Genomic DNA, 144,179 nt, shown 5'->3' with positions numbered 1-144,179 from the left:
AAAATTTGCCTTATTTAGCTACAATATATATATAGCCTTATATAGCTACAAAAATGTGGAATTTCTTATTTTTTGCCAGAAGACAGATCACGGGTGCGTGTTTATTTTTTTTTTTCAGGGGTCATCCTATTGACCAAGTGGTCCTAGAATGTCGCAAGAGGGCTCATTCTAACGGAGATGAAAAGTTTCTAGTGCCCTTTTTAAGTGACCATAAAATTGGAGGGCACCTAGGCCCCCTCCGATGCTAATTTTTTCCCAAAGTCAACGGATCAAAATTTCCCTTCTCAACGCCCCGCTCTTTACGCTAAAGTTTTTTATCGTTTAATAAAGTAGAATTGAGAGAAAGAGTCAAACTTTAGCGTAAAGAGCGGGGCGTTGAGAAGGGAATAGCCCATTTCATACACTGAGTAATTTCTGTCCGTTTTAAGTTTTAATGTCGCTCCTTACTTTCAGTTAAAAAAAAACTAGTTTTTTTATTTAATAAAGATATAAAGAAGATATAAAGTAATGTGAATTTTGTAGCAGTAGCTACTAGTCAAGAGCGAGCGTCAGTCCAAAGTAACCGAAAAATAAAACCGCATTTTCTATGAAACTATTTGATATGAAAAAATTGAAAACTGATTCGAAGGTGGGACTATTATTTAAGTTCAACTTGAATAATTAATCCCATACAAGAGGGTTCATAAATATACTTGGAATTCTCCCAGTGGCAGGACCAAAAGCCATAATGGACCACATGCTTATTAGTAAACGGAGGAGATGATGCCTGCAAGAAGTCAGATTGTGCCGTGATGCAGGCTACTCTTCGGACCATCAACAGAGAGAGCACATATCGAGAAATTAGCTACAGAAGCCAAATGAGCTGCAGGCCGTCCAGCTAAATATTAATCAAAAACATAGCAGTTGCCCGAACAGACGTCTGTCCATATGTCAAAAACGTAAATGGTCAGCTTCTAACTAGTCGAGAAGAAATGACAGAACGGTGGAGGCAATACTTCGCTTGTGTTCTCAACCAACCTATCCCCCAAGATCCCTTTGACACTCAAGATACGCTACTCTTTAATCTTAATATTCATTCAGCCCCAATTCTTCGTGATGAAGCTGAAATTGCATTGACATCCAAAAAGAATGGGAAAGCAGTTTGCCACATGGAATCCCACCTGAAACACTTAAATATGGCAGAAAGGACATCGTATAATCAATTTTAAACTATTGACGAAGATATGGAGCACAGAAGCTTTTCCAGCTGAATGGGAAAAGGGCGCGATTGTCAGTTTCCAGGAAAGGAAAGAAATCAGTGAGAAAAAAAATTGTTGATTGTTGATTTCTTTCCAGTTCTATCAAAAGGTTATAAAGACGATCAAGATTCAAAGACGATTAAAGGTTAAAGACGATTAAATCACAGACTTCGTTTTGGCTTCAAAACGAACAAAAATGAGACTCAAAACGAACAGAAATTACCACAAAGAGGAGTAGGGCTAACATCCCCTAAGCCTTCTAAAGACCAGTGTATCATATGGACTAGAAAGCCTGAAAGTATAAAAATAAATCGCAGCAGCCCCCTCTGCGTAGCTCCATGCTTACAAAAGGGGATCTTGTTTGTATAGTTCTTTGTTTTAGAGGGCTTTTGTTGGAATATGGGTCTCTGAGCAGATCGTATAGCTTTGTAGGGTACAAAAAGGTTATAAAACCGTCGGAAGACAAACGTTAATAGATAAACGTGATACATGATAGGAAAGGGTTCTGGGACTGGCCTTCCTGCACCCTCACATGTATCGCAGGCCACACCTAAAGAATCAAAACTACCAAATGAGAGACAGCTAGGGATAGGACACGACTGGTTGTCAAAATTACCCAAACAACCCGAAAAAAAGTAAAGCACTGGCATAGCAAAGACACAAAGCCCACTTCGGCACAACGCGCAAGTGAATTTATTATATAAAAAACAGTACGGCCCTTTAAAAGGATTAGTCCTTTGTTGGCGGTCTTCTAGCTATACAACTAATGGAAAGGGCTATAATTTTCTGACACCTGATTATATTTTGAAGATAAGTTTGTAGGCCTGAAATTGAGAAGTAGCAATTATTGATAGTCAAGTTTTCGTCAACATTCGAAATATTTCTATTCCTCTCTTGATTAGCTGATGCTATTACATAAGTTCTTATTAATACGTTTTAAATAAAAGATAATTATTCTTGGAATTCGGAGTCATAACGAAACCAAGAAATTAAGGTGGAATCAGGTTTAGAATCGGAATCGCAAAAATCCTGGCATCATCCCACTACTAGCGATTGCATAATAAAAACAAACGAAACCTTGCGACGCATCTCATCTTGGTGTAAAGCCCATATAGTAAAAATGAATTGAACCGATGGAAGAAGAGTAGCTAATGCAGTGCCACTCAATGCTAATGAGACAGCGGTATTTTTAAATGATTCGCAGTATGAGGTTAGCAGAGGGAGCTGTGCTGAGGTTAGCACCCAATAATGTATATCTCCGTCATATTTATTAATGTGAAACTTCAATAAAACTACCATCTTAATTTTAAAAATAAATGCAACTGTGGACGAAGACGTAATTTACTTCTAGTTGGCAATTAAGAGTCTAAAGTAATAGAGGAGAACGAGCATACTTGCTGCAGGTCGGAGGTACAGAACTTCATTCTCAAAAAAGTGACAGAATAGTAAATATGTTTCCATCACAATTATTCTTGTTCAACTTCAACGAGCTATCAACTTAAATTTAGTATTTAATTTTAAAAAAAACAATTTTGTCAACTGAAAGTAAGGAGCATTATTAAAACTTAAGACGAAAATAAATTACTCCGTATATGAGGGGGTTACCCCCTCCTCAATACCTTGCTCTTCATCCCGAAGTTTTCAGTACTTTTAAAAATATTTTTTATTCTAATTAAACGGACCTTGTGTTTCAGGAATGGTTCTTAAAAATTATGGACAACCAACCAAAGTTTAGCGTAAAGAGTGAGGTGTTGAGGAGAGGGGCATCCCTTTCATAAACTGAATAATTCATTTTCCTTTTAAATTTTAATGTAGCAATTGATAGAACTGTTTTTATTTAATTTATGATCATTTTTGAAAGAATGTCGGGAAATCGGGCTCCCTTTCATTTAAAATTACCTCCCCTCACGGGAAAAACTCCTTCGTGGAAAGTTCCTCCCACGTCAAATAAATCTCGGAACACTCCCTCCTTACAATTCCATCCACACTGAAAATTCCCCCCGTAAAACTTGTTGGGGACGATTCTGCCTGAAAAATTATCCTTAGCACTTTCATTCGAAAAAGACTTGAATTTCTAATCGTTTTTCAAATCAGGTCGGAAATCCCCTTCCCCGGGAATCTTTCCCTGTAATCCCCCTTCCATTCGAATTTTCCCCAGAAATCTCCCCCCCCCATTGGGAAGGCGTCCCGCCGAAAATTGTCCCACGGAGAATTTCTCCCATGAATCCTCTCCACGGAAAAAGTATCCGGACAATGCCAACCCCGCTGAAAATTTCCCCGGACAATTCCCATAGAACATCTCCACATACAAAACTGAGTCGACAAACAGAAAAGTACCATAAATATAAAGAATTTCGTATAGGTATTCTGTCATATTCCCCCAGTTTAAAATTTATCATGGAAAGTTCAGTCCTGGAAACTTCTCCTCGCACCCCTCCCCCTCTCAGCCAAAAAATCCCCCAAAAATGTCTAAATGCTTCCAAGTTACAAATAATATATGAAAATAATGGATAAATTTCATAACTTACAGCCCTTTCCCCTGGAGCTGGGGGGGGGGGTATTTTATCTCCAAAGGCATATTTATAGGACCTTGGAATTATGCTGAACGAAAATAGCTATATCAAAATGTTCATCGGAAAAGGGGACGTGGGAGAGGAACTAGTTACCCTCGAATCTTTTTGGTCACTCAAAAAGGACACTAGAAATTTTAATTTCCGTTCGAATAAGCCCTCTCCCCATATTCTAAAACCATTGGTTTTATACGATCACCCTTGAAAAAAAAACTAATAAATAAATAAAGAAGCATCGCAATAAAAAATTCCACAATTAAAGTCCACATTTTTGCAGACAGGAACTTGAAACCTCTACATTAGGGTTCTGTGATACGATGAATCCGAAAGTGTGATTTTCGTTAAGATTCCTTGACTTTCAGAAGGTGTTCAAAAATCGGACAAATTTTTTCAGACTCATGCCTTTGAACGGGTAACACTAAACTTAATCAATCTTATATATTTGTTAACACAATTAGCCGATTCTTCTGATGTATCTACTGATATCAAAATTCCGTTTTTAGAGCTCCGGTTACTGTTGGGTCGAGTCACTCCTTACTTACAGTTCGTTAGCATGAACTGTTTGAAAACGAGTGAACTGTTAAATAAAGACGTAATTTGTTCCTAGTGCGCAGTTCAGATAGAAAAGAATGGGAAGGGAAGAGCTATACTTTATAGCACTTTATAGAAGTATCACATGGTGAATAAATGCTAATTTGAAGAAAGTCATCAGAATAATTTGAAGTTGTAAGTAAAGTAAGTAAGTAAGACGGCACTAGACCCTTAAGGTCCAAACTAGCGGTGCTGATCTCCGTTTTATGGCCCTTCAGCCAGGATCCTGGCTGTAGGAGGCCAACTATCCTGTGCTTTCACACACCTTTCCTGCTTACCTTCCCCAGATCTCTTCAGGTACCCATTTAGAGCTGGGTCGACTCTGGCTGAGCTTACAGAGTCAAGCCACTGACCCCCGTCCCAAACTAAATAACTGGCCACAACTGGGATTGAACCCGTGCCCCTTGGACACAGTATTCCCACGCCAACGCGCCAACCACTCAGCCAGGACGGCTGATTTCCGAATTGAATTTGAAGTTCCAAGTGCTTGGGAATCTCCAAGTTCAAAAACCTTGAAGAACAAAGCCTGTGCCTGATTTGTTCATATCCGGATCGAAGGAAATTTTTATTTTCAACCTTCGATAGCTCCGTTGGTAGAGCGGTGGACTATAAAGGTTTGTGCCTGATTTGTTTCTCGACAGCAAAAAGTACCAATACCCAACGCCAAAGACAAAAAAAAGTCGCAACTCAGATTCTATCAAAATTTGGGTCTGACAACGTGATGCCATAGGACAAAATTTTAATTTTTAGCCGAATTCAGAAAGGAAAATTGTTCCAGACTGGATTGTTCCAGTCCATACAATCTGGAAAATTGTTCCAGAAAGTATGCACTTCAGAAAGGAAGTGGATACTTTCTGCACAGCGGAAATACTTAACTTGATTCTCAAAATGTAATTTTCACATAATATTCAATATATCCCTTACCATAGTTATTCTTGTACAACTTCAACAAACCACCCGCTGAAGCTTAAAAAAAAGAGCATAAATATGAAGCAAAGTTAAGATACACAGTTAAGAAAGACAGGAATAAGAGACGGTGAACAAAATGGTAGCTTTGACAAAGCTCTCTCGGAACCCATTAGCTCAGTTGGCATTCAAAACAAGTCTTATTTTGGAGTATTCAATTACTTTACCTGAAGTTGTGAAAAGTTTGTAATAATTCAAGATTTCCTAAGGGACCAGGAGGCATTCTTAAATGGATGTAAATATCAAATTACGAAACAGGTCTTTTAGATTCATGCGGCGAATTAGGAAAAAAGGAAACTTGCAAGAAAAACAATACAATCTGCAATTCCAAACTTAAAGCAATATCACAGACTAGACGGGGGCGATACCATACTTAATTATATAAGCCATAAATAAAAAGATCCCTACAGCAAAGTTTCAAGGAGATTTAGAATTTTTCAAAGGGAAGGTCTGATATGGCTTTAACAGGAAGCCTTCCTATTGACTTCAGAGCCAAAGAGATAGCTCTCAACAGATATCTAAAGAGGGGAAGGCCTTATTATTGGCCACCCCTGAATAATTTAAATAGCCTTAAATTAAATGAACATATATATTATACTGACTCGCAAGCAAATTACGCATTCAGTAATTCCATTTCTTCCTCTAATACTATAAATGAAATTTGAAAAACTTTAAGCATAAACCTATGTATGAAAGGGTATGAAATATTCTGCCAAGCGGTCAAGCCCTGGACCCTCCAGTTTTTTACTGATCATAATGACCTTCTTGAAGTTGCAAAACTTCTCCCAATTATAAACTGGCACAAATTGTTACTGGTCACTGTAAATTAAATTCATTTTTATGTGGAATTAGTAAAAGTAATTGTTCCACTTGTGAATGTGGTGATGAAGAGACTTTATATCATTATCTTTTTGAGTGTAATTTGTTTGAAAATGAAAGAGCTGAAATGCAATTTAGATTACAAGAGTGTTCTTACTCTGATACTTAAAATATTCATGTTATTTGACTTATCAAAGAGCCTCAATATGCAGTTCTAACATACTTGAATCAAACAAAAGAGAAATTGTGCAATTTTTTTTCCCTTTGTGCTATTGAGAAGATTGTATTTTGTAGTTATATTTGTGATATATTTTATGTGTTGTATTTTGTAGATTAGATAGAGAAATACTCTGTACGATAATAGTACGATAGTCATTAAATAAAATCATTCATCATATGGCAAGAAAAAATAAGTTTCAGTCAAAATATTAGAAATTTCACAGATTATACGACCTACATCTAGTTTGACACGGAAGATTCCTCAAATGCTTCTTGGGATCAGCACAGGGCGCTCACTATTCCCCTCATGGTAGAGGTTGGGAAAAAATGATGGTTACGTAGATAAAGACCGTAGATAACAAAATACAGGAGGGGATCTTTCCTCAAAAACCTCTGAGGAGTCCCCTTCCCCCACGTACCAACTTTTACCTGGCGGGGTTTCATAGACCAAGAAAAACATTTCCTCGTTAAAACAAAAAAAAATTCTCGATGGATATATTTTCTGATCAGTCAACTCTTTGACGATTGGCTGTCCTACGGCTTAACGGTAATAAACAGCTACTAAGTTTCTTGCTATGATTCGTTTACCTCCTGAACAAAAATCTAGTTCTACCCTAGATAATGTGCTTAAGTTTGTAAAAAGACAAATAAAGAAAAACGGCTCAAAGAGTATAAACATGCTCGCCCATGGAAGTTGACCCCTTCCCAACATTCATCCGATATACTTCCTCCCGTGATGTTTACAAGTTAGCTAAAAGTACACATATATTACTTACCTCACTCCTGGCATCTGAGTGAATACTTCCATTAGTTGTTGAAAAATCCGCGGGGCTATTATTAGCCGAGTCTCTTTCACAGGTTCTTTTAGACACATCCACTGAATTCATGTCCTTCTCTTTCAGTTTCAAATTTTCTACTAATTTATTCAACTCCTCCGAGTTATTATTCAAATGTTCTGTTTTCATAGGCTCGATTTTAGCCATTGTGCTGTCCGCTTTTACAGCTAACAGTTCAACAATTGCTTTCAACTCGTTTGATTTTGCTTCAATTTCGTCTAAATCTTGTGATGGTCCACTCTTCAAAATTACTGATTTTGCTTCTTCAATAAGGGTCTCAACCTTGTTAGTAACCAATTCAGCCTCTTCTGTAGGCCTAACAAATTCACCGTCACAACTGATAAAATCGGATTTAGCAGTGATGCTCCCGTCAATTGATAAAACTGCACTATCTCGCCTAACTAAATCACTCTCAATGAGACTACTCTCATCAATATTCTCGTCAATTATCTCACTAGGTCCAAAGGTTACTGTTTTGACTAAATCTGTTTTCTTTGTGTTCCTTTCTTCACTGTTAGAATTATTCTTTCGCTTTCTAAAGTAATTCACTGTCAATGCCAATGCAAATGAGCTTAATCCCAGGAGAATAAATTTATTCGTATTTTCCATTAGGGATAGAACCACGTAGATCACACCCCAGCACTATTAAGTACCTAGAAAAATAGGGAAATATGAGTCTGTGAAAGAAACCTTTTCCTGATTAAAGTTGGGAAAACAACTAAGTTTCAATAATTTTCAGGAAATGCTTTCAACGGTCATCAAGACATATCGTCCCTATTACATCTAAAGATCGTATTTTGTATTATCAAAATTCCAAAATAAGCCACGGAAAGGTCTACTGAACCGCTCTCAATGGGACCATCAGCAGAGCAGTGTATGTTCAATCACATTTTGGCCCTCTTGATCTATATTACCCTACTAATTATCCAATTGAAGATAGCTAAACAATTGTTTTTGGCAATTACCTCAGAAGTGTGAAATTGTCAAATATGACTTCTAGGCGCAATATATTGGATATATTGGAGGAAGAAACTAAAAAAATCAATTGCCAGTTGGCTGCCGATAGGTCGTCAGTTCACAGCGACTACCTGAAAACAAAATGTTTCCAAGATATTAGCAGTCCCTCCATCCCTCTCTTGCGCAGGTACTTTACCAACTAAAATGAAATCGACAACTTGATCGCAATTTTGAGTTTTATCACAATATTTTAATTTTGAGGTTTTTGAAATAATAAAATTCTTTCAACTGGGGAGCGAACCACAGTTTAGAGATAAGAGGTAATTTTTGTTGTTAACCATTTATTTGTTACTATCACATTATCTGACTTACTTATATTGCCTTAAAGGTGCATTTCATTATTATTATTGTTGGCTATTTATTTGTAAGTAATTTATTATTTGTCATAATTTATTTGTTGTAATAAACTTATCTTATTCAAAATCATTCAGTATTTACGTCAAATAATAAACGTGTCTAGCCTCTACCCTGTGTTACTTCCATTTAAACCCAGTAGAAGAGTTCAAACAAGGCAATAAAGTTTTTTTTTTACTGAAATTGACCAAGAAAACCCGGTTAGAACATTCAAGCATGGAGGGAGGGAGAAGCATCTCCCTTTTAGAAGCATACTGTCTCCCCCGAAATAACTAGACGATATCCCTTGAAAGTTTTGGGTCGTTGCTAACACCGTTAGTCAACTTGTATGCTCTGTTCTGACTTGAAAAACAATACCAGACAAATTGATAAAAATTGTCCGGAAATCCAAACTCTACAGATTCTAAATAAATTGAAAATGTCTGGGAAACCAAATGACAGAGGGATTATGGGCTATTCTCCAAGGACAGGAGCTTCTAGACAAGCAAAACAAAACATAGTAACAAGATTTAAACTGATTTACTAGGAAAGAAAGACCTTATTTTCTTTCGATGTATTTCGACACATGGAAAAAAACCTCCAGTGGAGGTATCGAGAACATGCATACTGAGGAAAATTGTATTTTAAGGAGGAGTTTGTCAAAATCAGCACACAACTTATGAATTAAGTCATAGGCCTAATCGTATTTTTGACTATATAGCTGAAGCCAAACAGAAGGTACAAAGTTCTCAAATGGAAAGTGATAAAAAAAGCTAAATGCAATTTGAGCTTCAAGTATAGACGTAAGCAGAGGGGGCCTCAAGGCCCTGTCCCCAAATATAGTTTTTGGTCCTTTCCTGTGCATTTGCTATTCATATAGTCGTATAAAATTATCACCTGCCCCCCTCCCCCAAGAATAAATCCTATGTAGCTTGGAATTAATATATATACATATATATATATATATATATATATATATATATATATATATATATATATATATATATATATATATATATATATATATATATATATATATATATATATATATATATATATATATATATATATATATATATATATATATTAATTAATAATTATAATATACGATTCTTATAGTTAGAAATTAAATAAAAAAAACGAGTTTTTTTAACTGAAAGTAAGGAGCGACATTAAAACTTAAAACGCACAGAAATTACTTCGTATATGAAAGAGGCTGCTTCCTCATCAACGCCCCGCTCTTTACGCTAAAGTTTTTTACTGTTTTAGAAAGAAGAATTGAGAGAAAGAGTCAAACTTTAGCGTAAAGAGCGGGGCGTTGATGAGGAAGCAGCCTCTTTCATATACGAAGTAATTTCTGTGCGTTTTAAGTTTTAATGTCGCTCCTTACTTTCAGTTAAAAAAACTCGTTTTTTTTATTTAATTTCTGAACGTTTTTGAATCAATGCATGTTTTGATTTTGGCTCTCCGCAGAGGAATAATCAAAACGAAATTTGCATATTTTTTTGGGGGGGGGGGGGGCTAAATGGCTTTCTCATAATTTTGATCGAATGATTTTGAGAAAAAAAGAGGGGGGGGCGAAGCCTAGTTGCCCTCCGATTTTTTGGTTAATGAAAAAGGCAACTAGAACTTTTAATTTTTTACGAATCTTTTTATTGGTAAAAGATTTACGTAACTTATAAATTAGCTTACGTAAAGAACTTTTGTATTCTCATGTTTTTATTACATATATGAGGGGATTCGCCCCATCGTCAGTACCTCGCTCTTTACACTAAAGCTTAAATTTTATCCCAATTCATTAAGAATGGCCCCCTGAATCACAAAAGCCGTAGAATAAGTAGTTGAAATTACCGAAAATACTTTAGCGTAAAGAGCGAGGTATTAGAAGGAGGTGAGCCCCTCATATGGGTAATAATTTCTGTTTGTTTTAAGTTTTATTGCTGTTCCTTACTTCCAGCTGAAAAAGCTTTTTCACTTTTATTTTTTAATTGTTTTTTTTTTGAATAATGCTAGTAAATCCTGCTCTCCCTTCATGGAAATTTTCTTCTCCCATTACAAATTCTCGAAGGAAAGTTCCCCCAGCATATCCCCCTCTTCTCAACCCCTCCCCCAAACCAAAAAAATCCTCCTGAAAACGCCTGTATACTTTCCAATAACCATTACTATATGTAAGCACAGGTCAAAGTTTGTAACTTGTTGCCCCTCCCACGGGGACTGTGGGGGAGTAAGTCGTCCCCAAAGACATAGTTATAAGGTTTTTCGACTACGCTGAATAAAATGGCTATCTCAGAATTTTAATCCGTTGACTTTGGGAAAATAATTAGCGTGGGAGGGGGCCTAGGTGCCCTCCAATTTTTTTGGTCACTTAAGGGCACTAGAACTTTTCATTTCCGTTGGAATAAGCCCTTTCGCAACATTCTAGGACCACTTGGTCGATTCGATCACCCCTGGGAAAAAAAGAACAAAAAAAATGAAAACAAAAAAACAAATAAACACGCATCCGTGATCTGCCTTCTGGCAAAAAATGCAAAATTCCACATTTTTGTAGATAGGAGCTCGAAACTTCTACAATAGGGTTCTCTGATACGCTGAATCTGATGGCGTGATTTTCGTTAAGATTCTATGACTTTTAGGGGGCGTTTCCCCCTATTTTCTAAAATAACGCAAATTTTCTCAGGCTCGTAACTTTTGATGGGTAAGACTAAACTTGATGAAAGTTATATATTTAAAACCAGCATTGAAATGCGATTCTTTTGATATAGCTATTGGTATCAAAATTCCATTTTTTAGAGTTTTGGTTACTATTGAGCCGGGTCGCTCCTTACTACAGTTCGTTACCACGAACTGTTTGATAAGTTATTATAATAAATTCATAATTATATGACAAAGGGCTCTATGGTCACTTAAAATGAGAGGATGAACATTAGGTGGATTCATAATTTAACTAATTACTGACATATTAATTTCGGTCAAAACAAAAACTAAACTAAGTTGGACATCTACTCATTTCGGACACTGTGAGTTTCGGAGACATTTGAATATTTTTTATAATTTAGACAAATTCGGCAGTATAAGAATCCTGCCAAATGCGCATAAAACCGATTTAAGAATCCATACCAAAGATAAGAAACGATTAAAATACAAATTCGGAGATACAAGAGCCAATTTAAAACTGATTAAAATGTGCGCTGATTCTATATTTATTTTTTATTACGCAATATCATATTACGCATCTTAACGGCATAGATGTAAACAGTCAGAACTTCCCCATAGAAAAACTTCTTTATCCTGATCATGATTTCTAGATGCCAAATATTCTGCTTGTTCTGTGTTCTTCCTTCGTTTTATAATTGTGCTATTTCCTTGAATAGTTTTTGGGTAGAGTCCCAGGTTTCAACAAAGTGCACAAGCATTGAGTGACATTCCTTTTGAGTCTCAGAAAACGATCCTGCACCCCTTTTTTAATGTAATCGACAAGCTTTTTGTTAAAATCATATTATATAATTAAGTATATATATATATATATATATATATATATATATATATATATATATATATATATATATATATATATATATATATATATATATCTATATACAGAAACTGAAAAGTGGCTAAAAAGAAGAAAAAATGAACTAATGGCACCAAACAGCTACAGAAGGTGTAGCTTTGCTTTGAAGATGTAATTGCCTTTTTAAACCAACATATTGTTGATCTATTAATTTGTACGTGTTGTCAAATTTAACTGATTCGTTTCCTTATTTATTTTCATGACTCAAAGTGGCATCACTGACAAAAATATGATACTTCCCTCAAAGCTTTGCGTTTGAAACATCCAAAGAAAAATCTTAAGAAAATCACGGTTTTCAGGTATGGAAAGACCTAAGATAAGTCCAACGAGACACTATTTACTAATATCCTTGGTCCTGTCAGAATTACTGGGTATGTTTACTTAAATTACCTTTTATTTTTATTTTCCCCCTTAACCCAACACAACATGTGTACTTGCCTGCATACATATATACAATGCTTGTAATAATATAAAAAGAAAAGAAACAAAAACACTATCTAAGCAAGAACGAACCTTACAGAGTTAACATGAAAACTTAACTGTGTTCTAGAACCAGTCTCAAGATTGATCAAAATCATTCCAATGTCAAAAGGTTTAGAAGATCCCCACCCCCTCATTCGATTTATGCTTACAGCCAGAAATTACTATAAAAGCAAGAATGGACTTAAAAGCAAGAGTTTCAAAAGCTTGTTCTACAACTGGCCTCATATCAAAGGGTACATACACATAGGTCAGACAATACGGTTCCTAGACAGTAAGTTTTTAACATTTTGACACAAACTTTTAGAAACAAAATTATGGAAACAAAACATAATCCTTTACTTTTTAGCAACAAAATTATGGAAACCTAACATAATTCAATCTAACGTAACTTAACCTAACCCACACGCCTAGTGTGCAAATATATGGCCCAAATTAGACAAGTCCAATGTATTGCACCATCCGTCACTTGTTTTTGTAGCCATGAAACCAGTTTTCTGAGATGTAACCTAAGCATTATTCTTGAATGTCTTTCCAATAACCGACGAATACTGTTTTTTCAATGAAATTATAAAAAAGTGGGTACTTGTGTGTTATTCAGAACACACTCAATACGTGAAGTTAGGTTCTTTCGCGAAACAAACTACGATGCGAAAATCCGGTTTCATACCCACAAAGATAGAACTCAATTTAGTTTGCTACGCATAGTGATAGAAGATAAGTGTCTGAATATGGATTTTGAAATGAAGATTTGGGATTTGCCAAAGACTGAAAAAGAGGCAATTATATTTATCCTAATATATTTAACCTAGCCTAACCACCTCATTATATTAAAAATATTTAGTTAAAAATGTACCTGCATCGTAGTTTGTTTCACGAAAGAACCTAACTTCACTAATTGAGTGTGTTCTGAATAATACACAAGTACCAAAAATGTATTTCCAAAAATGTAGATTTGGTAAAATTCTCCTCCCCCGACTCCCTCCCCAAATGAAGCCACTGTATTCACCTATGTTCTTCTAAAATATGATCCCAATAGAAGATATTTCATCGGACCCTGCCTAACGCTGAAAATAATCTTATCCCCTATCTCAAGAACAAAGAGGTTCTAGATCAAAATCAGGTAACACTAGCACATTTTCTTAATTTCGATCGTCAATCGACAAGTCTATTCATTAAACCACAGTTAGTAAATTAAGATTCGTTGATACCTTGACAAGAAAGGATAATTGGACAGGATATTGTCCTTTATACAGGTATTGAGTGCCATTGTCGGTAAATTTTCAATATTGACATTCTATTCGCATTTATGATGGAAAGGGCGTCGTTTTTGTCCTGTCTATTTGTCGACATTTTCAGAAGTGGAGCTAAACTTGAAGAAAGGGAAAGACATTTAGCCTAAATACATTTTTCTGTCCCTTTCTTCTTCAGTACTTATTTTGTACCCCTAGAAAAGGGCATTTTTTCAGGGGAGAGCACAATCATTTTTTTTTTATAAATTGCATAAAATGTTTCCAGAAATCCTAGGGATCGGGTCCCAAGGCCCCTGTCCTCGGTCATTTTATATAATTCGAATACTGTCTGTTTTAGACAGTATTCAGTATATTCAGTATTTCACTATTCTGTTCTAGACAGTATTCAGTGTTTTTTATTCAGTATTTCACTATTCTGTTTTAGACAGTATTCATTAAAGTCATTAGGCTTTAATCTTTGGATGATTGTTACAAATAAATCTTTGGTACTTTTGTCTTATAGCCACCCCACTCAAGATCTTGTATCGCGAAAATAAGACAGTAACTGGTTTTCATGGTCTTTATACCAGACAATATTAGCTTCGGCTCGGTGGGAAACTACATTGTTGCTATATCTTAATTGAATATTTAGTTAGTAGTTTGGTTAGGTTAGTTTAGTTTACGCATTTAATATGATTCGGTCTGGGCGGTCCCCCTTCCATAATTCTTTGTAGTAGTTTTCATAATTTTGTTGATAAAGTATTATATTTTCCTCATATTTTGTTTTATTTCAGTAGCATTAACCAAACTTCACTTTTCAAAGATTCCGTCGTTCCTTATACTAGCCTTCGGACAGTCGTCCAGTTTGGACTAAGACTGAATGCAATGACTAACTTTTTGTTCTGCTGCATTCTTTGCCATTAAATTGATTTGTAGAAGTCACGTGTAGAGAATTATATAACATGAGTTATATATTTGACCATTAGGGGTGGGTGTAAACTGAGCGCTTTTAGGAATGATATATATTTTTTTTCAAAAAAGTAATTTTAGCGTTTTTTTCTGAGGAGTCCAATCTCTAAAATATAATCTTAATCCATATTTTTCTTTTTTTCAAAAAATCATTTCAAGTCAAAATCCAGTAAGCACAAGTAGGCCAAGGCAAGCTTGCAAAACATGGCAGGTGAGGCAGTTGACTTTCTACTTTTAGGTCAATGCTTTCGTTACCCTTTCTACATTATATTAATGTTTATTAAGTCTAAAACTGGGGCTGTTGAAGAGGCAGTTTTAGGGGAAGGGGCAGAGGGGACACTTGCCCTGGGCACAGAAATATTAGGGGCACAAAATTTCAAATAGATAATTGGTACTTGTGTCTTAAATCCACCACACTCAAGTTCTCTCAAGATTTCGCATAGCGAACATGAGACCACCTGTTCTCATGGCCTTTATACCAGACAGTATTAGTTTCGGCTCGGTGGGAAACTACATTGTAGCTATGTATTAATTAAATCTTTAGTTTGTGTTTTGGTTAGGTTAGTTTAAATCGTATTTAGTATAATGCAGTCTGGGCGGCCCCTTGCATAATTTTGTTTCATCATATTTCAGTATATCTCATTATCATTAACCAAACTTCACTTCTTGAGTGTGTTCTGGATAATACGTAAGTAACTAAATTATTTTATTAGACAGTGAAAACAGTTACAAAATCCGGTTTATCTGCTGAAGGTCACTGAAAATGTGACGAAAAAATCGAAAAATCACTGTCTAGTAAAAGGATTTACCCCTCGCTATTGAACTTTCATTTGTTCGTCATAGAAAGGCAATGTGGTCTTCGATAATACCTTCACCTTATTATATTTGGAAATTTGGCTACACTATATAAAATATATTGGAAATGCTTTGTAGTTTGGGTAAAATTCTAGTTAATTGACTTCTTGCTATCTCGGAAAGGGTTAAGGTTAGGAAAATGAAACTTTCAGGGATGGGTCAACAGGCTAAAGAATGTCCCGGGAAGGTATTTTGAAGCAACTACCTCCACTCTTCCTCCCTCTAGAGGGCCCTGACCTTTGAAGACCTTTAAAATGTATTATAAAAGTGGAACCTTGCAAAATAGAGCTTCTGCTTAATTGAAGTACAAAAAATTGTTTTCAACTTCATAACTTTGCTCAAGTCCATTTTATAAGGTTTTAAAAACATACAAATACGTTCCCTAAATTTTGAAAGAAAAAAAACATAGATATGGCTCAAAATACTACTCAAATATCAGGAATTGCATTTTCAGAGCTAAAGGCAGAGAAAAAGCAACTAGTAACTGAAAATTAAGGTAAAATGTTGTTTTGTAAAAATTTCAATAGATATAAACCTGTCATGTAGGCAAATTTCAGGGCCCTCTAGAGGGAGATGGAGTGGAGGTGGGTACTTAAGAATACCTTCCCGGGACATACTTTAGCCTGTAGACCCATCAGTTTCATTTTCCTAACCTAAACCCTTTCCGAGATAGCAAGAAGTCAATTAACTAGAATTTTACACATCATATTATGTGTAGTACTTAGAGCAAGCTTCGTGCAATCAAATCGCACCAAAGCAACAACAACATTCTTACGAATTATTGTATAAATCCATAGTGAAACTGAATAGATCCTTTCTAGTTATCAGCACAAATCCCACTACGCAACTAACACCAACAACGTGGTTTGAAAGTTTCCACGAGGTGACAAGGACGCCGCCAATAGATTCCTTGATTCTGATTGGTTTATAAGATAGGTAGCGTAAAATAAACCTAAAAAGAGGAAAATTCGAGCAAGTATTTAATAGCCTATCCAAACAATATAAGTGTACAAGGCCTAAAGGCACATAGAAACAATTTGTTTGGCATTGGACAGGTGACAAAAATTAGGGAGTTGAAAAAGCTGAAAAAAGGGGTAGCGAATCATATTCGCAAACCAAGGCCCGCATCCAGGGGGACGGGGGTTACCGGGTTTTGAACCCCCCCCCCCAAAGAAAAAAATCGACCGACTCGTACACAAGTAATAAAAATGGAAATAAAAAATTTCTGATGCATTTTTTGAAGCTTTTTGTGTAAAACGCTCGACCTCCCCAGAACAAAACTAGATGCGCAATTGTCACAAACTTAAAAAAACAACACCAAAATGAATGGACAAGAGCAGTTACCGATATTAATAAAAATGGACAAGTAATAAAAATGGAAATAAAAAATTTCTGATGCATTTTTTGAAGCTTTTTGTGTAAAACGCTCGACCTCCCCAGAACAAAACTAGATGCGCAATTGTCACAAACTTAAAAAAACAACACCAAAATGAATGGATAAGAGCAGTTACCGATATTAATCTACCGTTAGGCATAATCGTACAGGCGAGGATACATTCATCTGAATTGATAACCAAGCATATCTCAAGGCTCTAGAAAATACTTAGAGCATGGAAAAAAAGTGAATTGGAATACTGTGAAGCATTAAATACAGTAGTCGAAGATGATAACAGAACGAACTGGGATCAAAGGTATTCAATTAGCAGAATACTAATTGCTCATTTTATGACTAAAAGTTCAGGGTATTAGTTACAGTAGTATATGCCCCCTGATGAACCAACTGACGGAGATACTAGTGACTCAGGTGAATTTTACTTAGTTACAGCAGGAAATAGACAGGGTGCAAGGTAGAAATATGGTGTTTTTGCTAGGAGATTTTAACGCCCAGGTTGGTAGAAATAGGGATAGATGGTATCCTAGCCTAGGTAAATTTGGTGTAGAAAAAAAAACAGTAATGGCTACAGACTTTTGCAATTTTGTAGGTATAACAACCTAGTTATAACTAATACGGTGTTTGGTCATAAAATGGCCCATAAGTTGACATGGTATTCACCTGATGGTAAAACAGCAAACCTTATTGATTATGTTATTGTAAACCGAAGACTAGCAGGATCAATACAAGATACTAGGGTGTATAGGAGTGATGTTATTGATGTTAAAAGTAAAGATCACCATCTAGTAGTGTCTAAAGTTAATTTAAAGCTGAAATTTCGGAAGGGTAACTACCTCCTGGAAAGTTATGATGTTGGTAGACTCCAGGATGAAAATTTAAGAGAAACCTTCCAGGAACAGTTGAATATTATACTTGAGAGTTTAAAATTTGACAATCGGGAAGATTAATCTGGTCTCCGTAGACAGCAAATTACATAGTAATCTGACACTTTTTAGACTGAGAAGATGCTGTACATAAAGTTTTAAGAGAAGAACAGTACGGTTTTAGAAAAGGTAGAGGATGCGTCGACCAACTTTTCACTCTTAGGTTAATATTTAAGAAGTGCCTTCGTGGTCAAACACCTTTGGTCGTCAGTTTTACAGTTTATGAGCAAGCGTTCGATCCTGTTGCTAGAAGAGCCTTAGCTAAGTTCTTATCTTTACATGGTATACCATACAAATACATTAAAGTGATATGTGCTATGTACGAGAATAATACTGCTGCAGTTAAGGTAGGAACTGAAATTAGCAGCTGATTTTGTATTAAATCAGGGGTTAGGCAGAATTTGTGTTCTCTCCCTCTTTATATGGATCATTTTGATGGACTTTGTCTAAAGGAGCAGAGGAAAGGCAATTGGAGACCACGGAATCAAATGGGGAGGAAAAAATCCTGGACTTAGATTATGCTGATGATTTAAGCATATTGGATGAAAGTTTGAGCAAATTGAATGAATTTTTAGAGGTTTTACGAGTTCAGGGTGCTAAAACAGGTTTGAAAATTAATTTTAAGAAGACTAGGTCACTAAGGCTAGGAATAAGTGAAGATGAAAAGGTGGCGTTGGGTACGAAAAGATTAAACAGGTGGGCAGCTTCACTTACCTTGGTAGTATTATTGGTAAAGACGGTGGGAGCAGTGAAGATGTTAAAAGTAGAATAGCCAAGGCTCAGGGTGTTTTTTCACAGTTAAAAAAGAAAAGTTTGAAAGAATAGGGAGATGAGTCTGTAAACCAAGATTAGAATATTGGAAGCTACAATGATGACAGTGGTCAAATATGGCTCTGAAACATGGGCGCTCCGAAGAGCAGCCGAAAATTTACAAGATGTTTTCCAGAGAAATTGCCTACGGATTGTTCTGGGTACCCGGCTGACTGACCGTATTTCAAACATTAGGTTATACAAAAAAAATGTGGATCAATCCCGCTTTCTAGGGTTACAATAAAAGAAAGGTTGAGATGGCTAGGCCACGTTCTGCGGATGAAGGATGACAGATTGCCAAAGATTGTCCTTTTTGGCCAACTATCTGTGGCTAAACGGGAACAGGTCGTCCTCGTCTGGGGTGGGAGGGTGTCATAAATAAAGATTTAAAGGAAATATGAACTTCCAGGGAGGGTGTAAAGAGTGAGGCCTTGAATAGATTGGGTTGGAGGAAGAGTGTGTGTAGTTGTATTGGCCTCAGGTGGCTTGGTACTGTGGTGAGTTATTATTAGTAGTAGTAAAACAAAAGGAAATTCCCGTATATCCATATATGTAGGAGGGGTTGTCTCTCTCCTCAATACCTCACTCATCTCGCTAACAAAGTTCTTCATTACTTTTGAAAAAGCTTCTTAAACTAATTAAACGACCCTCGCGTTTCAGAAGTCGTCTTTAAGAATTGGGGCGACGAGTCAAACTTAGCGCAAATAGCGAGGTAAATTTATACGGAAAAATTTCTGTTCGTTTTAAGTTTTAATGTTGTTCCTTACTACTAGCTGGAAAAACATGTTTTTTATTCAATTTCTGACGATTTTTTAAACAATACCGAAAAAACTGGCTCCATCCACGAAAAATTCCCTCCGCTTACGGGAAACTCCTCCGTGGGAGGTTCCTCCAACTAAAATATCCCCTCCTCGAAACATAACCTCTGGAAAAATCCATCCTCGCTAAAAATTCCCCCAGTGAGATTTCTTGTGGACGATTCTGCCTGAAAAATTATCCTTAGCATACTTTGATTTGAAGAATATTCTAATTTCTAATCGTTTTCTAAATCATACCAGAAATTCCCCTCTAAGTGGGAAGTTGCTCCCGCAGAACATTCCCCCATGAAGAATTTTTTCTGTGGAAAATTCTCTCCTCCTACGCAAAAATCTTTCAGAAAAACCTCACTTCTCTGAAAATTTGCCCCGGAATATTTCCACTTGCAAAACTGAGTCGGCAAAGAGAAAGTAACACAAACAGAAATAAGTTTCCCTCAGTATAAAATTTTCCCTGGAGTATTCACCCCCAGAAACTTCCCTTCCCATGGAAACCCATCCAAAGCGGCAAATACCCCCCCCCCCCCCAAAAAAAGTCTGTGTACTTCCCAATAGCAAATACTATACGTATACGTAAACAACGGGCTAATTACACAAATTACAACCCTTTTCACAGAGGTTGTGGGGCGGGGTCACGTCACCCCAAAAACAAAGTTATTGAAACTTTGAAATATGCTAAACAAAACGGATATCTCAAAATTTTGATCAGACGACTTTGGGTGGGGGGGGCTGTTAGGGGGGCTATATGCCCTCCAATCTTTTTTGGTCACTTAAAAAGGGCAGTATAACTTTTACTTTCCATTCTAATGCCTCCTCTCCAGATCTTCTAAGACCATTGGTTCAATACAATCACCCCTAGAACAAAAAGTAAAATAAAAATAAACACACATCCGTGATCTTTCTTCTGGAAAAAATACAAAATTACGTATTTTTCCTGATGGGAGCTTGAAACCTTTACAATAGTGGTGTCTGATACGTTGAATCTGATGGTGCAATTTTCGTTGGCATTCCTTGCATATTTCTGGGTGGTTCCTCCTTTTCCAAAAATCAGACAATTCTTTTCAGACTCGCAGCTTTTGACAACACTAAATATAATGAGTCTTATATATTTGGAATCAGCATAAAAAGTCAATTCTTTCGACGAACCTATTGATATCAAAATCCTGCTTTTTTAGATTTTCGGTTACTACTGAACCAAGTAGCTCTTTAATAACAGTTAGTTAGTTACCACGAACTGTTTGATTAGTGATTTCATTACTAGAATGATTTTGTTGATTGTTTGAAACATATCCTATCTAATCTGTGACGGTTTACCGATTCTTGATACTTACGAGTCCCCCCCCCCTATCAACCTGTAATTTGTTTTTACTAGACACAATCATTGGGATTGAAGCACCCTACCAAGGGACTGCATGTAATGTGTTTAAAATGTACATCGCTTTGTCTCCCAAGCCCATCTCTGATTTTACCTCCTAATTTTTAGCCCTATATCTGTGCCTCGATGCTCCCAAAAGTGGATGATCTTTCGACCCGAATTCTAATAGTATTTTCCGAAATCAAACCAAAAACTCCTTTTCCAAAAAATCAGGCAATTTTTCTCAGACTCGTAGCTTCTGACAACACTAAATATCATGAGTCTTATATATTTCGAATCAGCATAAAAAGTCAATTTTTTCGACGTACCTATTGATACCAAAATCCTGCTTTTTTAGATTTTCGGATACTACTGAACCAAGTAGCTCTTTTCATTTCTTGAATGATTTTGTTGGTTGTTTGAAATATATCCTATATAATCTGTGACGGTTTACAGGTTCTTGATACTTACAAGTTCCCCCTATCAACCCTGTAATTTGTTTTTACTACACACAATCATTAGGATTGAAGAACCCTATCAAGGGACTGCATGTAATCTGTTTAAAATGTTCATAGCTTTGTCTCCCAGGTCCATCTCTGATTTTACCTCCTAATTTGTAGCCCTATATCTGTGTCTCGATACTCCCAGAAGTGGATGATCTTTCGACCCGGATTCTAAAATATTCAAAATGATGTAACAATGGTTTTAAGGGCAGTGATTCTGAGGTTGGGAAATCTAGTTTAAATGATTTCCTCTAAGTCTGCCAATCCTGGTATAATTTGGCAGCAGTTTTAAAATGTCTTTTTTTCTCAATTAGTTTGCATAAAACAGTCCTCCACTATATATTTAACGTTTTTGATTTGCAACCAAATAATTGTCTTGATTTCATTTTTTAAATCACGGCCCTTAAGCTGGGATTTCTCAACGCATTATAATCCGACTGTTATTTAAACGGCAGGAAGTAGACCGTGGGGATGGAGGTTTAAACGTATACATTGAAAATCTGCAAAAATTTTCGTTTTTTAATGGACTGAAATTGAGGGTGTATCAATTTTTTTTTGTGTGTGTGTGTGTGGGGGGGGAGTACCAGGTGTTTTTTAAACGCATCAAAAGTTATTTTAAATACATTTCTGCACCTTCTTTATGGTTAAGACAAAAATTTCAGAGAGAGGGGTACGAAACCAGTAACCCCCCTCCCTCAATACGGCCTTGACTGAAATCATTCTGATCTTTATGCCATAGACACCCTCGAACATACACGGATAATAACTGACCATTTAACAGAAAAAAACTTTTTTATGGTTATTATGTTGTAACTCTTGGCTTACTTAAATAAATGCATCTCAAGGTTGTTAATAAGAGTTATGTTTTGTTGACTTGAAAAAAACAAAACTTTCACGACATGAATCAATACAGCCAGATTTATTTCTTAAATGCATTGTCAGAGCCAAATCCAGGATTTTTTTTTCGGGGGGGGGGGGTATGGACTTTTTACTTGTGTTTTTACGAGTCAGAAATTTCGGATGTCAGGTAGGGGGTCCAAACCTCCTAACCTCACAGATGTGCCTTTTAAATTGCGTTTATTAGGGTTTCCTTGGTTCTGTCTACATGCCCTGAAATTTTCAAGCGAATCCAAGAAGAACAAGAGCTAAGAGCTCATATGGCACTTGTGACGAGGCGAGAAGAGCTAAGAGCCAAGAGATCATATGGTATGAGCTCTAACAAAATTCTATGAATCAATAGATTGATTTTAAAAAGAAAATAAGAGTCTTAATGCCGGTCATGATTTAAAATAAGAGCTCTGAGTCACGATGTCCTTCTAAATATCAAAATCCATTAAGATCCGATCACCCACTCGCAAGTTATTAATACCAAATTTTTCTAATTTTTCCACTCCCTTTAGCCCCCCAGATGGTCGAATCTGGGAAAACGACTTTATCAAGTCAAATTGTGCAGCTCCCTGACACGCCTACCAATTTTCATCGTCCTAGCACGTCCAGAAGCACCAAACTCGCCAAATCCCTGAACCCCTCCCCCCAACTCCTCCAAAGAGTGCGAATCCGGTACGATTCTGTCAATCACGTATCAAGGACATTTGTTTATTCTATCCACCAAGCTTCATCCCGATTCCTCCACTCTAAGTGTTTTCCAAGATTTCCCCCTCCAACTCCCCCTAATGTCAAAAGATCTGGTCGGCATTTGAAATAAGAGCTCTGAGACATGAATTCCTTCTAAAAATCAAATTTCATTAAGATCCGATTATCAATTCGTAAGATAATAATACCCCAATTTTCACGTATTCCAAGAATTCCGGTTTCCCCCTCCAACTCCCCCCAATGTCACAGGATCTGGTCGGAATTTAAAATTAGAGCTTTAAAGCACAAGATCCTTCTTAATATCAAATTTCATTAAGATCTGGTCACCCTTTCGTAAGTTGCAAATACCTCAATTTTCAAAATTACCCCCCCCCCCCAATTCCACCAAAGAGAGCAGATCCGATCCGGTTATGTCATTCACGTATCTTAGACAGGTTTCTATTCTTCCCATCCAGTTTCATCCTGATCTCACCGCTTTAAGTATTTTCTAAGATTTACAGTCCCCCAAACTGCCCCCCCCCCCCCAATTACGCTTGATCCGGTTGAGATTTAAAATAAGAGATCTGAGTTACGAGGTCCTTCTAAATATGAAGTTTCATGAAGATCCGATCACTCCTTCGTAAGCTAAAAATACGTAATTTTTTCTTATTTTTCAGAATTAACCCCCCCCCAATAGAGCGGATCCGTTCCAATTATGTAAATCACGTATGTAAGACTTCTGCTTATTTTTCCCACCAAGTTTCATCCCGATCCCTCCAATCTAAGCGTTTTCCATGATTGTAGGCTCCCCCACCCCAAACTTCCCCCAATGTCACCAGATCCGGTCAGGATTTACAATAAGAGCTTTGAGACACGATATCCTTCTAAATATCAAATTTCATTGAGATCCGATCACCCGTTCGTAAGTTAAAAATACCTCATTTTTTCTAATTTTTCAGAATTAACCCCTCCCCCAACTACCCCAAAGAGAGCAGATCCGTTCCGGTTATGTCAATCATGTATCTAGGACTTGTGCTTATTTTTCCCACCAAGTGTCATCCCGATCCCGAATTGAATTGAAAATTAGAAAGTTCCCTTCTCAAGAAACTTCTTTCTGCGACAGCCATGTCACAACCAAATTTTAGCATAGGACAAACATTAGTCTTCGCTTATTTGCCATTGGGGTGATTTACTCAACTTTATCGGACGCCAAGGCTTTTCTACTTTTAAAATTAACTTCACGGAAAACTTCCTACCATTGAAGAATTTTCCCGTGATTCATAATACATATTTAAACAGGAATATCCCTTGAGGAGGGTAGAGATAGGACCACATCCTGGTTTCCATTAACACTCTTTCTATTTATTTAAATTGTAAGAATAAAAGTAGTAATAGTAGTAGTTCTAAAAGTTTCAACTTAACACCCAAGTCACTCTTGATATATTGCTGAGGTGTCTTATTGGCAACCATAAACACAATACTTCTTGATTGACTTTAAACCAATATTTAGTTTTAAAGCATAATGGTCTAAGTGAATACTTGTGGGGAGTGGGCGTGCCCAATATCCCTAAAGACATAGTTGCTGGACCGTTCTACTATGCTGAAAAGAATGGCTGTCTCAAAATTTTGACTGGATACGTTTGGAAAATAAATGGGCTTGAGAAAAGGGCTGCTTGCCTCAAATCTCTTTTCACTCTTAAAAGGGCACATGAACGTTTTGAACAGAATTAGCTCCTATATCAACGTTATTTCTAGCTATTATAGAGTGGTGCTGCCTATGTTATTGCTTATACGCACTTTTGAAAACCTGTATGCATACAGTTTTTATCGTTTAATTGAAACAGTTCCTAAACATCCCCTGAAATTTTCACCTTAATATCCATACCGTTGTTAGTTATAGTAACTGTAGTGATAGTATTAAAAGTATACACATAGTGCCATCTGGCAAGTTCAAAATCTCCCACAACCCTTAAAGGTCTAACTTAATAATATAAATTGTTTTTCAGATATTGCTTTGACACCCTTCTGAAAACCCACATTCTCTTAGTTTGTTTTGATTTAATCAGAATCCTCCTAAATATATCTTAATAGCTTCGCCTTAAGACCCTTATTTTGTGCAGTAGCAATAGTTGCAGCATTATTAGTAACAGTATGCGGATAGCACCTTTGGTTTCTTCAACATCCCCTTCAACACACACTGAAAGTTTCATCAATCATTCCTGAAGCACTTCTGATGCATCCGCTTTACGAACTTGTGTGGATATAGTATGTTTCGAATAAGTTCCATACAGTTTCTATATATCCCAAAATTTTCGCCTTAAAACCATTAGTTTTAATAGCAGCAGCAGAAGCAGTAACAGTAGAATTAATAGTAGTAGCCTAAGCTCTAGTGGCATTAGTAGCAATAGAAATAGTAATAGTAACAGTAGTATGAGTAGATGCAATAGCATTAGGATGCAAATATTTTCTTTTGGTTAGTTCAACACCCCTCAAAACAAGCCCTGTTAGTTCCAACTTCACACTAAACTGTTCCTAAAATATTGCTGCTACATCCTTTTGACAATCTACATAAAGACGGCGAGTTGTGATTCAGTTCACCTTCCCCCATGAAAATTCTTTGATAATGTCACCTTCACACCCTTAGGTATAGTTGTTATAGTAGTCACAGTAGTAGTGTTGACATTACTAGTAATAGTATTGAATAGCCGTAGTACTACTAGCAGTAGCAGTATTAACATATTGCCTTTTGGTCAGCAGAAAATCCCTCTCCTCAAGTCCTGGAAGTTTCAACTTAATGCAATTAGCCATTGTTATGACAATACTGATATTTCTTTTTGATAACCTGTAAGTTCATATACTTCTTGAAATTTTCATCTCAATGGTCTTAGCCTACAAGTAGTTGTAAGAGAAGTATTAGCAGTAGTAGTAACATTAGAATTAGCAGTAATGTGCACATATTGCCTTTTTGAGACATGATCTTCCCGTTTATGCATTCTCTGATAGTCCCAACTTAATACCCAAATCAATTCTTGAGATAAGCTATCTTGACAATGTGCATGCAGATAGCCTCTTTTGATTTTGTTCAAATTTCCCCTCAATACTGTAAATGGAGTAGTATGGTAGTAATAAAATAGTAGTATTGGTACAATGCAAATATTGCCTTTTTAATCATCCCTTTTATCATTCCTGAATTTTCTAAATTACTATACTCAGTTATCCCTGTGTTTACGCCCTTTTGACAATCCGAATACATATAACATGTTTTGATTTAATTTAACACTCAACTCAACATTTTCTGAAATGCTCACCTGAATGCCCTTCGTCCTTTTGAAAAGTATTCAAACATACATTCCTTTCTCAATACCATATACTATGTGTAAATAATGAACGAATTGTCTAACTTACAGCCCATGTCTTGAGGACTCTGGGGAGGTTGACATCCCCAAAGACATAATTACTGGACCTTTTAACAATGCTGAACAAGATAGCTCTTAATATTTTAACTGGATGTGTTTTGGGGAATGATAGGCTTATGGAGGCTGATTGCCCTCCATTCACTTTTGACTCTTAAAAGGGGTACTATAACTTCTGACTTCCCATCAAACGAGCTCAATCCGATCCAAAGTTTATACGACCACGCCACCATGGCAAAATGCGGCTGGTCCGTGGCATCCGTTTGATACACGTTATCATTCCTAAGGCATTTTTCAGATATTTTTCTTAAAAAAAAAAAAACGCTGCGCATTTTTTGCATTACAGTTCAACTTCAGGGTTTTGTTCGAACTTGAAATAAAGACCAAGAAAAACTCAAATTCAAACTTTCCGTTGTTTTTTTACCGTAGTAACAACCATATTCTACTGATGTCACAAAGATATCCATATCAGGTATGCTTTGCTTTCCTTTTGGGAGGCGCAGAATTTCAACAGGAAATTTTTATAAATGTATATCAGACAAGGAATCACGCAGAAGCAACTAGGATGTAATTTAAATTTGTCTATTATAACTGTTACTCAAAATAGGAAATGAATTGACCTATGACATACAAATTACAATTAGGATCACAACATTCCCTTTGCACTAATAGCAAGAAAGGAAGCCACCGTCTGAGCCGATTGAACGTCCGATCAAAATTTCACTCATATTTCTTTTTTCAAAAGGCACAAAATTATTAAAGGTCATTAGAAAAGCTAAAAGGAGTTTTTAAAAAAACCTATGACATGACTGAGTCAAATTACGAACTGTTATCTTGTGGCAAAAATAACATAATTTTTTATCGCTCTTGTGGAACAACCTTTCCACAAGAGCGTTTCCAGGATTTCTGTTTAGGGGGGGGGTACAGAAAAACACCAACTTTTTACATTCAGGTTATGTTTCTACAAATTGTGCAAAATTTAGGGGAGGGGGTCAAACCAAGACTCCCCGTGGATGCTGCCTTAATTTTAAAATTAAATCATGGTTTAACTATATCATACCAACAAAATCAAAGAATACCACACTTTAAAAACTTTCCGTTGTTTTTTTACCGTAGTAACAACCATATTCTACTGATGTCACAAAGATATCCATATCAGGTATGCTTTGCTTTCCTTTTGGGAGGCGCAGAATTTCAACAGAAAATTTTTATAAATGTATATCAGACAAGGAATCACGCAGAAGCAACTAGGATGTAATTTAAATTTGTCTATTATAACTGTTACTCAAAATAGGAAATGAATTGACCTATGACATACAAATTACAATTAGGGTCACAACATTCCCTTTGCACTAATAGCAAGAAAGGAAGCCACCGTCTGAGCCGATTGAACGTCCGATCAAAATTTCACTCATATTTTTTTTTTCAAAAGGCACAAAATTATTAAAGGTCATTAGAAAAGCTAAAAGGAGTTTTAAAAAAAACCTATGACATGACTGAGTCAAATTACGAACTGATATCTTGTGGCAAAAATAACATAATTTTTTATAGCTCTTGTGGAACAACCTTTCCAAAAGAGCGTTTCCAGGATTTCTGTTTAGGGGGGGGGGGGGTACAGAAAAACACCAACTTTTTACATTCAGGTTATGTTTCTACAAATTGTAAAAAATTTAGGGGAGGGGGTCAAACCAAGACTCCCCGTGGATGCTGCCTTAATTTTAAAATTAAATTATGGTTTAACTATATCATACCAACAAAATCAAAGAATACCACACTTTAAAACTATATTGTGGAATCAAGGTGAGTACAAACGAATTAATATTGCATTTAAAAACCGCTAAGCTAGCTGTAAATACCAGGGGAATGGATCAAAAATATTTTAGTCAATGTCAAAGCAACCCTTAATTATTTAAACATAAACAGGTCACTGGATTTATTGTAATAAAACGATATGAAGTAATATAAATGCTGAGGGTTGGTTTGGGATCCCTCAAATTTCCCTTTTAAATTGACAATAGGCTATTTGATGCATAAACGAGAGTGTACCATCTTTATCTGCAGATTCATTTACAAGTTTTAATTATGTTTAAGTCCATGGTATGTGGAGTAATGATAAATAAGCCAAACTATTTGGACTACCATGTATATTTTTAGAAGAAGCAATTTCCGATCCCCCCCCTTAAAATTTCCCAGTGGCAGATCACACAAACTTTTATCTTTTTTTCCACTTGAAATATTTTGCTAATTCTGCCGCAGGATAGTTTGACATAGTTTGACTTCATCATGACACAGATTTTTGCCAAGTCCTATCAGCTTTTCTAATGTCCTTTAATAATAGTTTCCCTTTTGAAAAAAAAAAAAATGTGAGTGATATTTTGAACGGAACGTATATATACTTTATATATACTCAGACGTATATATACTTTTATATATACAATATGTTATATAGTATTAAGATATTTCATTCCTACCCAACTTTTCCTCGTTCCAAACAAATACTAACTGAGTATTTAAGAGGCCTACTTTCTATAGCACACTAATATAAAAGTTAAGGCTGCAGATGTCAAAGGGGTTGGAGGCCAGAGGGCCACATTTGGGCCTGCTTCTGTTACTATGACCCTTATACTTAATCTAGGTTGGAATGGTAAGCATGGCACAAATGTTACCACTGCAAAACGCAGGGCAAGAAGTGTGACGACAGAGCACAGAGCACATGCATGCACTTAAACAAACCAACCAGGGAATTATCCACAATAACTTTTATAAACATTTGGATTAAACAGACAAATTAAGAGGTCAGATATATATATATATATATATATATATATATATATATATATATATATATATATATATATATATATATATATATATATATATATGTATAGTATTAAGATCTTTCATTCATACCCAACTTTTCCCCGTTCCACTCAAATCCTAACTGAGCCTTTAAGGGGCCTACTTTCCATAGCACACAAATATAAAAGTTAAGGCAGCAGATGTCAAAGAGGTTGGAGGTCAGAGGGCCACATTGGGGCCTGCTTCTGTTACTATGACCCTTATACTTAATCTTGGTCGGAATGGTAAGCATGGCACAAATGTTACCACTGCAAAACGCAGGGCAAGAAGTGTGACGACAGAGCACAGAGCACATGCATGCACTTAAACAAACCAACCAGGGAATTATCCACAATAACTTTTATAAACATTTGGATTAAACAGACATTAAGAGGTCAGATATATATATATATATATATATATATATATATATATATATATATATATATATATATATATATATATATATATATATATATATATATATATAGTATTAAGATCATTCATTCATACCCAACTTTTCCCCGTTCCACTCAAATCCTAACTGAGTCTTTAAGGGGCCTACTTTCCATAGCACACAAATATAAAAGTTAAGGCAGCAGATGTCAAAGAGGTTGGAGGTCAGAGGGCCACATTTGGGCCTGCTTCTGTTACTATGACCCTTATACTTAATCTTGGTCGGAATGGTAAGCATGGCACAAATGTTACCACTGCAAAACGCAGGGCAAGAAGTGTGACAACAGCGCACAGAGCACATGCATGCACTTAAACAAAACCAACCAGGGAATTATCCACGATAACTTTTAAAAATATTTGGACTAAACAGACATATTAAGAGGTCAGATTGTTATTATATATAATATATATATATATATATATATATATATATATATATATATATATATATATATACGTTTAAAAAATCAGGAATTTATTTCTATATGCGGTATTCAGTAGTAGCACGCGCGAAATTAGAAAAAAGTATTAAGCTAAAAACATATGGCACTAAACAGCTTAAAGGGTTTAGTTTGCCTTTGAAGGTGTTGTCTTTGCGGATCAATAGGATGTTTATGTTTGAATTTTTACAGACAAAAAGTACTGTCAAATTTAACTACTGGCTAATTTGTCTTCGAAGTTAAACGTGGCAACATTGACCTAATGTGATACTGCCCTCAAAAATTAGCAAGTATGAAACAACCAAAGAAAAATCTTATTGTGGTTTTCACGTATGAATAGACCAAGGTGGATCCTGGGGGACAAAAGTTGTTTTTACTTTAATGTATTTGGCATTTTAAAAAATTATCCTATTCCGCTATATTCTGATAATTTATTTATTTTCTGTCCAAACCAATACCTACAATCCAAACTGCTCAACCAAGTTATGGATTATAGCCAATATCTCTGTAATATTTTGTAGAACGTCCTTAATATATTTCTTTTAGTGAATTTATTTTGAATAACAACTATTATCCGTAAAAATGATCCAGTTCCTTTATATTCCGGTAGTTTATTTATTTTCTGTCTTCGTTTTGCATGTTTTTTTGTACAAAATTCGTAGGCTAATGTGTTGTCGTAAAACTTTTGTATATGGATCAAAAACTTTTTCTATTCAAGTACTATTCTTCAGAATATCACGGTACTTAAGCAGTACTTGATAATAATTTGACATAGCTTGTGTAAACACAACAGCGCTTACGTTTTCTCACCACTAATACCAATAGTCATTCAAGCAAATTGACATAAATGATCGTCAATCAAAGCAGGATTTCATACTACAATTAAACAAAATTCGATGGAAAGCCAAGTTATTACCTACCGAATTAAAGCCAAGTTATTACCTACCGAATTAAGAACCACCCGACTATACTTGAGGATTATTCTTTTACTTGGAGAGAAGCTATTTCACTTTGTCTATTGTGAAGATCTATTGAAAACCAGGGGCAAATCTCCAGCCCTTTTATTGGGTGGAGGGGGGTAGAGGGATCAATGTCCGGATAGTCAAGGGGCATGGGATATATAATATTTTTTCTCCGCATTATTGGGGGGGGGGGGGAATTCTGTGAATTTAATAACAATCTAATGTTTTTTAGGGGAGATCGAGCCTCAAACTCGCAAAATAAATGTATAACCCAGGGGCTTACCTCCCCATCATACATACCTGGATTGATACATCAAAAAAAAGTATCTTAAGGCCAAGTATCTAATTTTTTAGAATTAGAGCTTAACTCTAAGTTTAAAAACTAGTACTGAAAATCTATTTTCCCAAATATCCAGTACTTATCCCTGATTCATAATTAAATTTGTTGCTGAACTGTCCTGTGTACAAGGCTGTATCAAGAGAAGGTTAGGGGGTTTGACCCCCCCCCAAAAAAAAAAAATATTTGTCTGACTTGTAAAAACGTAACAAAATGAACATAAACAAATTTTGAATGCGTACCTTAAAGTTTTCATATTATAGCCCCCCACCCTGAAAAAAAAAACTTTTTTAAAACACCTCGAAAAAAAATCCTGGCTGCGACCCTGCCTATATATTATTATGTCAAGCTCCAAGAGTATCCCCGCCCTAGTATTTTGACTTATTCGTACTTATTGAGGTGATGATAAAACTCTGAGAGGACTGCATTTAAATAGTATGACCAAATTCTGAATCGCAAGTGACACGTGACGTGATGTTTGTTGTGACATGTCCTGAAGTTTGAAGACTGGGCTCTCTTTTTCGTTACTGTTAATATACAAGGCAAAACAGAAAATGTTAAGCTTGAAGTTATTCTTGTGGTATTCAAATATATGCGATTTATTATTTGGTCCTAGCTTAGTCACGATAAGTCCTAGCTTAGTCAATATATGCGATTTATTATTTGGCCCTAGCTTAGTCACGATAAGTCCTAACTTAGTTAATATATGCGATTTATTATTTGGTCCTAGCTTGATCACGGTTGAACATCACTGATTTAAAGGCAGAATGATATTTTATCTGACTTAAACTATAGATTAATGAATGGATAATATACCAGTAAGTAGTTTAAGGGAACAAGGTAAAGGACCGGCAGTGTATAGTAGACTTACGTAGTTATGTTTGGTAGCTAGTCTATTTCTTATAGAATCACACTGACGCTAGTGTTTAATGAAAAAATACACCATCTAGTTCAAATATATTGCCTAATTCCATTGAAAATTATTTAAAATATTCCTTAAGAATAAGCCCCCGTGCTTGCTGTCTTAATTGGAGCCCTTTGATATACTTCCCAGGATGTTGGTGGACTTCTCGAGAATTTATTAATACAAGTGAAAGCGAGGAGGGTAAAACAGATTGGGTTTTACATAATTTGATCTTTTTAACTAGTTTTCCCCAACCTCATTGACTTGTTTCATTTATAAATTTATAACTTATCAATCTAATATCCGTTAAACAGCTCGCAGTGGCGAACTGTAAGTAAGGAGTGACTAGACTCAATAGCAACAAAACTCTAAAAAACAAGATTTTTTAACAATGAAATTGTTAGATCATAATAATTAATTTTTTATGCCGATTCCAACACGTTAAATTCACGAAGTTTAATAATACCTATAAAAAGCTACAAGCCTGATCAAATTTACCTGATTTTTGAAAAAGGAGGAGAAGGACAGCCCCAGAAATTAAAGAAATCTTGACGAAAATTCTACCACTAGATTCAACATAGAACCCCACTGTAGATATTTTAAGTTCCTATTTAAACTGAGGAACTTTATATATCAAACAGTTCGTGGTAACGAACTGTAGTAAGGAGCGATCCGGCTCAATAGTAACCAAAACCCTAAAAAATTGAATTTTGATATCAATAGCTACATCAAAAGAATCGCATTTTAATGCTGATTTTAAATATATAAGTTTCATCAAGTTTAGTCTTGGCCATCAAAAGTTACGAGCCTGAGAAAATTTGCCTTATTCAGGAAAATAGGGGGAAACACCCCCTAAAAGTCGTAGGATCTTAACGAAAATGACACCATCAGATTCAACGTATCAGAAAACCCTATTGTAGAAGTTTCAAGCTCCTATCTACAAAAATGTGGAATTTTGCATTTTTTGCCAGAAGACAAATCACGGGTGCGTGTTTATTTGTTTTTTGTTTTTTTTTTTTTCCCAGGGGTCATCGTATCGACCAAGTGGTCCTAGAATGTCGCAAGAGGGCTCATTCTAACGGAAATGAAAAGTTCTAGTGCCCTTTTTAAGTGACCAAAAAAATTGGAGGGCATCTAGGCCCCCTCCCACGCTCATTTTTTTCCCAAAGTCAACGGATCAAAATTTTGAGATAGCCATTTTGTTCAGCATAGTCGAAAATCATAATAACTATGTATTTGGAGATGACTTACTCCCCCACAGTCCCTGGGGGAGGGGCTGCAAGTTACAAACTTCAACCAGTGTTTACATATAATAATGGTTATTGGGAAGTGCACAGACGTTTTCAGGGGGATTTTTTTGGTTTTGGGGGTAGGGTTGAGGGAGGGGGCTATGTGGGAGGATCTTTCCTTGGAGAAATATGCCATGGGGGAAACAAATTCAATGAAAAGGGCGCAGGACGAATCTAGTCACGTTAGAAAAAAACGTCAAATTCAGAGCTTAATATACAATGCTGGGTGTTCGGAGCCTCTCTATTATGGAGTATAATTTGAAAATAACACAACTATACGAGCGATAAAACATATATACCACAACCATAACTCAACTAACGAAAGAACTGCTAAGAGATAACACAACTATAAAGCGAAAACAGGTGAAAACTAACGGGAAAATAAACGAACTAAGAGGTGGAAGGGGCCCAGAGAAAAAATATAATCCTTTTTCAATTTTGAGCCTAACTTCCGCAAAGGAGTAATAATGTCAGAAGCCCCGAAATACCGAATTATTTTCTTTTCAAACAGTTCGTGGTAAAGAACTGTAGTAAGGGGCGACCCGGCTCAATAGTAAACGGAACTCTAAAAAACGGAATTTTGATGCTAAAAGATACATCAAAAGAATCGAATTTTCACGCTGATTCTAAATATATAAGTTTCAATTAATTTAGTCTTTGTCATCAAAAGTTGAGAGCCTGAGAAAATTTGCCCTATTTTGGAAAAAAGGGGGGAACATCCCCTAAAAGTCATAGAATCTTAACGAAAATCACACTATCGCATTCGGCATATCAGAGAACTCTATAGCAAAAATTTCAAGCTCCTATCTAAAAATGTGGAATTTCATATTTTTTGCCAGAAGACAAATCACGGGTGCGTGTTTATTTGTTTGTTTGTTGTTTTTTTTCCCCCCAGGGGTCATAGTATCGACCAGGTGGTCTTAGAGTGTCGTAAGAGGGCTCATTCTTACGGAAATGAAAAGTTCTAGTGCCCTTTTTAAGTGATAAAAAAATTGGAGGGCAAATAGGCCCCCTCCCACGCTAATTTTTTTCCAAAAGTCAAAAAAATTAAAATTTTAAGATACCATTTTGTTCCACATAGTCGAAAACCATAATAACTATGTCTTTGGGAATGACTTACTCCCCCACAATCCCTGGGGGAGGGGCTGCAAGTTACAACTTTGACCAGTGTTTACCTAAGTGTACAGACGTTTTCATGGGGATTTTTTGGTTTGGGGGTGGGGTTGATGGGAGAGGGCTTTGTAGGAGGATCTTTCCTTTGAGGAATATGTCATGGGGGAAGAAAAATTCAATGAAAAGGGCGCAGGATTTTCTAGCATTACTATAAAAAAAAAACAATGAAAAAATAAACATGAAAACGTTTTTTTTCAAATGAAAGTAAGGAATAGCATTGAAATTTAAAACAAACAGAGATTATTACACATATGAGGGGTTCTAACAATACTTTAGCATAAAGAGCGAGGTATTTAGGAGGAGATAAATACCTCGCTCTTTATGCTAAAATATTTTTAGTAATTTCAACTATTTATTCTACGGCCTTTTTGATTCAGGGGTCATTCTTAAAGAATTGGGACAAAACTTACGATTTAGTGTAAAGAGCGAGGTATTAACGAGGGTAAAAACCCCCTCGTGCACATAATAAAAATATAAGAATATAAAATTTTGTTACGTAAGTTAATTCTTAAGTTACGGATATTTTTTACTAATAAAAACGTTCGTTGAAAATTAAAAGTTCTAGTAGCCTTTTTAAGTAACCGAAAAATTGGAGGGCAGCTAGGTCTCCTTCCCCACCCCTTATTTCTCAAAATCGTCTGGTTAAAACTAAGAGAAAGCCATTTAGCCCAAAAAAATTAATATACTAATTTCATTTCAATAATTTATATGCGGAGAGCCAAAATCAAACATGCATTAATTCAAAAACGTTCAGAAATTAAATAAAAAAAACTAGTTTTTTTAACTGAAAGTAAGGAGCGACATTAAAACTTAAAACGAACAGAAATTACTCCGTATATGAAATGGGTTGTCCCCTCCGCAGTCCCTCGCTCTTTACGCTTAAGTTTGACTCTTTGCCACAATTCTACTTTTTAAAACAATTAAAAGCTTTAGCGTAAAAAGCGAGGGACTGCGGAGGGGACAATCCATTTCATATACGGAGTAATTTCTGTTCGTTTTAAGTTTTAATGTCGCTCCTTACTTTCAGTTAAAAAAACTAGGTTTTTTTATTTAATTTCGCCCAGAAGTCATGGATCCGTGGTTATTTGTTTGCTTCGTTCTTTTCCAAAGGTTGATTGTTCCGCACCAATGGTCCTAGAATATCGGAGAAGGGCTCATTCAAATGGAAATCCAAAGCTCCAGTACCCTTTATAAGTAAGCAAAAGGATTGGATGATAACTAACCCCCTCCCACACCCCTTTTCCCCAAAAACATCTTATCAGAAGTTCGAGATAGCCATTTGGTTCAGCATAGTTGAGAGGTCGAGTATAGCTGATTGTTTTTTTTTCTGGGGGGGGGGGGGGTTAGAGGAGAAAATTTTATGTAGAGAAAAGTTTCCGGGGGAAGTTTTCCAGTGGAAATTTTACAGGTGAGGGAGGGAAGGGGATTTCCTGGCATGATTTTAAGGGTTTAGTGTAAAAAGCGAAGGTTTGGAAAGCGGCAGCCTCCTCATAAAAAGAACAATTTCTGTTCGTTTTAAATTTCAATGCTGCTCCTTACCTTCAGTTAAAAAAGCTTGTTATTCTTATTCAATGTTATGCAAATCCCAATCCGTTTTGCTCCCCTCATTCTCACTCACATTCATAGATTTCGAGAAAAAACTTTTTTTATTATTTTCAGTCCATTTAAAGAAAATCATATTTATTATTTCATATTCATTTAAATTCTTGTTGCATAGCACAACAGCTTTTGCAACTATTGGGGCATATTTATAACTTGGTATCCATTTTCAAAGCGTTAATTAGCAGTTCAGATATCATTTATGTTTTAAAGACAGCAAAAAAAGTATTTTAAAGAGGCTCACTTATTTTTAAGTTTGCATGTTGCCAAGTTCTACAACATGCCTAGCATTGGAACTGTACCAGAGTAACGGAGTCGGATTCTAAAATAATTTTATTTTACATTGAGTCTCAATTTTTGCAACATCGTGGTATCATCAAAAGGTCGTAAACAAGGTCGTAACCAGGATTTTTGTTCGGAAGAGGAGGGGTACAAAAAACTTTTACAAAACCAATCAGAAATTTGAATATATACATTTTTGCTACTTTTTGAAGGGTCAGACAAAATTTCGGGAGGGGTGGGGTTCAAACTGAGCAGCTCTCCCCCCTCCCTCTGGATAAGGCCCTGGTAGTTAACTGTCAATAACAATTAAAATCAGGCAGAAATAGGGCATATTATTTGCTTCATTTTATATATTCTGCGTAATTCTCCTATTTTCCACGAATATAATGTTCCAATTGATGCAACTTCAAGATATTATCCAAAGGTTGTAATTGACATAATTACAATTTGCGAAAGACAGAAACATGATTCCATTTTCGAAAATCTCAAGATATGTTCTTTGTTTAATTTCATGTATTTTGGATAATTCTCCTGTTTCTCTCGCCTTTTATTTTATTTATCTTAAATAATGTCTCAACTAATGCTATATTGCGGTGTCAACAGCCACAATTACAGTTACAAAAGACACAAAAAAGCAGGGTATCCATTCCTGAAATCTCAATATTTTTCTTTGCTTTATTTAATATGTTCTGCACGATTCTCGTATTTTCCCTCAACTAAATTTATCACAACTAACATCTCAATTGATACAACATTGTGGTTTTACCCAAAGGTCAATGCTATTGGAAATACTTTTAAAATGTAGTTAATTATAAATACAGATTACTCATACAATAAAGTAATTAATTAGTAATTGAAAATACATTGCCATGGAAGTAATTTGTATTTGATTGCAAAATAAGTATTTAAATTACAAGTTACTCTAGCAACAAAACACCTTTTTATCAAAGCATACCGCTTATGATGAAAATTCTTATAAAACTCATTATCAAATTTAGGAGTTTTCAAAGTTGGGTGCTTTTGAAACCAGAAGTTTCTCAAACTATTATCTAAGCTGATTCCGCTTTACGGTGGAAATCAAACTCCAGCAAAAAAAAAAACGATTTACTATGGTATTTAACAGACTATGGTATGGTAGTACTGAAATTAAAAAAAAAAAACTTTTGAAACGTCTGGATATCAAACAGTTCGTGGTAACGAACTGTAGTAAGGAGCGACCCGGCTCAATAGTAACCAAAACTCTAAAAAATTGAATTTTGATATCAATAGCTACATCAAAAGAATCGCATTTTAATGCTGATTTTAAATATATAAGTTTAATCAAGTTTAATCTTACCCATCAAAAGTTACGAGCCTGAGAAAATTTGCCTTATTTAAGAAAATAGGGAGAAACACCCCCTAAAAGTCGTAGGATCTTAACGAAAATGACACCATCAGATTCAGCGTATCAGAGAACCCTACTATAGAAGTTTCAAGCTCCTATCTACAAAAATGTGGAATTTTGTATTTTTTGCCAGAAGACAAATCACGGGTGCGTGTTTATTTGTTTGTTTTTTTTTTTTTTTCTTTTCCCCAGGGGTCATCGTATCGACCAAGTGGTCCTAGAATGTCGCAAGAGGGCTCATTCTAACGGAAATGAAAAGTTCTAGTGCCCTTTTTAAGTGACCAAAAAAATTGGAGGGCATCTAGGCCCCCTCCCACGCTCATTTTTTTCCCAAAGTCAACGGATCAAAATTTTGAGATAGCCATTTTGTTCAGCATAGTCGAAAACCATAATAACTGTGTCTTTGGGGATGACTTACTCCCCCACAATCCCTGGGGGAGGGGCTGCAAGTTACAAACTTTGACCAGTGTTTACATATAGTAATGGTTATTGGGAAGTGTACAGACGTTTTCAGGGGGATTTTATTTTGTTTGGGGGTGGGGCTGAGGAGAGGGGGCTATGTTGGAGGATCTTTCCTTGGAGGAATCTGTCATGAGGGAAGAAAAATTCAATGAAAAGGGCGCAGGGTTCTCTAGCACTACTATAAGAAAACAATGAAAAATAAACATGAAAACGTTTTTTCAAATGAAAGGAAGAAGTAGCATTGAAACCTAAAACGAACAGAGATAATTACGCATATGAGGGGTTCTAAAAATACTTTAGTATAAAGAGCGAGGTATTTAGGAGGAGATAAATACCTTGCTCTTTATGCTAAAGTATTTTTAGTAATTTCAACTATTTATTCTACGGCCTTTCTGATTCAGGGGTCATTCTTAAAGAATTGGGACAAAACTTACGATTTAGTGTAAAGAGCGAGGTATTAACGAGGGTAAAAACCCCCTCGTATACATAATAAAAATATAAGGTTATGAAAGTTTGTTATGTAAGTTCATTCTTAAGCTACGTGTATTTCTTACTAATAAAAACGTTCATTAAAAATTAAAAGTTCTAGTTGCCATTTTAAGTGACCGAAAAATTGGAGGGCAACTAGGCCTCCTTCTCCACCCCTTGTTTCTCAAAATCGTCTGATCAAAACTAAGAGAAAGCCATTTAGCCAAAAAAAGAATTAATATACAAGTTTCATTTTAATAATTTATGTGCGGAGAGCCAAAACCAAACATGCATTAATTCAAAAACGTTCAGAAATTAAATAAAAAAAACTAATTTTTTTAGCTGAAAGTAAGGAGCGACATTAAAACTTAAAACGAACAGAAATTACTCCGTATATGAAATGGGTTGTCCCCTCCGCAATCCCTCGCTCTTTACGCTGGAGTTTGACTCTTTGCCACAATTCTACTTTTTAAAACAATTAAAAGCTTTAGCGTAAAGAGCGAGGGATTGCGGAGGGGACAACCCATTTCATATACGGAGTAATTTCTGTTCGTTTTAAGTTTTAATGTCGCTCCTTACTTTCAGCTAAAAAAATTAGTTTTTTTTATTTAATTCTTTCAAGGACTCGATCTAAACGCTTTTTATCGCCTATGAACCTCAATAACTAAATGTTCATGTTACAGCAAAAAGAAGAATCCATGTTCGTCTAAAGTCAGTCAACGGATCATCAGCTTTGGTTACCAGAATATGTTTCATGTCGTCACAAATGACATCAATGATTCGGTCCGGATATCTCCCTGTATCTATCTTCCCTTGAAACCAGGGCGGCTTCCACAAGCTAGTGCTAGCTTCTTATAACTAGGTTCACTTAGCTGTATTGTAAAAGCGTGTGCAAACTGGTTTTCTAAACTATCCAGGATCGTTTCCATGAGAGCTTGTACGTGCTTGACAGAGCGATTTTGTTCCATGTCAATCATTTTCTTTTTAAGTGCAATCGACGTGGGCAACAGCGTTCTCACAAAACAGTTCTAGTTCCCCTGTATGTCAAGTACCTTGCCGACAGGCTCAGTTACCTTGGCATACTCCTCGAGAAACTCCAGCTCAATCTGGCTCAACTTAGGGAAGGTTTAATTCGGCCCGAACCTGCCATATCTTGTCCAGCACTTCGACAATCCTTTTCAGAGCATCATGTCAAGAATTCTATCGAGTTGCATTGGGAACATTAATCTGCTTTGACATTATATCTTGAACTTCATCAGAGGCATTCGAGCCCTGCCTCAGTGCCTCGTCGCATTCCATAGTGCTTAACAATTCCCTATTAAAATATGTTACAATTTTTCATACAATACATTTGATATGGCTGTTTCACTATCTTTACAAGCTACATGAAAACCCTGTATCTGGAAAAACAGTGAACACTCTCGAAAGCTGAATTTGATAGACAAAAGTATTGAAAATATTGGAATAAGTTAATTTGTATTAAAATACAGAAAAACACATATTTAAATACTTACAATTAAATACTTCCACAACACTGCCAAAGGTCATATGTGACATAATTGCAGTTTAAAATAGATCGAACCTGGTTTGACCCACCTCACCCCCAGAAGTTTTTGTACATTCCTGAAATCAAGGAAGTTTTATTTATTTTATTTAAGTATTTGATATAATTAGCTTATTCTCAAATGTTTTCTTTTTTTATTTTCACCCTCCTCTTTCACTTCTAGACCCCTCAGAATTCTAAGTTACATAACTGGCTTACCCCCCCCCCCCGTAAATCTATTGATACTTTAAAGGTTAATTGGTTTCTGTGAAATATCCCTTGAATATTTGCCCACAACTACGCATTGCACTCTTAGTCGAGGGTATCAAATCAAAGATCGCTACTTGCGCAACGGAGACCATTGGTGTGGCATATGAAAGCTTTTTTTCGTAGAGGCATAAGTCTGTGCTTGGAATCTCCACATTTGAGAAAAATACTAAATAAATAAAGAAGGGGGTGAACAGCAATATTGGACGAACATAAGTACCTTTCAGATTAATTAATGGAAAGATATAAAAGTATGCAATTTGAACAAGACAAGCAAACATCAAACAGTTTGCTTTATCAGTCAATGATCTTCAAGCCATTTAAAATATTCTTCATATATACCAACAAACTATTGATATTTATCTTATAGGGACAAATAGGACTACTACATACTTATATAGTAGTTTTATTTGGAAAACTTTTTGTAATATTAATTTTTGAACTATTTTTTGAAATAAAATGGACTAATAAATGGAACTGGGGGCAGAGCCGGAAAATCCGCCAACGCTACCATGCGTTCGACGTTTCTGGGCATTTTTTCAAACTTTATAGTTGTGTTTTTTATTCAAAATTGAGATCAAACAATTATTATTACATTAATTTTGTTAACAATACCAATTCTGCCGATTTTGACTTACTATTACGCTAAAATGTGCCAGATTAAAACGCTAAGAAGCGCCAAGCGCTAGATGGCGCCGGTGATTTTTTATACAGTAGCCACTGTGGTTGTCCGCTCTTATAGCTTACCTATACAATTTGTATGGCAATTTGCTCTGGCCTGGTTTTCAGAAGGTACAGAATACTAATCAATATTCATCATTGTATTTTGTGTGTATGATAAAACTTACACTGTTTCTTTTGGACTCTGGGATTTAGCTTCTGATTTATGTAAAGGACGTACCGTATCCCCGTCATGTTTTTTGTGGTTCAATTCACATGTACATCTTTTATTGCCTTAAAAATAAAACACTATCTACTGCAGCCACCAGTAACCATAGGTTCCGTTACGACTGACGTATTGGAGGGGCAACAACCTTGTAAAAACAAATATGGCTTCTAAACGCGGAGACCCTATTGAAGCTTGATTTGAGTGAGGTAAACAATAAAACCTCAATTTATAAAAAAAAATGTTTTGCATTAATAATGTTTACACAAAGCTTTTTGGTAAATGCAAAGCATATTTTGTTATCTTTTGATAGAGAGTAGACCAAATTTACTTTCAAAATCTGTCTCACTTCGCAAATATTAGTATATTTATTTGAAATCAAAGAGAATCTCAAAGACTGACCTTCGATCTTCTGCTTCGATTAATTATGTATTTTAGGACAGATAATAAGACAGCTTTTGCTTTCTTATGCTACAATACGCAAGCCCGCCTAAGTAGGGAGATACTCTCTGAACCCCCTTTAAATGCAGGTTTTGAATTGTGCCATCATTTTCCAAACAGCAAAGTAACTTGAAACAGAGCCTTTAAGAGATTAAATAAAAATGTGTTGAAAACATCCTTCTTAGCCCATATATGAGCTATATATCCCGTTACTGAGGATATTTTCACTTTCAATAACATTTTTCCAAGCTCACAAAACTCCAAACCTGAAGAGGAAGAATGGAGGCTGCATATACTTGAGTGCACATCTCCCTACTCCAAAAAGAAAGTTTCAGTCATCTTACTCGGTAACTTCTAGAAATAGCATATAGTCACTGATCTTGCATTTTACCCAAATTAGAAACTGGAAAGTTGTTCTGAAGCCCTAACCCTCAAAACCTGAAACAATCACCCAATAATCACTACAGCACTGACTTCAGTAACTTAGAAAATTCATATGTTTTGAGATACCATATAAAACTTTTGGAAAAGGGCCTACATACCTGACGAAGTAAGAGTTTACGAAGTTTTTTTTTTTTTACATTAACCTCTATGATAAAAAAAAATAAAAAAATACCCTCCATAACTGTCTTAAGTATTTAATCAATTACAAGTCAGAATACTTTGCTATTGAATTCAGAGGGAAAAACTGTATGTGTGTCTGGACTAACACAAATCCATCAATCTGAGAAAAAAGAATTATTTGTAAATGAAATCCCAACACAATCAGTGTCTTCTGAATGATTGAGAAAGAAAACCTTGCATCACAACCAATTATAAAAGAAACTGACAGTCTTTCATAAGTCAAATGATTAAAGCAATAAATTTCAAATCACAACCGTTTTAATCAAAATTTTTTGCCAGAATTATGTTGCAATTTCTCCAATATACAAAGAGCAACCCATACTATGTATTCATATATTATTTTTTTCATGAAAATGACTACATCAATAAAAAACGAACAAAAATTATGTTAAGAAACGTTTTCAACAAAACAAGTTTTTCAAATAAAAGTAAAGAGCCCCGTGAACATGTATGTTAGAGTTTCTGACTCTAAGGCTTACTGAATCACACAAAAGTTCACTGGCTTTCAAGAGGAAAATTTTTGAAAAATCTTGTTCGTCTTGCAGTAGTAGTAATTTATGTCATTGAAAGGTCCAGTGAAGCTGTTGTGCAAGAGGGCTAACAAAAGAAAAGATTTTTTTCTCCAGCTTTAGCATCATATGCCTGTTGAATGGTCATCATATGCACCCAATTTGGTAATAAGCCAGTTGAAAGGTCTAAGCCAAAAATTTGTGAGCTCACCAATCATTGACTTCAAAGCCAATCTCAATTAAGATTGGGTGACCAAACCAAGGTTCATACAATGGGATGCAGTAGACAACCCACAAACCCATTATTACTAACTTACATGCACCGATTTTTCTATATGGCTAGAAATTCAAATTTGAAGTGTTTCAAATTAAAATGTGTCTTGTTGTTTACAGTTCAATATCTTGCAAGAAATTGAACTATCAAAATTTTGTTCACAATCTTGTTTATTAACCTTGATTCATTTGTTATTAATTATTAAACAATCAAAAATTCAAACAATCAAAAAAATCCTTTTAAATTAACTAAAATTAGCACTTACTTTCTATTTACTTTACTTACTTACTATTAGAACTAATGAAAAGCGTTGTTTCCCATTACTTAACCTTAAGTAGCTTAATCTCATATGAATGGTTAATAAATACATTTATTCTCAGTGAAACACATTTTGTGAGTTGTCTAAATTCTCAGGCTTTCTTAATGAGTCCTATCTAGTGAAAAGGAAATCATGATTATACCTTTCCTGCATCGAAGAAAAACAAGAGCCAAGAGCTCATATGACACTTGTGATGAGGTCGGAAAAGTTAAGAGCCAAGAGCTTCTTCCCACCAAGTTTCATTACGATCTCTCCACTCTAAGTGTTTTCCAAGATTTCCGATTTTCCTCTCAGAGCTCTGAGACCCAAAATCCTTCTAAATATCAAATTTCATTAAGATCGGATAACCCAATCATAAGTTAAAAATACCTCATTTTTCAATTTTTTTCAAATTAACTGTTCTTCCACCCCCCCCCCAAGATGGTCAAATCATGGAAATGACTATTTCTAATTTAGTCTGGTCAAGTCCCTGATACACCTACCAACTTTCACCGATTGCTATATTGATCACGTATCTAGTTTTGGATCTTCTTCATGTAAAAATTTAGGAGGTCCAAGATTCGAATCCCTGATCCCTGATACACCTGCCAACTTTCATTGTCGTAGCTTATATGGAAGTGCCCAAACTAGCAAGTCTCCCCAATGCCCCCAAAAAGAGCGGATCTGGTCCAGTTATGTCAACAATGTATCTAGGACATGTGTTTATTCTTCCCACCAAGTTTCATCCCAATCTCTACACTCTGAGGATTTTCCAGATTTCCTGTTTACCCCTCCAACTCCCCCAAATGTCACCAGATCCAGTCAGGATTTAAAGTAAGATCTCTGAGACACAATATGCTTCTAAATATTAAATTTCATTAAGATCCTATTACCCATTTATAAGTTAAAAATAGATCATTTTTTCTCATTTTTGCAAATTGACTGTCCCCCCATTCATCCCTAGATAGTCGAATTGGAGAAACAACTATTTCTAAATTAATCTGGTCTGGTCCTTGCTGCGTCTACCAAATTTCATCGTCCTAACTTATCTGGAAGTGCTGAAACTAGCAAAACTGGTACAGACAGACCAACAGAAATTGTGGTTGCTGTATGTCACTTGGTAAATACAAAGTGCCATAAAAATAGGAACCAAGTGGAATATGTATAGTTACCATTGACATAAAAGAATTAAAAGAAATTTTGTTCTCAATAATTTAGAAAAGCATATTGAGCCCTGAAAAGGTTATTCAATTTCTGCAAGCAATCAAAAAGACTGAATATATAAGTATTTTTTTTCATTCTTGACAAATTTGGCAATGACAAACATATATCTAATGAATATGGGATTGGCAATAGATCAAATCACTCTAATCGTAGTGATAGACAATACTAGGGTTCATGAAATTTATGTATGTAAATCCAAGGATAAACAGAGCAATACAGACTTCACTGTTTGAGCTATTTTGAGCTGTATGACCAACGACTTCACAGTTTGAGCTATTAAAAAGGTGGGTGATCATTTAATGCATGTGGTGAACTCAGTGTCAGATGTTAAACAAAGACATGAGGACCCTAGATTTACTTGTATATTGAATGATACATTTATAGCTACCAACTGAAAAATGATTTAGGCTTGCTTCTTTAGCTCTTATGGGCTTCATGTGTGTTTTAGGGTCCTGTTTTAGAGGCTTAAGGTATGTGATTATTTCCCCACCCTTATTATGCTGCTGGTTGATATTTTGTTAATAAATAATATAAAAATGACTCTACAGTTGTTTTAAAGTTACTTTCTACTAGGATAGCCTTGAAAATGTTGTGTTTTTTTGTTTTGTTTTTTAAGGAATTTATTTAACTGGTTTGTGCAGTGACTCTATATTCCTTCAAATCCATTGCCCCAGCTCAAAACGCTTATCCTGACAAGATTTCCATGCTTAATATGTCCTGGCTGTCTGTCACATGGGTGTTCTTTAATAATCTAATTATAGTCACTTTATGCTCTCCAGGGTACTTAAATGCAGTCCTTTGAGGAATTTTTCAATCCTTGATAACAAAACAAGGTTGGACATACACAGATCAGGACCTCAACATGACTGGGAGAGTACTTAGATACCGGCCTTGCTCAAGGAGTATGTTGTAATGAAGATGGCATTACTGAAAGTATTTTCATTGCACAATACTTCCAAGAATTTTATCTTGCACCTCATACAATGGAGTTTGCCCTGGGGAAATGTTCTCAAGCTACTATCCCTAATATTCTTTATTTTGAGGGCTATGAAAAATCTAGATCATGGGGCACTATCTTAGAAAGCAGTTGAGTTAGGAGATAAAGCTTTCAAGAATGAATTCAAAGCATTAGTCACATATCTGTGAAGGTATTTTCAGGCTCTTATCTATACTTATCTCCTATTTCTAAGGCTTAGGATATTCTAGATTCTAAGCCTTAAAACACCTTTAAGATTTTAAGACATATTATTTGTTTTTGTTTAATTCAGGAGATATTATATAATTATAACAACATGGTTATCAAAGATTAGTGCCCTTTAAAGGAGGAATTGGGTTAACTGTCTTTTGCACTGCCTTTTCTGAACCAAACACCATACTAATACAATGCTTACTTTGTTATATCCCAAAAATTTCTATAAATCAGATTTTTGGGGTTGCTCCTACTGTAATTATTTTTAGTCCATTTATTTTTGAATTATACTCTTACGGTGCTATAAATACTTGTGATTGACTCAATATTATATCTTTATGTGGTAGATTAACATGTATCTTCCTCAATGAGTAAGATTCAAGAATTTTCTTATATCATGCAAATATTTGTGATTTGTTTAAGGTTTACTCATTGTCATTAATTGTCAACTATTTTGACAAAATGCTGTTGAAAAATAAAAACAGAAAAAAGTTTAAAATAAACAACTTCAGAAAGGCTTTTTAAAGCATTTTAGCTATGTTAGTGGATTGGATGCCAAATACAAGCCTTAGAGGAATAGGGTTCAATTGGTTCTGGGCAAAACAGCCCTCAGCCCCCCACCAGCTCCAATGCAATGATACAACCAACAATATTTTCCAAGAAAAAATAGTACCAAAAAGAGGCAAAACAATACAACTTGTCATCTACATTAAAAGGACATAAATGACATGCAGATCTGCAATATTTTACAAATTAAATTACACAAAAATAAATAAAGTATATTAACTCAATTCATTTTTAAATATGGTGGAAAAATTTAGATTCAGCTTGAAGTACCCTAGCATATCTGATTAATAAACATGTCCCAAATTCAGTGAAGTAAGAATTTAGGATTTCTAGTTAGGGCAAAACCAGCTATAGGGCTGTTACAATGGCTTAACCAGCTAAAAATTATTGTAGTCAAATTGAAAATGAGAGGTTTTAGACTATTTAAAAAAATAGATATTCTTTTATTACAAAAAACACACATTTTACATTTTCCCTGCCAGGAAAGGCAACAAATCCTAGGCAAATAAAGCTTTCAGAAATTGATCCAGAGACCAAATTGCAGCCTTAGAGTCTGTTGCACTATCTATCTTTAGCCCTACTTCTCCAAGGGTAGTGACTTTTGATAAGCTTGAACAAACTTTGTGCTGCCAAAGCAAAATTTCATAAATCTACACAACAAAGGAGATCTATGAAAAGTATTTCAATCCTCACATTTTAGGTAAATCCTGACCTTTAACATCTTAAAGAATCTTAAAAATGTATTTTTTAATTGAAGAAAGGGTTAAATTGATGCTGTAATGAAGAAAAGAGAAAAAAGTATACACCAATTTGCTATTTATCTTTCCAAGAGCATTACCACCACCACCCCCAATTTTTGATGTATGTTTATTTTACATACAGAAGCTTGATGATTTTTGCATTAGTTCTTACATATAACCTATTCTGAGATACTAGACCTTTGAGAGTCATGATACCAGTCTACATTATGTATCTTATAAGTATTCTGCATAACTGAGTGTCTTATTATGTCCATGTTCACATATTTTACTAATGCCAATATTTAGCTAGTACTAATTTGAGCCAAATAGATTTGATACAAGATTCTTCATAAAAACTAGGGATAGCTAAATCATTAAATTGGCAAAACCTCATTGTGAATGCAAAAGCTTCTCTAACATACAAATAGTAAAAGTTGAACTATGGATTCTTATATAAAACTTTCCACAAAATAAGTTTTTCAAACAATGCAAAGAGTTCTATTAAGCCCAATTTCAGTGGAAATGAAGTCAAATAAACTTCCAAATGTAAAACTACTACAAATCACCATCAATAAACAGAAGAAACTCAAAATTAACAGAAATCACAATAAATAAGCAATTCAATCCTGAATCAAGTAAAAATCAACATGAGTGGGGCTGAAAACCCCCATGCCTTCTCAAGACCAGCTAGGGTGCTAGGGTGAAACAAAATGCATCCCTTGATGCCTATTTTATGCTCATTCATAATTCAATAATTTCTTATTGGGCAAATTCCATTTTGATCCCCTTAAGAACTAAACAGCCCATAATAACCAAAAGTTTAAAAGTGTATTTAAAAACAACTGGCCAGTGAGAAAAAACTGCCATTTGTAGATGCTACAGGAACAGTAATTATTATTTTCAGTACTTGTGTATTGTAGCAACCACACAGTTGTTCTTGATCTGTTGTAAACTCTGTGCTTGTTTCCATAATTTGTTTACAAAAAGGTATTGTAGTTAATACTAATCAGTTATAGAAACTATGCCCAAGAAATGAAGTTAGGTAAATCTGATGAACTATACCAAAATATGATAAAAATATAGCACCTTATTAACAAAATTTTGGAAACTGCAAAAGAAAATTATGGAAAGCAGGCTACCTAGAGTGTTTGGATGTCAGTAAGAATTGCAATGAAAGGACCTCTGCCCTCTGATATCACTGCTGTCTGCTATACATACTCCACTAAAATACATATGCAAGCAACTTTTTTCAAACATGCCTGAGGTTAACACTTCCAAAAAGAATCCTTCTCAGAAGAGTATAAAGTAATGTTGTGTCAACTTAGGCACTGTTTTGTTTCAGGGCACCCCCTTATCCTGGAAAAGTCTAATTACCTCTTCTTCAGTCCTTGGCAAATCCCAAATCCTCATTTGAACATCCATGGCTGTAGTATTATACTATCAGACACTTTCTACCATCATTGTACATTGCAAACAAAATGAGTTTTATGGCTATGTTCCATGTGATACTGTCCAAATATTGGTGTGGTTATTATAGTTACCTTATTTTCATTCACCTGAGTAGTAAAATGTTATTAGAAAACAATTTTTTTCTGAATAACATTTTACAATCAAGACTAAGGAAAATAAAAATTACCATTCCTGAATTAGTTACAAGTGACAATTTTTCCACATGAGATTTTTTTATAACATGTTTTAAACCTTTTGGTAACTATGGACTTTTTCACCTTTTGGGGCCCTATTTAGTGCTTGAAATGGAATCTAGCAATGAAATAATTATTGGGTTAAAAAACAATATTAGAAAAGGCATCACATGCTACATTCACTCTAATCCAAGCTAAATTATGTTGTAAACTGTAAATTTACCATCAAAGGATTTAAAACATTTCTAGCGGTGATTATAGGCCTATGCAGAATCTCCACTTTCTCTATTATTGGCAAAATAATTATACTTAATACATATTGCATGCAGCTCTGCTATACTACCTAGAAATTGCCATTTAATAATTTAGAGGAGTTATTATACCCTATAGCTCATACCTATTGACTCTTTGGGAGAAGACCCCTCTTGCCCCCAATATAGGCTAAGTGCTAGAGTTACATCCCTGAAAGTATAGGCCTATAGCCAAAATTAGGTAGGTATTCTTTATTAATTTGTCTAATACATATTTCTTGTTTCAGCCTGTATACCCATAAATTGCCCCAACTGTGATGAAAAAAGAACCAGTCCAACAAGAAGAATGGGTGGCAGAATGCATTGGATTTATAAAGTTTAGACTAGCCTATAGCCTAGCCCATATTTAGATTTTAGGGTTAGGGGTGGGTAAAGGATTGTAAGGTTGCATGCAAGTTGTGTGTTAGGTTTACAATCATTCTAGAAAGCCCATCATAAGTAAGAATTGTTTCCTTCTCAATAGCCCCTAATCTAGACTTTCCCCTCCCCAAGTCCCAATTCAAGATTTCTTCCCTCTAGCCTACAACCATATTTGTAAAGCACATTAAATTCCAAAAAGGAAAATTTTCGCGCTTACCATAGACTGAGTTTACCAATTACAGACTACTAAAATGTCCTATTAAGCTTTCCAGATCCAGCTTTCCCTCGTGCTTAAAGTTACTGGTGAGTTGTAAATCAGAGTGGAAGGGGTTTTATTTCTGGGAGCTGCGTTTGCGCCATGTACATTTTGTTTCCTAATGTTTTATTTGTTTCTTTTATGATTAACAGAAATAGAGTAGTGAGCACGTTTTTTCAGAGTAGTTTTAAATAGCACAATTCTACAATAAACTAATAATTATTATTTTTGGACAGAAGCAAACCTGAAAAAAAATTTTTGTGTTGCATGCCTTCAATTATCTTCTATTTTGAAGCAGTTGCTCAAATTAAAAATTTTTACGTCGAATAGGAAATCAAGTAGTCTTTTTCTTTGTAGTGAAAACACGAAAAAACGTCAATATAATTGAATTATAAAATATTAACTTTTATGCATAATCTTTTGTGTGGATATTATGTAAACATTTTACTTTTCAAATCCTAGTCATGTCAACAGAGAATTGGCCAAACTCCAAAACTACTCGTCGCGTTAATAAGAACGTAGCTCAGTGCTTTTTCAAAAGGTTTTTTTCTGTGCTTAAACAGTTCTTGTGTGACGATTATAGTTAAAACAAAAGTTGTTGGTACTGAATAAGTTACATCGAGCAGTAAAACTAGAAATACAAAATTGGATAAAATAAAATTCTAGGAAAATGAAATACCCCTGATACTATTACGACTCAAGGTTACTCTAATTCAACGGCGATGCAGTTTTAGTGGAGTTCATCATAATTACTTCTCAATTTCTAAGTAGAAATACCTTTTTGAAGTAATTGTATCTGCGCAAACCTTCAGAAGTTCAAGATAGAGGATTACAAAATCTGATCACTCACTCAATTTGTCTTTTAGCACAAAAAATACTTGTGAATGTTCCACATGTTTGTTCTAGATCAAGGTAACATATATTTAGAACCATACGTCACTTTTTGAGCTCGAAGTCTGCCCATACGAATATGATAAATTGAAAACTTCAGATTTAGCATGTTTTCTTAATTTTTGAGCTATAGCATATTGGCCAATCCTTAGCCAAATTGTAAGATAGAATTTCATTTAACTTATTATATCTATATATCGTAGGCAGAGCAATAGTGCTGCCTGAGTAAAGAGCGATGTAGACACAACGCAATATTTATTTATGTTTTGTTTTTTGTTTGTACCAGGGCACTTCGTATCGAAAGAGTTATCGTAGAAACTTACGAAAGGGCTGGTTTGATTGAAAATTAAAGATGCTAGTGCCCTCCTTCATATTCAGAAGTGATTGGAAGGCAGCTAATCCCCTTCCCACGCCTCCCATTTCCACAAACACAGTCCCTTGTTCATGTTGGAAGTCTTATTTTGGCAAGAGTGGTTAACATCTAGCAGAATGATTACATAAAAGATTTCAATAAATAAATCCTTGAGATGTGAATGTGAAAGTAAAATCACGGTTTTGATTTTACTTTGGCCCACAGCATTTTTTAAAATCCAAATCATTTAGTTTTTTTGATGAGTCAACTTTAATATCGAAAGCAACTGACATACCACAAGCTTTTATGAAGGCAATCTGAATATAAAAAAAAATATATAAATAGAGACGTTGCTTTAAATAGATATGCTGAAGATATTCCTTTAAACCCAATTTACAATAGCTAATATACAACAATTCAAATAACACTTTCCTCAGTTCAAATTATAAACATAAGACTGCACTTTTAATGAGAATCCGGCCAATAGGCAAGCTAAGTCAATTGCTAAGCAAAGAAGTTTTGCCCAATATAATTGGTCTTTGGTCTTTCATTTATTCTAGCTTTAATTGTTTGATACAGTGTTTCTTTTGCTCAGTTGAATCTACTTGAAAATTTTGGTTTTAATTATTTATTTATTTTGAGCATCGAAGATGCTTTTGCAGAGGCATTTCAGTCGAGACTATCCGGCCCTTTTCCTTTTGATTTACTCTGTGAGGTGAACAGAGTTACTGATTCAACTGCATCTTATTTTATCTTCAATCCGCTCAGATTTCTTTCAGTGAATCTTTTCATTCTAGGAGTTGAAATCTTAGAGGATAAACATTGAGTTCTGAACTCTTCGTGCAGGTACAGTCAGATAGACTCTTAGCTGATCATGCGACTTTGTGGTGTTTGAGGCAATTTAATAGTTTACATTGTATACTCTGCAGACGTCAGCATATTACATTCGAATAGGCAATGGTCAATTGTTTCATTTTTCTAAATCACAATACCTGCCAAGAGAGAACTGAGTCACTTGAATTAGGGGACTGATATGAAAACGCCTGAAAATTTAGCCCATTCAAGCTAGGCTGAATTCTATGATAAATTTTAGAAAAATGTTTATTGGGAAACGGAGATAAAATATCATTATTCTTGTCTAACAATACCTTCGATAATCTTCAGCGACATTTTCCACTACTAGGGATTGGTCGAAAGTCATTTTCATTCTCTTCATGGATAAGAGCAAACACTCTCACCTCCACCATTGTGCTACCTACCAAATTTGACCCATCATGTGAGCTTTGAAATAGTGAGTTTGACCAGCAAAGATGTAGAACATTTTCGATAGTATTTGGAGTAGGGCCTGGGGGGACTTTTTGGGTTTTCTATGCATTGCCTATTCGAATAAGCTTTAATACTAATAGTCGGAGGTTATAATACCAGACCGTATGCACTCTTGTGTAGGGAAGACTTCACCATCCACAAAAAAACACCCCAGTGTGGTCCGAAAAATGGTTTGGTGCACGATTGGTTACTTTGACTGCTGACAAATCGAGATGCATATTCACAAGAGAGTTTATTATAAATTTCTTAATGTATTGCTGTCGGCTACTTATTTATGTTAATCATTTGCTATTTTTTCTTCTTTGTAATACGTCATGTACAGCCATTGTGGTCTTAGATTGAATTTACGGCAGCCTCATATCTATAAGCTTAAGAAAAGGTTTTACCAGTTTTCTTAAAGAATTTATAAGCTAGATAGCAATTCACATTCGTATTGGTTTTCCACAGCCAAGAACGAGCATAGGTAAAAGCGTATCCAAGACCTTGTACCTATGTCTAACCGAAACTGAAAGGACAGAAATGAGGAAATAACAGGCTTCTGATAATTTGTTTACGAAATTCTGTGCCGTGTATTTCTTCCATTCCAAACTATTAAAAAATTTCACTATTTAGGAAATTTTTGGAAGTTTGAAATATGCAGATACCAGGGGTAGTCAATTTTAAAATTGTTTTAAAAACGCCCAATGGGGGGTAGGTATTGCTGTTTTTTGTGGAAGCCTTTATGCCCCAATCCTTGATTCAGTTTGTTAAGTTCTCTTAAGTTTTCAGTCAGATATTGTAGATGTTAATACAATTTTCAAAGACTTGGCAACCATGGTTCATGAGCAAGGTGAAATGATTGATAGCATAGAAGCTAATGTAGAGTCAGCGACAATGCGAGTTGAGGAAGGGACAAATCAATTACGAACAGCAAGCAATTATCAGGTAATTCATTTTGGGGTAAAAGTGCAGAATATTAGCTTTTTGCCAGGTTCTTTATGCTAAATTGAAAAAACAATTGCAGAACTTTTATACATACACAGTGTCTATATCCCTTCTCCCTTCATTACTGGGAGGGGGCCTTGATGCAAGTAAACTGGAAGTAACTCTGAAAACCCAGTAAACATAAGTTTTCTGACTAATGAATTTGGTAAAAAAAAAGTTTTTAATTTGCTAGGTACAATCTGAATACACCACTCGATGCATCTTTTTATTATCTTTCCAAATATGCTAATCAGTACCAGCTTAAATTTATTTTGAACCGTTAATGTGATATCCATGCCTTTGTTTTTCTTTTTTCTTTTTTTGCTCAAAGAGCTAAGATTTATAACTAAGATAACTTACTAATTAACTCTAAATCCGTTGCTAAGTGGATATCTTACAGTCATATATTTCAAAAGCATGGATTTATTAGAATCAAAACTGAAATAACTAGCTAATTATATATCTTAAAATTTCGCTATTTTATTATATGTTTCATTTTTATTAGCAGTTTCTTCTGTTTGCCATCGCAATTTTACTACAAAGTTTAGCGCTCCAAAACTTAGGAAATTGTTTAATAAATTGACATAGTTTTATGATTTATAAAGGTAAAGTTTCTCAGATTTGATATTTAATCATGTATGTAGCGTGTATAATTAATTATAAATATTAGTATATAATAATAATAATAATTTATTTGTGACTCACTTGAAACAGCGGAGTATAAAACTAACGCACAGAAGAAAAAAAAAACAACTTCTGATAACACATTAAATTACTATAGAAAACATTTTAGAAGACCATGAAAAGGGTTAATTGTAAAATGTATCGAGTCAGACAGTTTCTGGTGTAGCACTTTAAGTTTATTTAATAAATCTGGAGCCCCGAAATTTGTTACCATATCACTGTTCTTGTACCAGTGAGGAAGATACAACAAAAATCGGAGGAAACGAAAATAAGATGACTTGAGAGCCTTTAAATCTTTTCTTTTTAAAACAGGATACAATCCAGAAAGATATAAAACCGAGTGATCGCAAAAGCAAGAATAAATTTGTGAAAGGGCTTTGTGGTTGTATTTCCCCCTGTTCGCACCAATTTTAGAATAACCCACTTCAAGTTTAACCTTAGCATCAGAATCAATTTTATTGCGAAATGAGACTAAATTGTTAGTAAGGGTAATGCCCAACCACTTTAAAGAAGTCACGCACAGAATGCTAAATTCAGAACAGTTAAATCTAGAAGATTGGTTAGGAGAAGGACCAAAATGAAGGAATTCACATTTATCAGGGTTAAGGGTTAGACCTACATTCGAGAAAGCAGTAGAGATAGAACGAACAGAAGCCGAAAGCCCAGATTTAGTTCTACTATTGAGAAGAATATTGTCTGCATAAGCAAGATATGAGACATTTGAATTTGAACTACCTAAAAGGTAAGTTGTTAGACGACTATTTAAAATATCAGCAATACAAATTTTGAAACTTGATGAAGATAAAACTCCACCTTGTCTTACGGAGTTCTTTAACATAGAAGAATCAGAAGGAGAAGATTTAATATGAAGGAAAGTATGACCATACCAAAATGTTAATAAAGAAACAATAGAAACATTCACTCCACATTTAAGCAAAGAAAACAGGGCTTGGGAGTGAACTACAGAATCAAAAGCCTTAGATAGATCTAAAGAACAAAAATATTAGAGATCATAGCCCTTCCCGGAAGCATCAGAAAGCAGAGTAGAAAGAACATTATGGGCATGCTGACATCCCAGACCACGCTGAAAACCAAACTGGTTAACTCCAAAATTTATATTATCTGTTATAGAAGGGAGAAGTAAATACTTAAGGACTCTGCTTAAGGTACAAGAAACAGTGATAGGACGATAAAATGAACATGAAAATGGATCTTTCCCCCCTTTTAAAATAGAAATAACTGTGCCACACAAGGAACTGTTCGGCACAACAGAACAACACAAACACATTTGAAAAAGTAGTTGTATGCGATATTAAAGGGGGACAAGCAGGTTTTAAATGATTCACTGATATTCCATCGGTACCAACTGACTTAGACTTAAGCCTTTTAATAGCCAGGTAAATTGAATCAGTGGATATCGGTAATAAATCCTGCTGAGATAGAGCAGACGGTAGCATACGTTTCAAAACAGCTGAAAAACGTGAATGAACTGCATAATTAATCCGGGAAAAAATAGCCGTATAATGCGATTCCCAAGCTGACTTAGAAATATAATTGCCAGGACCATCACTAATAATTTTACTAGAATTTAAAACATTCTTCCAATCACTTGGATTTGATGGAAAATAAAGACCCCGAAATCGGACTGCACGAAGGTATTTCTTATAAGCAGATTTAGTGCGATTTTTAATACTGAAAACAATACCAGAAGCAGGCCTTCCGCATTCTGACCATATACGCAACCATAACTTTGCACATTTCTTGATCGACTTCAACTCTGAATCATTATTCCACACAGGTTGACGAGTCCCTAACCTAACTCGTTCACAAGGGACAGCACAAGACTCAGCGTTTTTCAAACACGAAATAACTTGAGAATAGTACAGGTTAATATCGGTAACCACATTTTTCACAGGCACCCGCGTCTGGAGCAAATGAAATAGAATACGAATAGAACTAAGTAGTGTAGCAAGCGTCACACTGTAAAGGGCAATATTTCCACGATTCTAATTATACTTGTCGAAATACCGTGAGGGCTTAGGAATAGAAGAATATGCAGGAACATCAGATAGGGAAAACGTAAATATGTATATGTATATGTATTTTATTTAAGCTGGATTCTGTGACAGTTTTTTTATTTTTTTTTTATTAACTTATGGCCCAATTTCATAGAATCTTTCAACCTTTCAAATAAGGAAGAAATGGAGCTGGGAAACATCTTCCCAATAGGGAAATAGGGTTCATATTTGAGTTGTGGATCCATCTTTGAAAGCCTAAATCTTTTCCAAGTATTTTGATTTTTGGAGACGTTAGGGTTTTGTTTGGGAAGGGGTTGAGTTAGTAACTTCGAAAATATTCCCAAACCCAAATTTGGACTATGCTCCCCATTTATTGAAACTTTGATTTGTAAACTGTCTCTCATCTTTTCCCTTTTTCAATATCGCGGGCCCCCTTTGTAGAATATCGTCCACTTTGTTTCTGCGTGGATATGCTTATAACTATATCTTACTTGTTTTATTAGATCAGTAAATCTTACTGATAAGCGAGACTAACGATTTGAAATCAAAATTAGAATCCGGCTCAAGGATTGTCAATGAAAATTAAGTTTCGTAGTCCTATTGTAAATGAATATTAATTTTTTAGCATTCTCCCAAGTTACAATCCAATTGTAAACGAAAAATTCACTGAGAAATAAAGTTGAAGCTTTTCTTGGGGGGGGGGGGGGTCGATGATAAAATATCGAAAAATAATGTAACTTTTATTGTCAATCGAAACTGGTATTCAAAATTTTCCTTATCTAAACAATTATTTCGAAGGTTCTGAGCAATCATTAAAAAAATATTTTCCAAATGAATGATTTAAAAAATGGGTAGGAACATCTTCTGGTGCTATTTTGCTTTCGAATTCAAATGTGATTTCATTTTATTTTTATTTTTATTTTTTGTCCAAAATGCCGAAATTCTGCAACATAAAAAAATCGTTAGATGGGGAGCGGCATTCATTCGGTGACTTGGAGGCATGAAAGGGTTAAGTTTACCGATTACCTATTAATTAATTTACCTATGAACAACCTCGTATTTAAAGAAGATACCATTATTTAACAATGTTGTAAGATAGTTTGTTTAGGCTGATTCAAAATAATAAAAAACATATCTAATTTACAGTTTACTTTTATTTAAAGATAATACTTCATGGTGGATTCGGTGAGAAACTACGTTTCTCAGTGTTATTAGCTGTTGATTACGGTGCACCCACTATTCCCGAATTTTTCGTGGTTACCTCGAATGGAAATTGGTTCTTCCGAATTATCCCTCAAAAACAAAGTCTGTAGATATACGAACGTTAACACAAAGTGAAAATTACTGATTTTCGGGGAAATTGGGTATTTCTTCAGGGAAATTAAGGATAATGAAAACACTGGTTGCCATTCCACGCAATGAGGAAGCACTGTACGCAATACGGATACGCAATACAAAAAAAAATAAGTTTTTAATTGAATACAAAAATTATCACTGACTTTATTTTCAGACAAAAGCACGCAAGAAAAATGCAATTCTTCTTGGGATTGGAATCCTTATTTTAGTGATACTCATCATAGTGATTATCGTTGAAACTCGGTGAAAGGTTTACTTCATCCTCCGTTCCATTGTCTGTTTTCCTAGTTCTTTTTATTTGTGTTTATTAAAATTAATTTGTTAGTCATTTTCGGTACGGAGTTAATTTTGTGTCTTTTATTTATGTGTACTGAGCTTCAAGTTGAAATTGAATTTATGTTTGGTTTTCTTTATCTATTAAATATGTACTCATATTTCGATTCAATGTGTTTGAATTAACGGAGGAATTTTCGGAAAAATGGCTCACATCTTGGCGGTTGAAATAAAGAGGAAATAAAAAAAAAGAAAATGAAAATTCAGAACAATTGAGAAAACATATAAAAACTATCATAAACCCTGCCCCAGCAGTTGTCCTGGGTGTCCGATTGGATCAAAACTTTGAGAGAGTATTCCTTCTGCAAACAGTAACACATTGTTTGGGAGAGAAACGGTGATAAAAGGCCCAGAAATGGGCAACAAAATAGTTTTGTCCATTGAGCCTTTGAAACTTACTGCTGAAAGTCCTTAGGCCAAGGGCCCCTCTATGGAAACCGTCCCACACGAGAAATTCCTCCATAGAAAGTTCCTGCCACGAGCAATCCAAACTATTCCAGCCTCGCTTAAAATATTCTGATTGTTTATCTCTACTCATCTCTGATCTTTTATCAAATCATGCCTGAAATTCTTCCCTTCTCGAAAAATTTATCCGGGAGTATACCCCCCTCCCCCGCATAAAAATTCCCTACCAGGAATATCTCTCGTTAAGAGTAGACCGACAGACCGACAGAATTGGCGATTGCTATATGTCACTTGGTTAATACCAAGTGCCATAAAAAGCTAAAAAACTAACAAAAAGGTAAAAAACTAAAAAAGAAAAAAAACTAAAAAAAAACTAAAAAAAAGAAAAAATAAAAAAAAACTAATAAAAAAAACTAAAAAACTAAAAACTGAAAAAGAAAAAAAAAAGAAAAAAAGGAAAAAAACTTAAAAATAAAGGGGAAAAAGAAAACTTAAAAAACCGGGACACAGGGAATATAAATGACGACAGGGACACTCAAGGAGAAATTACAGACTGGGACACAAATAACGACCGGGAGATATAAATGACGACCGGGACAATCAAAGATAAATTACAGACCGGGACACGGAATTTAAATAACGACCGGGACGCTCAAAGAGAAATTACAGACTGGGACACAAATGACGACCGGGTTACTGGGAATATAAATGACGACCGGAACAAAGGGACACAACTACAAGGGGGATGCCGGGGGCAGAGGGGGATATATAAATGACGACGGGGACACAGGGAATGTTCGATTAGCAATCACCATCAACAAAGCTCAAGGGAAATCATTAGAATAATCAGGTATAGATCTGAATACGGATTGTTTTTCCCATGAATAATTTTATGTTGCATGTTCAACAGTCGGTAAATCTGACAATCTATTTATATGCACAGTCAATGGGACAGTGAAGAATGTTGTATATTCGCAAGTTTTACGTAGTTAAAAGCATATATATATATATATATATAATGTATATATATATATATATATATATATATATATATATATATATATATATATATATATATATATATATATATATATATATATATATATATATATATATATATATATATATATATATATATATATACCTTTCTATATTCACAGGTGGGACACAACTACAATGGCGCGTAACTAATATGGCGCGTAACGACTTACGCGTAACTATATATATATATATATATATATATATATATATATATATATATATATATATATATATATATATATATATATATATATATATATATATATATATATATATATATATATATATATATATATATATATATATATATATATATATATATATATATATATATATATATATATATATATATATATATATATATATATATATATATATATATATAAATAACATATATATATATATATATATATATATATATATATATATATATATATATATATATATATATATATATATATATATATGTATATATATATATATATATATATATATATATATATGTTTATATATATATAAAGTACATTTTCTGGCATAAATACTTCAATCTTGGGAAATATGGCAATAACCAAGTAATGGACGTTTGCCTTTTTTGATACACTATAGAGCTACTACCAAGCTATTCCACTATCACAAACAACCAAGGTGTTTTTCATGATATAGGCCGTCGATTCAAGCAACGAATTCAAAAGTAATAACAATTTAAACATTAAATAAATGAAAAAGAGAAAATTGTGTGCTGGAGGTTTTTTTTTCCTCCAGTCTCTTCATCTAACCAACCTTTTTTCAAATCCTCGTCCACCACTTTTCCACTTCCTATGCGGAATTGGTACCAAAAGAAGGGGGGGGGGGTCCTTTTCTTTACGACAATCCATTTGGCACTGAGAAGCCCATTCTTGGTGAGAGAGAGAGAGAGAGAAAGAGAGAGAGAGAGAGAGAGAGAAAGAGAGAGAAAGACATATATACATATATATATATATATATATATATATATATATATATATATATATATATATATATATATATATATATATATATATATATATATATATATGGCTATTACAAATGTTCTGTTAGACGTGGAAGAAAGTTAGGATATTGTTATTATGGCTCGTCACGATGTATCACAGGCGTTTGATTCGGGAATATATCTTCAGTTACTGCTTAGGGCCAGGCACTGTGGTCTTGATAGCTTAATCCTACGTGTTTTTAATTATTGTTATCCTCCGTTTCATCGCTACTGTGCGAATGCCTGATTAATTTATATGTTTTGTATAACTTTTGCATTTTTTGCCAGAAGACAAATCAAGGGTGCGTGTTTATTTGCTTTTTTGTTGTTTTTTTCCCAGGGGTGATCGTACCGACTCAGTGGTCCTAGAATGTCGCAAGAGGGCTCAGTCTAGTGGAAATTAAAAGTTCTAGTGCCCTTTTTAAGTGACCAAAACATTGGAGGGCACCCAGGCCCCCTTCCACGCTCATTTTTTCCCCAAAGTCACCAGATGAAAACTCTGAGATAGGCATTTTATTCACCATAGCCGAAAAAGCTAATAACTATGTCTTTGGGGACAGACACAGTCCCCATGGGAGGGGCTGCAAGTCACAAGCTTTGACCTGTGTTTACAGATAGTAATGGCTATTGGGAAGTGTACAGACGTTTTCAGGGGGATTTTTTTGGTTGGCGGGGGAGAGTTGATTGGGGGGGGGGTGTTACATGGGAGGATATTTCCATGGAGGAATTTATCATGGGGGAAGAGAATTTCAGGGAAGGATTTCATGGAGGAAGGATTCTCTAGCATTATTTAAAAAAAAAACAATGAAAAAATAAAGGTGAAATTTTTTTTCAACTGAAAGTAAGGAGCATCATTGAAACTTAAAACGAACAGAAATTATTACGAATATTAGGGGTTTACCTCCTCGTAATACCACGCTCTTTACACTCAATTATTTTTAGTAATTCCAACTATTTTTTCTGTGACCTTGCGATTCAGGGCTCATTCTTAAAGAATTGGGTCAAAATAAAAGGTTTAGTGTAAAGAGGGAGGTATTGACGAGGGGGGGGGGGGTTGAACCCCCTCATATACGCAATAAAACAAACGAATATGGAAGTTCGTTACGTAAGTTAATTCTTAAGATACGTATATTTTTTTATTAATGAAAACGTTCGTAAGAAATTAAAAGTTTTAGTTACATTTTTAAGCAATAAAAAATCTGTCGGGTGAATCTGGAAGGCCTACTCCCTCGCTCCTTTTTTTTTATCAAAATCTTCTGATTAAAACTATGAGATAGCAATTTAGCCAGAAAAAATTAATATGCAAATTTCGTTTTAATTATTTATGTGCGGAGAGCCAAGATTAAAACATGCACTAACGTCCAGAAATTAAATAAAAATAACGACTTTTTTCAACTAAAAGTAAGGAGCGACATTAAAACTTAAAACGATCTGAAATTACTCCCTATATGAAAAGGGCTTTTCCTCCGCAACGCCCCCCCCCTCTTAACGCAAAAGTTTTTTACTATTCTAAAAAGTAGAGTTAAGAGATAGGGTCAACCTTTAGTGTAAAGGGTAGGGGCTGAGGAGGAAAAACCTTTTTCATATACGGAATAATTTCTGTTCGTTTTAAGTTTTAATGTTGCTCCTTACTTTTAGTTTAAAAAAAACTGTTTTTTTTATTTAATTATATTTAGGAGAGCTGGGGGTGCAAAACCCTAGTTATTCCACTCTATGTATTGCATTATCTCCCCCTCTTCCACCCTATATTGTAATTTTAGTTTGTAATTTTTCTTATGTAATTTTCACTATTAAACTTCTGAAACTAAAACCAAATAACTTTACTCGTGATTCCGAAATTAAATTCCATTGTAATCTAATATCAGCTAAGAGTGTCCACCCCCTCAATTAGTACATAAAATTATTGATACTTTTTTTTGAAGTCCTGTATTCACTCCCTCTTCATTATTATGAGAAAATGGTTTGATGTTTAAAAATTTACAATAGACAGGAAACATGTTAAATTTTAGATTTTGAATATTTAAGGTTTCTTTTATACAGTATAACTAAAAAATGAAAATGGTTTACTCAATTACACAAAGCATATAACTTAATCAGGCATTTGCACTCAAGAGAAGAAACGGAGTATCATAACATGAATAAAACAATTTTTGAAAGGTTTTACTGATTGTAAAGTTGTCGAAGAAACTCTACAATTAGCCAACCTGAAAGGTGAAAGAACACGAATCGCAATCTTTTAACAATTCTATTAATCACGAGGCATAATATAATTGCCTACATTCTGGCTGGGAAAAGGCATCGATACAAAGTAACCTAAAGCGCCTAAGGCGTTGTATATGAATATAAAATGTACTACGCAAAGATGGTGTTTTCCGGATATCAGATTTATTAGAGATGCAGAAATTGAACTCTTCGTATTTATAATCTTGGGGTGAGGGAGAAAAAGTGTGTGCCACATTTGAATTCATAGGAAAGTGAAGATGGCCCTTTTTGGCTGCTTAAATGATTTGTCATTTAACATATTTACTGCTAAAGTTTGCAGTAAAAAGAAAAATTGCAAACTTTGGTATCTGCAGTAAATTGGAACTTCTCAAACAGGATTATAGCACTATAAATTAAAATTGGCAGCTTTACGGGAATTTTTCACATTGGTCTAAATTGGTTTTCAATTCGGTTTACTTAATTTACGAAACAAAGCTTAAAGAATCGAATTTCAAAGCTTAATCAATCGAATTTATATTGAAAAATATTTCAAACTTCTTTTCTTTAGCACTTTTTGTCTTAAAGTACATTTTCTGGCATAAATACTTCAATTTTGGGAAATATGGCAATAACCAAGTAATGGACGTTTGCCTTTTTTGATACACTATAGAGCTACTACCAAGCTATTCCACTATCACAAACAACCAAGGTGTTTTTCATTATATAGGCCGTCGATTCAAGCAACGAACTCAAAAGTAATAACAATTTAAACATTAACTAAATGAAAAAGAGAAAATTGTGTGCTGGAGTTTTTTTTTTCCCTCCAGTCTCTTCATCTAACCAACCTTTTTTCAAATCCTCGTCCACCACTTTTCCACTTCCTATGCGGAATTGGTACCAAAAGAAGGGGGGGTCCTTTTCTTTACGACAATCCATTTGGCACTGAGAAGCCCATTCTTGGTGAGAGAGAGAGAAAGAGAGACAGAGAGAGAGAGAGAGAGAGAGAAAGAGAGAGAAAGATATATATACATATATATATATATATATATATATATATATATATATATATATATATATATATATATATATATATATATATATATGGCTATTACAAATGTTCTGTTAGACGTGGAAGAAAGTTAGGATATTGTTATTATGGCTTGTCACGATGTATCACAGGCGTTTGATTCGGGGATATATCTTCAGTTACTGCTTAGTGCCAGGCACTGTGGTCTTGATAGCTTAATCCTACGTGTTTTCAAACATGTGTTTAGTAAATTTCATGTTTTTGTCAAATTACCTACACAAATACATTTTATTGTTTCAAAAGCTAAAATTCGCGTTTGGAAAGGTATTAGGCAGGACAGGGTATAATCACTTCAATTTTGTAGTAACAGTGTGGTAGAGGCCCAGAAGAAAGTTCAGACATCATTTATTTTTCAAGGCCTTGATTTGTCATATTTAAATCATGCTAACGACGTCCTGAACCTCAGTCGGACCATTATTGGGTATTGAGGAAAATTTCGAGACTTTTGTCCAAATTTAGGAAAATAGGGCTTTGAGTTTAATGCTGAAGAGTGAAGTTGTGTCAATTGGTATGTCACGCAATCGGCCCATTCCCGAAATTGTTTGTCTTGATGGTCATCCTGTTAAGCTGTCGGGAAGCATAAATTACCTAGGATTACCCATTAGACATGACTTAAAGGATACTCGAGCAACCTCATTAGAATTTCTAGGTGGAAAGCTTCGCAAGGCATACGGCCTGTTTATTCCTTGCAAAGCAGGTTATAAAAGAAGAATGCTTTTTAAAATTTATGACGCATTTCTGCGCCCCATTTGTTAGCTTTGTCACCTGGTTGGAATGACTTTAGTACGTCAGATAAAGGAGCTTGTTGGTCAATATTTTTTTGTTACGCTAAGTTCCTACTGAGCGTACCTCTATGGGCCAAAAATCAGCGTAAATAGAAAGATATATATATATATATATATATATATATATATATATATATATATATATAATGTTGTATATATAATATATATATATATATATATACAACATTTTTCACTGTCCCATTGTCTGGGCATATAAATAGATTGTCAGATTTACCGACTCTTGAACATGCAACATAAAATTATCCATGGGAAAAACAATCCGTATTCAGATCTATACCTGATTATTCTAATGATTGCCCTTGAGCTTTGTTGATGGTGATTGCTAATCGAACATTCCCTGTGTCCCCGTCGTCATTTATATATTCCCCTCTGCCCACGGCATCCCCCTTGTAGTTGTGTCCCTGTGTTCCGGTCGTCATTTATATTCCCAGTAACCCGGTCGTCATTTGTGTCCCAGTCTGTAATTTCTCTTTGAGCGTCCCGGTCGTTATTTAAATTCCGTGTCCCGTTCTGTAATTTATCTTTGAGTGTCCCGGTCGTCATTTATATATCCCGGTCGTTATTTGTGTCCCAGTGTCCCAGTCTTTAATTTCTCCTTGAGTGTCCCTGTCGTCATTTAGATTCCCTGTGTCCCGGTTTTTAAGTTTTCTTTTTCTCCTTTATTTTTCAGTTTTTTCCTTTTTTTAGTTTTTTTTTCTTTTTCAGTTTTTAGTTTTTTAGTTTTTTTTTATTAGTTTTTTTTTAGTTATTCCTTTTTTTAGTTTTTTTTTGTTTTTTTTTCTTTTTTAGTTTTTTACATTTTTTTAGTTTTTAGCTTTTTATGGCACTTGGTATTAACCAAGTGACATATAGCAATCGCCAATTCTGTCGGTCTGTCGGTCTACTCTTAACGAGAGATATTCCTCGTAGGGAATTTTTATGCAGGGGAGGGGGGTATACTCCCGGATAAATTTTTCGAGAAGGGAAGAATTTCAGGCATGATTTGATAAAAGATCAGAGATAAATATAAATAAACAATCAGAATATTTTAAGCGAGGATGGAATAGTTTGGATTGCTCGTGGCAGGAACTTTCTATGGAGGAATTTCTCGTGTGGGACGGTTTCCATAGAGGGGCCCTTGGCCTAAGGACTTTCAGCAGTAAGTTTCAAAGGCTCGATGGACAAAACTATTTTGTTGCCCATTTCTGGGCCTTTTATCACCGTTTCTCTCCCAAACAATGTGTTACTGTTTGCAGAAGGAATACTCTCTCAAAGTTTTGATTCAATCGGACACCCAGGACAACTGCTGGGGCAGGGTTTATGATAGTTTTTATGTGTTTTCTCAATTGTTCTGAATTTTCATTTTCTTTTTTTTTTTTATTTCCTCTTTATTTCAACCGCCAAGATGTGAGCCATTTTTTCGAAAATTCCTCCGTTAATTAAAACACATTGAATCGAAATATGAGTACATATTTAATAGATAAAGAAAACCAAACATAAATTCAATTTCAACTTGAAGCTCAGTACACATAAATAAAAGACACAAAATTAACTCCGTACCGAAAATGACTAACAAATTAATTTCAATAAACACAAATAAAAAGAACTAGGAAAACAGACAATGGAATGGAGGACGAAGTAAACCTTTCACCGAGTTTCAACTATAATCACTATGATGCGTATCACCAAAATAAGGATTCCAATCCCAAGAAGAATTGCATTTTTCTTACGTGCTTATTTCTGAAAATAAAGTCAGTGATAATTTTTGTATTCAATTAAAAACTTTTTTTTGTATTGCGTATCCGTATTGCGTACAGTGCTTCCTTATTGCATGGAATGGCAACCAGTGTTTTCATTATCCTTAATTTCCCTGAAGAAATACCCAATTTCCCCGAAAATCAGTAATTTTCACTTCGTGTTAACGTTCGTATATCTACAGACTTTATTTTTGAGGGATAATTCGGAAGACCCAATTTCCATTCGAGGTAACCACGAAAAATTCGGGAATAGTGGGTGCACCGTAATCAACAGCTAATAACACTGAGAAACGTAGTTTTTCAGTAGGAAACCATATCTTTGTGCTTTTAGCACCAGCTTTTATGCTGAAGTTGAATATGCGATTCACCACCTTATAGCTTTGTCAATTCTCCTAGAATCAAAGTGAGCCAATTAAATAAAAATGTCCCGATTTTCAAGACGAATCCACCATCAAGTATTATCTTTAAATAAAAGTAAACTGTAAATTAGGTATGTTTTTTATTATTTTGAATCAGCCTAAACAAACTTTCTTACAACATTGTTAAATAATGGTATCTTCTTTAAATACGAGGTTATTCATAGGTAAATTAATTAATAGGTAATCGGTAAACTTAACCCTTTCATGCCTCCAAGTCACCGAATGAATGCCACTCCCCATCTAACGATTTTTTGATGTTGCAGAATTTCGGCATTTTGGACAAAAAATAAAAATAAAATGAAATCACATTTGAAATCGAAAGCAAAATAGCACCAGAAGATGTTCCTACCCATTTTTTAAATCATTCATTTGGAAAGTATTTTTTTAATGATTGCTCAGAACCTTCGAAATAATTGTTTAAATAAAGAAAATTTTGAATACCAGTTTCGATTGACAATAAAAGTTACATAATTTTTCGATATTTTATCATCAACCCCCCCCCTCCCAAGAAAAGCTTCAATTTTATTCCTCAGTGAATTTTTCGTTTACAATTGGATTGTAACTTGGGAGAATGCTAAAAAATTGATATTCATTTACAATAGGACTACGAAACTTAATTTTCATTGACAATCCTTGAGCCGGATTCTAATTTTGATTTCAAATCGTTAGTCTCGCTTATCAGTAAGATTTACTGATCTAATAAAACAAGTAAGATATAGTTATAAGCATATCCACGCAGAAACAAAGTGGACGATATTCTACAAAGGGGGCCCGCGATATTGAAAAAGGGAAAAGATGAGAGACAGTTTATAAATCAAAGTTTCAATAAATGGGGAGCATAGTCCAAATTTGGGTTTGGGAATATTTTCGAAGTTACTAACTCAACCCCTTCCCAAACAAAACCCTAACGTCTCCAAAAATCAAAATACTTGGAAAAGATTTAGGCTTTCAAAGATGGATCCACAACTCAAATATGAACCCTATTTCCCTATTGGGAAGATATTTCCCACCTCCGTTTCTTCCTTATTTGAAAGGTTGAAAGATTCTATGAAATTGGGCCATAAGTTAATAATAATAAAAAAAAAAAAACTGTCACATTCCAACCCCAAAAGCCTTGTTATATGATATTTGGACTATTTTGAAGAAAATGGATATCTCAAAATTTCTATTAAATGCATTTCGGGACAATACAGCGTGTAAGTGTAGGAGGAGGGGTAGCTGTCCTCTTTGTTTCTTAAAAAATGCTCTAGAGCTTCTGATTACTAATCCAATAAGCCCCCTCCGAAGTTTACACGAACAGGCTTTCTATAAAACCTTATATGCCCCCAGGGCATAACTTACAACCCTTGCCCTGAGGGCTGGTGGGGGGTTGTCATCCTAAAAAAATAATTTCCAGCCCTTTCATCCACGTTGAACAAAATGGTAATCTCAAAATTTTGATTGGAAGTGTTTGGGGAAATGATGGGTGTGGGGGGGGGTCATTTGCCCTCCGATCACTTTCGACTGATAAAAAGGGCACTAGTCCTCTCAGTTCTAATAGAATGGGCCCTTTTTGAAGTCTCTACAACAACGCTTTCTATAAGAAAAGCCTTAAATGTCCCCAGGGCATAACTCACAAATCTAACCATGAGGGCTGTGGGGTTGTCATCCTCAAAGACATAATTACCGAACTTTCCAAATACGAGGAACAAAATGGTTTCCTCAAAATTTTGATTGGATGTGTTGCACTAGCCCTTTTAATTTCCAGTCGAATGAGCCCTTTCCAAAGTTTCTGCGACAACTCCTTCGATAGGAAGTGCCTTAGTCTAAAAAAAAAATAAAAAATAAAATAAAATGAATAAATGATACTTTGTGTAGGCATTGTTTTCTACTTAGGCAGCGCTATTGCGCTGCCTGATTCCACTAGATTCCCGACCATCAAGAATCCACGAATCCCCATCATTATAGTTTCATCGCTAACTTTTTATTTTTAGTCGGCAAGACTTGATGCACAGAGAGATGTTTGTGTCTTACTTTCGGAAGTCGGAAGTGAGTGCTTTCGGTAAACGAAAAAAGGTGACTGCTTGTCTGTCTCATATCTTGACTGTTGCGAACCAGATCATGATGAATACAGTTATTTATAAACGAAAGAATGCAAACATTAGTACAAAATACTAAATTGTATCATAATTTTGTGAAATGTACCAAATTTTGTGGGATTGTTCTAAATTGTACCTTCAGAGGTGAAATGTGCCTTAATGATACAATTGTACCACAGTTTGCATTGCTGCCGGAGAGATCTGAAGAAACACATTTTTGCTTACTTCAAGTCCAAAAGTAGTAAAATTTGAAGCATCATAGCTCAGAAAACCCACTACGCGGGTTTTTAGTTACTTGTACCCCGAAACTGATAATATATTGGCAGACAATAGCCCATCCTGGCAACCAGGGCTTCTACTTTTAGGGAGATTACCCTATTTTAGGGAGAAATCACTTCTTTTAGGGACACTTATTTTGAATCTAGGGATCCAGTGAAATCTGGGGTAAAGTAAGGATTTTGAGGGAAATCTCGGGTAAAGTTTGATTTTTTCAAACGGAAGGCTGAACCATTCTCAAAGATTGCGCATGCTCAATATATACCTGAATATAATAATAATTTATCTCAAAATTCGATTTTAAGCCTATTTTTGACCCTTGAAAGTGATAATTTCTTTCAATGTTTTTTTTAATAAAAGAATTAAAACATTGGTTTCAAACTAACTATTTCATTATCAAATAACTGAATATAATAATCGTTTATCTCGTGTAAGCCTTATTTGGACCCTTGAAAATGATAATTTCTTTCTATGTTTTTTTTTTTGGTATAAGAAGGATTAAAATACTGGTTTCAAACTTGCGATTTCATTATAAGATCTATTTTGCTAAATTTATATAATCTGCGAGCATTGATTTATCACATTTAAATTGGATGAAAAATTAAAAAAATTCCTCCATTTTTCCATCTCTCATGTTTCTTCTGTCGGCTTTGATATTTTTCAATATATGGGTGAAATGGCAATATTTAAGCAGCCTAACAGAATAAGAAGAAAATATGGCGGATTTGTTTGTTTTGAATTTTGTTTTTATTCAACTTAATCTTGACAAATCAATGTTTGGGAATTACACAACTCTTACGAAATGGATTTATAATGAAATGGTAAGTTTGAAAAAAAATTATAACACACTTTTATATCCAAAAAAATATAGAATGAAATTATCATTTTCAATGGTTTAAAATTGAATTTTCGAGAAAAGCGATTATTATATTCGTAAAGAACATAAAAAAAGGCGTCAGGTAGCATATTCACTTTATTCGCAAGTCAATAATATGAACTGCGAGATATTTACCAAATGAAGTTAAAGACAGCTGTTTTTAGCCTCAAAACTTTTCTCCAGTTATGAGGTTTCAAAGATGTGCAAACACATTTTCTAAAACTACCAAGAAATCCATTGATATTACTTAAAATTCTACTCAAAAATCGTTGCCACTTGCCTTAATGATGATCCAATTTTGAATTATCAGCATATTAAATGAAAATCAGGTATCTTTTTGAGGATAGAGGTTAAAATCGTAATCAGGTATGCAAAATGTTTCAAACCTGCCAGTAGCAGAAATTCTGATGAAGTGCTGAAGATGGCATTTAATTGAATAATTTTATGCGTTCTTGGTAGTGTAAAAGATGTTACGTATAAGTAAAAATGATATGTAAAGATGTCAATTGTATTTCATATCCGCAACAGACCCCGTTATAGGTCTACCACGATCAACCCAAATTCGAAGCCAAAGTTTTGCCTTATTTTTAAAATTCTGTAATTCAGGATCGGCAGCCCATATAGATTTCCGCGTTTTTATACGAATACGTTCCTGGGGAACCGCAATTTTTTCAGCTTCTTTCATACATCTAATTATATCATCATAATATCTATCAAGATCACGCTTACTACCCTTTACTTGCAATTGGAGTAGATGATAAGGCACACGAATACAATTAAGCAGTGTAGATAAAGACAATATATATAAAGCAATATCGGCTCTTTTCCAATTGCTACATTTAAACCATTTAGAATTCCCAATAGGGGCAACATTGCAAAGGTTACGTTTCAGTTCAGTAGTAAATGAAAGCGATATATGGTCAATGTCATCAGACTCAATATCAACATGAATAATCGAGCATTTTAGCTGTGATGAACTGATTATATGATCAATATTAGAAACACTACCAGATTGATGGATATAAGAGTATGATAAATCTTTCTTCAGAATCAGGTAAGGGGGCATGCACTCCAATATTTCTCGGGATCGATAACTTTGTTCATCCAAATCCGTATTAAAGTCACCAAGAACTACAAAATCAAGTTTATTTTCCTTGACACGATTCATCACGGACTTTAAAGACATGCATGTAATAGCAAATTTATTTATTGACTCCACTGTATTATTTTTATATGGAAGATAAACATTAGCAAACACAGTACTATTTACTCTAACAGCAAGAATGTGCTTATCCGAATAAAAAAGGGATGGGTTCGAAAGATCAATACTTTTTTTTAAAATACAGGCCAGGCCTCCAGAAGGGCGGCCACGCGTGGTAACAGCATCAGAAGTAAAAACCGAATGAACAGAGCTTCGATGAAGGAAATTTCTGCTAGAGGCAGTTAACAAAGTTTCTTGCAGGCAGATAACGTCGAAGTTCTCGTACAGATCGTCAATATAAGCATCTTTATTTTTTGTGCCATTGATATTGTGCGATATGATTGAAATTTGTAAAGTCATTTAGAGGTTTGTTGACTAGAAAAACCACGGAGAACGGAGCATGACATGCTAAAGGACACGTGTTCACCATTGCAATTGGCACATTTTGGTGAGGCATTGCATGGATTTTCTTTTGAACTAATATGAGGGCCGGCACAACGAGCACATTTGGGCGCAGGACTGGGACAAGAAGACTGGAAGTGATGGGACGATCGGCACTTAAAACAACACTTTGGAATTTCCTTAAACTCACTCAGTCTAAAGAATTCATAACCAATTCTTACACCGTCTTTGAAATAAGCTGCTTTAGCAAAAGAATCCACAAAATCAAGCTTAACTGTTTTCGAAGAGCCAACCCTTTTGGCAGCAACAATACCGCTACAATTTGTGAAAGACTGAATCGCATAATCCTCTGGAACACCATTTATAATGGCCGAATATTTCTTAGAAATTTCTTTGGTTGACGTACCGGCGAGAATGACGGGAACAGATGCACGGAAGTCTTCGGCAGCAGATTTATCAATATTTACATACCACTTATCGTGAACCGGGCGAATACTGGATACAAGTTCATGGCCACTGATTTTATCAATAGCGTCTTTCCTTTTAATTGGATCTGATAGATGAGACGGCACTTGAGAGACGACAATAGTGGTTGACTGGCGATTAGCGATTATATGTCTTTCTCTCTCTCTCTCTCTCTTTCTCTCTCTCTCTCTCTCTCTCTCACCAAGAATGGGCTTCTCAGTGCCAAATGGATTGTCGTAAAGAAAAGGACCCCCCCCCTTCTTTTGGTACCAATTCCGCATAGGAAGTGGAAAAGTGGTGGACGAGGATTTGAAAAAAGGTTGGTTAGATGAAGAGATTGGAGAAAAAAAAACCCTCCAGCACACAATTTTCTCTTACTCATTTAGTTAATGTTTAAATTGTTATTACTTTTGAATTCGTTGCTTGAATCGACGGCCTATATCATGAAAAACCCCTTGGTTGTTTGTGATAGTGGAATAGCTTGGTAGTAGCTCTATAGTGTATCAAAAAAGGCAAACGTCCATTACTTGGTTATTGCCATATTTCCCAAGATTGAAGTATTTATGCCAGAAAATGTACTTTAAGACAAAAAGTGCTAAAGAAAAGAAGTTTGAAATATTTTTCAATATAAATTCGATTGATTAAGCTTTGAAATTCGATTCTTTAAGCTTTGTTTCGTAAATTAAGTAGAACGAATTGAAAACCAATTTAGACCAATGTGAAAAATTCCCATAAAGCTGCCAATTTTAATTTATAGCACTATAATCCTGTTTGAGAAGTTCCATTTTACTGCAGATATCAAAGTTTGCAATTTTTCTATTTACTGCAAACTTTAGCAGTAAATATGTTAAATGACAAATCATTTAAGCAGCCAAAAAGGGGCATCTTCACTTTCCTATGAATTCAAACGTGGCACACACACTTTTTCTCCCTCACCCCAAGATTATAAATACGAAGAGTTCAATTTCTGCTTCTCTAATAAATCTGATTTGCGGAAAACACCATCTTTGCGTAGTACATTTTATATTCATATACAACGCTTTAGGTTACTTTGTTTCGATGCCTTTTCCCAGCCAGAATGTTGGGAATTATATTATGTCTTCTGATTAATAGAAGTGTTGAAAGATTGCGATTCGTGTTCTTTCACCTTTCAGGCTGGCTAATTGTAGAGTTTCTTCGACAACTTTACAATGAGTAAAACATTTCAAAAATTGTTTTTAATTATTTTTTTAACATTACTTTTCTTCGTTACTGTGCAAATGCCTGATTACTTTATATGTTTTGTATAATTGAGTAAACCATTTTCATTTTTTAGTTATACTGTATAAAAGAAACCTTAAATATTCAAAATCTAAAATTTAACATGTTTCCTGTCTATTGTAAATTTTTAAACATTAAACCATTTTATTATAATAATGAAGAGGGAGTGAATACAGGACTTCAAAAAAAAGTATCAATAATTTTATGTTTAGATGGTGTTTTCCGCAAATCAGATTTATTAGAGAAGCAGAAATTGACACCAATGTGAAAAATCCCCATAAAGCTACCAATTTGAATTTATAGCGCTATAATCCTGTTTGAAAAGTTCCATTTTACTGCAGATATCAAAGTTTGCAATTTTTCTATTTACTGCAAACTTTAGCAGTAAATATGTTAAATGACAAATCATTTAAGCAGCCAAAAAGGGCCATCTTCACTTTCCTATGAATTCAAATGTGGCACACACACTTTTTAGGTTTTACTGATAGTAAAGTTGTCGAAGAAACTCTATGGAAGTATACGGAAGTTCGTTACGTAAGTTAATTCGTAAGATACGTATATTTTTTTACTAATGAAAACGTTCGTAAGAAATTAAAAGTTTTAGTTACATTTTTAGGCAATCAAAAATCTGGAGGGTAAATCTGGAAGGCCTACTCCCTCACTCCTTTTTTTTTATCAAAATCTTCTGATTAAAACTAAGAGATAGCCATTTAGCCAGAAAAAATTAATATGCAAATTTCGTTTTAATTATTTATGTGCGGAGAGCCAAGATCAAAACATGCATTAACGTCCAGAAATTAAATAAAAATAACGACTTTTTTCAACTAAAAGTAAGGAGCGACATTAAAACTTAAAACGATCTGAAATTACTCCCTATATGAAAAGGGCTTTTTACTATTCTAAAAAGTAGAGTTAAGAGATAGGGTCAAACTTTAGCTTAAAGGGCAGGGGCTGAGGAGGAAAAACCTTTTTCATATACGGAATAATTTCTGTTCGTTTTAAGTTTTAATGTTGCTCCTTGCTTTTAGTTTTAAAACAAGAGCTAAGAGCTCATATGGCACTTGTGACGAGGTCGGAAGAGCCGAGAGCTCATATGGTACGAGGTCGGAAGAGCCAAGAGCTCATTTGGACGAGGTCGGAAGAGCCAAGAGCCAAGAGCTCATTTGGCACTTGTGAGAAGGTCAGAACCTAAAGTTAAACTTTATAGCACAAGATCCTTCTAAATATCAAATTTCATTAAGATCTGGTCACCCTTTCGTAAGTTACAAATACCTCAATTTTCAAAATTACCTCCCCCCTCCCAATTCCACCAAAGAGACCAGATCCGGTCCAGTTATGTCAGTCACGTATCTTAGACAGGTTTCTATTCTTCCCATCCAGTTTCATCCTGATCTCACCGCTTTAAGTATTTTCTAAGATTTCCGGTCCCCCCAACTGCCCCCCCCCCCAATTACGTTTGATCCGGTTGAGATTTAAAATAAGATATCAGAGTTACGAGGCCCTTCTAAATATGAAGTTTCATGAAGATCCGATCACTCCTTCGTAAGTTAAAAATACGTTATTTTTCTTATTTTTCAGAATTACCCCCCCCCCGCAATTGAGCGGATCCGTTCCAATTATGTAAATTACGTATGCAAGACTTTTGCTTATTTTTCCAACCAAGTTTCATCCCAATCCTTCCAATCTAAGGGTTTCCCATCATTTTAGGTCTCCCCACCCAAAACTTCCCCCAATGTCACCAGATCCGGTCAGGATTTAAAATAAGACCTTTGAGCCACGATATCCTTCTAAAAATCAAATTTCATGGAGATCCAATCACCCATTCGTAAGTTAAAAATACCTCATTTTTTCTAATTTTTCAGAATTAACCCCCCCCCCAACTACCCAAAAGAGAGCGGATCCGTTCCGTTTATGTCAATCATCTATCTAGGACTTGTGTTTATTTTTCCAACCATGTTTCATCCCGATCCCTCCACTCTAAGTGTTTTCCAAGTTTTAGGTTTCCCCCTCCCAACTCCCCGCCCCCATCACCAGATCCGGTCGGGATTTAAATTAAGAGCTCTAAGACACGATATCCTTCTAAACATCAAATTTCATTGAGATCCGATCACCCGTTCGTAAGTTGAAAATACCTCATTTTTCTAATTTTTAAGACTTACTCCCCCCCTCCTAACTACCCCAAAGAGAGCAAATAAGTTCCGATTATGTCAATCATGTATCTGGGACTTGTGCTTATTTTTCCCATCAAGTTTCATCCCGATCCCTCTACTCTAAGTGTTTTCCAAGATTTTAGGTTTCCCCCCTCCAACTCCCCCCAATGTCATCAGACCCAGTCGGGATTTAAAATAAGAGCTCTGAGACACAATATCATTCCAAACATCAAATTTCATTAAGATCCAATCACCCGCTCATAAGTTAAAAATACTTCATTTTTTCTATTTTTCCGAATTAACCGGCCCCTTCTCCCCCCCCCAGATGGTCAAATCGGGAAAACGACTATTTCTAATTTAATCTGGTCCGGTCCCTGATACGCTTGCCAAATTTCATCGTCCTAGCTTACCTGGAAGTGCCTAAAGTAGCAAAACCGGGACTTTAGGTTTTCCCCCTCCAACTCCCCCCAATGTCATCAGATCCGGTCGGGATTAAAAATAAGAGCTCTAAGACACAATATCATTCCAAACATCAAATTTCATTAAGATCCAAATACCCGCTGATAAGTTAAAAATACTTCATTTTTTCTATTTTTTGCGAATTAACCGGGCCCCCACTCCCCCCCAGATGGTCAAATCGGGAAAACGACTATTTCTAATTTAATCTGGTCCGGTTCCTGATACGCTTGCCAAATTTCATCGTCCTAGCTTACCTGGAAGTGCCTAAAGTAGCAAAACCGGGACCGACAGACAGACCGACAGACCGACAGACAGACCGACAGAATTGGCGACTGCTATATGTCACTTGGTTAATACCAAGTGCCATAAAAACCGGTTCTTTTTGTATTTAATTGTATTTAGAAGAGCTGGGGGCGCAAAACCCTAGTTATTCCACTCTATGTATTGCATTATCTCCCCCCCTTCCACCCTATATTGTAATTTTAGTTTGTAATTTTTCTTATGTAATTTTCACTATTAAACTTCTGAAACTGAAACCAGATAACTTTACTCGTGATTCCGAAATTAAATTCCATTGTAATCTAATATCAGCTAAGAGTGTCCACCCCCTCAATTAGTTCATAAAATTATTGATACTTTTTTTTGAAATCCTGTATTCACTCCCTCTTCATTATTATGATAAAATGGTTTGATGTTTAAAAATTTACAATAGACAGGAAACATTGTGAATTTTAGATTTTGAATATTTAAGGTTTCTTTTAGACAGTATAACTAAAAAATGAAAATGGTTTACTCAATTATACAAAACATATAAATTAATCAGGCATTTGCACAGTAGCGAAGAAACGTAGTGCTCTAACTTAACAATACAATTTTTGAAAGGTTAAACTGATTGTAAAGTTGTCGAAGAAACTCTACAATTAGCCAACCTGAAAGTTGAAAGAACACGAATCACAATCTTTTAACACTTCTATTAATCACGAAACATAATATAATTGCCAACATTCTGGCTGGGAAAAGGAATCGAAACAAAGTAACCTAAAGCGTTGTATATGAATATAAAGTGTACTACGCAAAGATGGTGTTTTCCAGAAATCAGATTTATTAGAGAAGCAGAAATTGAACTCTTCGTATTTATAATCTTGGGGTGAGGGAGAAATAGTGTGTGCCACGTTTGAATTCATTAGTTTTTTTTTAGTTTTTTTGGTTTTTTGTTTTCTTTTGTTTTTCTTGGTTTTTTTCTCTTTTTAAATTTTTTCTTTACTTTTTTTGTTTTTTTTCTTCTTTTGATTTTTTTTTCTTTTTTTTTACCTTTTTTAGTTTTTTTTTCTTTTCTTTCTTTTTTTCCTTTTTTTTATTGTAAACAGTATAACAGACAAACAATACATTTTTCTATAGATATATAGATAGATGTTTGAGGTTGACCCCCTTTTTTCACAGTCCTCCTAGAACCTCCCCCCTAACCTCACTCTCTCTCAAAGATTTAAGCCCCAAACCAGTCTTTTGACTTTAAACATTCAGTTTCATGTCCATCAGCAAAAAAGAGCGTAGAAATGAGAAATCTAATCATATTTGTTGGTATTTACTCAATCAACATTTTTTGCCTCAACCTCAAATTCAACCTAGAAAAACTCAAATTTGTGAATGAGCTAAAGTAGTATGCTTTTTGGATTCGGAGTAAGAACATATCTCTTACTAGCTGTTGGGATGGCGCATCGCGCCAACCCAACACCTAGTTGGTGGGGGTGCTTCACCCCCCCCCCAAGCCCCCCGCGCGCTCAAGTCGTTACGTGCCATATTAGTTACGTGCCATTGTAGTCGTGTCCCTGTGTCCCACCTGTGAATATAGATAGATTTATATATGTGTTTTGAACTACATAAAACTTACGAATATACAGCATTCTTGGCTTTCCCATTGTCTGTGCATATACAAAGCCTTATGTACTTATAATGACGTCATATGCAAACGCTCTGTTTACAAACAAACAAACATGCATACACACAACTCGTTTTTATATAGATAGATAGATAGATATATACAATACAAATTAACTGCGTAAAACTTGCGAATATACAACATTCTTCGCTGTCCAATTGTCGCTACATATAAATAGACTGTCAGGTTTACCGACCCTCGAACATGCAACGTACAATTGTCCATGGGAAAAACAATTAGTATTAAGATCTATGCCACATTTTTCTAATGATTGACCTTGAGCTCTGTTGATGGCGATTGCAAATGCTAATCGAATTGGGAATTGCAATCTTTTAAATTGAAAAGGCAGATCCGTTGGAATCATGGGAATGCGAGGAATAAGAACAGCTTCACCCTCAAAAGACCCTGTCAAGATTGTGGCCTCTATTACGTTTTCCATTGTTTTTTACACGGCAAGTCGTGTGCCATTGCAAAGCTTTGGTGGGTTTATGTTATGTAACAATATTATTGGTACGCCTATTTTTAGTTGTAGCACGTGTGGTGGAAACCCTGAAAGATCCACAGAATTTAAAAACTCAGATGGATAATGAACCGCCTCATTTGGTTCCAAAACTGTGTCGACTGACTTGTAAAGGACTGCCTGGTCTCAATTCTTGGTCAAAACAATATTGTTGATTTCGTGGACGTCTATATTTTTGGGTGCGAGGATTGCTCTTTCACTTAGTCATTTATTTTTATAATTGTTTAGAATATTCGGAAATACCTTTTCAATCAATTCATTTTTGGACGTCACTAAATTTCAGAATTCAGCAGGTAGTTGTATACGTCCTGAAATTGAGTCTACTGGGAGCTTTTCGTTTCCAATTGCCAGCAATTGTTCTGAAAATGTTTGACCAGAGTCATCGTTTTTCAATCGAACACACATACTTGTAGTTAATTTTAATATTTTTACGTGTGTCCATAAAATAGAATTTTCAGGCAAGCATTCATTTCGTCTGCAGGGGTTGATCTAGGTATTATAGGTAATTTTTGCCTGAAATCTCCCGCAAGCAATATTAATGTGCTGCCAAAGGGTTTCGAATTCCCTCGCAAATCTTTCAAACTTTGATCCAGAGCCTCGAGCGATTTTTTGTGTGCCATTGTGCACTCGTCCCAAATAATAAATTTGCATTGCTGCAATACTTTATCCATCCCATATGATTTGGAAATATTGCACGTGGGAGTTTCTGTAGAATGCAAATTCAGAGGCAATTTCAAAGCAGAATGACCAGTTCTTCCACCAGGCAGCAACGTTGCGGCTATTCCGGACGACGCAATTGCCAACGCTATATCATTTTTTGATCGAATTGATGCCAGAATCAGTTTTATCACAAACGTTTTACCAGTACCTCCTGGCGCATCCAAAAAGAAAATTACTCCAACGTTGTTATCGACACAATGCATTATTGTATCATAAATGTCTTTTTGTTCCGACGTTAACTTGGAAATGTTATTTTGTACATACGACAATAGATCACTCGCACTGTAACTTTGTTCACGATCCAATTCTACACATATCGAAACAGCAGCGGTACGATTAGGTGAAGGCATTTCCAAATCCTGAAGAGGTTTGTTTGCCATACATACACACAAATCTTCTATAATAACTAAAGTGTAGTTGTAAATTTCCGATGTAAAATCAAAATTCATATCTGAAGTCTCTAACCGTTTTCGATGGAGTATATCTTCGGACATTTTCGATTTACATTTTTCCCATAACTCTGTAGGAGCTGAAGGAGAGCAAGTTGTTAGTATGATTCCAAACAATGCACGAATTTGACTTGGAGTTGACGTTTCGCACGAGTCATTGATGCAGTTATCCCAGTGTTGGGGATTCTCCAATAAATTCAGAGCTTGGTATGCACTACGGTAAGTGTCATGTATAGTACCGTTTACAGTTCTCAAATACTCAAAGGACGTCGGACCGGGTACATTCACCAAAAGCAGGCGTAGAAAGAAGCATTCATGTTGATCGGGGTGAACGGTGTAGAGTCTTCCCATCATGGTATCTTTGCAGATGGTAGGTTGGCCGTCGACTGACTTACCCTGTTTTCGACGTTCAAATACTTTATTTTTAGTATTCTACGTGTAATACGAAGGCACTTCAGTATACCGCAGTTTTTTTGCAAAAGAATCATTTTTGCATAGCGAAAAGAAAGCAGTTAACTTTGTATCCGGTGGATTCAGGGCTCTTTGTTGCACGTTGGATTCCGAAAACTAAACACATTGGCCATTCTGTAAATTTACCACTAAGTGAACAACAGCTGGAGTACGTTCATGTATCGGAAATGAAAAAATTCACCAAACAGCTTCATTACTGCTTATGTATCTTCCAGCCTGATATTGTACAATTTCGTCGATATCTTTGATTTCGGACTGCAAGCCAAAAACTGCCATGTCACTGCCTTTGTTGACTTATTTACATATGTATTTGATTGCCTTTACGGAGTTACAGTATTCAACGTTTATGTGTGCATTAAATGTTTTTGATAATAATGGGAAATATGGAACAACCCACTGGTTATCTACTTCAATGGGGGTACCGTTACGCTTCTTTCTTATTGCTGTTTTACCGCCATCTTCAGTAGATCTTCTTCTATATTGTGGGTAACCATCATTGCCAGTAATTGTGTTGGGTACTAAAAGTCGAGGATATTGCTTTGTGCACCTTCCTTTTGCCATGCATGGTGAATTTTCGTTCAGTGCACCGCAAGGTCCATGTATCATATTTTTTACAACAATATCATATAACCCCTTATCGACATTTTCATCAGGTATTTCAGCGGAAATCACATTATCAATTTCGTTAGAAGTAATTTTATAATGCAGCCAGATTAGTATATGTGCGTGTGGCAATCCTCGTTTTTGCTATTCCACTGAGTACATCCAGCATCGCACTGACCCAAATACTTCAAGTTTTACTATGTAGTTTATCAGTGATTTCAACTTTTGCTGGAAGACACGGGCCGTAATGTCATGTCTATGAACCGCCGATTGTCCTTGAAGTAAAAGCTGCTGTATCTCGTCCCAAGATTGATTACAAGTAAATGTAATAAATAAATCTGGACGACCATAGAGAAGAACATACGCAATAGCATCTTGAGCATATTCATGCATATGACGGGGACTGCCAGCATATGACGAAGGTAAAATCGTTAATCTTCCAACGTTTGTAGTATTACCGTCATTTACAACTGCATCTCGCAAATGAATGTATTGTTCATAGCGGAGCTTGGTCTGATTCAGACGGATAAATAGCAAACGTTCTGATTCAATTTTTGCATACATATCAACGACGTATTGGTGAAACAATTGATATACCTACTTTCAAAGTAAAAGGGTAAATTTATCATAGAGCAGGGTCCCTTCTACCATTCTCAGGCGAGAATAATAAATTTTTACAATTGTACTTCATGAGTGATAGAAATTCAGAATTGAATGACGTTGCGAAATTTCTCCGGACGTTGAAAGGACAATCGTTTCCCAATTGCAACATCTTTTCCACGAAAATAATAATTTAGTGCGTCTGTTCAAAACAGCCATCGATTTGATGCCTACTGATACGCATAAAATTATTATTTCCGCTACAAAACGCCTCCTGGTCAACATGTGCGTAGATACACTATCTCAACTATCGACGAAGTGGCAATCGTTATGGTCGGTGATCAGTTTTTACCTCGAGATATTATTCTTCATAAGCGAAACGCTCAGTTGTTAAGTATTGCTGAAACTCATCGATGCTACGATGCCCTACAATATCCTATCATTTTTTGGGATGGAGCCGACGGCTATCACTTTAATATTAAATTGATAAATCCAGCCACTAACAAAGAAACGAATAAGAAATGCAGTGCAGTGCATTATTATTCCTATAGACTAATGATTCGGCAGGATTGCTAGCAGCGTTTCCACTTTTCGATTTCAGAATTCTCTATTTTAATATCAATTTTCTATAAAAATTTCTAGCCTTTAGGTCTGATTCCTTCCTAAAACAAAGAGATAATTTGCCTTAGATTTCCATACGAACTACATGAAAAATGTAGAACAGCATCAAATCACTATTTTTTACTTCAGAAAATGTCCGTGCAATATCGTAGGGATTATGTGTCACTATAATCCCTATTGCGAAATTTTTTGTTGTTTCACATAAAACTTACCGAATTAATAATGTCCAAGCAGTATCCTATTTAGATGATGACCCTTTGAACTCTGAAATACAACTGACATCTTTACATACCATCTTTACATATACGTAACATCTTTTACACTACCAAGAACGCATAAAATTGTTCAATTAAATGCCATCTTCAGCACTTCATCAGAATTTCTGCTACTGGCAGGTTTGAAACATTTTGCATACCTGATTACGATTTTAACCTCTATCCTCAAAAAGATACCTGAGTTTCATTTAATATGCTGATAATCCAAAATTGGATCATCATTAAGGCAAGTGGCAACGATTTTTGAGTAGAATTTTAAGCAATATCAATGGGTTTCTTTGTAGTTTTAGAAAATGTGTTTGCACATCTTTGAAATCTCATAACTCGAGAAAAGTTTTGAGGCTAAAAACAGCTATCTTTAACTTCATTTGGTAAATATCTCGCAGTTCATATTATTGACTTGCGAATAAAGTGAATATGCTACCTGACGCCTTTTTTTATGTTCTTTACGAATATAATAATCGCTTTTCTCGAAAATTCAATTTTAAACCATTGAAAATGATAATTTCATTCTTTATTTTTTTTGGATATAAAAGTGAGTTATAATTTTTTTTCAAACTTACCATTTCATTATAAATCCATTTCGTAAGAGTTGTGTAATTCCCAAACATTGATTTGTCAAGATTAAGTTGAATAAAAACAAAATTCAAAACAAACAAATCCGCCATATTTTCTTCTTATTCTGTTAGGCTGCTTAAAAATTGCCATTTCACCTATATATTGAAAAATATCAAAGCCGACAGAAGAAACATGAGAGATGGAAAAATGGAGGAATTTTTTTTAATTTTTCATCCAATTTAATTGTGATAAATCATTGCTCGCAGATTATATAAATTTACCAAAATAGATCTTATAATGAAATCGTAAGTTTGAAACCAGTGTTTTAATCCTTTTTATACCAAAAAAACATAGAAAGAAATTATCATTTTCAAGGGTCCAAATAAGGCTTACACGAGATAAACGATTATTATATTCAGTTATTTTATAATGAAATAGTTAGTTTGAAACCAATGTTTTAATTCTTTTATTAAAAAAATAACATTGAAAGAAATTATCACTTTCAAGGGTCCAAAATAGGCTTAAAATTGAATTTCGAGATAAATTATTATTATATTCAGGTATATATTGAGCATGCACAATCTTTGAGAATGGTTCAGCCTTCCGTTTGAAACAATCAAACTTTACCCAAGATTTCCGTCAAAATCCTTACTTTACCCCAGATTTCACTGGATCCCTAGATTCAAAATAAGTGTCCCTAAAAGAAGTGATTTCTCCCTAAAATAGGGTAATCTCCATAAAAGCAGAAGCCCTGGTTGCTAGGATGGGCTATTGTCTGCCAATATATTTTCAGTTTCGGGGTACAAGTAACTAAAAACCCGCGTAGTGGGTTTTCTGAGCTATGATGCTTCAAATTTTACTACTTTTGGGCTTGAAGTAAGCAAAAATATGTTTCTTCAGATCTCTCCGGCAGCAATGCAAACTGTGGTACAATTGTATCATTATGGCACATTTCACCTCTGAAGGTCCAATTTAGAACAATCCCACAAAATTTGGTGCATTTCACAAAGTTATGATACAATTTAGTATTTTGTACTAATGTTTGCATTCTTTCGTTTATAAATAACTGTATTCATCATGATCTGGTTCGCAACAGTCAAGATATGAGACAGACAAGCAGTCACCTTTTTTCGTTTACCGAAAGCACTCACTTCCGACTTCCGAAAGTAAGACACAAACATCTCTCTGTGCATCAAGTCTTGCCGACTAAAAATAAAAAGTTAGCAATGAAACTATAATGATGGGGATTCTTGGATTCTTGATGGTCAGGAATCTAGTGGAATCAGGCAGCGCAATAGCGCTGCCTAAGTAGAAAACAATGCCTACACAAAGTTTTATTTATTTTTTTTTATTTTTTTTTTTAGACTAAGGCACTTCCTATTGAAGGAGTTGTCGCAGAAACTTTGAAAAGGGCTCATTCGACTGGAATTTAAAAGGGCTAGTGCAACAGATCCAATCAAAATTTTTAGGAAACCACTTTGTTCCTCGTATTTCGAAAGTTCGGTAATTATGTCTTTGAGGATGACAACCCCACAGCCCTCATGGTTAGATTTGTGAGTTATGCCCTGGGGACATTTAAGGCTTTTCTTATAGAAAGCGTTGTTGTAGAAACTTCAAAAAGGGCCCATTCGATTAGAACTGAGAGGACTAGTGCCCTTTTTATCAGTCGAAAGTGATCGGAGGGCAAATTCCCCCCCCACGCCCATCATTTCCCCAAACACTTCCAATCAAAATTTTGAGATATCCATTTTGTTCAACGTGGATGAAAGGGCTGGAAATTATTTTTTTAGGATTACAACCCCCCACCAGCCCTCAGGGCAAGGGTTGTAAGTTATGCCCTGGGGGCATATAAGGTTTTATAGAAAGCCTGTTCGTATAAACTTCGGAGGGGGGCTTATTGGATTGGCAATCAGAAGCTCTAGTGCATTTTTTAAGAGACAAAGAGGACAGCTACCCCTCCTCCTACACTTACACGCTGTATTGTCCCGAAATGCGCTTAATAGAAATTTTGAGATATCCATTTTTTTCAAAATAGTCCAAATATCATATGACAAGGCTTTTGGGGTTGGAACTTGCTGCAATAAAACCAGTAAAACAAGAAAGTGAATGAATTTTTGTTCCTTCCCAAGGTTTTGATGACTTTGTTTGCGCTATCTATTATCTATAACTGCCTTTAAAATAAATATAGAGTATTCTTTCTATCCACATGGAAAATATAGATATGAATATCTTTTATTTTGCTTTCTAGGGTAGGCGAGGTCTTATTCAAAGTGAAAAATTGTGTTTAGATAGCCTATGGTAGTGAGTATGCTTTTAATGTTTTTACTTTATTAAATTAAATTTTATAATTATTAAATTTTAAAGTGCTTTGGGTAGAATTCTAGTTTAGTGACTTTTTGGCAATCTCAGAAAGGGGTTGGGTAAGGAAAATGAAACTTTTGGGGCTGGGTCTATAGGCTAAAGTATATCCCGGGAAAGTATTTTAAAGTACCCACATCGGTAAAATTCTAGTTAATTGACTTCTTGCTATCTTTGAAAGAGTTTAGGTTAGGAAAATGAAACCTTCAGGGATGGGTCTACAGGCTAAAGTATGTCCTGGAAAGTTATTTTAAAGTACCCATCTCCACTCCTTCTGCCTCCAGAGGGCCCTTAAATTGGTAAATTTATAGAAAACTATATAACTGGTTTTGGTATAAAGTGAGTAGTCTATACCACTTGATGCCTTTTTTTGTGCTCTTTACAAATATAATAATTGCTTCTACCTCAAATTTAGATTTAGGCACTTTTTGAGCTCTAAAAAATGATGAATTTTGTAAAAATTCTGACAGTTCATATAACTGACTTACCAATAAAGCAAACATACCACTTGGTGCCTTTTTTATGTTCTTTACAAACATACTAATTGCTTCTATTGCTAATTCAAATTTAAGCTCTTTTTCAGCTTTTATATGTACCTTAAATCACAGCTTGGAGCGATATAAGGATTATCTATCCTTGTGATGCTCCATGAGAAAAAAAAATTCGTTTGGTGTAGATTGTGGCTGTTAGATTAGACTCTTGCAGAGGACTCTGCAGCTTTGCAATTGTAAAGGAATTCCTGGCAGGGCCATTCCCTATCAAGGTGGGACTTGAACATGTCAATTGAAGTAGCAGAAACTGTTTCTTCAGAGAGCTGGTTCCACATATTGATGATTCTTTGGCTGAAGAAGTGGCTTCTATGTCTACTCTTGGAATGCTGCATGGAGAGCTTCAGAGAATGTCCTCTAGTACCAGAATGCAAGGGCTGTGCAAAGAGACTGGGAAGGGTATTTTTAGAGAGGAGTTTTTTGGTTAAAATAATGTCACCCCTTTTCTGTCGGTATGTCAGCATTGGCAGTTTCAAATGATGTAGTCTTTCTTTGTATGGACGTTTATTCATGTTGGTAACCATCTTAGTGGCATGGTGCAGGACATCCTCAAGCAACTTTCTATCTTTTTTGAAGAAAGGGGCTGCCAATGACATTCCAACCTCCAGGCGTAGATGTACAAGCGCCTTATATAACTTCATAATAACTCTAGGGTGTTGGCTGGAGATGGTTCTTTTTATGATACCAAGGGTTTTATTTGCAGAAGATGAAACAGACTTCGCATATCTGCCAAACTTTAATTTTTGACAAAATAATTCTACATTTTCTCAGTGCAAAGAAGAAAATCCCATAACACTGGTAAAATTAATTTATTCAAATTAATATTGCAAAATCAGTACCTGTTGATTAGGGTAAAGGTAAAGCAACCTAGGCTATATAACATTAAAAAATGGATTTATCTCTTTCTGATGAAAAAGATCTTGGGGTTATTGTAGATCACCAATTAAAGTTTTAGTAGCCATGCTAAGTCTGTTTCATTTTCTGCAAATAAAACCCTTGGTATCATAAAAAGAACCATCTCCAGCTGACACCCTTAATTTTACTTAATTAATTTTACCATTGTTATGGTATTTTCTTCTATGCACTGAGAAAATTTAGTATTATTTTGTTGAAAACAGCACAGAGAAAACATAGTATTATTTTGTTAGAAACAACAGATAACTCATACTTTATTTGAAAATTTGTCATTTTTAAGAGCTTAAATTTGAATTTTTGGTAGAGGCATCTATTATATTCATAAAGAGCATAAAAAAAGGCATCAACTGGTATGTTCCTTTATTGGCAAGTTAGCTATATGAGCTGTCATATTTTTTTGAAAATTTGCAATTTTTAAGAGCTAAAAAAGTGCTTAAATATTAATTTAAGGTAGAAGCAATTATTATATTTGTAAAGAACATAAAAAAGGCATTGAGTGGTATATTCATTTAAATGAAAGTGAGTTATATGGTTAGCTATAAATTTACCAATTTAGCTATTTGATGTGACCCAAGCACCTGTAAATATAACAGTATAAGCACATAAGAAAAGTAACACTAAGCTAATAAGCAAGCAAGCTCAGCAGGATCCTACACTTATTAATATTAGAAGGAGATATGTTAGAAAAAACAAAAAAACAACTTATATCCAAAACTCAATTAAAAATTATAACCAAAAGATCAACTTATAATTAAACATAAAAAACTCCCAAACAAATATAATAATTGCTTCTATTGTGATTTAAAGTTTAAGCCCTGTTCAGGCTCTTGAAAATGACCAAAATCTTTTTTGTTTTTGGGTAAAAAAAGACTTAAAACATTGTTTTCAAACTTACTGTTTCATTATAAATCTATTCTTTTAAATGTTAATGGGCCTAGGAGTACTCTTATTTGATTTGCACCAAGTGCCCTTCAACCATTATTCTCCTGTTTATTTACAAGAAGTTAGTACTCTAAATTGGATTTTTTCTGGAAGTTAAAACACATCCATCACAGAGTAATGCTTTAGAGTCTTGTTCTAAGTTAGAACTGCACAACAGGCATCTGTCCACATTTTTTAGAGGACTTTTCCTGGAATACTTTGGTTTAGTCAGCATTTTGAGTACAGACTGCTTTTCTGTGGTCTTGTCAAGGATTTTAAATTTTCAAAACAGGAACCTGCAGTGAATCTAAAAAGAAACTGTCACAAGGGTTAATCTAGAATCTTGTTCTGTGGTGGTGCAGTGGGCTTGACCTTACCTTTGTAATATGGGACCCACAGATCAAACCTGGTTTTAATAACACACTACAGGACCAATGCAGGGGCCTTAGTAGTCATCTGAAAACCTTCTACTCCTATTTACTAATTTCAAATATCTTAAGACATGGACCTTTGTACTCAAGAAGCACTGTTAATCTAATACAGAACAATACTGTAGTTTAGAATCTCAATTACTACAGTAGGATTCAATATCTCAGGACAAAAATATTTTCAGGATTCCCTGTCAGTTTTAGTGTAGAGTTTTAGGTAAATCTCTAGAGTTAGGTGGTAATCTCTAGCCAAGTGGTTAGCACTCTGAACTTGAAATTCTGAGGTCAGCAGTTTGAGCCATGGTGTTGCTGGTTATTTGGTTTGGAATGATTGTCAATGGTGTGACCCTGTAAGCTCAGCCAGAGTTGACCCAGCCCCAAATGGGTACCTGAAGAAATCTGGGTGGAAAACAAAGAAGGTATTGGATGATTTGCCCCCAATAATGCATTGTACTGCCAGCCAAAGGCATCAAATCAGGAGATCAGTACCTTCACAACACAGACCATTCGTCAGCATGTGAAAAAGTTTTATTTTAAAAAAAATTTCTTACATTGAAGGACAGAGAAGTATAGTAAGAGTATCACTATAACCTCAAGTTAAAAAATCCTTAACTTGAGGCCCCCCTTTTTGTAAACTCCTCCCCCTAGCCTCTTAGTAACTAAAAAAACATGTTCAAAAACCAGCTAATGAAAAAGAATTTATTTGAGTTTGATTCTCCTAAAATTCTATTTTATTTAATGAGTCCAATTCTATTCTCTAATTTTGCTGCTTGAGTGAACTTATTTGGTGGCAACAGTTTTTACTTTGACTACAGTCATCACACTAGAATGGTTTGGGTATTCTGTCCAATGGTTTGGGACCACACTTGACATACAGTTTATTGTCTGCTTTGAACAGTTGAGTCAAACTGATGAAAATGAAAGTTTGATAGATTTAATATGTGCTTATGTTCCATGTTTGTGCCAAATTAACAATGCAGTGATTATACTTTGTGAAGCTTCACAGAAAATCTTTCTTGTTGAAAATTTTTAGAAAGAAGGGAATTACAATCAAAAAGTTTTAATTTCTTTTACCTTAAATTACCTTACCTTAAATTGCATTTGCCAGTGAGATAAGGTGGTAGATCCTCCTGTAGGTTCTTGGTAGTGGTGAGTGAGAGAAATATTATTTTGTCATATTACCAGTGCAACTATAAGACTTATTTTGCATGAACTGAAGTGATTAGTCTTGAACTTGTAATGTCAGCATGCCCAATAAATGGTTGTTTATATAGATATATTCGTCAAATTTTTCTTGATTTCAATCACAAATTGAAGAGACAGCAAAATCCTGCTGATTATCTAGAATTTGCCAAAACCCCTTGAAAAATGCTCGAAGGAAGATTTAGATTAAAACTGAACTTTGGCAGCTTTTCAATGTACTTTGTCTGCTGTTAAGCTAGGCAAATGAATTGTTCAGGGATATATTTGTAGCACAAATTAGGTCTGATATGATGTTTTCAAGCCCATAACTTAGCAAAAATCTAGATTATGGGCTTTGTACTATCTTGGATAGTATTTGAATATAATCATTAGCCATTCATATTTCCATCTCAGTTCAAATTTTAGAGCCAAATCAGTTTGTCAATTTAATAAACCTTTATTATAACTTGAAACCTAAATAAAATCATAGCTATACTGATTAAAGTCATCAGGATTGCATTTTCAAAACCTAGAGTCAAAGAGCAGCAAGTTCAAATCAAGATAAGGAATCATTTTTTTTTCAAAAATTTAAATGTGTCTTATGTGCAATTTCAAATTAAATAGAGAAAATGTGCAGACATAATATAGGGAATGAAACAAAAATTGAAATACGGAGAAATAGGGAAAGAGTTCAGACAAGAGCTTGAAAACACCTTTGATTTATGATCTGGACAAATTCTTAAAAGTTCCATTTGCCCTACTCAAGTACTTTCAAAGATACCAAAAAGCATATCAGGTAAAATTTTACCCCCAACTCTACATCTAAGTCCATTCAGGGTTTTGATTTTTCATAAACTGGATGAAACAATCATGCTAGGCTAATAAAATTTGCAAATGAATCTACAGGCCAAATAAGGATGCAGAAAGCTATTCTAACATCCTCACGCCCATGCTACTTTCCTGCTCGTAATGTCTGAAAGACTTTATAAGTAGTCAAGTACAGCCAGTTACAGAAAGTCAAGATCCCCTGAGATCTTGAATTTTTTGTGAAGGAAGGCTGAAACTGCTATTCTTCTAGAAAGAGACAGGGTGTCATTTTTGACCTTCCAGGGGTAATCCTTGTAGCTATTCCCTTGTGCATGGAAGTTAGTCTTATAGGTTTCACAGTGTGGTTGAATATACTGGCCTCCTGCTGACCTCTTAAGTAAAGAAGGATTATTGGTTTCAAAATTTACTTCCTGTCTCATAATCTTTCCTTAGGTGTTGATTCCAAGATGTTGGGTTCAGAATATGAAACTATGAGGTCATTAATGAGCCTCCTTGAGCAGACACCCACAGAAGATTTAAAGGCTTTGGTGAATAATGAGCAACAACTGGCAGATATGGTTACAGATTTCAAAAAGGGAAATGGTGGACCTTATGGGGTAGGATCTTTTTTGTTTCTTTTTAAAATATGTTTTACTTATTAAACTATTCTTAATTGTTACTTTTACCAGACACATTAAATTCATTGAACAGTACACATATTTTGAAAAGACTAAATTACTTATTATATTTTATTTTAATTTGTAGCTTAGAGCTATTTAAGGTTTTTGTCTTTGTGAAAACTTTTAATTCTCTGAACATGAAATTTGATGGGTCTAGATGTTGCCATTTTTTATGCAAGATTCAGTAGCTTCCAGCTTGTTAAGGAATTCCCAATGTAGATTTGTTTTGTCAACCTTATGCTAGAAGCTGCCTATTGATTAAACCAGAGCTCTTTTCTCTGAGAGCGGATATCTTTGAATATCCTCTAGCAAAGCATGTGTGTGTGTGGGGGGGGGGGAGCCAGCAAGTATTTTTTTTGTTTAACCTTGTATGTCAAAATTATATTGCTGCATTCTTTTATAGGTCAGTATAATGAGCTAGAGATGGCACAGATAATCTTTATGAGGCATTTCTATTTTATTGCTAGTATTTTTATTGGTGAGAGCATTTTCCAAATTGAATGACGTGGAATTTGTCTTCACTGATGGCAAAGAGCTATGGATCAGCTCAATCCAAAACTGTCTTGATCATTCTATATGAATTGCAAATCGAGGGCTATTTCTGGCTTACCCAATAGTTTTGTATTGTCTCCATAAAGATTGACAAATTTGGTTAAAGGTTTGATATTGAAAACGTGGGTTAAGATGGACATTATTTCCAAAATTAGTACAAAGAGTAAAACATTGGGCTACCAAGGTTGGGAGAAGAGTTTCTTGAGAAGGAGAATGTAAGGCACTTTGTCATGACTGTAAATAATTCTCAGGGTTCTCTTTCACATAATTTTTAGCCTATTGGACTGATCCATCGTAAGGCCAAAATGCCATACTGGGCAAGAATACTCAAGCAGTGGACAGATGATAGATATGTAAAGGCAGAGGATATGTGCTTTTGGGCATGAAAATTTTGCAAATAGCTTAAGGAGGACAGGGATGAACTAGTCTATTTAATAATAGAACAAACATAGGCCTTCCATTCCAAATCGGTCGTCAGTGTGACCCCTAAGAGTTTAACTTTGTTGCAATTTTTGTTAGGTATTAGAGTTGTAAATGATGCCTTTGATTTAAGAAAACTAAGGATCATAACTTCGGATTTTTGAAAATTTCCTTTCATTTTTAACTGGGTTGCTTCACTTGCAAGGTCTTTAAGAATTTCCATTGCACTGTTCTTGATATTTCTTCTGCACTTTTTGAGCAATGACATGTCGTCTGCAAACTTCCATTGATTGGCTGATTCATTAGCAAGGTTGTTGCTCATGATCAAAATAGTAAAGGACCTAAAAGTGTGGCCTTTTGAACTCTGCTATATATAGGGAGTAAATCAGAATAAAATTTTTTATACTTAACAACTTGACTTCTGTTTGACAGAAAAGATGCAATAATATTGACTAGAAATTGAGGTAATTTAAATTCATTCAGCTATTTTTCAACTAAATCATTATGACTGACAAGATCAAAAGCCTTTTGGAGGTCGATTAAAAGGAGATTGAGCCAGGTATCTGGCTTGTCAAGTAGTTTGAATACAGTATCAAGGAGACTTACAAGATAATGTGTTGTTGATAAACCTTTCATGTGTCCCAATTGTTGTTTTCTACAAGTTCAAGGATTGTCTTTTTAAGCCAATCTGCTGTAAAACTCTCATACAGTTTAGAGAATATTGATGTTAAGGTAATTGATTGGACTCCGAAGAAACCAAACTAGCACCTTTCTTTGGTATGGTTGTAGCACATATTTCTTTACAACACATAGGAAATGAACCACTTCTTGTTATTGTGTTCAAAATACTTGATAAACGTTTTGATAATTTATCAGGAAATGCTATGGTACTTGTATGATATATCCCCTACTGCTCAAGTTGTTCATGCATTAACGTACTGTAAACCGGTTTTTTCGCTAGTTTCTTTCAACTTAGTGTGAGTAAAGAAAAGAGAAGTGACAGAGAAGATGGGAAATATATGATTTGAGATATATATTTCCACTCTAAGGGGGTGAGGGTAAAGTATTCGGACAGTGTGAAGTCAGAAAACAATTCTTACTTCATAATGTCAGAATAATTGTAGATAACATATTTCACATGCAGACCCACAGTGATTTACCCCCACCCCTAATGTGCAGATATATAGCCTAAATTTGTTTCTAAAGTGTTATATATTCATTATACTTAGGTATATTTTATTAGGATTTACCTAACTTCATTTATTGAGCGGTAGGGGGTATATCATGCAAGTACCAATGCTATTACTAAATCAACTGGAATATCAAGGGGGCGTGTTGAAGCTCTCTTTAGTTTATGCGTTTTGCCTCAACATCAACAGGTTTTGTAACTGGGATATCTTGGTCTGGTGCTAGTTGGCAGGGAATATTACTTAAGAGAGGAGGTAGGGTGTGTATAATATTGGCGAGGTGTTTATTTAGTGAATTAGCTGTACTTTCAGGGGGACATCAAGATTAAAGTCAAGATTTTTAACTTTTTCATCACTGATTTTCTTGGTTGTATTATACCACTGCTTCACTCTTGCTTTAAAGAGTTCGCTTACTCTATTACGGCAATACTGGGCTGAAGCTCTTTGAATTTGTTTTTTTTTCAGAGATTCTCCTAGTAAATTTACTACTTCAATTTTTCCTAGGTGAAGCAGTCTTAATTTTTATCAGATTAAACTTCTTAATGTATCATTTATAGATGCCTTATCATCAGAACATCTTTTCTTTTTCACGTCTGGAAAGTGGATTAAATAATTATTGATAAGCTTTTCTTGGAAAAGTTTGGCTTTTTTAATTGATTCGTCGGCAACGAGTACATCTTCCCATTGCTCTTCTGAAAGTCGTCTCCAAATTTGAGCAGACCACTGTCAGTAACTGGTCGATACTTAAATTCATCGAATTTATACTTGTGGATACGATCTTGTCTTGGATTTAGTGAAAGCGTAAAATGGTAACCGTCACCAAGTGGGGAAGAGATTTGGGTCTTTGATAAAATTCATGCATGTTTGTGCAAATAACGTCAAGGGAAGCACAATCTTTTGTTGTTGGGACATTTACAATTTGCTTTGAATTAGCTTCCCGACAAAGATGACTCATTTTTAGTTCATTTCCATCACCAATTAGTAGGATCCCAGTATTGGAGGTAATCAAGTGATAACATGAAGTTTTCCAAGAAATCTTTATGCTGCTATGATTTTTAGCCGGGTGAATAATAAAAGCAACCAACAATGATATTAGTTTATGGGTATGGTAGAAATCTCGGTTTAACCTTAATCCAAATTATTTCATCATGCACATTTATTCCTGGAACTTTTATTTCCCTTTGCGACAAATTATCACGAAAAAATTAATTACCCCACCACCCTTTTACCGAGGTAATGATCATGCAGGCGAAGTTTAACAAGCTCATTAAAATAAGCTATCTTCAGATTATCCAGGTTTTGGGACTGAACCTCAGTTAGACAAATTAAATCTGATGCTAGGTAATTCACTGTTATTTCTAGCTCAACAATTTTTTCAAAATTAAGACTTTCTGCATTTCTTAATAGCAAAGAGGGAATGGTAACGTGTTTCATTATTATCATGTTAACCACTATGAGTACTAGAGAATCTTCAGTTAGAGATTAAGGAGAATAATCACTTACCGCGTTATGCACAATTTTTTTTTCGAAAATGATTAAACATATCGCAAAACCATTAGTCAACTGCAATGAACTTGTATCAAAAATAGCTTTTAGGTTAGCTGACAAAAAAACTATACTTGTATTAAAAACAACTCTGGATTTGCTTTTTTCTCTATATGAATGAATTCCCTTGTTTCTTTTTTGAGCTCTTTGTCAGTCCTGGATGAACTTCCTTCAAGTAATGATGTTAGGAATGTTTTAATTTTCATATTGTTTATTGTAAGTCTAATTTTATATTTATCTTTCTTCTTTGCTTTTAGATATAGAGTAGAAGTGTTCATTTAGAAAAAAAATCACTGTTTTAAAGTAATTCTTTGTTGTTTTACATTTTGTTCTTGGTATTACGGAAAGGCTCCATTGTTAGTGTGGCTTTATTGCAGTATGTTTTGTGTTCATTGTAGTATGTAATATGTTAATTGTAGTCTTCGTCGTTATTTTAACTTGTTGATCTCTAGTTATGCTACCATTATGATTTATTATTGAAAATTACGGTTATATCTGTCTCCTTTCCAGATTCTTGAATCTGAAAGACAGTTGCTAGTTGCTAGTAATATATCATTGGGGGAGGAAAATTTGAAGAAGGAGCCGCGACTAACCGATGCTAGGAGGAGATTGGAGGACTCGTATCAGACAGCTAACCAGCTTTTCAAAAGGGTCAAGGAGCTTGAAGCCATGCTAGGTAAGCTTTCTAAGAATTTTGTGAACACATTGTGTGTCCTTGCCGGTTTTTCGTAAAAAATGTCATTTTTTTATGATTTCGTTTTCAAAATATTATTTAATCAAAGATGTTTCTAGCAAATTCGTTGTAATTAGCGAGATATCTTTACGTAAAAACATTGGTAAAATAGTACAAAATTGCTATCAGATTTCTAGTGTTTGTGTCTTTTTTTAATTTTTTCCTTTCTATGAGACATTAATGGTTTAGCATCTTATTATAAAGTATCACGTAAATGATGAAAATAATGAATAATTGAATGGGGAATAGAAGAAGCCGAATAATTAGAGGAAGCATCGCCTCTTGCAGGAAACGGTATTAATGCTGAAGGAAGAGAACAGAGTAGATATCCAAAGTTTTCCAGACACTAGAGGTGTGCCCAAAGAGGTAGCAGAAGGTGATTTGAAAAATAAAAACTGGAAGTTTTGGCACAATGTTTCTCGGTTGAAATGGTTATGAAAAATCTCTTGGGCCAATCAAAAGCTCACAAGGAATAATTGCCTTATATAAATAAAACCGTGTGATTTTTTGGTCTCTAATTTTTCAACGCACTTTTGTGAAAATAATGGAAAATATTGATAACAAGAATAATTTGGGCAAAATTTTATAATTTTGAAAATATGGTTGTTGGTATTGTTATTATAGGCTATAATTAAAATACTACTTCTCAAGTCTAAAAAAAGTAAATAAATATAAATGTTTTAAATACATTTTTTCCGATTTCAATAACACAGAAAATATTTGGCATAATATACATACCGATTATATTTTTAAGATTTTTATAGCATTGTTATTCTATAATTTGTCAACGTAATATAAGCGCTTACTAATAGTGAGGTCCAAATTTTACAATATAGTTGATAAGGCATGTTTTGGAATGTTGAAACTTTGACTAATTTAAAATTTGTCTAAAATTATAGGATTATTGCCTTAATCCACTATTTAAGATTAGTTGCCTTAATCCACTATTTAGGATTAGTTGCCTTAATCCACTATTTAGGATTAGTTGCCTTAATCCACTATTTAGGATTAGTTGCCTTAATCCACTAATTATGTCTTGCCACTCAAAGTTGAACGGTCCATGTACATTCTGTGGAATTTTTTCATAAACAAAATTCATTTGACGGAACTCCTTATGTTTCAGTCCATATATTTGTGTTTTATTGCAACATAACCTTGTAGTTTATTCGTTTTGCTAGCTAGACATTTTAATTGAATTTGCGTTAACTGGTTAGAATTGAGGAGAGTTTGAACTTTGTATTGTTTAATTTCTGTAGCTGCGCCACCATCCGTTTTTATTATACCGTATTATTTTAATAATATCATATTACTCAATTTCCCTTAAGTAACATTTCTTGAAAAACAGTATTCCTCGGCTTTAAATTCTGGGTTACAGGGTCATTTGAGATAAATCAAATGAGGAAGAACCGCTTTTTGAATCTTATTCAGGAATGGTAACTGTTATTTCGGCTAATCTTATTGCCAAACTGCACTTTAAAAAATAAATCTATAGGAATTTTGAAAGATTACCTTAAAACCCCACAACTGGTGTCAGAGTAAAAGGAATATTGCACCTTTAGAATCACCATAGGTGAAAATTCCACATAAGAGAATTACAGTCCCCCATCACCAGCAACAAGGAATATCACTTTTTCGCATGGGAAGCAGTCATTTCTCTTTTTTTCTTTTTATTTCTTCACCGCTAATGGGTAATGATCATTAATACAATAATCAAAAGCATTATAATTGTCATTGCCAATTAATTTGTCAATTGATTTTGACAAACTCGTTATTTGCACTCATTTGGGGATTTTGAAATATACTGTTTCTATTTTAACACTGTTTCTTGGTGATATTTAATTTCCCTAAAGTGAAATCAGTGTTTCAAACAGCGCTCACTGAAAAAAGAGTTAAAAAAAAAAAAAAAAAAAAAAACTGTTACAAGTTTACATCAGTTCTGAACAATATATTGATAGTGTCCAAAGTAAATTTAGTAATCGCCACCTAACGTCTAAAGGTGTTTTCACAGCAGACGGTTTTGAAAATTTTGCCCTGTGTTCCCAAGAAGAAATCGACTAATTTCTGGAAGTAATTTTGCGTTTGATGGAGGTGTAGCAAATTTTTTTTGCTGTTTTATCAGTTGAAAAGGTCTTGGATTAGCCGAAAGTGAAACCTTTTGCCGTTAATAGACCTTTAGCCATTAAAGAAAAACTTAAATAAAAGAAGCAAATAAAGAAAATAGCTAAAAAAAGAGGGCATAGTTTGCCTTAGTAGGTTGAGAATATACACTGAAATGAAATTAATTTGTTTGATTATAGGGATAGGGAATCTTCTGAAGGGTCATTGTCTTTATTGACAATGTGGTGTCGTCAGTGTGGTTTTGGCCAGTGTGATGTAAAGTAAAATGATTTGGTGGCACAAAATGGATTTTACTAAATATATTTTAAATGATATTATGACGTGAAGTAACAATGTTTAATAAAGCACAAACTTTTAGCGAAGAAATCTGCTTTATTTAACATTTTTTTTCTCGTATTTTATGGTGCGTCCATGTAAGCGATCTTTTTTCCCTAGATTGTCTTCTAATTTATGTATTCTTTTAAGATATAGCATTTGAAACTGACCTTACTGAAATCTTTTTGTAGAAAATGAAAAAGGAGGCACGTCAATAGAGAATGCCTTAGACCAACTTCGGATTGCTGCTCAAATGGCTGAGGAGGAGTCAGAGGTCTGTACGCTTTCTAGGCGAACTTTTTTTTCTTTTCATGACATTCAACAGATTCGTATGAATAGGTGGAAACTCCACTCAAGTAAAGCGAACTCACACTAAGAGAGTGGAAAGGGATATGCTAGTCATTATGATAAAAAAAGGATCTCTAAACATCTTCAGTGCGAGAAGAAGTCTATTGAATATAAAAAACGGAATATAAGCCGAAGGTAAACAAATTAAACAAAGAAAAAAACTTACTATGAAAAGTAAAACTAGGGCTAGGAAAAAAGGAGAACTGACATAGGAGAATATTTTCAAATTTCAATTGTGAATGAATTGTTTAAACTCTATTTGACGCTTCTAATCTTGTATTCATCCTATATTTACTTGATCGCTATTAGACGAATTTTGTTTGTTCCGATAAAATATGCTTAGACTCAGCCATCTTGATGGGTTTTTTTTTATCTACAGCTATATTGATCTCTTTTTCTTCTGGCTGTTTTTACACGGCTTTTCTGTTTTTTCCTGTTTCTTTCAAGTTTTGGCATTTTTTTTTCTGCATTTTTTTCCAAATCTTGGGCTGAAGGCGCCTTAATGGATGTTTTTGCCAAGCTATATGTTTTTTTTTTCTAGTTTGTCTACTGTTATAAAACAATCTCCCTTACTATACTATATAAAAATACTATATAAAAATATATATAAAATTTACTTTATAAAAAGTATATAAAAATACTTTTCTAAATATTTCAAATAAAATAGCATTTTTAGTTATCCTTTTTTTACCTTAGTTTTTCGTTGATGTGCTGCTTTACTATACTTTGCTTTTACTTTTGCTTTACATAGGTCTAAAGATAAAGAATTACTTCTGACAAAATGGTAGTTTTTCGGTACCTTTTTGATGCTTTTTGCTTAATTGATCCATTTTTTATCTAGCCCGTTTTATGCATATTAACCTAGTCCTAATTAAATTATAATCAACAGAAATGTTTAAAACAAAAGAATCTATCTACTCTCCCAAAATTCCGGGCTAAAGGGCAAAAAGGGTATTTTTTGGTACCTTTATTAATGCTTTTTGCATATTTGATCCTTTGTTTATCCATCCCGTTTTCTGCATACTAACCTAGTCCTAATTAAATTATAACGAACAGAAATGTTTCAAAGCAAAAGATTCTCTATCTACTCTCCCAAAATTCCGGGCTAAAGGACCAAAAGGGCATTTTTCTGGTACCTTTTTGATGTTTTTTTGTATATTTGATCCATTTTTTTTATTTAACCTGTTTTATGCACATTAACATAGTCCTAATTAAAATATAATCAATAGAAATGTTTTTAAACAAAAAATCTGTCTATTCCCCAAATTAAAAATATAGTTTTAATTAAGAAATTAGAATTGACAAGTTTTGACTTTTCAACACCTGTTTGGTGGGTACCGATGTAATGCCCCCCGGAAAATTCCCTCCCCTCGCGAAGAATTTCCTCGTGAAAAATCAAAGCTGGAAAATGCCCCCCCCCCCACCATCACATAGAAAAGTTTTCCGAAATCATAAATATAGCAACTAAAGAAAAATTCAGACAAATAAACAGAATGAAGAAAAAAAACATAATTTTACATGCTGTTATGAAGAAGGAGTGTTGGGTCAATATGTAAGTGGGGGAGGGGGTATGTCAAGTGCCTAAGCGAGTGCATGTTAATGCCCAAATTGTCTAAATATTCCTGAATATACGGATAAAAACGAGAAGGGTTGGGGTAGGATTCAATATCTCACCTCCCTTCATTTCGACTAAGCCTGAATAAGGGTGCTATGGGATGATACCTCCCTTATTAATGCAGAAAATGTTTCTCATATTTATTTTAAAGCTTCATCTAACTAAACTAATTTGCTTCGTATTTCCTAAAATTATATACAAATATGTGTAAGTAAAGGACTATGGTTCATTTTCAAGCGGTGGGACCCCCCCCCCCTCCAAAAAATTTCCCGCTTGAGAATTCGCCCCAAATGTAATATTTAGCAGTCGAAGGGGAATTGAATTAAATGAAAAGAATGAAGAAAGGTGTAAAATTGTACACCAGCTACTGTGAAGGGGTGCTCGGTTATTATTTTGATGGAAGGGGGTACCAGGGGCTTAAAAGAGCGCATTACAATGCGCTTTTTAGGTAGGCATCTGAGTGGAGTCTCTCCCCCCCCCACGAGAAATTTGCCCCTTAAAAACTATCCAAATGCAATATTGAGCAGTCGAAGGGAAATCAAGACAAAACAAAAACAATGAAGAAAAGAGTAAAATTGCACACCAGTTGCTGTGAAGTAGGGGTGCTCGGTTATTATTTTGGTTGGAGAGGGGTGCCACATGCCTAAAAGTGTGTATTTCAATGCTGAAATTGTCTAAATATTTGTGAACCTTTGGATAAATATGGGAAGGGGTATGGGAAAAGGGGGGGGGGTGTAGAGATCAATTCTTCATCTCAGTTCATTTTGACCAAGCCTGCGAACGCTGCGAGGTGATACCTCTCTTCTTATTTCAGAAAGTTGTTTCTGACTTTTATTTTAAAGCTTCATTTTACTAAACTAGTTTGCTTCATATTCCATAAAAGTGCGTACAATGATGCGTAAGAGCGCATAAGCTATTATAATTTGAAACTTAGTAAGCAATCCTATGAGTATCCTTAATGATATTGCTGATGACGCTGCGGTCTTGGACATGAGAGGAAACCCCTCTAAATCTATGATAATGCCAATTTGTTTCCTTAAAGCCTCACCCCTTTTTTCTACCCCATGCCCCCCCCCCAGATATTTCTGTGTCTTCCTTTAAATTACTTGGGGTTACAATTTCCAATAATTCAAAGTGGGATATCCACGTTAATGATATTGTCTTATAAAGCTACTGCGTCCATGTCTCTCCTTAATCTCTTGAATAAATTTAACGTCCCCCTTCCCATTTTTTAAGGATCTATACTTCCTTCATCTGCCCGCATCTTGAATATGCTTGTCCAGTTTGGCATCCTAACATCTCCCGTGATAATCAGAAAAAATTGAGTAATTTTGAAAGAAGCTAAGGTACCATATTCGATCCTTTTAAAAAAGGCAAAGCTGGAAACTCTTTAGCACAGGAAAGCAACGTTCTGCTTCGGTTTTGTAAAAAATGCAATTATAAACCTTCGCACGGAAAACATTTTTCCCGAAAGACACTCCCCATCCAGACACCGCCTGCCACGTACTGTATCTGAACCCTTTCCTATCTTGTCCCCCATCCGTTGCTTTACCTCCAGGTATGAAAAACCTTTGTCCCCTTCATTACTGATAAAATAAACCGCTATTTTCCTTTTTTTTTCTTTGGTACTGGTGATACCCAAGTTGTATGTTCGTTTTATTCTTTTGTTCCCTCGCATTTTGTATAACTCTTTTTTAGTTTTGTTTTAGTTTTCACCTTTTTAACTTTCTGACATTTTGCCGCTTTTTTTTACTAATGAATGACTTTTCCTTTCTTATTTTATTATTTTTGGCATTGTTTAGCCAGTTTTTTAGTTGTTGTGCTATTTTTATGATTTTTTTTTTTTTTTTGGTTTTATGACTCAGAAATGCGAATTCGGTCCTTTGAGGCTTTTGATGGACATTTTTTGAAATTAAATATCTTATCTTATAAAGGAGGGATGGTGAATCATTTTGTAGGAGGGAGTGGGGGATCAATGCTTCAAAGATTTCATTTCGATGCCAAAACATCCTATTTCTTGTCGAGCTTTCGGGTGAATATAGAGTGAGTTTTAGGGGAGTCCTAGAAATCGATATATAATTTGTCTAATTTTGCGGATTCTTTCTGGTCTATACTTATACCCCCCCCCCCCAAACGTTTTGGCTAGTGACTTCTATTGCCGGTATTAGACCAAGTGCACGGGAAGTAATGACGCGTACTTCTTAGTCCTAGTCTGTTATCTGTGCACTTCTATCATGGGTGCAACCCTTCTGCTATAGCGACTAATTTCATATTTTCAAATTATTTTCTTTATTCTTTGTCTTATCCTATTACAATGATTCAACCACCAATAACACAAAAAATAAATAAAATCAATGTAAAAATAAATAATTAAGGATATTGTACGCCATATATTCCACCTATATTTGTAATATAGTTGGAATATTCTAAAAGTCCTTCTTTTCTTTATTATTTTTATTTTTCATACTTTCTCTGCGGCTGCTCAATTTTATTTGCAAGGGAAATTTTCCGAGGGGGATAGGTGAGAGTACAACCTAGCACCATAATCCGCTCTTATCCTGTGTAGACTTTTTTCCCTTCTTGAAAGAAAATTCCTGACTCAAATTAAGTGCCAAAATTTCTCTTGTATCTGTGTTTCCATGTGTTTCTCTGAGTCTACTCCGTCTTACTCTTTAGGACAAACGTGTATATCCATCTTTGTTTCCGTTTATCCTTCTGTGGATATTCTATCATTTGTGCCATTTGAGATTCTTTAAGTATCAAGGACACAGGAATAAATATGAACATCAAGACAGCACAATAAAAGCGATTTACAAAATGCAATTGAAATGAAGACATCAAATAAATTTTATTGAATAATAAATTAAGAATACAATAATAAATTATTTAAATAAAAATAGATATGATCATGATCACTGTTATAAAATACTGGAATGGGTCATTTTTTTAGGACCAAGGACATTAATAAATAGTGTCCTGTTGGACTTATCTCAGGTCTTTCCATACCGTGATTTTCTAAGATTTTTATTTGGGTGTTTTAAACGCAAAGCTTTGAGCTTTCAAGCTTTGAGGGAAGTATCATATTTTTGTCAATGATGCCACTTTGAGTCATGACAATAAATGAACAAACGAATCAGTTAAATTTGACTAACTTGACTGATTGAATTTATTAAACAAAAAACGATATACATAAATCTTATACAAAGGAGACAGGGAGGCAACTCGTTTTGTCTCCTTTAACAATAGAGAGAAAAAAGAAGGATTTACACCTCAGTAACTTACACGGAGTACATAGAGAAAGAGAGAGAGAGAGAGAGAAGCGAAAAAAAAATCGATTCAAGGAGACACGGATGAGACGTATATAAACTAATTTATAAATAAATCAGTTTACATTCAGTCGTCGCTATTACAGGCAGAAAGAACTGTCTCTTTCAATTTCTTTTTATATGTATAGAGTGATGGTGACTCACTTATTTAATCATATAGTTTATATTTAATGGCAATCTCAGGAAGCTGATATCTTAAACATAGTCTTGATCTCTCATTTTTAATAAAAGGAAAAAGAAACTTATTCCTTGCTCTTTATAAATGGTTATGTTTATTTTCAACCAAGAGTTTCATGTTATTGATAGAATTATCCCTACGTTGGATTTCTAAAAACCATATGCCTATATTAAGGTGAAAAATTTGTTGTAAACGAAGAATGCAAAGAAATAAAAAAGATGTTTTGGTGTCAGATAATTCTTTTGTCTTCCTAGAATGTGTTAAAAAAAAGGTCCAGGATTCTTATTGCCTTGCTTTGGACGATTTGGAGTCTTTGTAAATGTGAATGGAATGTCAACATCGGGCAATATTGAAAATAGCATTCAACTAATGAAAAATATACTTTTCTCATTATTTGGTAAGGAAACAGGAATTTTACTCTTTGCAAACAACCAAGATTCGCGGACACTGTTGCCTCGAGTTTATTAATATGCACCTTAAAAGACAGAGTTGAGTCAATGTAGATACCTAAATATCTAAATACATCCGCTCTTTTTATGAAGGAGGTTCCAATACTAATAGTTTCAAATGATACACACTTCACTGCTGACAACACGTAAAAATTAATAGATCAACAATATGTTGATTTAAAAAGACAATTTCATCTTCAAAGTAAAGCTACATCTTCTGAAGTTGTTTGGTGCCATTAGTTTATTTTTTTTTTCTTTTTAACCACTTACTTCTGTCTATATATAAACATATATATATATATATATATATATATATATATATATATATATATATATATATATATATATATATATATTTATATATATATATAGATTAATATCTAAAAGTTTCAACTCGGATCTCCCAACCTCAAGATAAATCAGCTCAGACTTACCAAAACTATGTATAAAATTCATCATCATTTTGATAAATCATGCTTAATGAGTAATGAAAAAGGTGCTTAGCTTTAGGTAGCCGCCGTATGGTGCCATAGGAAAGCTTTTAGAATTGAAGATTATTAATTGGCTAAAGTTATCGATCTAGCCAATCATATAGGTAGAATTGTTAAGTTCTTGTCTTAAAAACAATAAATTATAATTTGAAACAATATAAATTTTTTAAATACAATTAAGCATTTCCAATGTGCCTTCAAGGCTCAGTACGGCACTGGTCTAAGTCTCGTTTGAAGCGCTTGAGCCAATTCCATTAATTTCCGAAAAATCTAGATAAAAAATCTTACTGGTTTCGGCTTTAACGTAACTATCATCTGGTAGGAACAGAGATTCGATGAAACAGAAAAGTATAGGGTGATTGGCTGAAAATCGAGTCGTTGGCCAGATTTCTATATCAATAAGAACATTCTATTATTGCTTTGGATCCTGTCTTTTTGTTCTTGTAAATAAACACAAAATTCACATATTGTCTTTGTCAGGCAGCACTACAGAGGCATATACCACTAGGGCCGAAATTTTATATCTTTTTTTTTTGACACGAAGCGCGCAACTTAAATTCTATTACAAATTCTTCCCTAACGTTAAACAAGACTTAGAGGTTCACTTATTCATCATGAGTCCTATTCGGTGCATGCATATCCCAACCTTCGTACCCGAATAGATATATAATATCGCATAATTTTATGATTCTTAAACCTGAGAAATGAGTTTCCGAAACTGTAACAAGTCCAGTTCAAAAATTTAGTCAAAACGTTAATGCGATAGTTATCTTTCAACGTTATAACGCTCCTTGCTGCAATTTTTACATTATTAAAATGATTAATTTTACTAGGACCCTCAATTGAGGCAATGGGCCACATCAGCGTAAGGCAGGGATCAATATCTCCTTCAGCCCAACAATGAGTGTATAAGCAGACTAGCACTTGGATAGCAAGAGTTCCTATCATTCACCATAAATATATTTCGTTAGTTTTTAGTTTAGGTATTTAAAGAAGTAGTTTTTTTCTTTAAAAATTTCTGAATGAAAACCAAAACACAAGTAGAAAATGAAAATTATTTTAAATTATTTAATTTATTTTGTAATTATTTTTATAAAAAAAAAATTGTTATGGAAATACAAAAGACTCTAACCTTCAACTGTGGAAGCAATGGTGTGACGCTGCACAACGATTCCTGGAGGAACAACAAAATACCAAGTAAAACAATAAGGAATTTTTTTTCTATAAGACAGTGGTATGCCAACTTTAAACGAATATTTCGACCCTATATCCATGGGCCGTCCTCAGCGAAACAAACGAAAAAAATATAAGAGAAACTCAATGAAAAAATGAAAAATGTGAAGAGAAGCTCACATTAAAAAACGATCATTAAAACTAAAATCTTGTTTAAAGTTTGATCTCGAATATTTTGGTCTGTGAATATTTCGGTCCTTGAATATTGGGTCGAAATATTCGTTTGAAGTTCGCATTCCACTGTCTTTTAGAATAAATTTCCCTTTTGTTCTACTTGTATTCTGTTGTTTATAATGGAAAGGCAGTGTGATCTTCGTCGCTATTTATTGATTGCCTGAAGCCAAGTGAGCATTTTGTTACTTTGAGAATCATTGGTGCCTTTTCACGAAATAGGAGAAAGGGCAAATTTTTGTAAAATCTAAGGAGAAAAGGCTGTTTTGTCTTTTTTTTTGCGAAAATACTAAACAAAGGCATTTTTCAATGAAAATACTATCTCAAAATAAACGTTTTTCTTAGAATCTAGGAGGAAGAGCAAAGAAATTTAGGGACACACGCCCCCTCCCAATTGACTCTGCTGTGGAGAACATAAGATTTAGATTAATGCTTAAATGAGATTTTTTTTCTTCTAAATTTCTGTGCTAATCTAAAGCTAATTAATTTAGGGAGTTGCTGACAAATTCGTCAGTGGTCAATTGGGCATTGAAGCATTCTTAGCAACTTTTGAAGGAAAGAAAAAGTTAGCAGTTTTACGACGGACAAAAGCGGAAAAAATGGAAGAAATAATACAGGTTCGTGCAACGTTTTTATTCTTTTGACATTTGAGAGTTTTCTGACATTAACATGGTTTACCGTGATCTCCTTATCTCACAGAATTTTAATGATGCTGATGAAGAATGCTGGGGAATTATTAACTTGCAGAAGTTGAGATATTGCATGGTAGGCTTTTTTTTACGCTATCATTTTAGTGACGTTTATTTTTGTTCTTTATTTTTTTTCGTTCGCTGTTCTGATGTCGCAAACTCCATTCATATTGTAAATTTCATTTTCTAGAAATCATTACGAGGCTTATTTATACGCTGTACGAAATCATCGCGACAGCATCAGATACAACCTTGTAAATAATGAACTCTAGCCCAGAGTATTTGAATATTTAAAAACGTGTTTTGAAGAAAAAAAATGTTAAATGAGCTGAAGCAGATTCAGGAATGGTAATTGTTATTTGGATGATCTTATGATTATAAAAGCCGAGAAGAAGGGCATTTTAGTAGTTCAAAAGGGCTTGCTGTGTTGTACAAAATGGTATTATCAGTAATGGATCCGAATTATATCCTGAGCAGTTTTCAAAATCCCCACCTCGACCCTCCATCCTTCCAGGCTACTTTTTTTCATAACATTCTTATGTGTAAGATACTTCATGAAATAGGTTGAAACCTTGGATAATTGGCTGGGTCTTTGAAAGAAGTTCCAGTTTGCATTAATCCAAACCATAATATGCCGTCTTAAAGAAGCTGAATCTAGGCCATACTTAAGATTCTTTTTGTCAACTTAAGACAGGGAAGAGCTTTTTTCGAACTTCACTTCTATTTGGTTGGGGCAATCTTCTTCTCACACCATGCTTGAAAACCCATTTTTTTTTAAGAATAAACAGGCAAAACTTAGAAATATCAGGCCCTAAGTTTTTAATGGTCCAGGACCAGGAAAAATGAATAAAAAAGCAAAGGGGGATTAGTCTATAGGTTTGTCTTCCCTTGACCGTAGAAGTAGCTAAGGTCTTTAAGATCTTGAAGGTGCATGAGCTTGAAAAAATCTATTTTGCGATAGGTGAGGCTCTAGATCCATCAATGAAATTACATTCACCTAGTCTTAGCAAAACAATTTTGAACACATTAGCAATAAATTTGAAAAAAAGTTGAACTCTATGAAAAATGCTTGAAATCCGTAAATTCAGATGATGCTTGAAATCCGTAGATTCAGAGGACAGTTCTGAGAAATTTGGGAATAGCGGTAACACTGGTAACACTTTGGGAATGCGTTTTGATGCCCGATGTGAGGATGTAGCATGAAAGTGTGATCGGTTTGATGTGTGAATGTGAAATATTTGAAGGTTTGCCTGTCAACATCCTTAGGTGTTTGAAATATGATGAAGGGTAGTTGTTTGTGTGATTGAGTATTGTTGAATTATAATGAATGTCATCCTTTTGGTACCAGATGAATGTCCCTTTTCTCATGTATATGAATTGCTTTCAGCCATGCTTTAAAAGGATTGATTTTTTAAAGTTTTAAATCTGACTGAAAAAATACCTCGGCTGCACTTTTAAGTTACAATCCCAGAGCGTGATATTTAAAGCTACTTAATTGTTAATGTCTTTAATGTCAGATCTATGAATTCGTTTTTTCTCTGATTAGTCTGTTTTCCCATGGTCCACGAATGAGGTGAGTTTTCTTGTTTTGTATTTATACGTTTCAGTGAATAATGAGTTTATATTAAGCTTCTATTGAAAGTACGCTACATTTTTGATCTGCGTGACAATCTGACAGATAAAAGTGAATAATGTTTCTTATCCTGCTTTTGGTTATTCCTTAACTTGTTTTAGGGTGGGGGAGAGAGTTTTCGGTGACTTTTTAGTACATGTTGAAGTGTGGTACCTGCATTTGTAAATCTTGGTAGCTTGTGGCCCTACACCTCTCCTTGGGAATGATAATTATTATACTATTGAGCGGTTGGCAAGATCTGCCGTCGGGCCCTCGTACTCGGTGCGCGGCAGGCTTCCATACATGGGTTCTCATTGTCGCTTGTCATCTAAACGCAGACAATTTGAGCCTTTTGTTGATGTCATGACGTCCAAATGGACTTTAAATTAGGAGTAGTGCCTTCGTAAAATTATGTTAATTTATTTGAACTTTAACTCTTGCCTTAGCTTGTCTATTGTCATTATGAAAGACGTATCACCGAACCTTTGTATCTTTTAATTGTTCAGGTAGTAGGACATACACTTCTTTTTTTCCAAAGATTTATCAAGTCCAGGTTTTTGATTTTCAAAATTATGGTAGGGATTGATGACCACCTTTGTTTCTTTTAATTGTTCCGGTGGTGGAACAAATACTTATTCTTTTGCCTCGAATTGTCTTTTGTCATTATGAAAGACATATTGCCGAACATTTTCAAAGGTATGGTAGGCATTGATGACCTTATCCATGTCAAAATCCAAAACCCAATCATCATCACTATCATTTTCAATTTATTTGGTTCGTTTTATCTCAGCTTGTCTTTTCTCATTATGAAATACATGTCTTTGTTTTTTTTTCTAACAAAGGTATGGTAAGAATTGGTGACCTTATCCATGCCAGAAGCCCAAATCCAATCATAATTCCTATCATTTTCGATTTTGACACGTTTTGATTCTCGCTATCCAGGTTGATTTTCAGTGACTCGCTCATGTGCTCGGTGTCGCATGTCTTCTAACCGCGTTTGTCTTTGCTCTTCATTCTCATTTTTGACACGCTGCCGCTGTTCTTCCAACCGCGTATGTATTTGATCTTCATTTTCATTTTTGATTCGCTCACATGCTCGGTATCACATGTCGTCTAACTGCGTGTGTCTTTGCTCTTCATTCTTGTTTTTGACACGCCACCGCTTTTCTTCTAACCGCGTGTGTTTTTGCTCTTCATTTTCATTTTTGACACACTATTTGCGGTTTTCGCATATCTTCTAACCGCCCTTGTCTTTGCTCTTCGTTTTCATCTTTGACACGTCTTTGGATTTTGATTACTTCAGACAATTTAGCAATGGCCTTTGCTTTAGCTGCCCGTATTGGTGTTGTCGCAATTGTTTGGTGCAAATTTTCGTAACATACATTATTTGGTGCAAATTTGGGCTTCCAACATACATTATATTTGTGTAAATAACTGTTGCGTAGGAAACTCAACAATCTTTTCTATGCTTTGCATGACATCATATAAGAAAATGCTTATATAATTTCGTAAGAAATGTTTCTATGATGTATCAACATAGTGCATGACTTCATTTGTAAAAACCAAAATTAAGGCTCTTAACGAATTTTCTTAGAATTCTTACCTATCAAGATCGTTTTTGTATGCGAGAATATCTCAAGATATCAATTTTCCCGAAAAAATATGGAGTCGTTTGGAGAAGAAACACATACATACATGCAGGTGTGCACAAAGTTCCAAAGCTGCCAGTAACAGAATTCCAGAAGCTGCTGACGCTTAAGCACAACTTGTGTTATGACAGCTTTGCTTTGAGTAAAAAGCATTGTTATGCCTAAAATTTGCTGAAAAGTAACAAATATATCTTAGTATTGGTTGCAGTTAGAAATGTCAGTAGTTTCCTGAATCACAATTAACAATGTAATATAATTTAGTGGCAAGCTATGTACTAGCCATAACTGTCATACTCCATAATTTTATATTCCAACCATTTTTACAAAAGTACTGTATCCTAACTATCCTAATAATAGTGTATCCTACTGTTTACTCTAATTCTGCTAGTGAAATGTAGTACTCAAAGTCTGAAGTATACTGTATATAGCTTAATGTTATTACTTTATGATTGGAGCTGTACACTCCGATTCTATTGGTATTATAGAAATAATTTATACCCAACTGCATGCTTGATGCTTATTGGTCGCTATATTACAACAATAAAAAGCACCATTTGATTTTCTAGAAGAACAAGATTAATTGGCAGCCTGGCAGTCATATGCGTTATGAAGCTGTGATATTAGTTTTGCCCGAATCTAATCCCCAAAATAAATACAGAATTGATGCTATATTGTAGTGTGGCTGTTTCAGGCTACTAATCTTCCACGTTTCAGCTTTCCCATTACCCGCTTTAACTGTACGTGCACCTTCATAGCTACTAGTCCTTTTATGATTCTTTCAACTGACGAATAAACAGTTTTGAGTGAATTTGGCTATTTGTGTGAGATTTGGACAAATGTTCACTTTTAGTTGAAGATAAATGGAGTAAGTAAAAAGTTGTCCATGAAGATGAAAGATAATAACAATATAAAAGAAATTTTCACATACCAATGTTGAAACTCAATGGGCTTTTACTTTGAACAAGTTTTCAAAAGCAGCAGAAGAGAAGAGATACATACATCTGGTGAGAAGAGATATTTCAGAAGAGGTACATTACCTGGTAAAACAAAAAGAATATAAAAAACGAAAACAGCTCTTTTTGTTTTGCAGTTGCTCTTTTTTAGAGTTCTGGTTCCTGTTGGGTTGAGTCACTTACAGTTCATTACCATAAACTGTTTGATCAATCTTCAAACACAGATATCAGGTAGCAGAGTAAGAAATAAAGACCAATCATATGTAAAAAAAAAATAAGTCTGAAAATAATATAAAACTTGACGAGAATGAAATACATTCTTGTATTTTGAAGAGAATTTGGCTATTTGTGTGAGACTTGGACAAATGTTCACTTTTAGTTGAAGAGAAGGGGAGTAAGTAAAATCTTGTCCAGAAGGACAAAGGATAACAGAGTAAATCTTCACAAAGCGACGTAGAAACTCAATGAGCTTTTAGTTTGAATAAGTTTTAAAAAGCAGCAGCGTGAGAAGAGAAGATCTCCTCTCCTCCATATCTTCTCTTCTTGCAGAAGAGAAGATATACATATATCTGATGAGAAGATATATTTCAGAAGAGATACATCTCGTGGTAATAAAAAAAAGAATAATCAAAACGAAAACAGCTCTTTTTTGTTTTGTAGTTGCTCTTTTTTAGAGTTTTGGTTCTTTGGTTCTAGTTACTTACAGTTCATTATAACGAGCTGTTTGATCAATTTTCAAACACAGATACTAATTAGCCGGGTAAGAATTTAAGACCAACCATTTGTAAAAAAAAAAAATCAGAAAATAATATAAAACTTTACAAGAAAATAATCTGGAAATAATAACCGGATTTTTACTTTTGACTATAATATTCGGTTTTTTTATGAATCATGTTTTTGGGTCACTTCCGTTTTTATAAACTATTCCCCGAATAGTTTTGTCTCATTAAGAGGGGTAAAGGGGAGGGGCTGCAATTTTTACGTTGAGAAGATTTTATTTAGGAAAAGTTTTGAATGTGGCAAATCCAATTCTACTACAATTTTTTTTAATGATATTATTTTTTCTCAGGATTAGCCTTCATGCAGGGTCAATAATTGCTCAAGCATTAGAAGTTGTGGAGGTAGGCCTAGGTATTTAAAACAATTTCTAATGCCCTAATTTGAGGAGAATATCTTATTCGGTAATATTTCATTCACTTACTTAACAACTTTCCGAGACCATTAAATTATCCTAGATTGCAGTTGAACCACTCAATCAAGCATGAATGTCTGCCAAAAGTATTGCAAGGGAGAGGGCACCAGAATAGTAATGGTGAAGGGGGAGGAGGAGGAGGGGAATACCTTTGAAGATGAAAGGTTATTTGCAACATAAAATTCTCAAGGAAAAAAGAAAAATACTTAATTTTTCATACCAAATGCAGCAAAACTCAACAATTTTTTAAATAGTGAAGATTCCTGACAAAAAGATAAATTCCATTAATTGGTACTCATGTAGTATACTGCCAACACTCAAGAAGTAAAGTTAGGTTTATTCTAACGAAAATACCAAAATATGATGAAAATATAATACTTTGAAAACAAATTTAGGCTATATATTTGCACATTAGGAGGGGGGGGGGAGATAACCTGACTAAAAATAACCTACCCCCCTCCATAATTAATGTGGAAATATATACCCCAAATTATATAATTCCAATGTATTCTGTCACCCGCCACTTATTTTCCACCGAGTGTAAGCTAATTGTTTCAGGTTTGACAGGTGAAACCAGTTTGTTCTCGAGTTTTACACATTTTAAACTTGAGTGCTGGCGGTATAATACATAAGTGCCCTTAAATCTATCATGCATTCAATCATTACGCATTTAAGATTAATATATTTGGTCCAAAACCTTGAGTAAAAGAAAATAAAACTCAAACTAAATTGCAGAAAATAAGAAAAAAGGGTATCATCTTAAAGGGTCCATTTAATTTTTTAGTAAAACGACGGTCATATTTTGATGGAGCATAAAAAAGGTCTCGAGTGGTATGTTCATCAAATATATAGCTCGATAGTGAAAATATCTCCAAATTTATCACGAAATCTTCCCCCTCTCTGCATAGGTGCCCCATGCTTTGTGACTGATATGACATCATATAACTCATGAAACTTTATATATTTAACATAAAACATTTTATGCTGCACCCTTTTGTCTACCCCTTGTGTCGATTCTTCGTGGCTAGGGTTGTGAAATGATATGCAAATATTTTAATGTAATGCCCATAGTGCCCACATTTTTATGAATAGTTGCGTCCCTTTCTCCTGAAAGATACAGAATTTTCGAAAAGAAATTGCGCTATATTCGTTGAAAAATATAATAGTTTTCTGGGTAGTTTTTTTTTTTTAACTCTACCTTTGAAATTATTTGTACTTTTTTGTTCTTCATTGTTGTTACTTCTAATTACACTGGGTGATTTACTACTTAATTATCAAAATATGAATTATCTATACACAACTAATGTCTTGAAATGAGGAAATAGATGTCTTTGTGTTTACAAAATTTTATTCACAAAAAGGTCGAGAGAAAAAAAAAAAGCAAATTAGTTTTATTTTTGTAATGTATACCACCTATAACTCTAAAGAAAGCAATGATATGATTTAAGACTATGCTAAAGTCTATCTGATATCCTTGCGTTTCAGATTGCAAAAGGTATTTATCAAAATTTCTAAAATGCTGGGAAGTTTTCCAAGGATGTTAGTTTTGCAAAGTAAATTGCTGGTATATATAGATTACGAAAATAATTATGCCAATGTTTGTCGTTATTTTTAGCAAAGACGACGGGAATCGCATTTTCTACCATCAAGACCAGCTCCTCTTCCGCCAGCGAATCGCCAAACACCTTATCCGGTAGTAACCCCCTCGTATCCAATGGCAGGGGTACCGTACCCAACTGGTGGCTACTATCCATACCCAGGTATACAATACCCGTGATCAGTATCCGAGGCATTAACTGTGGTGCGAATTTTTTTTTTACTTTTTTAATCAAAAGAGTAGTTTCTAGTATCGTATGCTTATAGCAAAATTTAATATAGAACATTTTGTTTGTTTATTATTGAATAAACTTGTAATCATTATATATATATAGATATATGAATATATGTATACATATTTTCTGTATTCTGCGCATTGTTGTATTTGGCTCGATAGAAAAATCAGTATAAATATCATCATACATTAGTGGACTATGTAAACATAAGCCTACACTTATACGTTTTGAACACGAACCAAAATAAACACAAATGGACAAACAAAATGAATTCAACAACAAACAAAAACCAGAGCAAATGTAAACTGTCTCAAACCAGAAAGACAAACAGAAGTGATGTGCTCATGTTGTTAGTCTTCGCCTAAAGGTCGTAGTATCGTATTTCTGATCTTAGTATCTGATATGATTGTAACTAGTAACGACAACCCTGTAAAGAGCCATCCACTTTCCGCGACTGACGAAATTAAAAAAAAGGGTTTAAAAGAAATTTTCCAGTGGTAAATGATACCCATGTAAGAAAGTTTCTGAAAATTTTTGAAAAAAAAGAGTCTGAAATCTTGAAAAACTGACGTCAAGCTGAGACAAAAAAAGCACCATTTAAATTGCCATTGTTGAACAAACAATCTTCAGTCCCCAAGGTTGAACAAAAAAAAGTGAAATTTCGCACCGATGTTTTGAACGACAATACAAATATGTAATACTCTTTTTAAGTAACAATATAAATTGTGCCACACCAAATTGTACTCTATTCTGTTGATTTTATGTTGTGAAACATCGACTTCTGCCCAAATCCCTCCCCCTCTAAAAGACAAGGATAAACTTTAAAATTTGGATAGTTTATTTAGATATCAATTAATCAATTGATTATTTGTGGATTTACTGTTTTCTTCGAATTTACTTCACGCAGAATTTGGATTTAGACCACAAATATCGATAATTTGACTACTCGTCTGATAGAATAGCTGCCCGAATCGATGATCGTGGTTGGCTCTATTTTGTTCCAGCTAAAAAAGACCAATGTTTTTTTTTCTGTGATCTGTATTATCGCCAAAGTTGAAAAAAGTCATGTGTCACACCGGTTGAAAATTCCAATTATATTGGATATTTTCACAACTGTTAGGTTTTGTTCAAAGCTGTGCATGTATGTCTAAAATTCGAAGAAACGTGCAAAAACAGGTGATCAACGTGTAAAGTGTAGTTTTTAATTTGTGTTTCTAAAATCATAGTTCCTAAAATCCCAACCTGCTAAAATGTTGTTCTCTGTTAGTAAAGGCAGAAATAACACCTATTTAATCTCTAAATAATCGTCGTTTCGTCGCTCAATCGTCGCTCTATCGTCGTTTGTAGTAAAGAGCCGTAAGGCTTCAATGTTTTTTTAGCCACTTCGTTTGGAAATAGTGGTCGTACAAACTTCATTCTATTCTAAGTTGAAAGTTATAATGCCCTTTTTAAAATTCAAAAGTAATCGGAGGGCGACAACTCTGATCCCACGTCCTTTTTAGCTGTCCCCCTCATAAATATAATTAACATTTTAGATAGACATTTCGTTCTAAACAGTCTGGAGGTCAAATTACTGTGCTTTCAGGGATTCCAAGGTCTCCTTTAAGAAATAAATTGCAACTTAAGAAATAAAAATAAAATCCATGTTTTAATTCCGTGATTCCTAACATGGGGCACACGCCCCACCGGTGGAATATTTTGGTTGGTGATGTGCAGGAATTGTCCCCCTGTGGCTGACTATACCAAAGCAAAGACTGAATCACTGCACAGTTTCATATTGAGAGAATTTCAGGCGAATTGCTCATTAGCAATAGCAATCTAGACATACGTAATATCTTCAGTTACGAGAAAACAAACGTTTTGTATCTAAATGTTCAGATACTAATATTTTATTTGTTGAATCTTCACTTGGAGATCGTGGGAAAGCAAACAGAACCTTTTGCAGTACTATTTTGATTTTTGTTTTAGTCATACATTATACAAGGATAAAGAAAGAAGTGAAGCTAGGAAGCAATATAATTGTATAGTAATATAAAACAGGGAAGTATTTTTATGCTAAATATAGGTAAGCATTATTAAAAGTTATCTTCAAATGAGACATTATAAGATACGCAATGCATTATTTTTTGTGTGACAGTATGTTTGTGTCCTCGCGTAACCAAACACAATACCAGCAATTTTATTGCTGCATAAAACTCAGGAAATGTTTTTCTTGACATTTGCCTTTTAATGGATTTTTGAATCCCTTCCGGTTTAACTATATAGTACCCTATGCCCAATAATTGCATATAATGCATAAGCAAAAATTTTCTTTTTGTGGATGTTTGAATAGTATTTAGTTCAAAATTATGTTTGAATAGTATTTAGTTCATAAAATGTATAGTACATATACAAGTAAAAAAAAAAGTTCGTTAATATTTGGAGAAATATGTAAAATTTTTATTCATATCCGCTACGCATGACGAACGGTCACTTTTCTGCCTCTTATGGCAACAATACCTTTCCAACGAATCAATGGAAACTAGGTCGTCTTGAGTTGCATTTGGAACATAGTGCTTGTGTAAGTTCAGATTTAAAGTCTTTAATCGAGAAGTTTACAAAAAGATCAACAAAACAGTTTCTGTTTAATGCGTTAACGGTTAGCCTCAAACGTACTATTGGCAAATGTGGAAAAAATCACACTGTAGGAGGAATTTCATAAACTATCAATATTAGCATTTCTTAAAACAGTCCTGAAAAAGGATGACAACGCTGTTAAAGTCATGCCACTTACTAACACTAGTTTTAGTAAAAGAATAGATGAAATGAATGAGGATATTGAAAGCCTACTTGTTGAAAAGTTCAAATCCAGAAATTTCTCACTACAAGTGGCTGAATCACCTCTGACAGACAAGTTAGGTTCTACTGCTAGTATATGCATCAGTTTGTTGTTTGTTGTTGGTATAATTGAATGGAGCTTCCAGAATTTCTTCAGTATATGCATCATATACAGATTAAGGCGAGTTTGCTGAAGAAATGGTATTCTGCAGATCGTTAGAAACCCACACTTCTGTCACTGATACATACGGTAAGCTAAATAATTCCTTAGGTGTTATAACTTGGGCTCCTGTTATGATGGGCAAAAAAAAGGCTACGTAAAATTGATGAAAGATGAGAATCCAGAAATGATATTAGTGCACTGTGTTACTCATAGAGAGAACTCGGTGGACAAAAATTTTACTCCTGTTCCTTAATGAGTTACTACACTTCGTTACAAAATGTGTCAATTATACCAAAGCTAATCTCTTCTCATCATCATCAGACAATTTTGTAAAATTGAAACTGCAGGCTACTTGAGACTTTTTCATCACACTGAGGTAAGGCGGCTTTAAAAGGGAAATCGCTTAAAAATATTCAGATATTTCTTTAATGTTCTTTGTGACTTTTTAAGTGACAAGCCTAAAATGAAGCCCCTGAAAACTGTTGATGGTAAAGCATTTTTGAGTTATTTAACAAATATTTTCGAAAAATTAAATCCGTTGAATAAATAACTTAAACGATTAAATAAAACTCTTGTGGATGCAAAGACGAAGATATTTAGCTTCATTACATTTATTGAGGTATGTCAAAAAAATATTTCTCACAAAAATGTTGATCAACTTTATTGGCTAAGAAAATGTAAAGTAACTGATGCTATTTTACTTGTCATCATGAATCATCAGAAAATAATGGCCTCTGATTTTAAGGACCTATTCTCTGACTAAAATAAATGATTTTCCATCATGACGAGGCTGTCAATACTAGTGGATGTATGTGATATTTTGATGCAGTACCATGAGGAACTCTCGGAAATGCAAAATGAAGAGTCCATAGCCCTCAGGGCAAGGGTTGTAAGTTATGTCCTGCGGACATATAAGGTTTATACAGAAAGGGTGATCATATAAACTTTGGAGTACTCATTGGATTGGTAGTCAGAAGTTTTAGTGCTGCGTTTAAGATTAAAATTGATTGGAGGGTAGATACAGTCGTTCATTGTTTACACACAGGATATGCTATTCAGAAAAATATTAATATTTGAACTTAACTTTCCAAGAAGTCGAAGGGCACTCAAGAACTAAATTAAAACACGTTATGTGTACAAAGATTGTCAAAAGGGTGTAACACAGAAATACCTGATATTATTAATTTAGAAAATTCAGGAAATGATAAGGGATATGATCAAAATGGCAATATTTGCTTGCTACCACCACTACTACTACCAGATTACTCTATTTACAGTATTGAGGGGAAATTCGAGCTAAATCAAAAGACGCTATGGGCTCGCAAATTGTAAAAATAGCCTATTTCAAAAACTAATTTGGGTATTAAGTTGGAACTTTCAGAGAATGCTTCAAGGGAAGACATTTCACCAAAAGGCCGTATGCTCACACTACTGCTAATACTGCTGGATTTACTACTACTACTACTTCAATTGATACCACTTGCAAGGCTAAGAGTACTGAGATGAAAATTTGATAACATATAGGTTATCAAAAGAACATCAGCAATGTCATAGCAGCGGCCAATTGTATTATGTTGAAACTTCTAGAACTTGATGAGAGAGATGTTCCACTGATCAAAAGGCAATATGTTAATACTATTACTAATAATGTCAACACTACTACTGCAACTCTGCCTAAGGGTATGGAGGTCAAATTTTCAAGGAATTTAAGGGGGGACGGCGAACTGAATCACAACACGCCGCCTGTATGCAGGTTGTCAAAAGGGTGTAACAGCAATATCTTTGGAACAGTTTGGTGTGTGAAGTTCAAACTAATAGGGGTTGTTGTGAAGGATGTTGAACTAACCAAAAGAAAACATTTTCATCCTAATGCTACTACTTCTACTCGTACTACTACTACCGTTACTTTTATTACTACTGCTACCACTAAAGCCTAGGCTACTACAGTTAATTTTATTGCTAATACTACTTCTACTGATATTAAAGCTAAGGGTATTAAGGTGAAAAATTTGGGTCATATAGAAACTGAATGGAATTAATTCGAAGCTCACTATGCCCATACAGGTTGTCAAGCAAACGTATCAGAAATGATTCAGGAATGGTTGATGGCATTAAGCTGAAAGTTTCAGCGTGTGTTAAAGAAACCAAAGGTGCTATATGCATACTGCTACAACTATTGCTACTGTGCAATCTAAGGGTCTTACGGTGAAGCTTTTAAGGAATATTTAGGCGGACGTTGAATTAAATCAGAACAAATTATGAGCATGTGGAATTTCAAAAAGGTGGCAGAGCAATATCTTAAGAACAAATTGTATTATTAAGTTAGACTTTAAGGGTAAGTTGTGAGGATTTTCAACTCAACTTGGGGAAAGTTGAGGAGCTTCATTAGACGAAAAAACTAATGGCATGCAGGTTTTCAAAAGGGCATGCAAGCCATATCATAGGCATCACCACTCTATAATAGCTAAAAATGTCATGGACTCAAAACGAGCAAAAATTTACATTGGCACGGCTGATAACCCCCATGCTTTCTCAAGACCAGAACATAACTTGCTACTACTAGTACTACTAACAACTCACAGCAACACCAAGCCGTTATTATAGCACTAGAAAGCGGGATTGAACCAAACTTTTCGTACAACATACTGTTTGATATACGATCAGTCAGCCGAGTACCCAGAACAATCCGTAGGCAATTTCTCTGGAAAAATCTAGTAAATCTTCATTCGCTTTTCGGAGCGCCCATGCTTCAGAGCCATATTTGACCACTGTTATCACTGTGCCATCCAGTATTCTAATCTTGGTTTGCAGACTTGAAAAAAACACGTTTTAAATGTCCTCACTTTTTTTTACTTTCGTAAATAAACAATTATCATTGCTTTAAGGAATAAATATCAATATATGTCAATTAAACTCACAATCCACAGCCATTAGTTTTTTTTCTCTTTCAGAGAAGGCATGGGGGTATCAGCCTTACTAATGTTAATTTTTGCTCGTTTTGAGTTTGATTCGGCTATTTATTGTAATTTCTGTTCGTTTTGAATTTCATTTGAATTTCGCTTGGAAGATTATTTGACTTTATTTCCTTTCATTTTTGTCTTAATAGAGCTCTGTACTTTTCTTTGAAAAACTTGTTTTACGCAAAAGGTTTTTAAATTAATTCAATCTAAAAGAAGTGATGGCATGGCTTTGTGACGTGACAGAATCTAAATATCTGCATTCATCCAAGTCTGCAAGAAAATTGTTGTTACCTTTCCCATCTTTATATTTAGCTAAATGTGGCTTTAGTGCTGTCAATAATTTGTTATTGAAGAAGCGAAATCGACTACGTCGTGACTTTGGCCGAGTCACGACGTAGGCAATAATGCTCCTAAACCAATGACTTGATATCACTAAATCGACTTGATATCACTAAACGAATGATATCACTCACGCATTAGGATCTCACTTTAAGGCGAGCCCAATTTTTATTTTTCATTATTATTCAATAAATAATGAAAACGATCAAAGTATTTCAGAATAATGTTTCATTCAAATATATTACGGATCAAAATTCTGAGATAGCCATTTTATTCAGCGTAGTCGAAAAACCTTATAACTATGTCTTCGGGGATGACTTACTCCCCACAGTCCCCATGGGAGGGGCAACAAGTTACAAACTGACCAGTGCTTACATATAGTAATGGTGATTGGGAAGTGTACAGGCAGGGACGGATCTAGGGGGGGCCTGGACCCCCAAGATTTTTCTGGCGCCCTCATGCACATTCCGTTCATTTTTTAAATCTTTTTTTAAGTATACTTGTGAATTTGATCAAATATTCGTAGGTGATTTACCTATTTAACCACAAAAAGCATAGCTTTCATATGAATGTAAAGAGCTAAGTTGAAACTTAAAACAAACAAAAATTATTTATCTTCAGCCAGTTCAGAATATATCTGCCAAATCTGCATAGAAATCTTAGATTGCTGCAAAGATTTTTCTACGAACATGAACGAAAACGAAACCCTTTGGAAAATAAAACACGTTTGTTCTAAGACGTTTTATAAACGTTGTTGGACAGTAAGTCTGTAAAATGTATGTCCCCATTCACAATGGTATATTGGATTGTAGCCATTACCTGTGAAAAAAATAATGAATAAAAAAAAATCATGACACGAGCAGAGAATGGATAAGAGACGAAGACTGATGGCTGAATGGGCAAGGGGATCGAAGGGTATTTCCGGATATTTTGGTAAAATATCCGAAAATACCCGGAAATCGAAGGGTATGTTTTTAGTAATAATAAATCCCCTCAATCCTCAAAAAATCCTAGTTTTGTAGTTTTGTGACAAATTAAATAGCGAATGGCCCAATTGGGCTTTCGTGTGAATAAATTTATCCATCTATTTATTTTAACCGTATAGCTAATTTGGTTGAAATTAGATGAATAAAAGAATTAAAATCAATTTAGGCCAGAAACAGATACATTAGGTCAGAGGGGGTGACAAACCTCCTAAGACACTTTTGGCACACTTATTCCGTTCTTTCTTCTTTTTTCTAATCTTTTTTAAGCTAGACTTTTTAATTTAATGCCCACCTCGAGTCACATTGGCACCCTTTGTTCAGCAGCCCCCTTACCCAAGATTTTGTTCTTGATCTGTTAGAGATTCAGACAAGAAACTGCTCCCACGATCAGTTTACGAATCATTTCGTCATAAAATTATAAGATTCCTTTTCATGAAAAATCAATCATATAATCAATTATGCTTGCTAGATCTACACCCTTAGAATATGTTTTTTTTTGCAGATCTGTTATATTCGTTTTCTTGTGGTAAGCCCGTCGATTTAGGGTATGGTGTATGTCTTGGCTTCAATGATGGGGATATGACAAGGCAACTTACAACATTAATTTATGTTAAAGAGTAATTTTTTTGAACGGCCCCTGTCCACTCCCCACTCAAAAAAATTCTTAATTTTAGTTTTGTGACTAATTAAATAGCGAATGGCCCAACAGGGCTTTCGTGTGATAAATCTGTCTATCTATTTGTTTTAACTATATAGCTAATTTGGTTAAAACTAGATGAATGAAAGAGTTAAAAGTAATCTAGGCCAGGAACAGATCCATGGGGTCGAGGGGCGACCCTTCCCCCAAGATGTTTCTGGCTCCCTTATTCTGCTCGTTTTTCTTCTTCCTTTTTTTTGATCTTTTTAAAATAAACTTTTTAATTTGGTGCCCAACTGGAGTCATATTGGCGCCCTTGGTCCAGTGGACAAGTGGCCCCCTTACCCAAGATTCTGCTCTTGATCTGCTTGAGATTCAGACATGAGACTGCTCGCACAATCAGTTTACGAATCATTTCGTCACAAAATTATAAGACGAACCTCGTTTTCATGAAAAATTAATCATATAATTAATTTTGCTTGCTAGATCTTCATCTTCCAAATGTGTTTTTTTTTTCTTTTTTTGGCAGATTTGTTTTATTCATTTCTTGTGAGCCCGTCAATTTAGGATATGGTGTGTATCTTGGCTTCAATGATGGGGATATGACAAGGCAACTTACAAAATTAATTTATGTTGAAGAGTAATTTTTTTTGAACTGCCCTGTTCCACTCTCCACTCAAAAGAAAATCTTAATTTTAGTTGTGTGACTAATTAAATATCGAATGGCCCAATAGGGCTTTCGTGTGATAAATCTGTCTATCTATTTGTTTTAACTACGTAGCTAATTTGGTTGAAATTAGATAAATGAAAGAGTTAAAAGCAATTTAGGCCAGGACCAGATCCATGGGGTTGAGGGGTGACCCTTCCCCCAATATATTTCTGGCGCCCTTATTCTGTTCGTTTTTCTTTTTTTTATGTTTTTAAAATAAACTTTTTTTCGAGTCATATTGGCACCCTTGGCCCAGTGGCCCCCTTACCCAAGATTTTGTTCTTGATCTGCTTGAGATTCAGACCTGAAACTGCTCGCACGATCAGTTTACGAGCCATTTCGTCATAAAATTACAAGATAAACCTCGTTTTCAGGAAAAATTATTCATATAATTAAACTTTCTTGCTATATCTTCATCTTCAGATCGTGTTTTCTTTTCTTTTTTTGGCAGATTTTTTTTATTCTCTCCCATAAGAGCCCATCTATTTAGGGCACGGTTTCTGGGAGTCATTGATAGGGTATGATAATGATTGGTCGCGGGAGGGAAGACGCATTATAAAGGGGGGGTTTGGGAAATATTTTGGACATTTGAGTTTGCCGATTGGGATGTGGGATCTTCCTAATACGAAGTCATAGTGGAATGTCGTCTATGTTATCCGAACATAATGGGAAGTTAGAAACTACTCAAACTGATAAGGTCCACGTAGCTGGCTCATTTACAAGCATAAATTATCTCAAGCTCTATCGTCCCTGCAAGACAACTTGGAAGACTATTGAATTTTTTTTATTGTCCTTGTCTCCCTTTTATTGTCCTTTCGTCATTGACTACCCCGATATTACCCCCATATTTTGTTTATTATTACCCCGAAATTATGGGGGATAAATAGATAATGACCATATCATTGTCTATCTCATCGTATATTATTTCGTATACCATAGCTACAGTTTCTTTAATAGAAGCAAATATCTCGGGACCCATTTGCAAAACAGAAGTGATCGCCTGCTACAAAGCATTTGGAAAATTTTAGGTCTGTGAAACGCCGAAATTTTTCGGTTGGGAACCTTTTTGGTTAACTGGTACTGCATGCTTCTTTTTATAGATATTTTGGCGCAATTGTTTCATTGATTCGGAGAGTGATGATAATAGAACAACAAAACGCTAAAACAAGAGGTTTCAGCCACTTGCCTTCCCTGAAATTCCACTAGAAGCAGATAGCTTTTAAAAAATTTCTTTTTTGCATATTTCCCAGATGGGAACGCTGTACGCTACTGGGTTAAGTTATAAATTATGAAAGCACGTGTTTAAACAGCATTTTGACCGTGTATCGGCAAAATGCCTTAAATTGAGATAAGGCAGAATATCCAAGACCATCCATTTATCAATCGAACAATGTCATCACAAGAAAACGCTGTATCCCTACTTAGGGTGTATTTTGAGAATATTTTTCTTATTTTTCACTGCTTAACGAGGAATTTTACAAAAAAAAATTTACCTAACTAGTTGTAATGAGAGGAATGCTCAGAATTGATCATTCAGGACTTGATTGAGCCCTGGATGTCAATATACTGATCAAGCAGAATTAAGAAACCTTAAAATTCGCTTAGAAAAAAAGCTGTATTTTTTTTGAGAAAATTAATTTTGCCTAGACACTGTCAATTCACTGTCGACGAGTGTTGAGAAAAATATCATTTATTTTTGGTCAACTACCTTCACTAGTATTTTTTACAAAGGGTTTTCTTTAACAAGAAAAAACAATAAAATTTCTTTCAGATGCCTCAAGTCTGTCGTTTCCGTCAGTTCTGGATGCTCATTCAAATTCAAATACTCTGATTATAACTTCAAGTTTGCCGTTACCCGTTTCATCTAGTTCTTACAAAGATTCTACTACAGAGACACTGTTTACCAACTCCACCAAGGAAAACAAGCTGTCACTAGCGACTTCTTCCCATGATTCTGACACAAATATTAACTTTCTGATCAACAAACAGAAGCATCGAGAGATGACACAAGAGCCGAGATGCGGCAGATGGAGATGATACACCCAAACAGCAGTGCATCCTCCTCGCTTGACACTGGCATCACAACTTTCTCTGACTTCGGTTTCGCAGTGATACTAAAACAAACCAGCCAACTGACATCTGGAGATATTGCGTTTTTTCTTAACGAAAGATGGAAGCCAAAGAACCAAGCCGAAGTTCTGACTTCAATACAAAGACGAAAGGGGGGTGAAGTTACTCGTAGACTTAACATTGAGCTCCTTTCCCGATTTCCCGGGCTTGCGGTGAGCCGTCACCAAGAACATGAGGGACTTTGGTGTAGTGTTTGTGTCATAGTGAGAATCTCCAACAGTGGCGGAGGGTGGTCGGCTGTGTCTGGGGGTGGGGGGGCAAAAAATGGGTCGGCTCGTCTTAGAACCCCCTGAAAGACTACTCAAATCTGACTGGAAAAGATGGTACACTTACAAAACATGTCAATTCACAGTATCATATGAATCACCAGTGTAGAGCTGCAGCACTTTTAGCTTCGTTCAAGCAAGACCGTCAAGATATCAGGAATACCTTGGACTCTGAAAGAATAAAACAAGTACACCAAAACCGTGAACTATTTACAAGCATTTTGGAAACAATTAAACTTTGTGGGGCACAGAATATACCCCTCCGTGGCCACCGGGGCGATGGTAAACTCGACAATCAGGGTCCTAATGTAGTCTCAGTAGAAAATGATGGTAATTCCCGTCACCTACTTCGGTATCGTGTTCAGAGGGCGATTCGCTGCTTGAAGGGCTTGTAGAAACTGCACCTGGAAATGCCAAATACACTAGTAAGCAGATCCAAAATGATCTAATTGCGACGATTGGAGAACTTATATAAAGTCCAAACAGTCAGAAAAGTGAATACAGCAAGAGTTTAGTGTCTCATTGCTGACGAATCCACCGATAGACAGACAAGGGAACTCATGGTAGTAGCGTGTCGTTATGTTTACAAATCAGAAAAGGGTTACGTAATCCGAGAAGATTCTGTTGCCATATTCGACGCTTTTCAAACCCTATCGGGGCTCTCTGAAGATGAAGAGACCAACACCACCCAAAATTTTTAAGAAAGGCTCGACGGCAAAAGCCTCGGCAGGCTACTTTTGAGTGAAATCATCAAATATGGCTTAGACATTACAAAGTACGTCGGCCAAGGTTATGACAAAGCCGCTAGCATGTCAAGCTTGGTAAATGGGGCTGATGGCGATATAAAGCGGAGTTACCAACTTGCGTATTATTTTCATTGTGTAAGCCATGCCACTAATCTTTCATGCTCAAAGATAGTTTCTGTCCCAATTCTACGGAATGCACAAGATGTCGTACGATAAACTATCTCTCATTTTAGCTCAAGTGCCAAACGAACAAGGCTTCTGAAGAAACATCTAACGTCAGACAACTGCAGAGCAGAGACCCTGATTTGTCTTTATACCACAAGATTTGTAGAGAGGCATGAGGCAATAAGTCGGTTCTGGGATTCCTTGTCGTCTATTATTTCCGCTCTGAATGAGATAGAAGGCTGGCTTGACCGAGAGGCCAGTAGTAAAGCACATCTAGTGCGTTCTTGCATTGAGAAACCAGACGCGGTGATAGGACTGGTCTGCTTGAATTTGTTTTCATTTCTAATGAAACCATTGGCAGAGTAACTTCAACAAAAGGACGGCGATCTTGTGAGAGCTTTGGAACTCATAAGCAGCGTCAAGACAACATTAGAGGAAATGCGAGCCCATGCAGAAACTGAGTTCCACCGTCTCTATACGGAAGTCGAGAACATGGTAAAAAACATCGATGTTGCCAAGAAAGTCGTCCAACCAAGCATAGCCTCAAGCTCTGTGTACCGAACGGGAGCACCGAATCTGGATCCAGAAGGCCACTACAGGATGGCGGCATTCATCCCAGCCATGGATCCCATTCTCCTTGATTTCTCGTTAAGATACAGCTCCCATTTTGCTCATGCGGCAAAATTTTCATCACTAATTCCAACAATTGTCCATTGCCAGAATCGGGACGATTTGAAGGAAGGATACGAGAAGTACAAGGACCTTTTAAGTGGAACATGTACTGATTTGAAAATGGAATTCCAAATCTGGAAGAGCCACTGGTCGAACGTAGCAACGGAGAAGCCAAAAACGGCTATTTCGGCTCTCGACGGCTGTCAGGAGCAAATTTTCCCGAACATCTTTGCATTGCTCACAATCCTTGCGACGCTTCCAGTTTCAACATGCGAGGCAGAAAGAATTTTCTCCAAGGTCGACATAACGTGTTCTGCACTCAGAAGCACAACGTCAGAGGAAAGATTAGAGGCGCTGTTGATTATGCAAGTATACAGGAACAAACTGCCGAAAACAGAAGATGTAATAAATTCGTTTTCGATCAGAAAAGCTCGGAGACTGAATCTGAAACTCTAGTATGGCCTTTTCTTTCTTTCTTTTTTTACAATTTTTCGTACCTTGAATTTGATAAAAGAAAGGAGAATAACCCAGCTACAACTTTTCTCATCCCACGATACGAACCAAATCTGCATAAACGAGACGTACAGACTAACCGAAAAATCTGTCAAGAAGAGAACCGGGTCCGAAAAAAAAGGAATGCTCCTACAACTAGTAGTGATATTTAGATTAGTAAGGCGATTTAGGTGATCTAGAAAAGCATAAATGGGACTGTATGATATAGATTAGTACAGCTAGGATTATCTAGATTAGTAGAGGGAGATCTGTTACTTTGATTTTTATGTGTGGGAGAAGACGGGGGGGGGGGATGAGATAGAGAATAAGAGTAAAAAAACAAATAGTAAAAAAAAAATATTAGTGAAAGAGCACAACCACATAAACCTATGAACACATACAGAAACACACGCACAAATACAAACTCACACACATACACACGCGAAAAATAAAAAATTAGACATAGCTTTATATTACCACAGAAAAAATAGCTAAGTGTTGGGAGTTGGTTTTATTGTTAAAAGTGCAGGGGTGGAGGGCAGCGCTGGAGAACCTTCACGTTGGTGCCCCTGTTACTACTAATCTAACTCCAGCGTTTCACTAGAATTTATTTTCTTTAAATTCTAAGTATTCTTAAATTCTATGTATTTCTTATGGAAATTGAAAGAAATGAGACATTAAGTTTTTTGGTTACAAATCATACAATGTAAGGCTATTAAAGGCTAGTATTATGGGCTAGTAAGGGTTAATACCCCTTACTCTCAGGACCCAACCCTTATGAGATACTGATTTTTTTGTAGTATGCAATTCAAACAAGGAGTAAAAAAAATTTTTAGGGATGGGTAAATTGATCTTGCTTCTAGTTTACATTTCAGATAAAGAAAGGGGAGATGTACAAGCTCAAGATATTACATTAATATCATTTCATCAGAATTTTCCTGCAAAAAAAAACAACTTTTAAATGGCTACTAGATTGCCAGCTGTAAGATGGATGGAACATGAAATCAAATGAATTAACAAGCATTCTACAGGCGTATGATTATAAGAGAAAGGTATATCGAGTAGAAAATGGAACTATTTTACATTACAATATTAATACTTTGTGATAATATACATGACATTATTTCAATATGAAATATGTATTCACATTAAAATATTATATTTTTCTCATTCATTATTAGACTTATGTGGTTTTGGAAGAAATTAGGAACTTTAAATATATTTGTGTATGAAACCCTGCCATGTTATGGGTAGGGTTTACAATAAATATTATAATACAAATACGTTCCTTATTGAAAAATAAATCAGCTTTGACAGCGGGGGATAGACCCATTCTATGTTTTGGTTCTGGTTCCGATTAAAGAATCCTCGAAAAAAGGAGCCCTTAACACAAGTAAAAACCAAATATTCCTTTGCTTGTCGTGGACGTCTTCAAAACATTTTCTAGCTTCCAAAGCAACAAGGAAGGCCCCCACATTGCAAGTGCTTCTCAGATATCCCGCAGCTACCAGGCGTGCGGTTGGTTTTCAGTATATTTATACAAAATGTTGGAACCTTGTGGTGGATCAAGGGGCTGCTTTACAATTCTCTACCTCTTGTAAAAACAGTTGTATTTCCACTCTTAGAAATTAGAGGTTTCCCCATTAAGTACTTTTTTTTATCCAACTCTAAAGAAAAGAAAAAAAATCTTGTCTACTCATTCAGAAAGTCTCATAGAAGCCATAGTAATTTATTCATCAAAGAATCTGCTCGCGTCTGTTGTTAATACGCATTTTACTGCTATAGGAAAATAGTATTGGCTTTCAAAGAGTTTTTTTTGTCATTTTACATCAGCACCGACCAGATTTACACAAACAAACTGGTCTGACGAAAGCGTTATCTATACCCTATCATTACTCTCGAATCATATTGGCGCCCTTGGTCCAGCGGGACCCCCCCCAAGATTTTCCTCTAGATCTGCCCCTGTGTACAGGCGTTTTCACGAGGATTTTTTGGTTGGGGGAGGGGTTGAGAGGAGGGGGATAAGCTGGGGGAACTTTCCATCGAGGAACTTGTCATGGGAGAAGAAAATTTCCATGAAGGGAGCGCAGAATTTACTAGCATTATTTTAAAAAAAATGAAAAAATAAATATGAAAAAGTTTTTTTCAGCGGGAAGTAAGGAGCAGCATTAAAACTTAAAACAAACAGAAATTATTACCCATATGAGGGGCTAACCTCCTCCTAATACCTCGCTCTTTACGCTAAAGTATTTTAGTAATTTCAACTATTTATTCTACAGCTTTTGTGATTGAGGGGTCATTCTTAATTAATTGGGACAAAATTTAAGCTTTAGTGTAAAGAGCGAGGTACTGACGAGGGGGCGAACCCCCTTATATATGTAATAAAAACATGAGAATACAAAAATTCTTTACGTAAGCTAATTTATAAGTTACGTATATCTTTTACTAATAAAAAGATTCGTAAAAAATTAAAAGTTCTAGTTGCCTTTTTAAGTAACCAAAAAATTGGAGGGCAATTAGGCTTCCTCCCCCGCTCTTTTTTTCTCAAAATCATTCGATCAAAATTATGATAAATCCATTTAGCCAAAAAAAAAAAAAAAATGCAAATTTTGTTTTAATTATTCCTCTGCGGAGAGCCAAAATCAAAACATGCATTGATTCAAAAATGTTCAGAAATTAAATAAAAAAACAAGTTTTTTTAACGGGAAGTAAGGAGCGACATTAAAACTTAAAACGAACAGAAATTACTTCGTATATGAAAGGGCTGCTTCCTCATCAACGCCCCGCTCTTTACGCTAAAGTTTTTTACTGTTTTAAAAAGTAGAATTAAGAGAAAGAGTCAAACTTTAGCGTAAAGAGCGGGGCATTGATGAGGAAGCAGTCCTTTCATATACGAAGTAATTTCTGTATACGAACATTTATATACGAAGTAATATCCGATCGAAATTTTGAGATAGCCATTTTGGCAAAACAATCTAAGCATCACATAACAATGCCTCCAGAGTTGACAAGGCCACCCAGAGCCAAGGGTTATAAGTTATGCTGCGAGGGGATAGATGGTTTCTTATGGAAGACTTGGTGATATAAACTAGAGTTGGCTCACTTCATTGGAAAATGAGAATTACTATTTCTTTTTAAGAGTCAAAAGTGGTGGGAAGGAAACTATCCCCCACGCTCTTTTCTCAAAATGCATCCGATCGAAACTTTGTGATAGCCATTTTTATGTTTTCAAAATAGTCCAAGCATCATACAACAAGGCGTCCGTGGTTGACACACCCATCTAGAGCCTAGGAGTAAGGATTGTAAGCTAATCTATGCTCCGGGAGTATAAACGGCTTTGATGGAAGGGTTAGTCGTACAAACTTTGGAGGCACATTTGATTGAAAATTGAAAGTTCTAGTTCCCTTCCTGAGAGTCAAAAGTGATTGAACAACAAACCCCCCATCGTGCCCTATTTTAGCTAAATACATCTGATAGAAATTTTGAGATAGCCATTTGGTTCAAAATAGTCCAAAGATCATATAACAATGGATCTGTGGTTGACAAAATTCCCCAGAGCCCAGGGATAGGGTTGTAAGATATTCCCCAATGGATTGTGTAAGGTTTTTGTGGAGGGGCTGGTCGTGAAAACTTTGAAAATAACTTTGAAGTTATTTGATTGAAATTTGAAAGTTCTAAATTCCTACCTAACAGTGAAAAGCGATTGGAGGTAAACTATCTTCCCCCCATGCCCTCGTTTCTCAAAATGCATCCGATCGAAATTTCGACATAGCGATTTTGTTCAAAATAGTTCAAGTATCGGATAACAATACCTCCAGGATTGACACAGGCCCCTAGAGCCCGTGGGCAAGGATTGTAATTTATTCCCCGGGGGCATATAAGGTTCTTATGGAAGGGGTGGTCGTGTAAACTATGGAGGAGTCTCATTTGATTGAAAATCGAATGTAATAGTTCCCCTTGTATCCCTTGTATTCCTCCTTGCCTCCCTGGCCATGGAGTCTTTCGAGGGGGGATAAGTGTATTGTGTTTCAATTTTGAATTATATTTTGTATTGTCTTGTATTTGATAATAATAAACTTCTTTCTCTTCTCTCTCTCTCTCTCTCCCTCTCTCTTTCTCTATCTCTCTCAGAGGACAAGTGCCCCCCTCCCATGTCCTGTTTTCCCCAAATGCTTCTGACCAAAATTTTGAGATATCCATTTTTTTCAAAATAGCCCAAAGAACATATAACAATGCTTCCATGGTTGACTCGACCACCAGAGCCCGTAAGTAAGGGTTGTAAGTTATGCCCCGGGGACATAAAAGGTTTTTATTGAAAGAATGGTCGAATGAACTTTGAAGGAGGTTCACTTGATTTGAAATAGAAAATTCTAATTCAACTTTTTAAAGTCAAAAGTGGTCGGAGGGCAACTGTCGCCTCACGCCCTTTTCCTAAATTGCATATGATCGAAATTTTAAGATGGGCTTTTGTTCAAATTCGTCCAAAGATCATATAATAATGTTTCTGGGTTGAGACAGCCCCCCAGATCCCAGGGGTAAGGATTGTAAGTTATGCCCTGGGGACATAAACTCTTTTTGTGGAAGGGATGGTCGTGTAAACTTTAGAGGAAGCTCATTTGTCTTGAAGTTGAAAGTTCTGGTTCACTTTTTAAGAGTCAAAACTTGTCAGAGAGCGAAAATCCCCCCACGCCCTCTTTTCCCTAAATGCATCCCATTGAATTTGACATAGCCATTTTTTTTAAATAATTCAGGTATCAGATAACAACACCTCCGAGGTTGAGACAGCCCCCCAGAGCCCGAGGCAAGGGTTGTAAGATATGTCCCGGAGCCTTTAAGGTTTATATAGAAAGGGTGATCATATAAACTATTCCTAGCTAATTTATCTACTACAGGTTACTATGGCCTTCCCGTAGTAATATAATATTTCTAGGCATGAATATATAATGAGTCAGAGGTAATAGGCTAGAAACTGTTTGTGCAGGATTTCGACTCTTGTTGATAGAAAAGCATCATTAAGTGCTCGAAACCATGTTGTGACAAAGAACAGACCCAGCATTGCGCAAAGCCTGTCTTCATGCTCGAGCTCCCAGGGACTTCTTGCTGTCTGGTTATTAGCCGTCTTATGGGCGTCGGTGTAGAATTGAGGAGTGGTGCTGGTCCCCAGTCTGCATTGGTATCCAGAACCATTGCTTTCCTGAGGCCAAAATAATTTCAGTGATTTAAAGAACATGGAAATTGGAACTTTGAACGTTACGACGTTGAAAAATGACTATCGTATTGACATTTTGGTAAACTTATAGCACTTCAGATAACTGACTTACCAATAAAGTGAACATACTAATTGATGCCTTTTTTTATGTTCTTTACGAATATAATAATCGCTTCTACAGCAAATTCAAATTTAAGCTCTTTTTAACCTAACCTAAACTAACCTTATTATAAATAAGTTCAGCACTGAAAAATGTAGCATTATCTTTTCGAAAACGACCGAGAAAAGATGGCGCTGAGAAAACGTAGTATTATTTTGTCGAAAACGAGCGATAGCTCTTACTTTAATTGAAAATTCGTCATTTTTAAGAGCTCAAAAAGTGCTTAAACTTGAACTTGCGCTCGAAGCGATAATTATATTCGTAAAGAACATAAAAAAAGGCATCGAGCGGTATATTCACTTTATTGGTAAGTCAGTTATATGAACTGTCATAATTTTACCGACATTTTGACTGACGAATTGAGACAATTCAAACTGGACACGTACAACATTCGAACAAAACTGGGACACTCAAAACTGGAAACTCATATCGCAGGGATAGGAAGCATGACATTAGGTGATATAAAATTTGTTTACACAGGCAGGAAGGATAGGGAGCAAAGACGGGGAGTAAGTGATCAATAAGGAAGCTGCTAAGTCTTGTTTGGGCTGGGAAGGTATTAATAATGTGAATCACTCATTTTATGACTAAAAAGTTGAGGATATCAGTTATAGTAGTATATGCCCCTGTAGAACCGACTGACAGAAATATAGTAATTCAGATGAATTTTACTTACAGTTAAAAAAGAAAATAGACAGGGTCCTAGGTAAAAATGTGGTGTTTTTATTAAATTTTGACGCCCAGGTCGGTAGAAGTAGGGATAGATGGTAGGCTATCCTAGCCTGGGTAAATTTGGTGTGAAAAAAGAAAACAGTAATGGCTACAGACTTTTGCAATTTTGTAGGTATAACAATCTAGTTATAACCAATATTGTGTAAGGTCATGAAACAGCCCATAAGTTGACATGTAGTCACGTGATGATAAGAAAGCAAACCTTGTTGAAAATCTTGTAAGAAATTTATAAGAAAATCAAACCATCAAACTCAGCTCGCCAGAGAACTCTAATGCAGAGGATTCAAGCTCCTATGTACAAAAATGGGGAATTTTGTATTTCTTGCAAGAAAAAAGATAACAGATACGTGTTTATTTTTTATTTATTTTTTCTTTACCCCAGGGGTAATCATATCGAGTTAGCGATTGTAGATTGGTAGAAGGCTTATTTTATCGGGAATTAAAAGTTCTGTGCCCTTTTTATGGGACCAAAATATTGGATAGTAGCTAACCCCTCTCCTACGCTCATTTTTCCCCTAGGTCACCCGATTAAAATTTTGAGATCCTTTTTTCAGCATAGTAAAAAAATCTATTAATTATGTCTTTGATGATGACTTAAACTCCTACATTCCCTGGGGGAAGGGCTGCTGGCTGTGAACTTTGCCCATTGCTTACTATAGTATTGGTTACTGGGGAGTATACAGTCGTTTCTAGGGGATATTTCTCTGAGGAAGGGGGAGGGTACTTGAGAGGATCTCTACATGGAAGTATTTTTCATAGGAGGAAAAAATGTTGTATGGAAGGAAATCAAGATTTTCCAGCATTATTTAGAAAAACGATCAGAAACAAAATAAAAAAACAAGTATTTTCAACTGAAAGAATGGAGCAACATTAAAACTTAAAATGAATAGAAATTATTGATAAAGGATAATAAAGGGATGGACCCCTTGGTAGTACCTCCCTCTTTACGCTAAAGTTGATTTTAGTACTGTTAAAAGAGTTTTATGTTCACCACCAGGTCTGATATTCACCACCACATTACTCGGATACGAGGTAATACTGAGATTCCTCGATTAATTTCAAGTAGATATTCCTTTTCACTTATTTACAGAGCTTCAAAACTTTGGAATAAACTGGGTATAGATATTAAGGAAATAGGTAGCCTTGGCCTGTTTAAGTCTGATTTACGTGTGGAATTGCTCGGTAGGTATACTTTTGAAACAGATTAACTAAAATAAATTTTCCATATGTTATTCATTTGTAATATTTATGTATTTTTTTTTTGTTATTTTTGTTGTCTTGGGGTCACGTAAGGTAGTGTATTGTTTATGGTTTTTTTTTTTTTTGATTTCGCTATATGGTCTCATTCTCCATATTTTCTTATTCTCCATATTGTCTCTTTATTTTCTTTGAATTTAGCACAGCCTCGCAAGCTTCACTTATGTTGTGCTGTTGATTAAGAAATGTTTATTTCTAATAAAATTGTTCTACTACTACTGCTACTACTATGTTCTAATTGAACGAGTGATTCTTAGAGAATTCTCAAAGAATCTCATGTTTAAGGAATTCAGACGAAACTAGAACTTATGAAAGGGGTTGTTCCTTCCTCAAATCCTCGCTCTTTACACTAAAGTTTTGTATTGTTTTAAAAATAGAGTTGTGAGAAAGAGTCAAACTTTAGCGTAAAGATTGAGGCATTGAGGAGGGGACAGCCCCTTTTATATACGGAATAATTTCTGTTTGTTTTAAGTTTTAATGTTGCTCCTAACGTGCAGTTAAAAAAAAAAATTTTTTTTAATTTAAATACCAATACAGGTTGAACCATGTATAAGGAGAAATTTGCCCCCAGTGCAAAAAATGACCTTCCTTTAAATTGCTTACTGACGTAGCAGGACTATTAATTCGTTTACGTAAAAATTTCAATTAAGGCATGTGACAGATTGTCTATAAAATAATGTAATTTACTATTTGAGAAATTGTGTTATAGCTATATAAATATTATAAAATAAAAATTTTGCTCCAGCAAAATTATTATTTGACCTAAGCATTACTATAAAATACATTAAGTAAAATAAGTGAAAACAAAAATAGTTATATAAAAAAATTTAGATTTAAATCTAAACATTTAAATTATATAGTAGAAATTATAAAAAAATATTTTTTTCATAGGGTAGGGCACTCCATTTTAATGGTGACAAAGACGTAATTTTGGTGCTTTTGGTCCTCCCTCTTATATCTTTAGAAGAAGCCTCAGACACCTTATCATATGGGGGTCACTGGTGCTGACTAATTTCTCCTGCTACCTTAATTCTTACTCGGAAAAATAAGACATTTCTATATATTTAGTCAATTTACAAAATACAAAATCTAACTTAAATATACCAATTCAGTTTATTTTACTAGCATCAGAGCAAGATTCAAAAACGAGTTTAAGATCTCTTGAATATATTGGGCATTCAAGCTCATGCCCTAGTGCCCCTGTATCTATGTCCAGCTCATGCTCCTGTATTTATGCACAGTTCATACCCCTGTATATATGCCAACTGCCAAGTTCGTGTCCCTGTACCTATGCCAAGCTCATACCCTTTTATCTATGCTCAGCTCATACCCCTGTATCTATACTTGACTTACACCCCTGTATTCAATGTCCAGCTCAGGATCCTGTATCTATGCTCAGCTCTTACGTCTGTATGCAGTTTATACCCATGTATCTAATGTCCAGCCCCTGTCCCTTTATCTAATGCCCAGGTTATACCCCTGTATCTATGCATCAAAAGGGTGAAAAATTCACTTTGAATTTTCTACCCAATACAAATTTGTTTTCAAGAATTAACTGAAAATATTGTCTTTTTGTATCTTATCAGATCCATAAACACAGAAGAATAGCTATTTGAAGCTAAATTACAATCTAATCTCATATATCAAATAAGTATTATGTATCAGCCAAATTTTACGTATCAATAAGTATCAGGTAGTAAGGATCGAGCCAGCTTAATAGTAACTGAAACTTTAAAAATTGATACCAATATGTACATCAAATGACAGATTTTTACGCTGATTTTAATAATATAAGTTTCTATAGCCTATTTGTAAATGACAATTCCAAAAATATACTTCCCAAAATATAGAAGGAGCGGGAAATTAATTTGCAATTGATCCCCATCCTCTGCTAATCGATACGCCAGGGAGGGGTTAATTTGTCAGTATAGCAAAAGATGTGAGTTTCCTTATAAAATTAACGAGGAACGAAAATAATGGGAGCCATAGCTGCTCCCCCTTTTGTAAGCCCCCCCCCCTCTTCTTAGATTGTTTGCTGCTTAAAATTGATTGAAATATGTTGGAAAGATAACCACACATAAATTTATTGTGAGGGGGGCATTGAGAGGTCACAAACTTTTTACATTTGGCGTGTATCTCCGATTACCACTTCTTCCCTCACACATAGCGCATTTCCGTCACGCCACACCTCTTTGAGCCATGCGTAATACACTTCGCACCACGCGTTACAAGTGTTACTTGGTAATTTAAATTTTGGTAATATTGTATATTGGTAATATTTAAATTTTGGTAATATTTGGTAATATTTTAATTTTGTAAGAATCCGATGTGTTAATGGGTTTAACCCACCCCCCCCCCCCCAACGCTTCAAAATATGCCTGACTCGTAAAACATTCAAAAATGCGTAAACAAATATTACTGTGTTTTGTAAAATATTTCGTACCCCCTTATCGAAATCCCCCCCGAGAAAAACCCATGGATGCAAACTTAGTTACTATAACTAGTTAAAGCATTCTAAACGAATATTATAGATGACACACATATGGTTGGGGTCTGCTGTCATTTAAGTCGACAATTAATATTGTTTCTTGTTCAATCCTTATAACATATCAGTTAGTCAGTAAAATTGAAAACTTGATCCACCCGTCATAAACGTAAGCATAAATTTTTTTGAGGGGGGGGAGACAATAATGAAATATTTTTGGCTAATTCCCATAAATTATTAGGGCAGGGGGAGTTTGAGCCCTGAGGTTCCTCCCATGTATATGTGCTGTTCCTCTTTAGAAACACAACCATGCTACAAGGTACTTCCTCACCAGACTTTATCCCAAGCATTAACGCATCCAATCAATGTTTTTTTTTTTTTTTTTTTTAAAGTCTCACAATCAATACGATTAGATAATCACTACAATTAGTTACGATAAATATGAACATTATAGAAGACATATACGGAGAGGGGGAGGCTATTTCTCTCTCTATGAGTCTAGTCGTCACCTCAAATTACCTCCCTCCGAGATCGCTCTCTTATGAGCGTGCGTGAAGATTTAAAGCGGCAAGTGCGAAAGAATCGCTCACTCATGTGGGGTGACAATTTTTAGTATTCAAATGGTTTTGTTGAGTGAAGATAGGTGATGTATTTTTGTGGCGCTTAATTTATTTTTTTTTAACATTAAATTTGGATTGATTAGAATTTGGATATACATGACTGCTGGATAATTGAATTGTATATTTTTGGTACTTGTGCATTATACCAAACACACTCAAGAATTCAAGTTAGGTTGATCATGATGAAATATAACAAAACATGATGAAAATATAGTACTTTAGTTTAAATAGTATAATTTGCATTTAGGGGTAAAGTAACCTACCCCCCTATCTTAATTGGCAAATAAATGTCCCAAATTATTTAAGTTCAGTGCATTCTGTCACTTATCATTTGTCTTTGCGGCTATGAAACCGGTTTTCACAGATCTTATATTCAGGAATCTTCTCCACTGCGTTTGGTATAATACGCAAGTAGGCTACCTTTTTGCTGTATTAAAGAAAATAATTAGTTTTTTTTTAACTGAGAGTAAGGAGCGAAATTAAAACTTAAAACGAACAGAAATTACTCCGTATATGAGATGGGTTGTCTCCTCCGCAATCCCTCGCTCTTTACGCTAAAGCTTTTAATTGTTTTAAAAAGTAGAATTGTGCCAAAGAGTCAAACTTTAGCGTAAAGAGCGAGGGATTGCGGAGGGCACAACCCATTTCATATACGGAGTAATTTCTGTTCGTTTTAAGTTTTAATGTCGCTCCTTACTCTCAGTTAAAAAACTAGTTTTTTTATTTAATTTCTGAACGTTTTTGAATTAATGCATGTTTGATTTTGGCTCTCCGCACATAAATTATTGAAATGAAATTTGTATATTAATTTTTTTTTTGGCTAAATGGTTTTCTCTTAGTTTTGATCAGACGATTTTGAGAAATAAGGGGTGGGGAAGGAGGCCTAGCTGCCCTCCAATGTTTCGGTTACTTAAAAAGGCTACTAGAACTTTAAATTTTTAACGAACGTTTTTATTAGTAAAAAATATGTGTAACTTAAGAATTAACTTACGGAACAAACTTTTATATTCTTATATTTTCATTATGTGTACGAGGGGGTTTGTACCCTCGTTAATACCTCGCTCTTTACACTAAATCGTAAGTTTTGTCCCAATTCTTTAAGAATGACCCCTGAACCAAAAAGGCCGTAGAATAAATAGTTGAAATTACTAAAAATATTTTAGCATAAAGAGCGAGGTATTTATCTCCTCCTAAATACCTCGCTCTTAATGCTAAAGTATTTTTAGAACCCCTCATATGCGTAATAATCTCTGTTCGTTTTAAGTTTCAATATTACTCCTTCCTTTCATTTGAAAAAACGTTTTCATGTTTATTTTTCATTGTTTTCTTATAGTAATGATAGAAAGTCCTGCGCCCTTTTCATTGAATTTTTCTTCCCCCATGACAGATTCCTCCAAGGAAAGATCCTCCCACATAGCCCCCTCCCATCAACCCCACCCCCCAAACCTTGGAAAAAAATGAGCGTGGGAGGGGGCCTAGGTGCCCTCCAATTTTTTGATCACTTAAAAAGGGCACTAGAACTTTTCATTTCCGTAAGAATGAGCCCTCTTGCGACAATCTAGGACCAATTGGTCGATACGATGACCCCTGGGGAAAAGAAAATAAAACAAAAAAAAAACAAACAAATAAGCACGCACCCATGATTTGTCTTCTGGCAAAAAATACGAAATTCCACATTTTTTTAGATAGGAGCTTGAAATTTTTGTTATAGGGTTCTCTGATACGCTGAATGGGATGGTGTGATTTTCGTTAAGATTCTATGACTTTTAGGGGATGTTTCTCCCTATTTTCCAAAATAAGGCAAATTTTCTCAGGCTCGTAACTTTTGATGACAAAGACTAAATTAATTGGAACTTAAATATTTAGAATCAGCGTGAAAATTCGATTCTTTTGATGTATCTTTTAGCATCAAAATTCCGTTTTTTAGAGTTTCGTTTACTATTGAGCCGGATCGCTCCTTTCTACAGTTCGTTACCCCGAACTGTTTGATTGTAACAGTAGTATTAATGTTTTGAGAAATATAGTCTCCCAGGAAGATTTTTCTTTAATGTAGGCCTAGTCAGGGTTATAAACGATAAGGCATGCCTATATCTAGAGGGGGGGGGGAGATACTTATGTATTAAAGCGACCCCACTCAAGAAATGAAGTTAGGAAATATTAAGGATGAATATGAAATATGCCTAATATGAATTTAACACCCAATGAAATATACCGAAATATGATGAAAATTTCATACTTCAATAACCTAACAAAATTATGGAAACTGTAATAAAGAATTATGGAAAGCAGTCCGTCCAGAACGCGTTAGCCTATATTAAATACCTAACCAAATTTCTAACTGTATATCTTAAATTAAAATGTGCCTGTATAATCTAGTAGCCTAGTTTATCTCACTGTTTCTAAGCTAATTGTTTCCGAAGGCAGGTAGACACACCGGTTCTACGCTAACAGTTCAGATCAAACTTCATGAGTGGGGTCACTATAATATATATGTATCGGGGGGAGGGGGACACAGTGAAAAGATTGGCACAAGAGTGGGAACGGTTTTGATATCCAAGAAACGGATATCAGTACTGTCGGTAGGGACTTGAATGTCCAATGCGGTATAATTTACGCAATTAATATTTAACCTTAACACAATTTTGTTTATTTCAGGATATAAGCTAGAATTATGAGAAATTTTTCGAATTAGCCTAGTTTCTTCTACGACTTTACAATTAGTAACCATTCAAAAATTATTAAAGAAAAGTTAAGGATCGGCCTCACCTTCAAACCTAACTTAGGTTTAAAGGTCAGTCCAATTACATCATTGAAAATACGGTTAGTGTATATAAGTTTTAATAAACTGAGTAGAGTGTTTTTTACTCTTGTTTTAAAGCATAAATTTTTTTAGAAATTCATGAATCAAAATCGAATTTATTGTCTATTAATTGCAAATTTTTAATCATATGAATATTGTATCAAAATATTAAATGAAAAGTAACTACAGGATTCCTAAGGAAAGAATCAATAAAGTAATGAAGTATTTGAGGAGTTGGCTACTTCTTAGTGGAAATTCATTAGCTCTTACCTTTAAGTGTTTTTGAAATTGAACACGGCTCAATAGAATATAACATTATAAATTTGAGGCTAGCATATAAAATCTTAAAAAACAAATATGTTAATTTTGGAATTACAAGTAAAGGTGGCTGGTTAAGTTTCAAATTCTTAGTCGTGGAAATTACAGAAGAAATATTACTAAAATACAAATCTGGCGCAGAAGAGGGGGAAAGGGGAGATTATACAATACGTAGAGTAGAAATACTATGATTCATTAGCCCAAGCCTAGAGGTTTCAATCTCTTATATATAAAATGAGGCATTTCGATTTCTTTTTGTCGAAAACAAGGTCCCAGATGCGTGTTGATTTATTTCTTTTCCCAATGGGTGATTGTATCGAACCATTGATCTTAGATGATTGGAAGAGGGTTCATTTAATAGGAAATGGAAAGACTTAGTCTCAAAGTTGTCTTATCAAAATTTTGAGATAGCCATTTTGTTCAACATGGTCTAAAGATCTATTAATTATAGTTTTGAGGATGATTTGACCCCTCACAGCTCCCGGGGGAAGGGTTGCAAGTAATGCAGGTGTTTTTAATTTTTTTTTTTTTTTAAAGCTTCTATTCTTATTAAACGGCCTTTGTATATTAATAGTCATTCATAAATAATTGGAATAAAAAGTCAAACTTTAGTGTAAAGAGCGAGGTATTGAGGAAGGGGATATCCCCTTCATATTCGTAATTATTTGTGTTTGTTTTAAGATTTAACGTTGCTCCTTTTTTTCAGTTGAAAAATCTGCTTTTTTATTTAATTTCATCTTGCAGGACCAAAAGTCAGGACCAAAAGTCTACCATCAAAGGTCACAAACTAGTAATTTTATACTGCCGTTCCATCTGTTTTTCTTTCTACCACACATTCAGCTCCAGAAATTTTTTTTTTTAATTTCTTTCTCAAATTTTATTCGATTTCAAATACGACCTTTTTACTATTACGTGGCGATGGGTCAAGATCGAGATAATAGAAAATGATTAATGGGCAAATATTTTCTCTATTTTTTAATAGGATACAATTTCCCAAAATCTAAGGGAGATTTACTTTTTAGGTTATACTTTAAAATTACTAAAAAAGATAACTTCATAGCTAAAATTTGTACTTTGTAAATTCCAAGTGGCAATAATTTCCCTCCTCTTCCCCTTTTCTAATGTTTTGGTAGAATCAATGCCTCTTACCCAAGAGCACAACCCCTAAAGCATTGTTGGGAAAATTTTTGTGACCACCCCGCCCCAGTACTGCTGAGGACTACAAAAAAACATGAAGGTATATCGATCAAATTTTAATGATGCCGATAGAGGGTGATAACCTTGTGCATAATGTCATAACATATGCCATTAGTGGATGCCATCGGCCAACCGCGCCGGGTGGAAGTTAGGAAGAAGAAAAATGCAATATCATGTGTGTATTCTATATAGTTTTAGATTTTAAAGAAGTTGAAAAGATAAATATGTTATAACATATTTGACCTGTATTGGAGAACTGAAAGTAGAAGTCTAGAAATATCTCCTAATGGTGCTTAATTGCTAGAGTTGCTTTGGGTGACCTCATTGAAGAAAACGGCTGCGAAGAATAGCTACAGCTAGGGCCTTAAGTGTCCGTGCTTGATCAGACCTCTTTTAGGGAAGAGCTGCATTATAGTTATCAATGTCAAAACTAAGATACATTTTCATAATTCAAACATCAACTGAAACAGACCAGTTTTTTGAGTACATATTCACCTTTATAATACCATAAAGTACCTTTATAGCACTTTTATAGTACTGAAAAGTCCCTTTTTTGCACCAAATATTTTTTTAAGTTTTTACAGTCATTTTCACTTGATTTGGGAAAATTGGCTCCATCTTTGGCCTCCCTCAGGGTTTTGACGAAAGTACGCTGCTGCAGCCAGGGCTTCTTACGGACTTTCTCAGGAAGTAAAAACATATAAAAACCGTCACTCATCCTTTCTCGTTGATGCCTGATATTTGTTTTCCTTTTTCTTGTTGTTTTCTAGAGCCTAATGACACAGAAATGAGGGGAGGGGGTCAAACTGTAATCAATGGAAGTTGTTTTTTTATAAGACATTTTGTGTGAGTTGCGCAGATCAAACTGTTCGTGGTAACGAACTTTAAGCAAGGAGCGATTTAGATCAATAGTAACCAAAACTCTAAAAAAAGAGTTTTAATAACAATAAATGGATAAATAGAATCAAATTTTGATGCTTATTCAAAATATGTAAAATTTATCAAACTTTATTGTACCAATCGAAAGTTACGAACCTAAGAAAATTTGCCAAATTTAAAAAAAGGGGGGAACACCCTCAAAACGTCAATTGATCTTAATGAAAAGCAAAACATCAAACTCAGCTCGCCAGAGAAGTCTAATGCAGAGCATTCAAGCTCCTATGTACAAAAATGCGAAATTTTGTATTTCTTGCGAGAAAAAAATAACGGATACGTGTTTATTTTTTATTTATTTTTTTTTTACCCCAAGGGTAATCATATCGAATTAGCGATTGTAGATTGGTAGAAGGCTTGTTTTATTGGGAATTAAAAGTTTTAGTGCCTTTTTTATGTGACCAAAAATATTGGATGGTAGCTAACCCCTCTCCTACGCTCATTTTTCCCCTAGGTCACCCGATTAAAATTTCGAGATATCCTTTTTTCAGCATAGTAAAAAAATCTATTAATTATGTCTTTGATGATGACTTAAACTCCTACATTCCCTGGGGGAAGGGCTGCTGGCTGTGAACTTTGCCCACTGCTTACTATAGTATTGGTTACTGGGGAGTATACAGACGTTTTTAGGGGAGATTTTTCCTGTGGAAGGGGGAGGGTACGTGAGAGGATCTCTACGTGAAAGTATTTTTCATAGGATGAAAAAATTTGGTGTGGAAGGAAATCTAAGATTTTTCCAGCATTATTTAGAAAAACGATCAGAAACTAAATACAAAAACCAAGTTTTTTCAACTGAAAGAATGAAGTAATATTAAAACTTAAAAAGAATAGTAATTATTAATAAAGGATAATAAAGGGATTGACCCCTTGGTAGTACCCCCTCATTACGCTAAAGTTGATTTTAGCACTGTTAAAAGAGTTTTATGTTCTAATTGAAAGGCCTTAGTGATTTTTAAAGAATTCTCAAAGAATCTCATGCTTAAGGAATTCAGACGAAATTAGAACTTATGAAAGGGGTTGTCCCTTCCTCAAATCCTCGCTCTTTACGCATGTTTTAAGTTTTAATGTCGCTCCTTTCGTGCAGTTAAAAAAAAAAATAATTAAATATCAATACAGGTTGAACCTTGTTTAAGGAGAAATTTGCCTCCAGTACAAAAAATGACCTTCCTTTAAATTGTTTACTGACGTAGTAGGACTTTATTAATTCGTTTACGTAAAAATTTTAATTAAGGCATGTGACAGATTGTCTGTAAAATAATGTAATTTACTATTTAAGAAATTGTGTTATAGCTATATAAATATTATAAAATAAAAATGTTGCTTCATCAAAATTATTACTTGACCTAAGCGTTACTATAAAATATATTAAGTAAAATAAGTAAAAACAAATATAGTTATATAAAAAATTTTTAGATTTAAATTTAAACATTTCAATTATATAATAGAAATTATAAAAAAATTATTTTTTCATAGGGTAGGGCACTCCATTTTAATGGTGACAAAGACGTAATTTTGGTGCTTTTGGTCCTCCCTCTTATATCTTTAGAAGAAGCCTCAGACTAATTTCTCCTGCTACCTTAACTCTTAAACGGAAAAATCAGATATTTCTATATATTTAGTCAATTTACAAAATACTAAATTCAACTTAAATATACCAATTCAGTTATTTTACTAGCATCAGAGTAAGATTCAAAAACGAGTTTAAGATCTCTTGAATATATTGGGCATTCAAGCTCATGCCCTAGTGCCCCTGTGCCTATGTCCAGCTCATGCTCCTGTATTTATGCAAAGTTCATACCCCTGTATATATGCCAACTGCCAAGTTCGTGTCCCTGTACCTATACCAAGTTCACACCCTTTTATCTATGACCAGCACATGCCCCTGTTTCCATACTTAACTTATACCCCTGTATTCAACATCCAGCTCAGGATACTGTATCTCTGCTCAGTTCCTACCTCTATATGCAGTTTATACCCATGTATCTAATGCCTAGCCCCTGTCCCTTTATCTAATGCCCAGGCTATACCCCTGTATCTATGCATCAAAAGGGCGAAAAATTCACTTTGAATTTCTACCCAATACTAATTTGTTTTCAAGAATTAACTGAAAATATTGTCTTTTTGTATCTTATCAGATTCATAAATACAGAAGAACAGCTATTCGAAGCTAAATTGTTATCTAATT

At 34.9% G+C, this 144,179-nt stretch overlaps 2 protein-coding genes across 5 annotated transcripts in view; one reads left to right on the top strand and one right to left on the bottom strand.

Moving 5' to 3' along the window:
- Positions 1-50,274, bottom strand: part of LOC136040099 (A-kinase anchor protein 1, mitochondrial-like) — a 112,806-nt gene extending 62,532 nt beyond the window's left edge. Inside the window, exons 1-3 of one of the 3 annotated variants that reach the window (XM_065724192.1) lie at positions 50,167-50,252; positions 16,472-16,648; positions 7,180-7,892 (exon numbers count right to left, since the gene is read on the bottom strand). In XM_065724192.1, the coding sequence (XP_065580264.1) occupies positions 7,180-7,848 (669 nt within the window). In that variant the 5' untranslated portion in view covers positions 7,849-7,892; positions 16,472-16,648; positions 50,167-50,252. Of the gene's footprint in view, positions 1-7,179; positions 7,893-16,471; positions 16,649-40,587; positions 40,697-50,166 lie in introns of all 3 variants that reach the window. The other 2 variants (XM_065724194.1, XM_065724193.1) reach the window with 2 other exon arrangements.
- A 34,657-nt stretch (positions 50,275-84,931) lies between these two features.
- Positions 84,932-113,332, top strand: LOC136040095 (vacuolar protein sorting-associated protein 37B-like). 2 transcript variants are annotated; one of them, XM_065724184.1, is made up of 6 exons: positions 84,932-85,055; positions 90,367-90,530; positions 94,808-94,973; positions 97,655-97,737; positions 105,766-105,891; positions 112,985-113,332. In XM_065724184.1, the coding sequence occupies exons 2-6, from the start codon at positions 90,381-90,383 to the stop codon at positions 113,144-113,146; spliced, it is 687 nt and encodes a 228-aa protein (XP_065580256.1). In that variant the 5' UTR covers positions 84,932-85,055; positions 90,367-90,380; the 3' UTR covers positions 113,147-113,332. The 2 variants fall into 2 exon arrangements, with proteins under 2 accessions (XP_065580256.1, XP_065580257.1); XM_065724185.1 differs by having other exon boundaries at positions 84,941-85,003.
- Positions 113,333-144,179: the final 30,847 nt, after the last annotated feature.

Source organism: Artemia franciscana, chromosome 20, assembly GCF_032884065.1.
Source record: "Artemia franciscana chromosome 20, ASM3288406v1, whole genome shotgun sequence".
In the NCBI taxonomy this organism is placed as follows: domain Eukaryota; kingdom Metazoa; phylum Arthropoda; class Branchiopoda; order Anostraca; family Artemiidae; genus Artemia; species Artemia franciscana.
This window is presented reverse-complemented; position numbering and strand designations above follow the sequence as displayed.

Bases quoted from the DNA above. Each gene is read 5' to 3' on its own strand.
- LOC136040095 (XM_065724184.1), top strand. From the start codon at position 90,381: ATGTTGGGTTCAGAATATGAAACTATGAGGTCATTAATGAGCCTCCTT. The intron at 90,531-94,807 runs GTAGGATCTTTT...TCTCCTTTCCAG, and splicing joins GAAATGGTGGACCTTATGGG to ATTCTTGAATCTGAAAGACA. The intron at 94,974-97,654 runs GTAAGCTTTCTA...ATCTTTTTGTAG, and splicing joins GGAGCTTGAAGCCATGCTAG to AAAATGAAAAAGGAGGCACG.